Source organism: Arachis hypogaea, chromosome 3, assembly GCF_003086295.3.
Source record: "Arachis hypogaea cultivar Tifrunner chromosome 3, arahy.Tifrunner.gnm2.J5K5, whole genome shotgun sequence".
NCBI classification, from domain to species: Eukaryota; Viridiplantae; Streptophyta; class Magnoliopsida; order Fabales; family Fabaceae; genus Arachis; species Arachis hypogaea.
In genome coordinates, this window is record NC_092038.1 from 65,740,640 (window position 1) to 65,878,171 (window position 137,532).

General features: G+C 36.9%; 3 protein-coding genes and 2 long non-coding RNA genes across 11 annotated transcripts; 1 reads left to right on the forward strand and 4 right to left on the reverse strand.

Moving 5' to 3' along the window:
• Positions 1 to 25,658: 25,658 nt before the first annotated feature.
• LOC112779008 (uncharacterized mitochondrial protein AtMg00860-like) lies at positions 25,659 to 27,657 on the reverse strand. Its single transcript, XM_025823274.1, has 2 exons — positions 27,538 to 27,657; positions 25,659 to 26,048 (listed from the first exon to the last, which is right to left on the reverse strand). The coding sequence occupies exons 1-2, from the start codon at positions 27,655 to 27,657 to the stop codon at positions 25,659 to 25,661; spliced, it is 510 nt and encodes a 169-aa protein (XP_025679059.1).
• Positions 27,658 to 64,218: 36,561 nt separating this feature from the next.
• Positions 64,219 to 76,353, reverse strand: LOC140183800 (uncharacterized). 6 transcript variants are annotated; one of them, XR_011879955.1, is made up of 6 exons: positions 76,035 to 76,348; positions 75,868 to 75,951; positions 75,383 to 75,482; positions 75,001 to 75,080; positions 73,504 to 73,562; positions 64,219 to 64,321 (listed from the first exon to the last, which is right to left on the reverse strand). It is a non-coding gene; the product is annotated as an uncharacterized lncRNA (long non-coding RNA). The 6 variants fall into 6 exon arrangements; XR_011879954.1 differs by lacking the exon at positions 64,219 to 64,321 and adding an exon at positions 70,785 to 71,440; XR_011879952.1 differs by lacking the exon at positions 64,219 to 64,321 and adding an exon at positions 73,025 to 73,322.
• A 559-nt stretch (positions 76,354 to 76,912) lies between these two features.
• Positions 76,913 to 78,770, reverse strand: LOC112790771 (calcineurin B-like protein 7). The gene is made up of 8 exons (XM_025833315.3): positions 78,614 to 78,770; positions 78,438 to 78,520; positions 78,269 to 78,328; positions 78,083 to 78,191; positions 77,926 to 77,978; positions 77,688 to 77,768; positions 77,428 to 77,540; positions 76,913 to 77,318 (listed from the first exon to the last, which is right to left on the reverse strand). Exons 1-8 carry the CDS (start codon positions 78,705 to 78,707, stop codon positions 77,246 to 77,248), a joined length of 666 nt encoding a protein of 221 aa, XP_025689100.2. The 5' UTR covers positions 78,708 to 78,770; the 3' UTR covers positions 76,913 to 77,245.
• Positions 78,771 to 97,431: 18,661 nt separating this feature from the next.
• On the reverse strand, positions 97,432 to 100,516 carry LOC112790772 (calcineurin B-like protein 7). 2 transcript variants are annotated; one of them, XM_025833325.2, is made up of 9 exons: positions 100,377 to 100,516; positions 99,226 to 99,395; positions 98,965 to 99,047; positions 98,790 to 98,849; positions 98,546 to 98,654; positions 98,326 to 98,378; positions 97,972 to 98,052; positions 97,769 to 97,881; positions 97,432 to 97,670 (listed from the first exon to the last, which is right to left on the reverse strand). In XM_025833325.2, exons 2-9 carry the CDS (start codon positions 99,317 to 99,319, stop codon positions 97,613 to 97,615), a joined length of 651 nt encoding a protein of 216 aa, XP_025689110.1. In that variant the 5' UTR covers positions 99,320 to 99,395; positions 100,377 to 100,516; the 3' UTR covers positions 97,432 to 97,612. The 2 variants fall into 2 exon arrangements, with proteins under 2 accessions (XP_025689110.1, XP_072086007.1); XM_072229906.1 differs by having other exon boundaries at positions 99,226 to 99,287; positions 100,377 to 100,509.
• Positions 100,517 to 102,371: 1,855 nt separating this feature from the next.
• Positions 102,372 to 106,313, forward strand: LOC140183802 (uncharacterized). Its single transcript, XR_011879958.1, has 4 exons — positions 102,372 to 102,948; positions 105,116 to 105,276; positions 105,402 to 105,648; positions 106,058 to 106,313. It is a non-coding gene; the product is annotated as an uncharacterized lncRNA (long non-coding RNA).
• The last annotated feature ends 31,219 nt before the right edge of the window (positions 106,314 to 137,532 follow it).

Consider the following 137,532-nt stretch of genomic DNA (forward strand, 5'->3'; position numbering starts at 1 on the left):
AAAGGTGATTGTCACTAACGTTCTCGAACCCACACTTTCACTTAACGTTGACACCACTAACATCCTAAGCCAAAGTCCCTGTCTACTTCATATTTTCTCTCTGCAAGCAAAGCTAAGCCCAATAAAGAGGAGAACTGCTTCAAACTCAAGATCCAGAGGCCCACACCCAAGATTTGAAGAGCCAATTAGAAGATCAGAATAGTAGTATATATATGAGTAGCTTTGAATTAGAAAGGAGTTTTTTTTCGTTGGAAAACTTTAGGGAGCCTTGGGCATAGAACTACTCTCTATATTTTACTTTCTCTGCAACTTCTAGTTTTACTTTCATGATGTATTCTCCATTTTGTTTTTTTTTTCATTTTCTAGAGCTATGAACAACTAAACTCCTTTCATTGGGTTAGGGAGCTCTGCTGCCATTTGATGGATCAATATTAGTTTTCATTCTTCTTCTTCTATATTTTCTCTTGATTTTATTAGAAAGCTTTCAATCTTCATCCAATTGGGTAGTTATCTTGGAAAAGAAGCTATTCATACTTGGATCTCTTCGGAACTTTGGAAGAGGAATGCAGAGATCATGCTAGAAATGCTTTCTCATGCTGGACCAAATTGGGTTTGGATGGATATGTGACTATAATCCTACCAATACTTGATTTGGGAAATGCATGTAGTATAATCAGTGACCATACTTCATCTCTTCTCATGAGCAATTGACCAAGGAATTGGCTATTGATCAAGATTTGAGAGATTGGATTACCAAGGAATTGGAATTCGATCACTTAAGATTGCTAAGGAGATCAATGAATGCATTGATTGAGGAAGAGATGAAAATGAATTTGATCCGGAGAATGCAACATCTCCTAAGCCCAATGAACTCCCCATTTCTGATCTTACCCATTCTCTTTACTTTCTGCCATTTACTTTTATGAGCATTTCCCCCATTCCCATTTAAGATTCTGCAATTACTTTATGCCATTTACATTTAGCTCTTTATTTTTAGTATTTACTTTTTCTGCTATTTACTTTTCTGCTATTTAATTTTCTTCAAATCTCAAATCAAATTCTGATTCGCTCAACTAGAACATTCCTCTAATTAAAGTTGTTTGATCAATCAATCTCTGTGGGATTCGACCTCACTCTATAGTGAGTTTTTACTTGACGACTGGTGGACGAAATTGTGATAAAAGAGTTCCAGGCACTGTTAGAGAAGCTCACAACTCCATTCAACTTAACCAGCAAGTGTACTGGGTCATCCAAGTAATACCTTACGTGAGTAAGGGTCGATCCCACAGAGATTGTTGGTATGAAGCAGCTATGGTCACCTTGTAAATCTCAGTTAGGCAGATTAAATGGTTTTGGGTTTCGAAAATTAATAATAAATAGAAAATAAAAAGGGATAGAAATACTTATGTAGATCAATAATGGGAATTTCAGATAGGCATGTGGAGGTGCTGTGCTCCTCTTGAATCTCTACTTTCTTATTGCTTTCATCCAATTCTTCTTACTCCTTTCCATGGCAAGCTGTATGTAGGGCATCACCATCATCAATGGCTACTTTTAATCCTCTCGGGAAAATGGTCCTATGCGCTGTCACTGCACGGCTAATCGTCTGGAGGCATCACCCTTGTTGATAGCTACATCCCATCCTCTTAGTGAAAATGGTCCAAATGCTCTATCACAGCACGGCTAATCATCTGTCGATTCTCAATCAGGTTGGAGTAGAATTCATTGATTCTTTTGCATTTGTCATCACGCCCAGCCTTCAAAAGTTTGAAGCTCGTCACAGTCATTCAATACCGGAATCCTACTCGGAATACCACAGACAAGGTTAGACTTTCCCAACAAGCGCTTCTTTAATGTCAATAGCTTGACAGTGGGCTCTCATGGAGCCACAAAGGTGATCAGGTCAATATTGTATAGTCCCAACACCAAACTTAGAGTTTGGATATGGGGTCTTAACACGAAACTTAGAGTTTGGTTGTGGCCTTCCAACACCAAACTTAGAGTTTGATTGTGGGGGCTCTTCTTGACTCTGAACTGAGAGAAGCTCTTCATGCTTACTCTCTTTTGTCACAGAGGGATGGCCATGTGCCTTAAACACAAGGTAGTCCCCATTCAATTGAAGGACTATTTCACCTCTGTTGACATCTATCACAGCTCCTGCTGTGGCTAGGAAAGGTCTTCCAAGGATGATGCATTCATCCTCTTCCTTCCTAGTGTCTAAGATTATGAAATCAGTAGGGATGTAAAGGCCTTCAACCTTTACTAACACGTCCTCTACTATTCCATAAGCTTGTCTCAATGACTTGTCTGCCAATTGTAATGAGAACAAGGCAGGTTGTACCTCAATGATCCCCAGCTTCTCTATTACAGAGAGTGGCATAAGATTTATCCCTGACCCCAGATCACATAGAGCTTTTTCAAAGGTCATGGTGCCTATGGTACAAGGTATTAAGAACTTGCCAGGATCTTGTCTCTTTTGAGGTAAAATTTTCTGAATCCAAGTATCTAGTTCACTGATGAGCAAGGGAGGTTCACTTTCCCAAGTCTCATTACCAAATAACTTGGCATTCAGCTTCATGATAGCTCCTAAATATTGAGCAACTTGCTCTCCAGTCATATCTTCATCCTCTTCAGAGGAAGAATAGTCTTCAGAGCTCATGAATGGCAGAAGGAAATTTAATGGAATCTCTATGGTCTCTATTTGAGCCTCAGATTCCTTTGGATCCTTAATAGGAAACTCCCTCTTGCTTGAGAGACGTCCCAGGAGGTCCTCCTCACTAGGATTTTCGTCCTCCTCCTCCCTTGTGCATTCGGCCATATTGATTAAATCAATGGCCTTGCACTCTCCTTTTGGATTCTCTTCTGTATTGCTTGGGAGAATACTGAGAGGATTTCAATGACTTTCTTACTCAGCTGGCCCACTTGTGCCTCCAGATTTCTGATGGAGGATTTTGTTTCACTCAAGAAACTGAAAGTGGCCTTTGACAGATCAGAGACTAGATTGGCTAAATTAGAAGTGTTTTGTTCAGAATTCTCTGTCTGTTGCTGAGAAGATGATGGAAAAGGCTTGCTATTGCTTAGCCTGTTACGTCCACTATTGTTAAAGCCTTGTTGAGGCTTTTGTTGATCCTTCCATGAGAAATTTGGATGATTTCTCCATGATGAGTTATAGGTGTTTCCATAAGGTTCACCCATGTAATTAACCTCTGCCATTGCAGGGTTCTCAGGATCATAAGCTTCTTCAGAAGCTGCCTCTTTAGTACTATTGGATGCATTTTGCCATCCATTCAGACTTTGAGAGATCATGTTGACTTGTTGAGTCAACACTTTGTTCTGAGCCAATATGGCATTCAGAGCATCAATTTCAAGAACTCCTTTCTTCTGAGGTATCCCATTATTCACGGAATTCCTCTCAGAAGGGTACATGAATTGGTTGTTTGCAACCATGTCAATGAGTTCTTGAGCCTCTTCAGGCATTTTCTTTAGATGAATAGATCCACCTGCAGAATGGTCCAATGACATTTTCGAAAATTCAGATAGACCATAATAGAATATATCTAATATGGTCCATTCTGAAAACATGTCAGATTGACATCTTTTGGTCAGCTGCTTGTATCTTTCCCAAGCTTCATAGAGGGATTCACCATCTTTTTGTTTGAAGGTTTGAACATCCACTCTCAGCTTGCTCAGCTTTTGAGGAGGAAAGAATTTATCCAAGAAGGCGGTGACCAGCTTATCCCAGGAGTCCAAGCTATCCTTAGGTTGTGAATCCAACCATATTCTAGCTCTGTCTCTTACAGCAAAAGGAAAAAGCATGAGTCTGTAGACTTCAGGATATACTCCATTCATCTTTACAGTCTCACAGATCTGCAAGAACTCAGTTAAAAACTGATAAGGATCTTCAGATGGAAGTCCATAAAACTTGCAGTTTTGTTGCATTAAGGCAACTAGCTGAGGTTTCAGCTCAAAGTTGTTGGCTCCAATGGCAGGAATTGAGATGCTTCTTCCATCAAATTTGGACGTTGGCTTTGTAAAGTCACTAAGTATTCTCCTTGCATTATTTTTGTTTTCGGCTGCCATCTCCTTCTCTTGTTCAAAAATTTCTGAAAGGTTATTTCTGGATTGTTGTAATTTAGTTTCTCTTAGTTTCCTTTTCAGAGTCCTTTCAGGTTCAGGATCAATTTCAACAAGAGTGCCTTTTTCCCTGTTCCTGCTCATATGAAAGAGAAGAAAACAAGAAAAGAAGAGGAATTCTCTATGTCACAGTATAGAGATTCCTTTGTGTTAGTAGAAAAAGAGAGGGGAGAAGAATGAGGAAGAATGAATAGTCTGTATAAAGAGTAAGGATAGGGGAGGTGAAGAGAAGTGTTAGTAAATAAATAATTAAATAGAATAAGAAAAGAGAGGGAAAATTCGAAAATAATTTTTAAAAAAAAGGGTTAGTAATTTTCGAAAATTAGAAATAAGATAAGATTAAAATTAAAATTTAAAACAAAAAGAATTTTTGAAAAAGATATGAGATATTTTCGAAAATTAGAGAGGGAAAAGTAGTTAGGTGATTTTGAAAAAGATAAGAAACAAACAAAAAGTCAAAGAGTTGGTTGAAAAAGATATTAAAATCAAATTTGAAAAGATAAGAAGATAAGAGGTTAGATAAGATATTTTGAAATCAACTTTTGAAAAAGATAAAATTTTTGAAAAAGATAAGATAAAAGATAAAAAGATTTAATTTTTAAAATTTAAAATTACTTACTTCACTAACAAGAAACTTCAAGATAAGATTCTAGAACTTAAAGATTGAACCTTTTTTAACAAGAAAGTAACAAACTTCAAATTTTTTAATCAATCACATTAATTGTTAGTGTAATTTTGAAAATATGATATAAAGATAAGAAAAAGATTTTGAAAATAATTTTGAAAAATATTTTTGAAATTTTCAAAAAATAGAAAAAAAAATGAAAAAGATATAATTTTTGAAAAAGATTTTAAAAAGATAAGATTTTTAAAATTGAAACTTTGACTTGACTTGTAAGAAACAACTAATTTTGAAAATTTTTGACTAAGTCAACTCAAATTTTCGAAAATTATGAGAAAAATAAGGAAAAGATATTTTTTATTTTTGAAATTTTTTAATGATGATAGAGAAAAACATAAAAATGACCCAAAACATGAAAATTTTGGATCAAAACACATAATGCATGCAAGAACACTATGAATGTCAAGATGAACACCAAGAACACTTTGAAGATCATGATGAACATCAAGAACATAATTTTGAAAAGTTTTTTATGCAAAGAAAACATGCAAGACACCAAACTTAGAAATCTTTAATGCATGGACTTTAACAAACGAAAAATGCACATGAAAAACAACAAACAACACAAAACAAGAAAACATCAAGATCAAACAAGAAGACTTACCAAGAACAACTTGAAGATCATGAAGAACACTATGAATGCATGAATTTTCGAAAAATGCATAATAATTCTTAAAGCATGCAATTGACACCAAACTTAAAAATTGACTCAAGACTCAAACAAGAAACACAAAATATTTTTGATTTTTATGATTTTATGATTTTTTTGTATTTTTATTAATTTTTTTCGAAAATAAAGTTTGGAAAAACGAAGAAGAAAAGAAAAAATTTTGAAAAATATTTTTGAAAAGTTTTTGAAAAGAAAATTACCTAATCTGAGCAACAAGATGAACCGTCAGTTGTCCATACTCGAACAATCCCCGGCAACGGCGCCAAAAACTTGGTGGACGAAATTGTGATAAAAGAGTTCCAAGCACTGTTAGAGAAGCTCACAACTCCGTTCAACTTAACCAGCAAGTGTACTGGGTCATCCAAGTAATACCTTACGTGAGTAAGGGTCGATCCCACAGAGATTGTTGGTATGAAGCAAGCTATGGTCACCTTGTAAATCTCAGTTACGCAGATTAAATGGTTTTGGGTTTCGAAAATTAATAATAAATAGAAAATAAAAAGGGATAGAAATACTTATGTAGATCAATAGTGGGAATTTCAGATAGGCATGTGGAGGTGCTGTGCTCCTCTTGAATCTCTACTTTCTTATTGCTTTCATCCAATTCTTCTTACTCCTTTCCATGGCAAGCTGTATGTAGGGCATCACCATCATCAATGGCTACTTTTAATCCTCTCGGGAAAATGGTCCTATGCGCTGTCACTGCACGGCTAATCGTCTGGAGGCATCACCCTTGTTGATAGCTACATCCCATCCTCTCAGTGAAAATGGTCCAAATGCTCTGTCACAGCACGGCTAATCATCTGTCGGTTCTCAATCAGGTTGGAGTAGAATCCATTGATTCTTTTGCGTTTGTCATCACGCCCAACCTTCAGGAGTTTGAAGCTCATCACAGTCATTCAATACCGGAATCCTACTCGGAATACCACAGACAAGGTTAGACTTTTCGGATCCTCATAAATGCCGCCATCTATCTAGCTTATACCACGAAGATTTTGTTGGGGAATCTAAGAGATATGCGCCCAGCCTAAAGTAGAACGGAAGTGGTTGTGAGTCACGCGCGTTCATAGGTAAGAATGATGATGAGTGTCACGGATCATCACATTCATCAAAGTGTTGTGCAACGTATATCTTGGGATAAGAATAAAAGAGAATTGAATAAAAAGTAATAGTAATTGTATTGAAACTTGAGGTACAGCAGAGCTCCACACCCTTAATCTATGGTGTGCAGAAACTCCACTGTTGAAAATACATAAGTGAAAGGTTCAGGCATGGCCGAATGGCCAGCCCCCTAAAACGTGATCAATGGCCTCCTAAGATGAAGAATAAAACAAAACTGAGACCAGAGATGAAACGTGGTCAAAAGACGACTAATACACTAGTAAAAAGTCTTATTTATACTAAACTAGCTACTAGGGTTTACATGAGTAAGTAATTGATGCATAAATCCACTTCTGGGGCCCACTTGATGTATGCTTGGGCTGAGCTTGATTTATCCACGAGTTGAGGCTTATCTTGGAGTTGAACTCCAAGTTATAACGTGTTTTGGGTGTTCAACTCCGGATCATGACGTGTTTCTGGCGTTTAACCCCAGACAGCAGCATGTACTTGGCGTTCAACGCCAATTTACGTCATCAATTTCCGAATAAAGTATGGACTATTATATATTTCTGAAAAGCTCTGGATGTCTACTTTCCAACGCCGTTGAGAGCGCGCCAATTAAAGTTCTGTAGCTCCAGAAAATTCATTTCGAGTGCAGGGAGGTCAGATTCCAACAGCATCAGCATTCCTTTTGTCAGCCTTTTTCAGAGTTTTGCTCAAGTCCCTCAATTTCAGCCAGAAATTACCTGAAATTACAGAAAAACACACAAACTCATATTAAAGTCCAGAAATGTGAATTTAACATAAAAACTAATGAAAACATCCCTAAAAGTAGCTTGAACTTACTAAAAACTACCTAAAAACAATGCCAAAAAGCGTATAAATTATCCGCTCATCAACGACAATTTGGTACTCTTGCCGAAGGAAATTTGTTACGAGACAAATTTTCCATGCATCACCTCTCCTTGGAAGCCAATGCTCTGCTCACAAGGTGAGCAGAGCGCTACTCATGAGTGCACACAAGCATGCTTGACACGGTCCAGGGAAGGAAGGCGCGCATCCTGACATAGACAAGGAGCGCACAAGACATGCTCACAAGGCACCAATGCTCAGCTCCCCTTGTGAGCAGAGCATTCCCCTGGTGCTTTTCCCATCCAAGGCACGCTACAAGGGATCTCCAACATAAGCTCCAATGCTCTGCTCCCCACTTGAGCTGAGCATCGTCCTGGGAGCAATTTTCACATGGGCCAAAAATTCAATAAAAATCCAATTTAATTCAATTCTTCTCCAAATTGAATCAAGGCCAACCAAACCCATTTCTCCTCAAATCCAAAGCAAGCAAAGCCCACATCATCACTCAAAGGCACAAGAACAAGCTAGAATTAGGATTTTCATTTAATTTGTTTTTCATTTTTCAATTTTATTTTCATTTTTTCACTTTGTAAAGCCTATATAAAGGCATCAATTCCATCTCATTAGTAGGCTAGTTCCACTAGGGAGTAGTATGATTAGAGAACTCTCTCTTTAATTTTCATTTCTATTTTAAATCTTGGATTGAGAGTGGAAGGAATTCTGTTTTCATTCTCTATCTGCAACTTCTCTTGTTCTTCTTCTGCAATTTACTTTTCCATTTTCATTTTGCAATTGTTCTTGTTGGATCAAGGAAGGATTTGAGATCTAGACTTGTTTTCTAGTCTCTTCCACTCTTGAGATCTTCAACATTCTTTTAATTGCTGCAATTTAGCACCAGTCATTTTCTGTTTTTAATTCTTCAAGCATTTTTACTTTCTGTTTCATTCCTCTTCAATTTCGTCTCCTGCATTTTGCAATTTCACATTTCTGTTCACATTTAGCTTGGTTTAATTTCCTGCACATTTATACTTTCCTGCAATTTAAATTTCCAGTTGCTTGATCTATTGCTTTTTTTAATTTCCAGCACCCACTCCCCTTTACATTTAATGCAATTTACATTTCTTGCAATTTAAGTTTCAGCTATTTTACTTTCTTGTTCTTTAAGTTACTTGCAATTTTACTTTCTGCATCTTTTAAATTCCTTGCAATTTACTTTCTGTTGGGCACATTTCACACAATTCACTCAATGTTAGCTTGACTAAACTAATCACACACTAAAGTTGGTTGATCCATCAATCCATGTGGGATCGACCTCAATCTAAGTGAGTTTTACTACTTGATACGACCCGGTACACTTGCCGGTGAGTTTTAGGTGTTTTAGAAATTCATTTTTCCACAAAAATACCATCAAGTTTTTGGCGCCATTGCCGGGGATTGATTTAGATCAACAATGATTAAGTGGGTGAGAAGTCTAGATTAAGCATTTTTTTATTTTTGTTCTCTATTTTAAAGTGATACCAAGGTGTTTGAGTTTTTGCCTCACTAAGAAATTATCATCTCTGATATGAGTAATTTCACTTTTCATTGGTGTTGTGTTTTACAAAATTCGAATGGAGTTCAACTCATCTTATGATCAAACAAATTTTATGGGATATTACCCACCATCACCAATTTTCAATGATGGCTGGGAATATCACCAACAAATTACAGATCCTGAGAACTCCAATTCATGGAGATTTGCTTCAGAGACACAAGATGAGCAAGAGAATCATATGGGATACTTTCCACCACCACAAAATGATTCAAGTCATTATTCTAATGGTGGCTGGGAGTATCACCAAGGAATGAAAGAGCATCCACCCTCACGTCCCAGTTTCTCATTTGAAAGTTCTTCATCACTTGATTATGCCTCAACACAAAGTTTCCTCCAAAATCCATACAAGTCATCCCATCAATCACACAACTCATTCCACATCCCTCAACACAACTTCACCACAACACATCCACGTCACCAAAATTACTCTCAACCTTCATCTCTTGAACCAGCAGATGAGGATTACCTTCAAGCCATTGAAATACATAGAAAACTCGTGGAATGATACACACAACCCCAATCCTGGAAAGAAATCATCCTCAAGAAGATGAATGGGCCCTTAGAGCAAACAAGGGGGAACTTAGAACTATCAAACAGTGAGGATGAAGACCAATTTGTGAGTGAGGAAGTGGAAAAACAAGAACAAAAGGTCCCTGTTGCAAGTAAAATTGCAATAAAGGATGAGGGACATGAGCCAAGGATTTTACAATCACAAAAGCTACTTGAGGTGACAATGAAACATAAAGATTCCCTCCCAAAGGAATTAATGGAAAATCATGACAAAAAAAGGGAGGAAGATACTCAAGAGAATTCACACTCAAATGAAGTAAAGAAGAAAGAGGAAAGGCTCAAGGAACCACCAATACAAGAGGCTCTTGATGAAAAGAAGACTCCAACAATCACACAACCACCAAGACTTGGATTCAAGGAAGTGAAGGCAATTAACAAAAGCACCAAGAAGAGGATTGTGACCAAGCTACCAAAGACAATATTCATGAAGAATAAAGGGTCAACCACAAGCAATCCAACCCCCGGACCATTAGCAAGCAAGCTCAATCAAGCCATGTACAAAAGAAAGCTTGCTGAGAGGAAACCAAGACAGGGGGCAATAGCTGAATCTTCTCCCCCCCCCCCCTTGAAGTCATTCTTCTTAACAAATTGGAAGAAGAGGAAGAAAGTGAAGAACAACATGCCAACAGTAGGTAATGTTTCTCTTTCTTGCTTTGCTTTCATTCTTTGCTTTGTTTAAATTCAATAAATTGGCATATGGTTACATTTCAAGTTTGGTGTTGCCTTGCAACAAATTGTTTTCAATCTTTTTGGATGATTGCATCAAATCAAAAATGAAAGTGACACACCAAGATTCTAAGTTTGGTGTGCCACTTATTTTTCTAGGCAATTCATTCAAGCAACACTACTTGTCTGCATAATCATAATGCCTCTGCAATTTTATTTTTCTCTTTTGGTTTAACATTTTAGTTTCCTCTTTATTCATTTACATGTTTTTAATGCTTTCTTTTATTAACTGTATTTGTTAATACATCACCAAGAGAGCTTTATTCATGACAAGATTCTTAGCTTGGTGATTGTATTTAACATACAACAATTTCATTTAGTCTTATTTCAAATAAAACGGACATAGGATTGCATTCTAAGTTTGGTATTGCTATGCAACAAAAATTTTCTTCCAATCCTTACCGATACTTGCATTAATTCCAAGTGAAAGTGTCACACTAAGTTTATGCCATGTATCGTGCACACCTTCGTATATATGCAATCAAAATGTCTCTGTCTCTTGTGCCTTGATTATTATCTTCAATTTTGCTTGCTTAGAACACATGTACTACTAACTTTTCATTGTGTAAGACATTCATAATCCATCTTAGCCCCATAGTCATTGTTCTAATTGTTGCTTGAAGATGAGCAAGCATTTTGAGTTTGGCAAGGGAAAGAGGAAGAATAGAGGAAAAAGGACAACAATAATGAAGATGAACTACAAGGTTGTAGAGTTCCTTTTTTTCTCATTTGTTTCCAGCACTCTAAATTGCATGATTGTCTTTATCTCTCTGTTTGCATGTGTAGTATGACTAAGCATAGCTTGAATTTTGATTTGTAACATGTTGCTGTGGCATTATGACTACCAACTTGAGTTTTGTGAGTTTAAAAGCAATAAAGCATCATGATCATAAACAAACAAGGAATTAAAGAAGATTTTAGCATGTGCATACAAGTATTGGAAAGCTAGTATGATTAATTGTTGCTCAATTGCATTGGATTTTATTTAATTGAAGTTTTCATCTAGGACATTTTTTGAAATCTTTTGAAAATCATGAAAACCTTGAAGAAGCAAATACAATTAAAGCAAGAAAAGAAAAAGGGAAAGAATGAGAAAGCTGAAGGCTCTGAGTACCAATGGCAATTTATTTGTTAAGTACTTGTGGTGTTTATGTATCAAGCCAAATGCTTGACAACAAAACACTTAGAAGTCAAGGCTAGGCTCAAGTGCAAAAGCACTCCTTCAAAGCTCAAGGTTCTGAGCATCAATGATTAGAGAGGCAAGAAAAAAAAAGAAAAATGAACTTAATGAAGTCCTCTAATTCAAATGCTTGTGGTGCTTATGTATCAAGTGGTAATAATTGAAAACAAAGCATTTAGAATCGTAGCTTTGTTATTAACTCACAGGGGCAAAGCACCCAAAAGGAGAAGCTAATAAGAAAAATCAAAAGCTTGTTTCAAGAAAGAAATATAAGAGAAAGATTTCATAAATTGAGCTAGATAGAAGCATCAATCATTTACATCTCTTTTGTGATTGTAGCATGCTTAGAAAACTAGCTAACCATGAACATTGAGTTGCTATTCTTCTTACCTTGGATTGTCAATCTTTAATGCATGATTCTTTACTTGCTTTGGGACAAGCAGGGTTTAAGTTTGGTGTTGTGATGACATGTCACCATGTCATGTTTTTCTATGCTTATTCATACAAGAAATTGATTATTTGTACTTAAATACTGAATGCTTTTGTGCTTAATTGGTATATTTCTTTGATCTTTTAGTTTTATAAATCCTGTAGGAAATAAGAAGAGAAAGAAGCAAAGAAGCACAAAATAAGCTAAAAAGGAGAAAAAAAGAGCTTTGGGGAACACTTTGAAGTTGGAGCACACTTTGGAGCCTTAGGCCACGCTTTTAAAAGCGTGGCCTATGACCAAATTAAAGGAGAATAGGAAATCAGCATACAATGCTCCGCTCTTGCCAAGAGCAGAGCATTACCCTGATGCAAAGATGAGCTTGGAAGCAAAATTTTGGCTAAGTTAAAATCTGGGCGCTCACAGCATGACCATGCCTCCTTCAAAGGGCTATAACGTGAGCTACAGATGTCCAATTGATGTGCTTCCAGTTGCGTTGGAAAGCTGACATTCAGAGCTTTCCAACGATGTATGGCAACCCATATTTGGCATGAAATTAAGGCACGAGTGAAATGCATCTTTAAGGGCCAAAAACAAGCAAAAATAGACCAAATTGCAACCACCAAGATTCGAAGAGGAAGCCTCACTCCAAGGCAAAGAGGCGCTTCTAATAGCGCTCACTTGGAGAGCACAGCACTCTCTTGGAAAGCATTGTCGTGCTCTCTTCATAAAAATTCAAGGAAAATCTTTTCTCCAAATTCTTTCACCAAGGCTTGAACTTGGGACCTCCCCTTGGAAGCCAATGCTCAGCTCACAAGGTGAGCAGAGCGCTACTCATGAGTGCACACAAGCATGCTTGACACGGTCCAGGGAAGGAAGGCGCGCATCATGACACGGACAAGGCGCGCACAAGACATGCTCACAAGGCACCAATGCTCAGCTCCCATTGTGAGCAGAGCATTCCCCTGGTGCTTCTCCCAGCCAAGGCACGCTACAAGGGATCTCCAACATAAGCTCCAATGCTCTGCTCCCCAATTGAGCTGAGCATCCTCCTGGGAGCAATTTTCACATGGGCCAAAAATTCAATAAAAATCCAATTTAATTCAATTCTTCTCCAAATTGAATCAAGGCCAACCAAACCCATTTCTCCTCAAATCCAGAGCAAGCAAAGCCCACATCATCACTCAAAGGCACAAGAACAAGCTAGAATTAGGATTTTCATTTAATTTGTTTTTCATTTTTCAATTTCATTTTCATTTTTTCACTTTGTAAAGCCTATATAAAGGCATCAATTCCATCTCATTAGTAGGCTAGTTCCACTAGGGAGTAGTATGATTAGAGAACTCTCTCTTTAATTTTCATTTCTGTTTTAAATCTTGGATTGAAAGTGGAAGGAATTCTGTTTTCATTCTCTATCTGCAACTTCTCTTGTTCTTCTTCTGCAATTTACTTTTCCATTTTCATTTTGCAATTGTTCTTGTTGGATCAAGGAAAGATTTGAGATCTAAACTTGTTTTCTAGTCTCTTCCACTCCTGAGACCTTCAACATTCTTTTAATTGCTGTAATTTAGCACCAGTCATTTTCTGTTTTTAATTCTTCAAGCATTTTTACCTTCTGTTTCATTCCTCTTCAATTTCGTCTCCTGCATTTTGCAATTTCACATTTCTGTTCACATTTAGCTTGGTTTAATTTCCTGCACATTTATACTTTCCTGCAATTTAAATTTCCAGTTGCTTGATCTATTGCTTTCTTTAATTTCCAGCACCCACTCCCCTTTACATTTAATGCAATTTACATTTCTTGCAATTTAAGTTTCAGCTATTTTACTTTCTTGTTCTTTAAGTTACTTGCAATTTTACTTTCTACATCTTTTAAATTCCTTGCAATTTACTTTCTGTTGGGCACATTTTACACAATTCACTCAATGTTAGCTTGACTAAACTAATCACACACTAATGTTGGTTGATCCATCAATCCCTGTGGGATCGACCTCACTCTAAGTGAGTTTTACTACTTGATACGACCCGGTACACTTGCCGGTGAGTTTTAGGTGTTTTGGAAATTCGTTTTTCCACAAAAATACCATCAGCGTTCAACTCCAGAAACAGCCCAGGCACGTGAGAAGCTTAAGTCTCAGCCCTATCACACACCAAGTGGGCCCTAGAAGTGGATTGATGCACCAATTATCTTAGTTTACTCATTTTCTGTAAACCTAGGTTACTAGTTTAGTATTTAAACAACTTTTAGAGACTTATTTTGGATCTCATGACATTTTTAGATCTGAATTTTATACTCTTTGACGGCATGAGTCTCTAAACTCCATTGTTGGGGGTGAGGAGCTCTGTAGCGTCTCGATGAATTAATGCAATTATTTCTGTTTCCCATTCAAACATGCTTGTTCCTATCTAAGATGTTCATTCGCGCCTCACTATGAAGAAGGTGATGATCCGTGACACTCATCACCTTCCTCAATCCATGAACGTGTGTCTGACAACCACCTCCGTTCTACATTAGATTGAATGAATATCTCTTAGATTCCTTAATCAGAATCTTCGTGGTATAAGCTAGAATTGATGGCGGCATTCATGAGAATCTGGAAAGTCTAAATCTTGTCTGTGGTATTCCGAGTAGGATTCAAGGATTGAATGGCTGTGAAGAGCTTCAAACTCGCGAGTGTTGGGCGTAGTGACAGACGCAAAAGGATCAATGGATCTTATTCTGACATGATCGAGAACCAACAAATGATTAGCCATGCTGTGACAGAGCATTTGGACCATTTTCACTGAGAGGATGGGAAGTAGCCATTGACAACGGTGACACCCTACATGCAGCTTGCCATAGAAGGAACTTTGCACTTTTGAAAGTGAGGAAGCATTATGTTACAGGAATTCAGAAGACAAAGCATCTCCAAAACTCCAACATATTCTCCATTATTGCACAATAAGTATTTATTTCATGCCCTTTGACTTTTTACAATTAAAACGAAAGAACCCTATTGGCATCCTGACTAAGAATAATAAGATAACCATAGCTTGCTTCAAACCAACAATCTCCGTGGGATTCGACCCTTACTCACGTAAGGTATTACTTGGACGACCCAGTGCACTTGCTGGTTAGTTATGTGGATTGTAAAAGTGTGATTGCAATTTTTGTGCACCACCAAGCCACTAGAACATAGCCTTTAGATCATGGTACATCTTAGTACTCCCAGGGTGAATAGAAAATCCGTTCTTATGTGCTTCTTTTAATATATCCTGTCGCAGGGTTCCAACATCCGGCATAATGATCCTACCCTTGAATCTCCACAATCCATCTTGATCCTCTGAAATTCTCCATTGATTCCTGATGAGCGAATAATTTATACGCTTTTTGGCATTATTTTTACATAGTTTTTAGTATAATTTAGTTATTTTTAGTATATTTTAATTAGTTTTTAAGCAAAATTCACATTTCTGGACTTTACTACGAGTTTATGTGTTTTTCTGCGGTTTCAGGTATTTTCTGGCTGAAATTGAAGGACCTAAGCAAAAATCTGATTCAGAGGCTGACAAAGGACTGCTAATGCTGTTGGATTCTGACCTCTCTGCACTCGAAATAGTATTTTTGGAGCTACAGAAGTCCAAATGGCGCGCTCTTCATTGCTTTGGAAAGTAGACATCTAGAGCTTTCTAGCAATACATAATAGTTCATACTTTGCTCAAGTTTAGATGATGTAAACTGGCGTTTAACGCCAGCTTTCTGCCCTATTCTGGCGTTAAACGCCATAAACAAGTTGCAAAGCAGAGTCAAACGCCAGAAACAAGTTACAAACTGGCGTTCAACTCCAAGGAAGACCTCTACATGTGAAAGCTTCAATGCTCAGTTCAAGCACACACCAAGTGGGCCCGGAAGTGGATTTCTGCGTCATTTACTCATTTCTGTACCCCTAGTAACTAGTCTAGTATAAATAGGACTTTTTACTATTGTATTTTGATCTTGGTATCTATCTTTGTTCAGTTTATGTGATCTTAGACATTGGGAGCTGGCCTCACGGCCATGCCTGGACCTTCATCACTTATGTATTTTCAACAGTGGAGTTTCTACACACCATAGATTAAGGGTGTGGAGCTCTGCTGTTCTTCAAGTATGAATGCAATTACTACTGTTTTATATTCAATTCATGCTTATTCTTATTCTAAGATATTCATTCGCACTTCAACCTGATGAATGTGATGATCCGTGACACTCTGATAAACCCCAATTTCGTGGTTTATCTTGTGCTTAATTTGGGGGATTTTATCACCTTTTCCCAAATCTATTCAATGAAATAGCATGGTTTTGGAATTCTTCCTTGAATTGTGCTTAAGTGTAAAAATATTCTTTTTAGGCCCTTAAATTGGTGATTTTAACTCACTTTAATTCCATCCGATGCCTTGATATGTTTGTTGAGTGATTTCAGGTTCATAGGGCAAGTATTGGATGGAAGGAATGAGAAGAAAAGCATACAAAGTGGAGAATGCATGAAGAAACCAAGATTGGGAATGCATCAATGGGCGCGCACGTGTATAAGGCATGCAAGCGCAAAAGTGAGTTCACCTAAGGACGCACATGCATACCTGTCGCGTCCGCGCGGATGAAGAATTAGCCAATCGACGCGCACGCGCACATGGCGCATACGCGCCGATACTCGCACGTGACTCACTTAAGGGCAAAACGCTGAAGGCCATTTTTGAGCAGCTCAGGCCCAATTCCAACATGTTTCTGAGTGTATTTCATGCAGAATTGAAGCCCAAGCAAAGGGGGGAGCAACTAATTGTAGCATTAGCGTCATGTAGTGTAGTTTCTAGACAGAGAAGCTCCCTCTTCTCTCTAGAATTAAGATAGATTAGATTAATTTCATCTTAGATCTAATTCCAATTTCATGTTCTCATCTTGTTTTCTCTACAATTTCATGTTTCTATTCTTGATTCCTCTTAGTTTTCATGTTAATTTCTCTTTTTTGTTCATGAATGCTCTTGTTGGATTTGATTTACTTTCAGTACAATTTAATGTTTGATATTCTTTTATTGTTGATTTGAGTTGTGATTTTATCTTTCCTTGCAATTGGTAGTTGTTAGATTTTACTTTTTCTTGTCATTTATTATGCTTTCCATTTGTACCCACCAAGTTTTTGACAAAATGCTTAGTTTGGATTTAGAGTAGAATTTTATGCTCTTGGCATGGGAAGGTAACTTAGGAACTCTTGACTTGCTAATGTCCAAGTGATTGATGATTGGGAGCCATTTACCTTAAATCTCACCAATTGAATTGGTGGAGAACTAGGACTTATGGATTTGGATTGACATAGCTCATTTGACTCTCCTTTATTAGTTAGAGGATGACTTAATGGGGTTGATCTTTGCCAATTCTCATGTTGTGGTTAGTGATAAGGATAGAGATCCTTGACCACTAATACTTGCCAAGGCCTTTGTGTTATTTGAATTTCCCTATCATTTACTTTTCATGTCTCTTATTCCAAAAATCCCAAAATACTCCTTCATAGCCAATAATTGACCACTTCAATGCGATCCTCGTGAGATGACCCGGAGTCCAAATACTCCGGTTAATTCTTATTTGGGGTTTGTACACATGACAACTCAAAATTTTTTATTGGGAGAATTATTTGTTGGTTTGGAGCTATGCTTGCAACGAAGTAATTCTTTTCTATGAGAAGAAAATCTAGACCATCGAGCAAATCTCTTAAATCAAAATGGCACCGTTGCTGGGGATTGCAATGGTGTTATGTTTTTGGATATTGTATATATTGTGAATAGCTTGATTTTTGATTTTTTTGTTAGTTTTTGCTAGTTGTAGGATTTTGTTCTCTTTGTTTCTTATTAGCTTTTGTTTTTATTTTCTCTTTCACTATGAATTCTCACGACTTTGGTTATGAGTTTGGTTCTAACTATGTTGTAGGAGATGGAAATTACAATGACAACATGCATCAAGGGTTTAGAGATCAAAGGTGGGAGGAGCCCCAAGCTTATGGACAACCTTCTTGGCAACAACCTCTTACGGCTTCTTATGGGTATAATTCAAATCTTGATGCATACCAATCTAATGTATGTGATGACCCTTATTGTGGTTGTCAACCGCAATCATTATATGCATATGAACCCCCTCCTCAATATAGCCCTCCACCATACTCACAAGCCTCATACCACCATTCACCTCCATATGATCCCAACCCATATCCACTATACCAGCCACCATATGAACCATACATAGAGCCACCACCATTCCAACACCAATACTCCTATGAACCACAAAGTCCATACACACCACCTCAAGAATTTCACCAATATGAACCACCTTCCAACTACAATACCCTTCCCTCAAATAATGAACCCTCTCTTCTACCATCGCCTCCCAATGAAGCCCCCATGCTATAATTGAGAGATCTTGAATCTCTTCTCTTAAGGCGACAAGAGGAGGATGAAAAGAAGTTTGCGGAGTTAAGAGCAAAAATGGCTATCATGGTAGAAGCCATTGGTAACATAGTCTCATCCCGCCTAAGCTTATGCGATCAAAGCACTCCCATTGTTGAATATGGAGAGGCAACCAAAGAGCTTAGTGAGGGAGTGAACTTGAAGCTCCAAGGTGAAGAAGATGAGTCAAAGCAAGAAGTGCAAAAAGAGGAGAAGGTAGAGATAATTGAACCAAAGAAAGTAGTGGTTGGCACCTTAGGATATGTTGAGTACATAGAGGAATTGCAAATTGAAGAGCCTTCTTCCATGGAATTTGAAGTTGATGTTGAGGAGGAGAGTGCACAACCTCCAAGGTACAATGTGATTGAAGAATTGGAAGAAGTGACCCAAGAAATAGGTCCTCCTATTTATGATGATTCCGCATCAACATTTAATCCTTTTGAGTTTGAAGAGCCCTTCCCCACTATACTTGGAATTGATGATGAGGTAGATTTTACTAAACCTCCTATCTATAATTTGAGTGACGGGAAAGAGCTAGAGGACATTGATGAAGAAGAACTTGAACTTGAGGAAGCTTGGCAAGAGGTTAAGCTTGAAGAACCTTGCCAAGTGGTGGAAGCCTCTAGAAGAGGATGGACGGGAGTAAAGCGTGCCTTGTCAAGATCATTGGGAACTCCTCCACCTAGGTTGTCATCTAATCCTTCATTTGAGTGGGTAAAACTTCTAACTCTTAGCTTTATTATCCCACTTGAATTTGGTTTGCTTGAGACAGATGGCCAACTTAGGGCGCTTTGTGGAATTAAGTGTAAGAGCATGATGTTTAGTGGTTGGCGTTGTAAGTCTAGGCTCATTATGGTTGGAAGCTCAAAATTGAGGAGCATAGATTGGACTAGTGCTCAATTGGATGGGTCTAGGAAGATAGTTTGGTTCTTCTGTGAGAATTCATCCCTCTTGCCACCCGGAGAAAATCACCATGATCAACTCAAGGATGGGTATGAGAACAAAGTGTGGGATCCCGGATCGCACAAGGAAGATCAACTTTGGGAGCCTATGGTTTGTGAAGAACTCCATCAAAGCTTGGAATTATTAACTTTGAATGATGAATCACAATGGAAGTCCAAGCATTGGTGGATGTTCAAGGATGGATTCAAGCACAAGCCACCTTGACGGATAGCTCCCCATAAGTCCAACTTAAGGACAATAAACAAAAGTGCTAGGTGGGAGACACCCACCATGGTAACATCTTTCCTTTTTTTTCTTTTTGTAAATATTTCTAATAATTAGTTTAATTTTATGTTTTGTTTGGTTAGATATGTTTATTTAGGAGTTTAGTATGTTAAATAAGGTTTTGTGATGTTTTGGTAGTTGTTTGGAGGTTTAGAATGCTTGGTTTGGTGCAAAAACATAGAAAAAAATTTTGAAAAATAGAGCACCAGCCACGCGCATGCGCACTCTACACGTACACATGACCCAAGTAATTTCAACCATCCACGCACACGCGTCATGCACGCGCACGCGTGGATTGAAGTTTTTCACTTCCCAAACATTCACCCTAGAGTTGTGCCTGAAGTGTGCCAACTTTGTACCCAATACACGCGTACGCGCACTTCACGCGTATGCATCGTTTGCAAAATAACCCATCGACGCGCACGCATACCTTGCGCGTACGCGTCGCTACCATTTCATCAATCCACGCTTACGTGCACGTGACGCACATGCGTGGATTGCCTTGTTTCACCCACCTTCTTTTCTTCTCCTCCTTCCATTTCTTTCCTTCTTATCTTTTCTTTCCACCCTTCAAACATCATCCAACACTACCAAATATCATGTAACACCACTTCTTTTAGTTAGTTAGTTAGCTTAATTTTTGTTTTCCATTATAAGTGTTGGATTACTAATCTTGTCTACTATTTATTGCTGCTCATTATTAATAGGATGTTATCTTAACATCATTGTTTTTAATTTTCATTGTTGGATTTCTTTGTTGAGGTTATATTTTGTCACTTGGTTTTGAGTTTTCATGTTTAACATTTGTGAGCACCAAGTGAATGTTACATTGCCTTTAAGCTTCTTAACTCTTTTGAATTGCATGTTTTGGCCACCATGCATTCGTCATCTATTGTTAGACAATTGTATATTATCATTGCATTTTTTAGGTGATGCTTGTTTATGGTTTATCCTTATTCACGTCACTTATTTCATGCATTGAGATCGTAGAATTGTGAAATTAGATTGAAAGCTTACCTAGTGACATATTTTTGAGCTTTCTTAGCTTTGTGGACCATGCTTGCTATGTGATTGATTTCCACTTCTATCTTCCTTTTCCTAAGCTCCATAGCATCCATGTGTCTCACCTCTATGTCACTTAGGTGTTGCAACAACTTTAATATGTGTCATTGATTGTTATGTAAGTTTCATATACCATTTTGTTCACTAAGTCTACTTATACATCAATCAATGGCCATGCATTATCCAATCTCACAATTGCTTGATTAATTGCTTGAATGCTTCCATGCCTCTTCACTACTTGTTTGATTGGCTTAACTTACAAGTCTCTTAAAGTACTTCAAGCACACTAGAATAAGTGAAGTGCATACTTCTTTTGTGTAATTGTGACATGGCTTTTAAATACTAGGGTGTGTGTTCTAAACCGCATGCAAGTTAGGACCCACACGCCTATTTTTCATCAATGTCACATTAACTCACTCACTCAATTCTAGTGAATTACCTCATTCCAACAATCTATGCTCCCTTTTGCTTGTGCATTTACTTATCTTATTATCTCTTGTTTTCTATTTTTAGGATAAGTCATCATAAGCAACAATGGAAGCAGGAAAAAGACATGCAGCAACCGGTTGACCCACCAGTTGGAGGTGGCAACTAGGAAGGTCATCGTACCCCCTTGCTCATCTTTGAGTGCACCGAGGACGGTGCAAAATTTTAAGTGTGGGGAGGTCGTCCGACCACTCGGCATTTTTGGATAACAAGTTTCTAATCCCAACACTTTTGCATTTCACTTTTAGGTCTCTTAGGATTTTTGGTTGCATTGCATATGTATATATTAAGCTTAGTCAAAATAATAAAATTTTTCAAGAATTTTATCTATAGGGCACCCCAATTTATTGGAAAAAACAATTTTTAGAACTTGCTTGAATTATACAATTGTGGATCATGTTTTTGAGCTAAGAACACAAGCATGTGAGATTTGAGCCGGATTGTGTGATTACATCATATAACCACTTATTTTCACTCTTGTGTGCATTATTCTCTCTCTATGATTGTGATCTTTGACTTGTCTGATTCTATATGTCCATTATTTTATGTATACATGCACTTATATGATTGAGGCCATTGTTTCAAATTGCTCACTTACCCATATAGCCTACCTTTTATCTTCCATTGTTAACCAACTTTGAGCCTACGCTAAACCCACTTGTCCTTATTCTTAGCACATTACAAGTCTGAAGCGAAAAAACAATAAATGTCCCTTGTTTAGATCTTTGATTAGCTTAGGTTAGTGAGAGTGCTTATCACTCAAGTTTGGGAGAGTTGGGAACATTGTTTGGGATGAAAGTGTATTTTTGTATTTTTGTCAAAATTTTGGGAATTGGGTACATACTCATGCATTGAATGTAAAACCATATGCATTGATACTTTTGTATATACTTTATTGAAAAGAAAAATAATACAAAATAAAGAAAGAAAAATACAAGCAATAAAAAGGGGACAAAATGCCCCAAGTAAATCTCAATAAAAAAATCAATGCGTATGTGTAATGACCAAAAATGGAATGCATGAGTGTTTGAAAAAGTGAAGAATGGGTTGTTAGGTTAGCTTTGAATTGTATAGGTTGTTATATAGGTTAGGTGGGAAGCTTAGGTTAATCAAAGATTCAAATTCTAGTCCACTTGACCATATGCATCCTTACCTTAACCCTAGCCCCATTACAACCTATGGGAAAGCCCTCATGATATTTGTATGCATGCATAAAGTAATTGTTGATTGTTAGATGAAAAACAAATCTTGGAAAGCATGATTAGGGGAGAATTGAGTGAATCAACCCCACACACTTGAGTGCCTAGAGTGGATACACATCCGGTGAAGGTTCAATCGCTCAATTACATGTCTCCACCCATGATCATCTTTTCTTGCAAGTTTGTAAAATCTTTCGATGATTCAATTCAATTATGGATTGATTTGGTTGCTATTGCCTTAGCCCTTGTACTTATATATGTATTCTTGGAAATTGACTTGTTTTGACCAAGTGGATGCATTCATATAGATAGATTTCATATAGATAGGTTGCATTTAGTTAGTTTGCATTGAATAAATGTTGATACCCCTATGCTTCTTTCTTAATTTTAGCATGAGGACATGCTTAGTTTAAGGGTGGGGAGATTTGATAAACCCCAATTTCGTGGTTTATCTTGTGCTTAATTTGGGAAATTTTATCACCTTTTCCCACATTTATTCAATGAAATAGCATGGTTTTGTAATTCTCCCTTGAATTGTTCTTAAGTGTAAAAACATGCTTTTTAGACCCTTAAATTGGTGATTTTAACTCACTTTAATTCCATCCGATGCCTTGATATGTTTGTTGAGTGATTTCAGGTTCATAGGGCAAGTATTGGATGGAAGAAATGAGAAGAAAAGCATACAAATTGGAGAATTCATGAAGAAACCAAGATTGGGAATGCATCAATGGGTGCGCACGCAAAAGTGAGTTCGCCTAAGGACGCGCATGCATACCTGCCGCGTCCGCGCGGATGAAGAATTAGCCAATCGACGCGCACGCGCACAAGGCGCGTACGCGCCGATACTCGCACGTGACTCACTTAAGGGCAAAATGCTGGAGGCGATTTCTGAGCAGCCCAGGCCCAATTCCAACATGTTTCTGAGTGTATTTCATGAAGAATTAAAGCCCACGCAAAGTGGGGGAGCAATTGATTGTAGCATTAGCATCATGTAGTGTAGTTTCTAGAGAGAGAAGCTCCCTATTCTCTCTAGAATTCGCGTAGATTAGGTTAATTTCATCTTAGATCCAGTTCCAATTTCATGTTCTCATCTTGTTTTCTCTACAATTTCATGTTTTTATTCTTGATTCCTCGTAGTTTTCATGTTAATTTCTCTTGTATGTTCATGGATGCTCTTGTTGGATTTGATTTACTTTTAGTGCAATTTAATGTTTGATGTTCTTTTATTGTTGATTTGAGTTGTGATTTTATCTTTCCTTGCAATTGGAAGTTGTTAGATTTTACTTTTTCTTGTCATTTATTATGCTTTCCATTTGTACCCACCAAGTGTTTGACAAAATACTTAGTTGGGTTTTAGAGTAGAATTTTATGCTCTTGGCTTGGGAAGGTAACTTAGGAACTCTTGACTTGCTAATGTCCAAGTGATTGATGATTCGGAGCCATTAACCTTAGATCTCACTAATTGAATTGGTGGAGAACTAGGACTTATAGACTTTGATTAACATAGCTCATTTGACTCTTCTTTATTAGTTAGAGGATGACTTAATGGGGTTGATCTTTGCCAATTCTCACGTTGTGGTAAGTGATAAGGATAGAGATCCTTGACTACCAATTCTTGCCAAGGACTTTTTGTTATTTGAATTTCCTTATCATTTATTTTTCATATTTCTTATTCCAAAAACCCCAAAATACTCGTTCATAGCCAATAATTGACCACTTCATTGCGATCCTCGTGAGACAACCCAGAGTCCAAATACACCGGTTAATTCTTATTTGGGGTTTGTACACGTGACAACTCACAATTTTTTATTGGGAGAATTGTTTGTTGGTTTGGAGCTATGCTTGCAACGAAGTAATTCTTTTCTATAAGATGAAAATGTAGACCATCGAGCAAATCTCTTAAATCAAAATGGTGCGTTGCCAGAGATTGCAATGGTGTTATGTTATTGGATATTGTATATATTGTGAATAGCTTGATTTTTGATTTGTTTGTAAGTTTTTGCTAGTTGTAGGATTTTGTTCTCTTTGTTTCTTATTAGCTTTTGTTTTTATTTTCTCTTTCACTATGAATTCTCACAACTTTGGCTATGAGTTTGGTTCTAACTATGTTGTAGGAGATGGAAATTACAATGACGACATGCATCAAGGGTTGGGAGATCAAAGGTGGGAGGAGCCCCAATCTTATGGACAACCTTCTTGGCAACAACCTCTTACGGCTTCTTATGGGTTTAATTCAAATCTTGATGCATACCAATCTAATGTATGTGATGACTCTTATTGTGGATGTCAACCGTAATCTAATGATCGAGAACCAACAGCTGATTAGCCATGCGGGAAATCGTAGAGGACCTTTTTCACTCAGAGGATGGGAAGTAGCCATTGACAACGGTGACGCCCTATATACAGCTTGCCATGGAAAGGAGTATGAAGGATTGGATGAAGGCAGTAGGAAAGCAAAGATTCAGAAGTATCTCTATCTTTATTTTACGTTTTATTTATCTTTTAATTATTAAAACTCCATAATCATTTGAATCCGCCTGACTGAGATTTACAAGATGATCATAGCTTGCTTCAAGCCGACAATCTCCGTGGTATCGACCTTTACTCACGTAAGGTTTATTACTTGGACGACCCAGTGCACTTGCTAGTTAGTTATGTGAAGTTGTGAAAAAGAGTGATATTACAATTGTGCGCACCAAGTTGTTGGCGCCATTGAGATCACAATTTCGTGTACCACTTCCCTTGCTCAATGGCTGGCAACACCTTCGGTAAGACGTCATCGTTTTGATGAGCCTTCAAGAGTTCGGATTTGAAATCGCTTGAGATCTGTAATTGGCTCAAACACACAATTCCAGACACTTCTTGAACACCAACTTTTAGCCTCTCGAATGCCTTAAGCAACTCCTCTTCTCGAAGCATCATCCAAGAAGCATACAGCGATTTCCGACTTAGCGCATCTGCTACAACATTCGCTTTTCCCGGATGGTAATTCAACTCAAAGTCATAGTCCTTTAGTAACTCCATCCACCTCCTCTGTCGCATATTGAGTTCTTTCTGATCAAAGAGGTATTTCAAGCTCTTGTGATCAGAGAAAACTCTGAACTTAACTCCATAGACGTAATGCCTCCACACTTTCAGCGCAAACGCAACCGCAGCAAGTTCCAGGTCGTGTGTTGGGTAATTGACTTCGTGAGGTCTCAACTGTTGTGAGGCATAAGCCACCACATTCTGGTGTTGCATCAGCATGCACCCCAAGCCCTTTAGTGAGGCATCTCAATACACTTTGAACAGTTCATTTGTTTCAGGCAACACCAACACAAGCGCAGTAGTCAATTTTTGTTTTCAACGCTTGAAAGCTCTCTTCACACTCAGAAGTCCAAATGAATGGTGCATCTTTGCGGTTTAACTTTGTCAATGGCAAAGCCGATTGCGAGAAACCTTTGATGAACCTCCGATAGTAGAAAGCTAAACCTAAAAAACTCCGCATCTCAGTAACTGAGGTCGGTTGCTTCCATTCCATCACTGCTTCAACCTTGGCAGGATCTACTGCTATCCCTTTTTTACTCACCACGTCACCCAGAAACTTCACCTCACGTTTCCAGAATACGCATTTAGATAGTTTCACATAGAGCTTCTTTTCCTTTTGTACTTGCAACACAGTCCTCAAGTGTTCTACATGCTCTTCCTCAGTCTTGGAATAAATCAGTATGTCAGCAATGAAGACAACGACGAATTTATCCAGAAACAGATGGAAAATCCTGTTCATATAATCCATAAACACTGCAAGAGCGTTTGTCAACCCAAAAGACATCACAGTGTACTCGTAATGAATGTAACAAATTCTGAAAGCAGTCTTAGGGATATCCTCCTCTCTCACTCTTATCTGGTGATAACCGGATCGCAAATCGATCTTGGAGAAAACTCCGGCTCCTTGTAACTGATCCATGAGATCGTCAATCCTCAGTAGTGGATACTTATTCTTTATTGTGACCTTGTTCAGTTGTCTGTAGTCCACACAAAGCCGCATACTTCCGTCCTTCTTCTGTACTAATAACACCGGTGCTCCCCATAGAGAAACACTTGGTCAGATAAAGTTCTTACCCAAAAAATCTTCTAGTTGAGTTTTCAGCTCGGCCATTTCTAGCGGTGACATCCTATAAGGAGTAATCGAGATTGGACCTGTTCCCGACACTAACTCAATCGTAAATTCAACCTCTCAGCTAGGAGGGAATTCCTCAATGGCATTAGGAAATACTTTAGGAAACTCACATACAACCGGGATTTGTTCTAAGTTATGATTATCACCCGAGACACCCACGGTTAATAACAAAATACCCTGACATTCAGCCCCAGAATAATTCACCATCATAGATTTCAAGTAATAGTTATTTACCACCACCGGCCCTTCTGTATCTTCTGGCATAAAACACATTGACTTCACGGAACAGTCGAGTAGAACATGGTTCTTGGATAACCAGTCCAACCCCAAAAATAAGATCAAGACCGATCATTGGCAAACCAATCAAATCATGCACAAAGTCACGTTGCTTGACCCTAAAAGAAACTTGCGGATATCCTAGCCTAGTTACCATGGCTTCATGGGTGGCATTATACACCTTTAGGTCATAACCTATGACCACAATCTTCAATCCTAACTCACTAGCCTTCTCAAATGCAATGAATAAATATGATGCTCCAGAATCAAACAAGGCATTTAAAACTTGACCAGCCATTTCACATTTACCTCTGATAAGTGCCTCAGACCCCTCGGCACCTATAGCTGAAGTAGTAAACACCTGTCCAGGCTACCTTGCACTCCCGGTGCCCTGTTTTTGCTTCTCTGGACAGTTGGAGGCTCGGTGCCCTGGCTTCCCACATGAGTAGCATAAACCCCAACTGGCCTTGCACGGAACACCAGGATGGTAACCCCCACATCTAGTGCAAGCTTACTCATTCAGGGGATGCTTCCCAAATCTCCTCCCCGAAGCATTGTTGTTGTTGTTGGGCCTTCTGAAGTTATTTTGACCTAGAGTTATTTGTGGTGCAAAACCTCCCCGCTTGAAGGGCGGACCTCTAGGAGCAAAACTCTTCCCTCGGTTCAGTGGGAATAATCCCCTCTAGCTCCCTCTTTCTGTAGCTGCCTTCTTCACACATTCCTTGGCAACTCTGCTCTTGTTTACCGATTCGGAGAAAGTCCTGATCTCCATAGGTCCTATTGAGCTGTAGATGTCGCTTCGGAGCCCTCCTTCATACTTGATGCATTTCCACTCTTCAAAGTCTCCCGGAGCTCCTTGACACATGCGAGAGAATCTGAACAACTCCTCAAACTTGTCTGTGTACTCAGATACAGACATAATTCCCTACTTCAGCTGCAGTAACTCCAGTTCTTTGGCCATCCTAGCGGAGTTCAGAAAGTACTTCTTGTAGAATTCCTCCTGGAAGGTATCCCAGGTGATAGGGTCATCGCCCTGCTGTATGAGATGTCGGGTTCCCTGCCACCAATGTGACGCTTCCCCGGTGAGCAGATAAGTAGCAAACTCAATGCATTGTTCCTCAGGCACTAACTACACTTACAGTGCGCATTCCATAGCTTGGAACCAAGTGTCGGCTTCCGTCGGGTTGGTGGTTCCCTTAAACATTGGCGAATTAACCTTAGGAAGGTCACCAACGTCATCTGACCTTGAGTCCCGTTTCTACCATTTTCCTCATTATGATTATTGTTGTTCATCTGCTGTCCAAGTGCCTCAGCAGTGATCTGCATAGTAGCAGCCATGTTCTGTAGTGCAGCCATGAAGTTCACGGGGTCATTTTGATTGGTTTCTGGCCCATGAGTACTGGCACGTCCTCTCCCACGGCTCCGACCGCGTCCACGAGGCGCCATCTGGTTCCTATACACACCGTACAATCGATATCAAGTTGATCCATCTCAATATCAGAAGTCTAGTGCTCAAAGTCCCAAATTCATTCTCATGAATGTTTATGCCAGTTATATCAGTCAGATATACTAATAGCACATAAACAATAACACAGAGAATGCACAAAAGCATAGTCAGTCCGTCCCTCAGGCTCTACAGGAATGAACTGCTCTGATACCATAATGTAACACCCTACCACACAGAGTCTTATGCTTAAGTCATAAAACAGAGGTGGCGAGGTATTACAACCTCTAAAAATAAAATTTAGTACGTATAGTAGTGCAAAAATGTTTATAACTAGGAGCCTTTAAAGAAAAGTGGGTAAATCAAAACCGATTAAATCGAAAAGCGCAATACTCTGGTCGATAATGTAAACAAAACAACGGTAAAATGAGCTAACACTGTAAGATATACAAAAGAGAGCCAATGATACATATATCAAGGCTCAGGACTTGGTTTGCGAAGGTAACCGGTACGAGCATATAAGGTATACATACATATATAAGGACTTCCCAAAAGACAACCCACAAGACAAAATACAGAACCTATTTCTCCAAAATACCCTCTAAGAAGAGTTAATACAAAATACATATACAGTAGAGAATATAGTGTCTAAACAGGTATATAATAACAAAAATAAAAATCCCAAGATACAAGGATCTCTGCCAAAAGAAAGTCTCCAGCATGCCTTAGCAAGGAGCTTCACGTTCTGCATCTAAAAACCACAAAATTTGCATGGGTAAGAACTGGAGGTTCTCAGCATGGTAATAGTGCCCAAATATCTAACATGTAATGTCCTGGGAAAGCTGAAGGCAGTCCTAGAACTTTCAGATTATAATCAAAGTGTATAAACATGCTAAACCGTAAGATATGTAAATAGGCGACTAACTTAAGGATCTTCAGACTAAGTATCACTTTTCTAAATCCTGCAAACCTGCCAACTGTCAACAGTAATTTAAATGCAAGCACAAGTATATCAAGCAAGAAAATGCACAGGTAGGAAGCAGATAAGACAATTAAGCAAGTAGCAAGTAATGATGCAGTCAATTAGGCAATCCAGACAATTTACGTATAATGCATATGATGCATGCCTCTCCTAGTGACAGATAAGTCTCATCTGTTAGTTATAAAGCCAACCCGACAAGTCCTGGTAGCTAACCATTGGATTGTCCCTCTGTCGTGCATCCCCAACTCGAGTTATCTCATAACATAAACATAATATATAATCCAACACCCTCACTGGTGTATATTTATGGGGGCGAGCTCATCCGGAACTTTCACAGTGTCCAGCCACACTTACGACATAGGGTCAGCAGAGTATCGAGTCTCCACCTGGAGCATGTGGTGGCTAGCCATTGCTTTCACCCAGAGAAACTCGTATCTCAGATAGGTGGAGTGCAACAGCACAATACTCAACAATCCAGCATATATGCATTTAAATCACACCTATACATTAGCATTTATCTCAGCCATCTGGCTTACAAGTCATAATTCATACTCAGCCATAATCATCATCATACATGGCCATTCGGCTCATATCATATACATCACTCCACCATCGTCCTCAATAACTCATATCATCATCCTTCATCATACTCATCATAATATCCCTTTTCTTCACCCACAAGTTACCCTCTCCCCCAGCTTTCTCTCAATCACTAGGCATTCTAAACCAATTTAAGATTTAAGGGATGATTTTGGGGGTTTATAAGTGTAAAACAACATCTCGGAAGGTTACGATCTCATTGGGAATGTGAAGAGCTTGAAAACAAAGCCTTAGAAAGGAATTGGGTTGCGTGCGTGCGCACAGGGGTGTGCGTGCGCCTGCCCCCAAGAATATTTTTAAATGTGTGCGTATGCACAGGTCTGTGTGTACGCACAGAAAGTGAAATCTTTATGGTGGGGCACACGCACAACGCGTGCTAGCGCCACCACCAGTGCGTCATTCCCAGCGTGTGCGTGCGCACAGGCCTGCACGTACGCACAGCTTGAAATCCTTCGTTGGTTGTGTGTGCGCACATGGCGTGCTAGTGCTGCCACCAATAGCCCTGTCTCTGCGTGTGCGTATGCACAAGGCTGTGTGTGCGCACAGGACCAAATTCTCACAAAGTGTGCGTGCGCACACAAACCAGAAATTACAAATTATGCAAAAGTTGCAAAATTCATATTTTTAACCCAAACTTCCAATGGTCATATCTCCTTTCACAAAATTCATATTTCCACCAAACTTAAACCATTTTAAAGCTTATAGAATTCTCTTTCTATTGATATAAAAATGATCAAATTTCAAAAACAATTGCACAAGATATGATCCGTTGAAGTTTATCAAAATTTCAATTTTTACCAAAACTTATAAACTCCCCTTTTTAAAACATACGCCTACCAAAATCATTCAAAAACCAGCCAAACTCAATTATTCAAAACCAAATACTTGCATCCACTCATCCAATCATCAACCCACCAATTCCACCATATTTAGCCTAATCTCATATCATAATCAACGTTTCATAACTCAATTCAATATTCATTCTTTCCCCTTCTCAATTTCCAAAACAACAATCAATTTCATCAATCACCATATATTTTCACATATCAGTATCATACTCCAAAAACATGCTCATCAACAAGAGCTTCAACCTTTTCATCGACCAAACACATCAATCCATATATCCATCACAATCCAACTCATTCATCAAATATATCAACATGTTACAAGCCACTAAGTTCATACATTATCAACCAATACAACCACTCACAACTATTTCCATCATCATTCATACATAATCAACTCAATCCAAATTATCCAACAATTACATCTACATTCCAAAGTCCTATCCTAGGGTCACTAGCCTATGTTTTCACAACCACATTATATTTTAGATACAGGAAACCAAAACCATACCTTGGCCGATTTCCGTTCCACCCGAAACACTCTCAAATTCAACCTCCAAGGTTTTCAAAGCCTCACCAATAGATTTTCAAGCACAAGCTCCACTCCAAGGCTTGCCAAAATCACCAATCAAGCTCGAATACACACATATATATAAACCTAAGACACAATATCACACCCAAACATAATAACTCAATACCCAACACCTCAAATTCAACATATTCACTAGGGTTTAAGAATCTCACCTTACCCAAAGATTAAGGGAGCTAGAGAAAGCCTACCCTTCAAGTTAATTTGAGCCTACAACACAAAGAGCTCACAAATTTCAATATTTTTGCCCATGAAACTCGAAACTAAGGGATGGGATTCGAAGAAGAGATTGTGGCTTACCTCAAGAATAGTTTTGTGGGTTTTGTAGAGCTCAATGGCGCGGTCACGTGGTCATAAACAATGCGTCAATCGGAGCTCCGGATCAAAAGATATGATCAATTGAAGTTGGAGCAAGGGTTTGTGTTTTCCTCCCCCTTTCCCCTCTAAATCTTAGCGTGAATGTGTTCTTGAGGAAGGGAGAGAGCTGAGCTTCATTAATTAAATAAAGCTTGGCTGGGCCATGGGCCCAACTTGGGTCCAGTTGGCCCAGTTTGGCCCGTTCGGCCCAATCTTGGGCCGATTTCTTTAAAATTGGTGTCGAAATTCTTGTTTTAAATTTATCTACCACATCAAACCATAAAAACCTCATTTCTCTCTTTCTAGAATATATTTTAATTTATGGGTTAATTAGCCATTAATTTACTAGGTTTTACAGGATGCATCTTGAGTATTGACAGTTGAGACTTGCATCCCCGTTAAGTGCTGAGAGATCTTACTAATCTGTTGAGACATGATCTTGTTTTGAGCTAAGATGGCTGATAAACTACATTTTTAGGATTTATCTTGTGTTGAGTTTAGAGGGTTTTGTCAATTTGTCTCCCATTTATTCACTAAAATAGCATGGTTTTGTAAATTCTCCTTTAATTGTGCTTGAATGTGAGAACATGCTTTTTAGGTCTTAAGATAGCTAAATTTAATTCACCTTGATTCCATTATATGCCTTGGTATGTTTGTTAAGTGATTTCAGCTTTAGGAGGCAAAGATTGGATTGAAGGAATGAAGAAAAAGCATGTAGAAAGGGAGAACTCATGAAGAAATGAAGGAATCGCAAAAGCTGTCAAGCCCGACCTCTTCGCACTTAATCGATCATAACTTGAGCTACAGAGGTCCAAATGATGCAGTTCTAGTTACGTTGGAAAGCTAACATCCGGGGCTTTAAAATGATATAAGATTTTGCATAGCTGTCATATGTCTAGGGGCGCGTACGTGCACTGTACGCGTACGATGCTGCACGTGACTTTTTAAAGTGCAACTCGTGGCCAGCAATTTTTGAAGCATTGTGGGCCCAATCCAACTCATTTCTGATGCTACTTAAGCCAAGGATTGAAGGAGAATCAACATAATTTTGATCATTAGTCATAGTTTAGTTTTAGAAGTAGTTAGAGTTAGTTTCTAGAGACTTCTCTCTAGAATTAGGATTAGGTTTAGGTCAATAATCTTAGATCTAGGTTTTAATTCCAGCTTTCATCTACTTCTACCTTTGAATTCTTTGTTTTTACATTCATCATTCTTCCATTTTTTGTTGTAATTTCCTTTATGTTGTTCCTATACTTTGTTGTAGATCTACTTTTGTTCCTTCTATTTCCTTTTAATTCAATTTGAAGTAATTCATGATAATTGTGCTTTCTTTAGTTTTCTATTGTTGATCTCTTGCTTTTGTAGTTGTAGTTCTCTTTAACCCTTGCAATTTATGTTGTTTAACTTTATTGCTTTTTAGGTGTTTGTTGAAATGCCTCTTCTAGATATGAGTTAGATTTTTTTCCTCTTGGCCTAGGTAGAGTAATTAATGACACTTGAGTTATCAAACTCTTTTGTTGATTGATAATTAGAGATTGCTAATTGACTTAGATACCACTAAAGCTAGTCTTTCCTTAGGAGTTGGCTAGGACTTGTGGAATCAAGTTAATTCATCCACTTGACTTTCCTCCATGGTTAGAGGTTAACTAAGTGGGAACAATGAACAATCCTCATCACAATTGATAAGGATAACAAGGATGAGATTTCTAGATCTCATACATTGCCAAGAGCTTTATTAGTTGTTAGTTTATTTCTTTTGCAATTTACATTCCTTGTTCCTCAACTCAAAAACCCCAAACATGCTTCATAGCCAATAAAAAGAACACTTTATTGCCATTCCTAGGGAGAATGACCCGAGATTTGAATACTTCGGTTATCTTTATAGGGGTTTGTACTAGTGACAACCAAATTTTTGTATGAAAGGATTATTGCTGGTTTAGAAACTATACTTTACAACGAGGTTTGATTAGTGAAATTCTAAACCATCAAAAAATCCAATCATCAATGCCATCTAGTGTGTCCACCTTCATGACTCAATTCTTTTGAGTAGTCCCAATATTCAAAGGGTTCCTCTCAGAAGTGTAAAGATACTGGTTGTTGGCAACCATCTCAATAAGCTCATTTGCCTCTTCAGTCGTCTTCTTCATGTGCAGGGAACTACCTGCAGAGTTGTTCAGTGACATCCTGGCCATCTCAGAGAGGCCATCATAAAAGATATGTAGCCTGGTCCATTCAGAAAACATGCCCTCCTGATCATCAATTTGTATCTATCCTAGGCCTCATAGAGGTACTGTTCATCTTTCTGTCTGAAGGTTTGGACATCCACCCTAAGCTTAGTATGCTTCTGAGGTGGAAAACATTTGGTCAGAAATCTAGTAACCACCTTGTCCCACGTGTCCAGGCTCTCCTTGGGCTGAAAATCAAGCCACTGCTTTGCTTTGTCCCTCACAGCAAATGGAAAGAGCATGAGCTTGTAGACCTCAGGATTCACTCCATTCGTCTTCACAGTATCGCAGATCTGTAGGAAGTTAGAGATAAATAAGTTTGGATCTTCCTGTGGGAGCCCATAAAACTAGCAATTCTACTGCACCAGAGTGATCAGTTGAAACTTTAGCTCAAAATTATTGGTACCAATGGCAGGTACAGCTAAACTGCGCCCACAGATGTTGGGTGTGGGTGTAATGTATGAGCTAAGCGTTCTCCTTGCATGCTCATTAGCGTTTGGGTTTCCACCATTAGCATCCATAGCTTCCTTCTCAAAAGTTTTCTTAAGATTCTCTCCGACTTTGTAAGCTCTAGCTTGTTGCAAATGTCACCTCAAGGTCATCTTAGGTCTAGAATCAAACTCAAGAAGGAGTTCTTTATCCTTGTTCCTACTCATAAACAAACAAGAGATAAAGAAAGGGAGAGTCTCTATGTCAAAGTATAGAGAGCTCCCAGTGAGATATCTAAAAAATAAGAAATAAAATAAATTATAGCAAGCAATGAAACAAAAAAATTTCGAAAATACGAATGAGAAAACAACTTAAAACTTTCGAAAACTAAAAAGAGAAAAAGTAAAAATTTTGAACATAAAAAAAGGAAAAAATACTAAAGGGACGCCAAACTTAAAATAAAAAATTAAAGAAAATAAATAAAACAAAAATAAAAAATTAAAGGAAAAATAAAATAAACAAAACTAAGAAAATACGTATTCTAAGCTACCAGACAACTAGTAGTTGTCAATCACAAACAATCCCCGAAAACGGCGCCAAAACCTTGGTGCCCGAATCAAGATTTCGCACAGCTTAACCGGCAAGTGCACCGGGTCATCCAAGTAATACCTCAGGTGAGTGAGGATCGATCCCACGAGAATTGTCGGATTGAGCAACAATGGTTAAGTAATTGGCTTAATCAGGCAGACAGAAAAATGGTTGTTTTGATGGTTGAAATCGCATAGAATAGTAAATAAGAGGGTAAAGAAAGAAAGTAATTGGTTTGGTGTGAAAATAGTAAGAGAAAACAGTTAAGGCTTCGGAAATATTTACTTTTCCGAATTAAAAGTTCTTACCAATTCTTTTAACAATGCATGATTCATTCCATAGAAAACTGTAATTGAATAAACCCTAATCTCTTAGTGATTTAGCCTCCTTTAACCTTCATTAACTGCCACTCTCTTGGTCACTTAATTCCGATTAGATGGTTAAGTTCAAAAACTAGTTTATGGCCACAAAAACCCTAATTACCTAAAGCTAATAGGATTATATGTCACTTATCTCGATTAGTTCATGTAATTAGCAATTTAGGATGAATTTGTTTTCAAGCTGTTGTTCAAGCGAGATAACTCTCTCGAGAATCACAAGAACTCAAGTAGAATAAGTGTTATACTCTCGTTCCACCTAGATTCATAAGTTTAAGAATGAAAACAATCCTTGAAACTGAATCAATACATTAGTTAACATAGAAAAACAATAGTCTTAATCGATAGAAATAAACAAAGCTCCTACCTTAACGAAGAGGTTTCATTGCTCATGACTTACACAGAAACTAGGTTTCTGAAAACACGCAGCAGTCTGATCCCCTAGAAAGGGTTGATCTTATTCCTTTTATACTAACCTAATTTGATTCGGAAATAAAATAAAATAATAAATTCTATTACTAAAAGATATTATTTGTAAATTAAAAGAAAAAAGGAAAAGATCTGCAACAAGTTTCTAATATCAAGCAACAAGTTTCTAATAAATGAATGTAGAGCAGCTAGAGACTCTACCTGCCAAGTTGAATTAACCCAAACATCTTCCAAAAAAAGGAAAAGATCTACAATGTGAACGTAAAGGAAAGGTGATGAGTCCATATTTTCCGATATAATTTTGCTTGATTAGGATGGATTCTAGCACATAGACCTACATTTAAGCACCAAATAGCATACTTTTGTGTTTTCTCCCTAATTTGATCTTAAATGTAAAAACATGCATTTTTTGCTTTAATAGAGCAATTTAATTCCACTTTTATGCCATTCGATGTCGTGGTATGTTTCGTGAGTGATTTTAGGGCATAGAAGGCAAGAATGGATGGCCAAAAGTGGAAGGAAGCATGTACACAAGGAGAAAACATGAAGAAAACAAGGAGAAAGCATACAGCCATGCGTGCGTGCGCACAACCCTCTGTGCATACGCACAAGAAGGAAATCAGCGCGCGTGCGTGCGCACAACCCTCTGTGCGTACGCTCAAGTGGAAATTCGGTGAAGTGTGCGGACGCACACATCTGTGCATACGCACAGGTACCAGCTCATGCCTACATTAAAAAGTCACGTGCTGCGCGGTTTTGGGGGTCTCTAGGCCCATTTTTGAAGTATTGAAGGCTTGTTTGGGAGGCTATATTAAGGGCATATCAACGCATATGAAGGGGAGCTATCTTAGAATAGGAAAAACACATAGTAGGAGTAGGAGTAGGGTAGTATAGAAAATTCTCTCTTAGGGTTTTTATTAGGGTTTTGTAGAATTTTATGCTTCAAGTTTTGATTTGGGATTATAGCAATTTTTATTGTAAGTATTTCTTTAATTCTCTCTTTTATTATACCACTTGTTCTACACTTGCTTTTATTTTCATCTCATTTGTCAACATTTACATTGTCTTGAAATTTTGATTCCTAGTTGTTTAATTTGATGTTTGATGGCTTTTATATGTTTGTTGAGTTGCTTTTATTGATTTTGATCATTTATGGTTCATAGCTTTTATCATTTTTCTAATTTTTCCGTGTTTTATGTTTATGCCCTCTATGTGTTTGATTAAATGCCAATTTTGATTATGGGGTAATTTCCACCCCTTGGCTTGGAAAAAATGAGTTTATGGATTACTAGAGCCATAATGTCCAACAGTTAGTGATGATTCTTGGGTTGTTAGTTGTTATTGTTTCCACTAACGCTAGCTGTTTACCAATTAATTTGCTAAGTTAGCTAGGATTTGTGGATTAATGACAATTATGCTCACTTGACCTATCTGGTACACGAAATCATGAGTTCACACTTTCCTCACAACTCCGCGCAGCGGACCAGCAAGTGCACTGGGTCGTCCAAGTAATACCTTACGTGAGTAAGGGTCGATCCCACGGAGATTGTCGGCTTGAAGCAAGCTATGGTCATCTTGTAAATCTCAGTTAGGCAGATTCAAATGGTTATGGGATTTTGATAATTAAAAGATAGATAAAACATAAAATAGGATAGAGATACTTATGTAATTCATTGGTAGGAATTTCAGATAAGCATATGGAGATGCTTTGTTCCTTTTGAATCCCTTCTTTCCTACTGCTTTCATCCAGTCATGCGTACTCCTTTCCATGGCAAGCTGTATGTTGGGGGATCACCGTTGTCAATGGCTACCGTCCGTCCTCTCAGTGAAAATGGTTCGGCTACGGGTTACGTAGGGCTAATCATCTGTCCGTTCTCACTTGTGTTGGAATAAGATCCAATTATCCTTTTGCGCACTGTCACTGCGCCCAGCACTCACGTGTTTGAAGCTTGTCACAGTCATCCCATCCCAGATCCTACTCGGAATACCACAGACAAGGTTTAGACTTTCCAAATCTCAAGAATGCTGCCAATTGATTCTAGCTTATACCACGAAGACTCTAATCTCACGGAATGGAAGGCTCTGTTGTCAGGAGAGGCAACCATGCGTCGTGGACCAGGAGGCCAAGAGATATACATTCAAGCTTGTTTTCAGGTAGAACAGAAGTGGTTGTCAGGCACGCGTTCATAAGTGAGAATGGTGATGAGTGTCACATTCATCATGTTGAAGTGCGAATGAATATCTTAGAACAAGAATAGGCTTGAATTGAATAGAAAATAGTAGTAATGGCATTACATGAGGAATAGCAGAGATCCACACCTTAATCTATGAGGTGTAGAAACTCTACCATTGAAAATACATAAGTGATGAAGGTCCAAGCATGGCCGAATGGCCAGCCCCCTAAACGTGATCAAGAGATCAATAGTGATACAAAGATAGCCTCAAAAATAATCTAAAGATCTCTCTATATAAAAATACAATAGAAAAAGGTCCTATTTATAATGAACTAGTAACCTAGGGTTTACAAAAATAAGTAAATGATGCAGAAATCCACTTTCGGGACCCACTTGGTGTGTGCTTGGGCTGAGCATTGAAGCTTTCACGCTCATAGGCTTTTCTCGGAGTTAAACGCCAGCTCTGGTGCCAGTTTGGGCGTTTAACTCCAATTTTTATGCTAGCTCTGGTGTTTAACGCCAGAAAATGGTAGAAAGTTGGCGTTAAAACGCCAATTTGCATTATCAAAACTCGGGCAAAGTATGAACTATTATATATTGCTGGAAAGCCCAAGATGTCTACTTTCCAACGCAATTAAGAGAGCGCTAATTGGGCTTCTGTAGCTCCAAAAAATCTATTTCGAGTGCAGGAAGGTTAGAATCCAACAACATCTGCAGTCCTTTTTCACCCTCTGAATCAGATTTTTGCTCAGGCCCCTCAATTTCAGCCAAAAAATACCTGAAATCACAAAAAAAAATACACAAACTCATAGTAAAGTCCAGAAATGTGATTTTTGCATAAAAACTAATAATTATGTACTAAAAACTAACTAAATCATACTAAAAACTACCTAAAAATAATGCCAAAAAGCGTATAAATTATCCGCTCATCACTATCCTTCGATGTTAAAGGTTGACTTAGTGAGATTAATCCATCATAATTATCATATTTATAGTTATGGCAAGGAAGAAATTCCATAGCTCATCCCAAGTCAAGGTTTCATTTATGCTTTAAACCACTTTTCCATCAATTTTGAGTCTTGTTCATATATTACATACATAGTTCTTTTGTTCTTTCATTAGTTTATTAATTGCAAATTTTGTCTTGTTCTTTTATTTCTTTATTGCTTCCTTATCATTAAAACCCCTTGCTTCTTACTACCAAAATTGTACGCGCTTGTTGGCTCTAGTTCCTAGGGAAGACGACCCGGGAGTTTAAATACTCTCCATTTATATTTGCTTTGATTTGTGACATCTTTAGGATTATAATTTGATTGATGATCAATGGTTGGGTTTGGACTATACTTGCAACGTTAATCCTATTTTTAGTGTGAAAATTCAAACATACGCCTTTGGCCATCATCAAATTTTGGCGCTATTGCCAGGGAGCTAGCGTCATGAAAGCTATATTTTGGTTGTTGTAAATATGTCCATAGTGTAAATAGCTTACTCTTTGGTTATTTGGTTGTTTTTCTAATATTTAGGTGTTTGTTTTCTTTTTTTATTGAGGTCTTCTGCTTTTATTTTCTATTTTCTCTATGAGTTATCACCCTTGTTATTTGGAGCTTGGTTATGAGTATTTTGTAGGGTATGATGAATTTAAATTGGGATTTGCCTCACGGAGTGGGAGAATCAATTAAGAGAGGAACCAATTGTGTGTGAGCAACACTCATGGCAAACACCTCCCTCATACTACAACGAGCCAAACTCTCCCCTGTATGAATATCAAACCCAAAGTTATGAAGGATACCCCATACACAACCCTCAATCACCAAACCTTCAAGCACCATATCATACACCTCCATAGAATCAAAATGTCTATACACCTTGCTACCAACCATATGAACCATCACCCCTTTATACAACACCTCAATATCCCCACCCACATGAACTACCTCCCACATATACAACCTTTCTCCCAACCTTTGAACCTTCTTTTTCACCTCAATGTGAAGTTTTCCAATCCTTTCCCCAAGAGAAACAAGACTTTTAAGCATTCTTCCAAGAGCAAAAAGGGTTCCGAAGGAAGTAAGGGGAGTTCATGGCCACCATAACCGAAGCGGTGAACCGCTTGACCTTGCTACACTCAAGCAATCAGGACATCCCCCTCGAGGGATGTGGAGGATCGATAAAGGAGTGTAGTGAGGAGGAAAACATGGAGGCTCAACGGAAAGAAGAAGGGGAGCCAAGGCTTGAGCAAAAAGAAGAGGAAAGTAGAACTAGTAGACCAGAAGATGTAAATAGAGAATTGAGAGAGTTTGATTAAAAAGTGGATTGCATTGATGCGTGAGAATCTTTCCTATCTTTTCCTAGTGATTTTGCATCTAATTTATTGAATTTAATAAAGAATTAATTATCTTTCAGCCAATATGGACGCTACTTTGAGTCTTTTGCAATTTTGTTTATTTTAGGTAGCATTCGGCTGGATTTGATAGATTTTCTGCAGCACAAGAATCAAAGGAGATGGAAGCGAGGAGGGACACATACACATGACTGACGCGTGCGCATGATTTAGAGCTTTCCATGGCGACGCGTACGCATGACTTGCGAAAAAGACTATCGACGCGTACGCGTGACATGCGCCACGTGCAGAAAACGCAAAAAACATTGGGGGAGATTTCTGGGCTGTTTTGACCCAGTTTTCAGCACAAAAAACACATATTAGAAGCTGCAGAATGGACAAAACATGTGGTCCCCACCCATCAACTGAAGACCTGCTATTTATTCTGAATTAAATTCAAATCTTGTTTTTAGGAATATATATTATTCTTAATTTTAGATAATTAGATTTTAAATTTATTAGGATTAGTTATAAAAAGGGATTCCATTAGTTAACTTTAAATGGCATCAGATTGAAACTCTGTATATTTTATGAGAATCCTATTTTTCTCTGAACCATGAGCAACTAATCCTCTATTGTTAAGGTTAGGAGCTCTGTCTATTTGTATGGATTGATTTTATTGCTTTTTCTATTTTAATTCATGTATGGATTTATAATTTAAGAATTGTTTTCGCTCTTTATTTTATGAATTTGGGTGGAACGAAAGTATGACCCTCTTTCTATTTGAGTTCTTGTAAAACTTGGAAAATTTCTTTACTTGAACAACAGCTTGAAAACATATTCTCCTAAATTTTAATTATTTGGATTTAACAGGATACAGACATATAATCCTTTTATTTTTGGATAAATGGAATTTTTGTGGTATATAAACTGGAATTTGAACTTTACCCTCTAATTGGAATTAATTGACCAAGGCATTGGCAATTGATGAATTTTAGAGGAGACTAGAAAGGTCTAAGGAATTAGGGTCTAGTCACATATAGTTTGCCATAAATTAAATCCTACATAATTAAAATAGTTAGTAAGAAAAGATAATCCAGAAAAATAGATAACTCTGAAGCCTTAACTGTTTTTCCAATATTTTATTTTCATTTTATTTACTTGCATGCCTGCCTTCTGATATTTTCAATTTAAACCTTTTGAATATTACAAAACCCTTTTCTGCCTGCCTAACTGAGTCAATCACGCAATCATTGTTGCTTAATCCAGCAATCCTCGTGGGATCGACCCTCACTTACCTGAGGTATTACTTGATACGACCCGGTGCACTTGCTAGTTAATTTGTGGTTGTAAAATCACCGCACCAAGTTTTTGGCGCCGTTGCCAGAGATTGACCGTGATTAACAACTATTATTTGTTTGATTGCTTAGATTAGGCATTTTAGTTTTAATTTTATTTAAATTTTATTAAAAAAAATTTCAAAAAAAATTTAAAAAATAAATAGCACCAATATTTTTCTTAATTTCTTAAATTAAGTTTGGTGTTTCCTAGTTAGTTTTATTTTTATTTTTCTTATCTTAATTCTTAGAATTCTATTCTTTCTTCTTTGCTTTCCTGTTTACCACATGGTGCGTTTAATCCTTTTTGGTATTTTGTGCTAAGGAAAAATAATGGAGAGAGATCACATGGGTTACTACTCACACTTAAGTAGTGATTCATATTATGGTGGATGGAGGAACTATCCAAATTTTGGTTGGCAAAGTCAAAAACAAAGAAACCTCAATGCTCCATGTTCCAACTATCAAGAGCCACCACCTCCATATATATATCAAGAACCACCATCTCCATATTCATACCACGAACCACCACATCACTATCCATATCAAGAATCATCCTCTTTCTACCCATATCAAGAGCCACCATCTCCTTATGCATCTCAAATACCATCAAATGTTGAGCTTCTCATGAAAGAATGCCTACATGATATAAAGACAAGTGTAAAAAATGTAGAGAAATATGTGAAGAAGATGATCAAGAACCAGGAAGAGGAACAAGCAAATTCCTTTCCAAGAGATACAATGCAAGATCCTATGGAAGAAAGTGAGGAAACCAATCAAAGGAGTTTATACTCCAGTGAATTAGAGAACTTTCCACCTTCACATATGAAAGAAGAGGAAGATGCACAATCTCCCATGCCCTTGGTAAGCAATGAAGAAGAGATTGAATTAGAAGAAAGCTACCAAGAGGAAGAGGTTGAAATTGAGGAAGCTTGCAAAGAGGTAGAAGAATTCAAAGAAGAACACAAGGGAGTGGAACTTGCAAGACCTTTTCCAAAGCAGCCACCATTCAATACAACATTTAAGTGGGTAAAATTCCTATCCTTAACCCTTACTTTCCTACTTGAATATGGGCTACCCGAGACGGATGGTCAACTTAGAGCTCTTTGTGGCATTAAGAGTAAGAGGAAGATGGTTAGTGGTAAGAGTTGTCAAGCAAGGTTCAATATGGTTGCATGCTCCAAATTAAAGTGCAAAGATTGGTGTAGAGTTCAAATGAATTGGTCTAGAAGGTTGTTCGGATGTCTCTGTAAGAATTCAGATTGCTTGCCACCCAGTGGGAACAATGGCGATCCACAAGAAGACGGGTGTAAAAGCAAGGTTTGGGACCCTGGAATTCATTCCCACAATCAACACTCTTGGGGCCTTGTCACTTGCTTCAACTTGCTTGAAGGCGTTATGCGCCTAGTTTGGAATCCCGGTGGCCATTGGAATTACAAAAATTGGTGAAGATTCCTGGATCAGTACAAGGACAAGCCACCATGACAAGGAGCTCACCACATGTCCAACTTAAGGACTTTAACTAAAAGTGCTTGATGAGAGACAACCCACCATGGTATGATTGCTCCTTTTCATTCTTAGTTATTTTTTGTAGTAGTAGTTTTCTTACTTATTTGATTTTTATTGAGTTTTCACTATTTTTCTGATCATGCAGCTATTTTCGAACAGGAACCGGACAGTTTATGAGAATCCTATTTTTCTCTGAACCATGAGCAACTAATCCTCCATTGTTTAAGGTTAGGAGCTCTGTCTATTTCTATGGATTGATTTTATTGCTTTTTCTATTTTAATTCATGTATGGATTTATAATTTAAGAATTATTTTCGCTATTTATTTTATGAATTTGGGTGGAACGGAAGTATGACCCTCTTTCTATTTGAGTTCTTGTAAAACTTGGAAAAGTTCTTTACTTGAACAACAACTTGAAAACATATTATCCTAAATTTTAATTATTTAGATTTAACAGGATACGTGACATATAATCCTCTTATTTTTGGGTAATTAGAATTTTTGTGGCATATAAACTGGAATTTGAACTTCACCCTCTAATTGGAATTAATTGACCAAGGCATTGGCAGTCGATGCATTTTAGAGGAGACTAGAATGGTCTAAGGAATTAAGGTCTAGTCACATATAGTTTGCCATAAATTAAATCCTACATGATTAAAATAGTTAGTAGGAAAAGTTAATCCGGAAAAATAGATAACTCTGAAGCCTTAACTGTTTCTCCAATATTTTATTTTCAACTTATTTACTTGCATGCCTGCCTTCTGATATTTTAAATTTAAACTTTTTGAATATCTCAAAACCCTTTTCTGCCTGCCTAACTGAGCCAATCACTCAATCATTGTTGCTTAGTCCATCAATCCTCGTGTGATCGATCCTCACTCACCTCAGGTATTACTTGGTACGATCCGGTGCACTTGTCGGTTAGTTTATGGTTGTAAAATCACCGTACCAAGTTTTTTCAACACCAAACTTGAATTGTTGCTTGTCCTCAAGAAACCAAAACTAATATAAGCTTAGGATGTGAATTTTCATGAGAATGAGAATTCGATTAAGCTCATGTCTCTTCTTATAGTGGGGTTTACTACTACAATCCTGAATAGTTTTGGCATCTCACTCTCCTTTGAATTAGAAGAATGTTATTGTCATCTGGAATTAATATCCGGATAATATTATGAATTCTCTTATCTTTTGTAACTCAATTTTAATCCTTGAACACAGCAATTTTTTTCTTTGGTGCTTTGCACCTTGTGCCTAGCCGTGACTTTAAATGTTGTCTCAAGCTTTACTTGACACAGAAACACCACAAGCACTTAACTGGGGAACTCTCTTTAAGTTCTGATTTTTCTTTCAGTTACTCCCAAACTGTGGTGCTCAAAGCCTTTGGCATACTCTGTTAAACGCACTTGGTCTCCACTCTAAGTGTTCTGTCTCAAGGATTACTAGATATAATCACACCACAAGCATATGACTAGGGAAACAACTCTTTGAGCTTTTAATCATGTCTGACCTCCCTAGTAATTAATGCTCAGAGCCTTGGACATTGCTTTTATAGTTTCTTTTTTTTGCTGTTTCTTTTACTTCACAGATTAACTTTTTTATTTATTTCAGAGAACTCATAATAATTCTCTACTTTCCTATTCCTTATACATCAACATCCTTTGATTTAAATTCAAATATGCACTGTTCATGTCATGCATTCAAAATCACAAATAATACCACCACATTTAAGTAAATAAGACTACTCTTAAATCTAACTCAATTTCTCATGCAATACATCACTTCTTTTTCTTTTGAATTCAAGTTTTAGTGAGAAATACATGAGAATTTTTTTTTACTAAAAGTACTAAAGATCATGCAAGCAATCAAAGCAACAGAAAATAGAAGACAACACAATAAGAACAGAAGAGAAATAGAATGAAAGAAACTCAACCAACTCAGTTATGCTGGTGGTCATCTCATTCCTTCATGAAGCACATTCATCTCCCTTTGGTGCTAGATAGAAAAGGCATCAACACCAAACTTAAAGGTTTGCTTGTCCTCAAGCAAAGAAGAACTGCAAACAGAGAGGAATATAAAACCAATCAATATGATGAAAAAAGATAAAAGACCAAGAGAGAGTTAGGATTTAGGAGGGGGACAATTTGAAATCAGGCACTGAGGTGGTTTAATTGGGCGTCGCATGCGACGCGTACGCGTGAGGCACGCGTATGCGTGGATCGCACAAACCTCAAGCGATGCGTATGCGTCAGGGACGCGTACGCGTGGACGGCCAGGATGGGAAAACGACGCGAACGCGTCAGGGACGCATCCGCGTGGTGGCGCTTGTGCACCCAGCATAGTTCCAGCCCCACACCAGCATAACTTTCTGGCCGAAACACCTATTACGCCGATTTCACTCATCCACGCGTGCGTGCGCCTGACGCGTAGGCGTGGAGTTCCGAAATTTTAATTGACTCGCACGCGTCATGGACGCGTACACGTGATCCAATTTGTGCGCAAGGCACACTTCCTTCGCCACTCCCGCACAACTCTCTGTTCACTTTTATTTTTCACGCACACACATATGACGCGTATGCGTCAGCGACGCTTGCGCATCATGTGCTCTTTTTTTTTAAGTGTATGGTTCCTATTCAAAAATAGCTGCATGATCAGAAAAATAGTGAAAACTCAACAAAAATCAAATAAGTAACAAAACTACTACTACTACGAAAAATAACTAAGAATGAAAAGGAGCGATCATACCACGGTGGGTTGTCTCCCACCAAGCACTTTTAGTTAAAGTCCATAAGTTGGACATGTGGTGAGCTCCTTGTCATGGTGGATTTTGCTTGTACTGATCCAGGAATCTCCACCAATGTTTGTAATTCCAATGGCCATCGGGATTCCAAGCTAGGCGCATAATGCCTTCGAGCAAGTTGAAGCAAGCGACAACGCCCCAAGAGTGTTGATTGTGGGAATCAATTCCAGGGTCCCAAACCTTGCTTTTACACCCGTCTTCTTGTGGATCACCATTGTTCCCACCGGGTGGCAAGCAAGGGTTAGGGATAGGAATTTTACCCACTTGAATGTTGTATTGGATGGTGATGGCTTTGGAAGAGGTCTTGCAAGCTCCACTTCCTTGTGTTCTTCTTTGAATTCTTCTACCTCTTTGTGAGCTTCCTCAATTTCAACCTCTTCCTCTTGGTAGCTTTCTTCTAATTCAATCTCTTCTTCATTGCTTACCAAGGGCATAGGAGGTTGTGCATCTTCCTCTTCTTCCATATGTGAGGGTGAAAAGTTCTCTAATTCACTGGAGTATAAACACCTTTGAGTGGTTTCCTCACTTTCATCCATAGGATCTTGCATTGTATCTCTTGGGAAGGAATTTTCTTGTTCCTCTTCCTGATTCTTGATCATCATCTGCACATATTTCTCTACATTTTTGACACTTGTCTTTATATCACGTAGGCATTCTTTCATGAGAAGCTCAAGATCTGATGGTATTTGAGATGCATAAGGAGATGGTGGTTCTTGGTATGAGTAAGTAGATGGAGGCTCTTGATATGGGTAGAAAGATGATGGTTCTTGATATGGATAGAGAGGTGGTGGTTCTTGGTATGAATGTGGAGATGGTGGTTCTTGATAGTTGGAACATGGATCATTGAAGTTTCTTTGGTTTTGATTTTGCCAACCAAAATTTGGATAGTTCCTCCATCCACCATAATATGAATCACTACTTGGGTGAGAGTAGTAACCCATGTGATCTCTCTCCATTATTTTTCCTTAGCACAAAACAACAAAAAGGATTAAACGCACCATGTGGTAAATAGGAAAGCAAAGAAGAAAGAATAGAATTCTAAGAATTAAAATAAGAAAAATCAAAATAAAATTAACTAGGAAACTCCAAACTTAATTTCAGAATTTAAGAAAAATATTAGTGCTATTTATTTATTTAAATTTTTTTAATAAAATTTAAATAAAATTAAAATTAAAACATCTAATCTAAGCAATCAGACAACTAATAGTTGTTAATCACAGTCAATCCCCGAAAACGGCGGCAAAAACTTGGTGCGGTGATTTTACAACCATAAACTAACCAGCAAGTGTACCAGGTCGTACCAAGTAATACCTCAGGTGAGTGAGGGTCGATCCCACGAGAATTGATGGACTAAGCAACAATGATTGAGTGATTGGCTCAGTTAGGCAGGCAGAAAAGGGTTTTGAGATATTCAAAAGGTTTAAATTGAAAATATCAGAAGGCATGCATGAAAGTAAATAAGTTGAAAACAAAATATTAGAGAAACAGTTAAGGCTTCAGAGTTATCTATTTTTTTTGGATTAACTTTTCATACTAACTATTTTAATCATGTAGGATTTAATTTATGGCAAACTATATGTGACTAGACTCTAATTCCTTAGACCTTTCTAGTCTCCTCTAAAATGCATCGACTGCCAATGCCTTGGTAAATTAATTCCAATTAGAAGGTGAAGTTCAAATTCTAGTTTATATGTGGTGGACGAAATTGTGATTCATATGTTATTGCATTTTGTAAAATTCATTGCTTTTTCTTTCCCTGGCAATGGCGCCAAAAACTTGGTGTCAATGCCATGGTTCACAACTTCGCACAACTAACCAGCAAGTGCACTAGGTCGTCCAAGTAATACCTTACGTGAGTAAGGGTCGATCCCACAGAGATTGTTGGTATGAAGCAAGCTATGGTTACCTTGTAAATCTCAGTTAGGCAGATTAAATGGTTTAGGATAAGTTCGAAAATAAATAATAAACAGAAAATAAAATAGGATCGAAATACTTATGTAAATCAATAGTGGGAATTTCAGATAGGCGTATGGAGATGCTGTGCTCCTCTTGAATCTTTACTTTCTTATTACATTCATCCAATCCTTCTTACTCCTTTCCATGGCAAGCTGTATGTAGGGCATCACCGTTGTCAATGGCTACATCCCATCCTCTCAGTGAAAATGGTCCTATGCTCTGTCACAGCACGGCTAATCATCTGTCGGTTCTCAATCAGGTTGGAATAGAATCCCTTGATTCTTTTGCGTCTGTCACTAACGCCCAGCCTTCAGGAGTTTGAAGCTCGTCACAGTCATTCAATACCGGAATCCTACTCGGAATACCACAGACAAGGTTAGACTTTCTAGATTCTCGAAATCCTACTCGGAATCCTACTTGCAGTTCTGTTGCATTAAAGCAACTAGTTGAGGCTTAAGCTCAAAATTATTGGCTCCAATGGCAGGAATGGAGATGCTTCTTCCATCAAATTTGGACATTGGCTTTGTGAAGTCACCAAGCATTCTCCTTGCATTATTGTTGTTGGGTTCGGCTGCCATCTCCTTCTCTTGCTCTAATGTTTCTGAAAGGTTACCTTTAGATTGTTGTAATTTAGCTTCTCTTAGTTTCCTCTTCAGAGTCCTTTCAGGTTCAGGATCAATTTCAACAAGAGTGCTTTTTTCCTTGTTTCCGCTCATATGAAAGAGAAGAAAACAAGAAAAGAAGATGAATCCTCTATGTCACAGTATAGAGATTCCTTTATGTTAGTAAAAGAATAAGAGAATAGAAGAAGGAAGAGTGAAGGATCCAAACACAGGGGGAGGAGTGAGTTCGGATTTTTGGATGAAGAGAGGTGAACAGAAGTGTTAATAAATAAATAATTAAATAGAATAAGAAAAGAGAGGGAGAATTCGAAAATTAATTTTTGAAAAGGAGTTAGTAATTTTGAAAATTAAAGATAAGATATGATTAAGATTAAAATTTAAAACAATTAAAAAGAATTTTTGAAAAAAGGAGAGAGGTATTTTTGAAAATTAGAGAGAGAAAAGTAGTTAGGTGGTTTTGAAAAAGATAAGAAACAAACAAAAAGTCAAATAGTTAGTTGAAAAATATATTAAAATCAAATTTGAAAAGATAAGAAGATAAGCTAGATAAGATATTTTGAAAAAGATTTTGAAAAAGATAAGATAAAAAGATAAGAAGATAAGATAAAAAGATAAGATTTTTAAGAAAAAGATATTTTGAAAAAAATTTAATTTTTAAAATTAAAATTAATTACTTAACTAACAAGAAACTAAAAGATAAGATTCTAGAATTTAAAGATTGAACCTTTCTTAACAAGAAAGTAACCAACTTCAAATTTTTGAATCAATCACATTAATTGTTAGCATAATTTCGAAAATATGATATAAAGATAAGAAAAAGATTTTGAAAACAAATTGAAAAAGAACTTTTTTGAATTTTTCGAAAAAGAGGAAAAATTGGAAAAGATATGATTTTTGAAAAAGATTTTGAAAAGATAAGATTTTTAAATTTTTGAAAATTTGACTTGACTTGTAAGAAACAACTAATTTTGAAAATTTTTGACTAAGTCAACTCAAATTTTCGAAGATTATGAGAAAAACAAGGAAAAGATATTTTTTATTTTTGAAAAAGTTTTGAAAAGAAGGAAAGGATATTTTTTATTTTTAAATTTTTAATGATGAGAGAGAAAACACAAAAGTGACCTAAAACATGAAAATGTTGGATCAAAACACAAGATGCATGCAAGAACACTGTGAATGTCAAGATGAACACCAAGAACACTTTGAAGATCATGATGAACATCAAGAACATATTTTTGAAAAATTTTTAATGCAAAGAAAACATGCAAGACACCAAACTTAGAATTCTTTAATGCATGGACACTATGAATGCAAAAATGCATGTGAAAAACAATAAAAGACACAAAACAAAAAATCATCAAGATCAAACAAGAAGACTTACCAAGAACAACTTGAAGATCATAAAGAACACTATGAATGCATGGAATTTTTTAAAAAAGAATGCATAAATTTTAAAAAACATGCAATTGACACCAAACTTAAAAATTGACTCAAGACTCAAGCAATAAACACAAAATATTTTTGATTTTTATGATTTTATTAATTTTTTTGGATTTTTATTAATTTTTTTCGAAAATAAAGTTTGGAAAGATGAACAAGAAAAGAAAAATTTTGAAAACGACTTTTGAAAAGAAAATTACCTAATCTGAGCAACAAGATGAACCGTCTGTTGTCCATACTCAAACAATCCCCGGCAACGGCGCCAAAAACTTGGTGTTGTTGCTGGATCAGAAAAACTTGGCGCTGTAGTTGCACGTAATTGTAATTCAATCAATCCCCGAAAACGGCGTCAAAAACATGGTGGACGAAATTGTGATTCATATGTTATTGCATTTTGTAAAATTCATTGCTTTTTCTTTCCCTGGCAATGGCGCCAAAAACTTGGTGTCAATGCCATGGTTCACAACTTCGCACAACTAACCAGCAAGTTCACTAGGTCGTCCAAGTAATACCTTACGTGAGTAAGGGTCGATCCCACAGAGATTGTTGGTATGAAGCAAGCTATGGTTACCTTGTAAATCTCAGTTAGACAGATTAAATGGTTTATGATAAGTTCAAAAATAAATAATAAACAGAAAATAAAATAGGATCGAAATACTTATGTAAATCAATAGTGGGAATTTCAGATAGGCGTATGAAGATGCTGTGCTCCTCTTGAATCTCTACTTTCTTATTACATTCATCCAATCCTTCTTACTCCTTTCCATTGCAAGCTGTATGTAGGGCATCACCGTTGTCAATGGCTACATCCCATCCTCTCAGTGAAAATGGTCCTATGCTCTGTCACAGCACGGCTAATCATCTGTCGGTTCTCAATCAAGTTGGAATAGAATCCTTTGATTCTTTTGCGTCTGTCACTAACGCCCATCCTTCAGGAGTTTGAAGCTCGTCACAGTCATTCAATATCGAAATCCTACTCGGAATACCACAGACAAGGTTAGACTTTCCAGATTCCCAGAATCCTACTCGGAATACCACAGACAAGGTTAGACTTTCCAGATTCCCATGAATGCCGCCATCTATCTAGCTTATACCACGAAGATTCTGTTGGGGAATCTAAGAGATATGCGCCGGGCCTAAGGTAGAACGGAAGCGGTTGTTAGTCACGCGCGTTCATAGGTGAGAATGATGATGAGTGTCACGGATCATCACATTCATCAAGTTGAAGTGCAACGTATATCTTGGAATAAGAATAAAAGAGAATTGAATAGAAAATAATAGTAATTGTATTGAAACTTGAGGTACAGCAGAGCTCCACACCCTTAATCTATGGTGTGTAGAAACTCCACCGTTGAAAATACATAAGTGAAAGGTTCAGGCCTGGCCGAGAGGCCAGCCCCCGTGATCTGAGAACTAATCGTCCCCAGATGAAACATGGTCCCCCAAAAAAGACTACTAATACACTAGTAAAAATTCTTATTTATACTAAACTAGCTACTAGGGTTTACATGAGTAAGTAATTGATGCATAAATCCACTTCTGGGGCCCACTTGGTGTGTGTTTGGCTGAGCTTGATCTATCCACGAGCTGAGGCTTTTATTGGAGTTGAATGCCGAGTTATAGCATGTTTCTGGCGTTCAACTCCGGGTTGTGACGTGTTTCTGGCGTTTGACTCCAGACAGCAGCATGTACTTGGCGTTGAGTGCAGGGAGGTCAGATTCTAATAGCATCAGCAGTCCTTTTGTCAGCCTTTTTCAGAGTCTTGCTCAAGTCCCTCAATTTCAGCCAGAAATTACCTGAAATTACAGAAAAACACACAAACTCATAGTAAAGTCCAGAAATGTGAATTTAACATAAAAACTAATGAAAACATTCCTAAAAGTAGCTTGAACTTACTAAAAACTACCTAAAAACAATGTCGAAAAGCGTATAAATTATCCGCTCATCAATATGCCACAAAAATTATCCGGATAACCCAATAATAAGAGGATTATATGTCACGTATCCTGTTAAATCCAAATAATTAAAATTTAGGAGAATATGTTTTCAAGCTGTTGTTCAAGTAAAGAGCTTTTCCAAGTTTTACAAGAACTCAAATAGAAAGAGGGTCATACTTCTGTTCCACCCAAATTCATAAAATAAAGAGCAAAAACAATTCTTAAATTATAAATTCATACATGAATTAAAATAGAAAAAGTAATAAAATCAATCCGTACAAATAGACAAAGCTCCTAACCTTAGCAATGGAGGATTAGTTGCTCATGATTCAGAGAAAAATAGGATTCTCATAAAATGTACAGAGTTCCAATCTGATGGCATCCCCCGGAATCCCCTTAAAGAAGAAAAGTTTCTCCTTTTTATAACTAATCCTAAATAATTTAAAATCTAATATCTAAAATTAAGATAATATTTTTTCCTCTTTTTAAATTCAAATTTGAATTAGAATCAATTAAATAATCCATGCCTTGTAACGTGGGGACCACTTGGCTTTACTGGATCCGCGCCTAACTTGGTAGAGAGCTGTGCCTTACTTGAGTGCCAAAATGGGGCCCAGAAATTGCCCCCAGCGTTTTCTGCTTTCTTTGCACGTCGCGCATGTCACACGTACGTGTCTGTCACGCGTACGCGTCGGTGGTCTTCTTCGCAAGTCACGCAGACGCGTCGGCCACACGCACGCGTCACTGTGCAATTCTTCAAATCACGCGTACGCATCAGTCACGCGCACGCGTCGCCAGGGAAAGCTCTAAATTACGTGCACGCGTCACTCACGCGTATGCGTCGTTCCTCGCTGCCATCTCCTTTGATTCTTGTGCTGCAGAAACTCCATCAAATCCAGCCGAATGCTACCTAAAATAAACAAAATTGCAAAAGACTCAAAATAGCGTCCATATTGGCTAAAAGATAATTAATTCTTTATTAAACTCAATAAATTAGATGCAAATTCACTAGTAAGAGATAGGAAAGATGCTCACGCATCATGCATCATCAATGATTTTTTGTCCACCTTGTTCAACTCCCTCAATGACCTTGAGGAAGCCTTCCCCTTGGAGTTTGAGAAAGGTTGGGAAGAGCTAGAAAAGAGTGGTAAAGAGGAGGTAGACACCCAATAAGTGTGAGCAATTATGCAAGAGCTTAATGGAATAACTCCGGCCCAAGGACAAATTGAGTGGGTAACAATTTCCTCCAAGAGCTTCATAGGCCCACATCAATTTGCTCTTTTGGAAACGAATTATCAACTTAAGGTGCTTTTTGGAGCGGTACATGGTGAAGGATTGGGTGTTAGTTGCCAAAGGAGTTCAAAGTATAAGTCGTGCAAGGTCTAATTTGGAGGAGTCCAACATTCAAGTGGGTGCTTCAAAGGTGCTTGGAGAGGTTGTTCATCCAAGGGCACAAGTGAGAGGCAACAAGAGGATGATAGGAAAACCAAAGTATGGGATCTGAGCATACATCTCTACAACCAACAATTTTGGATTCCAATAGTTTTCTTGAAGTTGCTTGAGAGTTTAATGTATTTCGTTTGGGATCCCAGAGGATTTTGGAAGAGCAAGCATGGTTGGCAACTCAAGGATGAGTGGAAGCACAAGCCTCCTTGATGTGAGCTTCAACCAAAAGTCCAACTTAAGGACTTAAAACCAAAGTGCTAGGTGGGAGACACCCCAGCATGGTAATATCTTTTCAACCCTTCTTTCTTTTAGCTTTTGTTTATTGAATTTTGCCTCTCTGATTAGCTTAGTTTGATTAGATGCTAGGTTTAATTTAGTTGAATTTATGTTTGATCATGTGTTTTTGAAGAATGATGTGTTTTGGGGCTTGAAAACCTTTGATTGATATCATGGTTGGTGCCTTAGAGGCTTTAAAAATGTTGCATAAACAGAGTTCTGTGCGTACGCACAACCTTGTGCGTATGCACACTTGCCCTATTTTTCCCCTTCTGTGCGTGTTGTGTGCGCACGCACACCTATTTGCACATGTTCTGTTTGCAGCGCTCGCACCCTCTATGCATGCGCACCCCACCACATTTTCATTCTGTGTGTGCGCACGCGTTACTGTGCGTATGCACACATGGTCATTTTACCTGACTCTAAAAAAAAGAGTGTTCTGTGCGCACGCACACTTCTTGACACCCCCTTCGCCAGCAGCGCTCGCACGTCCTGTGCGTGTGAACGCCCCCAAATTTCTGTTGCGGTGCGTACGCACAGGTCACACTCTGGGCGTTAATGAGAAAGGATGCCATGTTCAGCCAGTAGTCTTCCTCTCTCTTCTCCTTGCTGCTGCTCCTCACCTACCCCAACCCAACCCCTCCTTCTTTTGGTAACCCCACTGTCATCGAAGCCACCACTACCACCGCCACCACATTTCTCTCTCTCTCTCTCTCTCTCTCTCTCTCTCTCTCTCTCTCTCTCTCTCTCTCTCTCTCTTCTCTTTTCTTCTTCCTCTTCTCCTTCTTCTTTCTTTTATTTCTTCTTCCTTCTTTCTTTTTCTACTCTCTTTCTTCTCTTCTCCGGCGAAACCCCGCCGCCGTGAGCCTCGCAGTGGCTATCACAAATGCCACTATTATCTATCCCTTTCTTTTCTATTCTTCATCTTTTCAATTTTCTTGTTCTAATCTTCTTTGTTATGTTTAGTTGCTTGCTTAATTTATGTTTTCTTTATTTAACTTTGGTAATTTATCTTAAGTTTGGCTAATTGTTTGTTTGTTGCATTGCACGTGTTCAATCTTTTGCTTTGTCAGTTGTTGATGGTTGAACTTTTTGGCTTGAATTTGTTGAATATGTGCACTGCACTCCAGGTGTTTGACAAAATGCCTAGGTTAACATTTCGTTTAATGCATGTGTTGTCGCGACCATATGTGTTAGACTATATCCTTCTTTGGCATTCTAATCAAGAATGGTGCACTTTTAAATGATTATGATGTTATTTTGGGATTGGAATTTCAATAATATACTTGTTCATTGTCTTGAGTTACTAGCACCAAATTGATTTAGAAATTGACTTTTTGTCTCTTATTTGGTGCAATTTTTAACAAGAACATATTGAATTTAGTGAATTAAATGGAATTTCTTGTTCATCATAGTTTTTAAGTCAATATAATCACATCACAAGGTATTTGCTCCTTGTTAATGCTTTGCATTTGTTTGAGTTGACTTGACTTGATTCTTATCAAGACTTGTCATTTTTTTGTAGCAAGCACCTTCCCATGTGACTATTGCCTTATTCTTTAGGATGAATAGGCAGTTTCTCTTCATCATTGCATTGGTTATTGTGTGTTTTGCTATTTTATATCAGTCTTGCTCTTTCACTTGCCCAACTTCAATATTCAATAATTCCTAAACTCAATTCACTCTTGTGGTAGTTGCCTAAGTTTGCTTGTCCTTAATTGATTCTCATCTATTGCTTGCAACTTAGGCCATTTAATTGAGGAACTCATGCTTACTTTTTGATTGTGTGGATGCCGTTTTAACTGGCCGTTGTGTATGTTCCAACCGAGCACTTAATTGGAATGCACACATGGCTAATTTTTATCATGCCACACCATTATAAAAACCTCCTCAATTAAATGCTTGTTTGTTTTCTTTTTGCTCCAAGCATACAATATATTTACTTCCTCTTTTACCTTTTTTTTTGTGTGCTACTTGCCCTATGATTCCTAACTATACCTTATTCCCTCCTTTTGAGGGTGAGCCGTGAAGGCAAGGAGCCGAGAGAGGAGGAGGACGCCGATGAGGGAGATGCCAAGAATGTATGGAGCTTGGCAAGTTTACTACAACCCAAGCCCCCGCATCTGCCAACCGAAGGTGGAGCTCTTGAGAGACATTCTCCCCGGATCGTGTTCGTGCACGGAGGACCATGCAACGTGTAAGTGTGAGGGAGGATTCACCATTCTTTGGGGCGTTTCTTTCCGAACACTTGTAGAGATTTGGAGTGTTTTTGCATTGCACTTTCTTCTATATATATATATATATATATATATATATACATCTTAGCTCATCCATAGTTATTGTATTATGCATTTTTGCATGGTATATATTTTATAGATAGAAGTTGTGATTGGATGATGTGAATAGTATAACACCTAGTTCAAGTTTGTTCCTAATTGTTCATGTTAGTTTGTTGCAATGTTGAAAATTAGGAATAGAACTTGGAAAGAGTTTGAAAATTTTTGCATCCATCACAACACACATACATATAGGAAATAATTTTGGTGAAAAATAACAAGGATTTCCAAAGAATTTTGTTTCAAGGGCTTTCTAAAGAATTGATTTAGAAAATTATTTTTTTAAGCTTGCTTGAATGATTTTTATGGAACATAGAAGAGGAAAGAACAAAGCAACCTTGTGAGTTATTGAGCCTTTAATGAGTGGTTACACATTATAACCACAAATTTTGTTCATTGTGTGCTATGCTCCTTCTATGATTGTAATCTTGATTTTGCTTGATTCTTTATGTCCAATGTTTGATGTTTTGAATGCATTTAGCATGATTGAGGCCGTTTTGAATTAAACTCACTCACCCATATGGACCTACCCTTGCATCTACCTTTGTTAACCCCTTTTGAGCCTCTTAATCTCCTTTGTTTTAATTGTTAGCACATCACAACCCTAAGTGAAAAACTATGAAGTACCTTGGATTGTATCCTTGATTAGCTTAGGTTGAGGAGTGTGCTTTATTTAAGTGTTGGGGAATTTTGGGAAGCATTGGTAGAGAAAATATTTAATTTGGATATTTCATTGAAAATTTTGGAAATGGGTGCATTCATGTATGAACTAATAAACCATATGCAAAAAAAAAAAAAACATCACCATAAAAAGGGGAATGAAAGTTACCCCAAAGAAAAGAAAAGTGAATAAGGATTCAATCGAAAAAGTCGACTTGGCCATATATATCCCACCTTTACCCCAACCCCATTACAACCACATGAAGTCCCCATGATAATTGCAGTCATGCATCACTTGTTTATTGATTGTTAGATGAAAAGCAAATCCTTGAAAGCATGATTAGGAAGAGACTTGAGTGATTAAACCCTTAGACACCGAGTGATTAGAGTGTATACACACCTAGTGAGGATTTAATTACACAATTCTATGTTTCCACTTTTTATCATGAGTTCTTGCAAGTTGCTTCATTTTGAAATCTAAATCAATTCCTTAGATGTTTGATTGCATTGAATTAATTCCTTGCTTGACCCTATTTGTCCATACTCTTGCTTGGGAATTTGATTGTTTGTTTTCACCAATCATATAGGAAACTATAGATATATAGATATAGATAATATATAGTATACTTGCATGCATATAAATAGTTGCATTTAGTAAGTTGATTATCCCTTTTATCATTCTCCTTGTTTGGTTTAGCATGAGAACATGCTATTGTTTAAGTGTGGGGAAATTGATGAGCTCATATTTTTCGATATATTTTGGCTTGATTTGGATGGATTCTAGCACATAAACCTACACTTAAGCACACAAATAGCATACTTTTGTGTTTTCTCCCTAATTTGATCTTAAATGTGAAAACATGCATTTTTATGCTTTAATTGAGCAATTTAATTCCACTTTTATGCCATTCGATGCCGTGGTATGTTTTGTGAGTGATTTTAGGGCATAGAAGGCAAGAATGGATGGCCAAACGTGGAAGGAAGCATGTACAAAGGGAGAAAACATGAAGAAAACAAGGAGAAAGCACACAGCCATGCGTGCGTGCGCATAACCCTCTGTGCGTACGCTCAAGTGGAAATTCGGCGAAGTGTGCGAAAGCACACATCTGTGCGTACACACAGGTACCAGCTCATGCCTCCATTAAAAGTCACGTGATGCGCGGTTTTGGGGGTCTCTAGGCCCATTTCTGAAGTGCTGAAGGCTGGTTTGGGAGGCTATATTAAGGGCATATCAACACATATGAAGGGGAGCCATCTTAGAATAGGAAAAACACATAGTAAGAGTAGGAGTATGGTAGTATAGAAAATTCTCTCTTAGGGTTTTCATTAGGGTTTTGTAGAATTTTATGCTTCAAGTTTTGATTTGGGATTATAGTAATTTTTATTGTAAGTATTTCTTTAATTCTCTCTTTTATTATACCACTTGTTCTATACTTGCTTTTATTTTCATCTCATTTGTCAACATTTACATTGTCTTGAAATTTTGATTCTTAGTTGTTTAATTTGATGTTTGATGGCTTTTATCATTTTTTCAATTTTGCCATGTTTTATGTTTATGCCCTCTATGTGTTTGATGAAATGCCAATTTTGATTATGGGGTAATTTCCATCCCTTGGCGTGGGGAAAATGAGTTTATAGATTACTAGAGCCATAATGTCCAATATTTAGTGATAATTCTTGGGTTGTTAGTTGTTATTGTTTCCACTAACACTAGCTTTTTACCAATTAATTTGCTAAGTTAGCTAGGATTTGTCGATTGATGACAATTATGCTCACTTGACCTATCTTTCTATGTTAAGGGTTGACTTAGTGAGATTAATCCATCATAATTATCATAGTTGTGGTTATGGCAAGGAAGAATTCCATAGCTCATCCCAAGTCTAGGTTTCATTTATGTTTTAAACCACTTTTCCATCAATTTTGAGTCTTACTTATTTATATTACATACATAGTTCTTTTGTTCTTTCATTAGTTTATTAATTGCAAATTTTGTCTTGTTCTTTTATTTCTTTATTGCTTCCTTATCATTGAAATCCCTTGCTTCTCACAACCAAAATTGTACGCGCTTGTTAGCACTAGTTCCTAGGAAGACAACCTGGGAGTTTAAATACTCTTGGTTTATATTTGCTTTGATTTGTGACATCTTTAGGATTATAATTTGATTGATGATCAGTGGTTGGGTTTGGACTATACTTGCAACGTCAATCCTATCTTTAGTGTGAAAATCCAAACCTACGCCTTTGGCCATCATCACAAGGCTTCACCAATATTACCAATTGGTCTCCAAGAAGCGTGACAAAAGAATTGGTTAAGAAAACCAACACACTACAAAAATTCATCATTCAAAGAATTAAGAGCTAACAAACTACACCGCCAATAGTTTGATGCATTCTTAGGAATTTTAAAATCCAAGCTAAAAAAGCGTTCTAGGTATTTTCCCACCAAAATTTGGACCCAAAACTTGTTGTTGCAACTATGGATTTTCCAAATCAACTTTCTAATGAGAGTCCAAGTCACAGATTGAGCAACTCTGACCCCAAGACCTCCATCTTTCTTAGAAGTGATTAATGTTTTCTATTTCACAAGAGGAAAACTTTTACCATTTCTTTGTTCCTTCTATAAATATTGGTGAGTAATAGAATTAAAATTTCTCACAAGCATAAGCAGGAAAAAGAGCCACTTGTATTTGATAGACAGAACTAGAAGCAATCATAACCTTTATATAAAACAAATTTTACTAGCTTTATTCAGAAGCCAACCTTTCCAACTAGCCAATCTCTGCTGAATTTTCTCAATAACATCTTGGACCCTCGTCAAGAGATGTGAGAATGGCTCAAATTTATCCCCAGATACTTGCCCAAATTTTAACCAAAGCGGATGCTAGAGACATGATTTTTGACGATTTAGAATTCACAAATGAAATCTCGTTGCAAGTATAGTTTCTAAACCAACAATAATCTTTTCATACAAACATTTGTTTGTCACAAGTACAAACCCCTAAAATTAATAACTGAAGTATTTAAACCTCGGGTCGTTCTCCCTAGGAATTACAATAAAGTGTCTTGTTATTGGTTATGAGTTATGTTTGGGGTTTTTGATAAGAGACATGAAAGATAAATGGCAAGGAAGTAAACTAATGGCTAAAAAGGTCTTGGCAAGGGTTGGTGGTCAAGGATCTCTATCCTAATCACTAACCACAGCTTGAGAATTGGCAAGGATCAATCCCATTAAATCATCTTCTAACTAGTAAAGGAAAATCAAATGAGTTATATTAATCCAAATCCATAAGTCCTAACTCTCCACTAATTCAATTAGTGAGAGCTAGAGTCAATGGCTCCCAATCATCAATTACTTGGACATTAGTAACTCAAGAGTTCCTAAGTTATCTTTCCAAGCCAAGAGCACCAAAATCTACTCTAAAATCCAACCAAGCATTTCATCAAACACTTGGAAGGCATAAAAGAAAAGTATAGTAAAATTGCAAGGAAAGTAAATCTACACTACTCAATTGTAAGGAATTAAACAACAACAAATCAAATGACAATAAAGGAATATGAAAACATGAATTGCATCAAAAGGAAAATGAAAGAACAAAAGTGCATCAACATAAAAGTAGAGAATTACAAGAATTAAATGCTAAACTAGAGAGAAGAGATGTAGAAGAAGAAGAATTACAAAAAGAAAAGTAAATCAAAGCATGAAATTAACCTAGATCTAAGAATTCCTAATCTACCTCTAACTTAATCCTAATTCTAGAGAGAAGAGAGACCTGCTCTCTCTAGAAACTAACTTTCCCTCTAAAACTAAACTAAACTAAACTAATGGTGAAAATTGTGTTGATTCCTCTTTAATCCTTGACTTAAATAGCATCAGAAATGAGTTGGATTGGACCCACAAGGCTTCCAAAATTGCTGGCCACGAGTTGCATTAAGTGGATCATGTGCAACCATCGGTGCGTACGCATACAGTGTGCATTCGCGCCCCTATGCGCAATGCAACTATGGCAAAACTTATATCATTTCGAAGCCCCGGATGTTAGCTTTCCAACACAACTAGAAACGCATCATTTGGACCTTTGTAGCTCAAGTTATGGTCGATTAAGCGCGAAAAGGTCGGCTTGACAGCTTTTGCGATTCCTTCATTTCTTCATGAGTTCTCATTTCTACATGCTTTTCCTTCATTCCCTTGATCCAATCCTTGCCTCCTAAATCTGAAATCACTTAACAAACATATCAAGGCATCTAATGGAATCAAGGTGAATTAAATTTAGCTATTTTAAGACCTAAAAAGCATGTTTTCACTCTTAAGCACAATTAAGGGAGAAGTTATAAAACCATGCTATTTCATTGAATAAATATGGGTAAAAGGTGATAAAATCCCCAAAAATAAATACAAGATAAACCCTACAAATGGGCTACAAATGGGGTTTATCAAGACATCAGTAAACATTTGCTTTCGAGCAAAAGCAATATATTTATAACAAAGAGCCTTAGATTTTTGCAGGTTAACCTTCATGTCTGAGGCTTTGTAAAAGATATTAAGCACATCCATAACTAATTCAACTTGGGATTTAGTTGCTTTGTGGAAAAGGAGCAAATTATCGACAAACATAAGATGAGATATTTTGGGCCCACCTTTAGAAATCGCCACTGGATGCTAGTCACCACTAAAAATTTTGTGAGCAATCAAGCAAACTAATCTCTCCATATAAAGAATAAAAATATATGAAAATATGGGATCGCGTTGTCTCAACCTACGATTAGGACAAAAACTAGGAAGCTTGCTCCCATCCATAGAAAAGAAAGGGAAGATGAGCAGACATAGCTTATGATGAGTCTAACAGTACTTGTAGGAAAGCCAAAATTAAGCAAGAAATGATTTAAGAACCTTTAATCAACTCTGTCATAAGCCTTCTCCAATAAATCTTAAAAGCCAAAACACCCTTCTTTGATTTGGTTTTCTTAATGAAATGCAAAATCGCCTGGGCTATGATAATATTATCAGTTGTATCCTGTTGTGTTTAGAAACAATATATATTATTGAATAATGACAAACATATGTATTTCGTTAGGTTTGAAAATCCAAAGATTGTTTAATGTGTGTGTGCTCTTAGTACAGGTCCAAGTCAATTTGAGAAGCCCAAACAGAAACAAAGTCCAACAACATATTTCATCACATGGATAAAGATTAATGATGCAGTTGGAGCATTATCGATTTGAGTGAAGCAAATCAAAGTTAAAACTGGTTCTTTTTTTGTTGGCACCAAAACTATTCATAAAATAAGCATTGGAGAGAAAAGTCAAATAATAGAGCCAAAGACAATGTTAAAATGCTGATTTAGTTTAAAAGAAGAGTGTTATAGCTATGATAACCAAAATGTGGAAACAAAATAGCTCTTTGAAGCTACCATGAGCTGCTACAAGAATTCGAAAAAGGGAAGAAAAATGGTTTTCTTTTTTCAAATCAAAATGGAGTGTAAAAGATGAAATTTGGAGCCAAAGCTTAAGATCAAGGATGTTGATCTTTCCAGTACTTAGAAAATATCACCAACTACAAAAAGCATCAGCAAGGACTGCAAGAACAACTCAAACATCCTTGATCCTACTGCTGCAACATTATGCCTCCACCATCTCTAAAACCTCGCGCCTCCATTACCTCTGCATTTCTGCTATAATTCTATGAGAAGAAGACAAACACCACTCTGTCCTTGTTCTCAGACCTTGTCCAAAGACCACTTCAAGTTTTGGAAGCATTATCCCTATACAAATGGGATTAATCGGCCAAGAACTGAAGCTAAGGAGTGAGAACTAAAATTCTATGTTTTTCATAACTTTCAAGCTACCTTTGTCTTTTTCTTCATGTTGTTACATTGAATATTTTTTTTCTCAATTTATCTTTCTTTGTTTCTCATGATAAAAGGTATTAAGTGAGTTATTTGAAAAAGCCATAAATGACAAAGAGAGTTGAACTTGGAGAAAAATTCATTAAATATATCAATCTCTTTTGATGTATTTTCAATTTTGTGTCATGATCCTAAGTTGGGTGAGTACTTAGTGTTAAAGGTTTAGGTTGAAGAATCTAGCTAAAATAAGCTTGGTTAGAAGCTTGTGAGTTCCTTGATAGGATTAGGAAGAATCCTAGGCAATTAGTGTTCGTAATATTTGAAAATGATAGTGAAAATTTTACCATTGTTGTGGTAGAAGATGTAAGTCACATTGCACAAAGTAGCTAAACGAGGATACATGGTGGTGCAAACTTATCTTCTCTGCTTTGTTTTCATTACGCATGTTATGATGAGTATATACCCAAATAGGTCCCTAAGGAATTTTGCGTCAGACATTTTCATCTCTAAGAAAATTTTATTATATCGAGGTCCCTGAACTTTACAAAAATAGAACATATAAGTCCTTACCTTAGTTAGATCCATTTTTTTACTTGGACAAAGAGGTCCTCAAAAGTGTGATGAAAAGACCTATATATCTTACTTTTATAAAGTTCAAGGACCTCTATGTATGGAGATGAAAACGTCCGATGCAAAATTTTTTAGGGACCTATTTGGGTATATACTCAAACTAAATTGTCTCCTACATAATCATTAAACCAGTCTACAAAATCAATATTTTATTTTTGTTTTAGTGATGAAGATTAAAAGTTTGAAAATGACCATAAATTCAACTATTATTCTCTAGGTCATTAAAAACCCTCAATTGGTATCAAGAGTCAAGGTCTCAAGCATCAAGTTTAACAACTTGGAGAAAATATCTCAATGACCAACATGGGAGCAAATGTGGTTGCTTACGCTCTCACCGAAGGATAGTTCAACAACAGACCACCATTCTTCAACAACAAAAACTACACCTACTGGAAGGAGATAATGAGAATATTCGTGCGGTCCGTGGACTACAACATCTAGAAAACAATCATGAATAGTTCGGATTTCCAACAAAAACCAATGCTGAAGGTGAAGTAGTTCCAAATGAAGAGATCGAGTGGAATGATGAAGAAAAAAAGAAAGTTGAGCTCAATACGAAGGCAATCAAACGCATGGACCAGGAATCCAAGAGATACACACTCTAGCTTTCGCAGGTAGAACATGAGTGTTTGTCAGGCACGCGTTTATAAGTGAGAATGGTGATGAGTGTCACGGATCATCACATTCATCAGGTTGAAGTGCGAGTGAACATCTTAGAATAAGAATAAGCTTGAATTGAATAGAAAACAGTAGTAATACTCAAGGAACAGCAGAGCTCCACACCTTAATCTATAGTGTGTAGAAACTCCACCGTTGAAAATACATAAGTGATTAAGGTCCAGGCATGGCCGAATGGCCAGCCTCCCTAAATGGCATATGAATTTGAAAATAGGGAAAAAGATCCCTAGTACAATAGTAAAAAGTTCTATTTACTAAACTAGTTACTAGGGTTTACAGAAATAAGTAAATGATGCAGAAATCCACTTCCGGGCCGACTTGGTGTGTGCTTGGGCTGAGCATTGAAGCTTTCATGTGTAGAGACTTTTCTTGGAGTTAAACGCCAGTTTGTAACTTGTTTCTGGCATTTGACTCTGGCTTGCAACTTGTTTCTAGCGTTTAATGCCAGAATAGGGCAGAAAGCTGGCGTTGAACACCAGTTTGCATCGTCTAAACTCGAGCAAAGTATGGACTATTATATATTGCTGGAAAGCCCTGGATGTCTACTTTCCAACGCATTTTAGAGAGCGCCATTTGGACTTCTGTAGCTCCAAAAAAATTTATTTCGAGTGCAGGGAGGTCAGAATCCAACAGCATCAGCAGTCCTTTTTCAGCCTCTGAATCAGAATTTTGCTCAGCTCCCTCAATTTCAGCCAGAAAATACCTGATATCACAGAAAAATACATAAACTCATAGTAAAGTACAGAAATGTGAATTTTTCTTAAAAACTAATAAAAACATACTAAAAAGTAGCTAGATCCTACTAAAAACTATCTAAAAATAATGCCAAAAAGCATATAAATTATCCGCTCATCACAACACCAAACTTAAATTGTTTCTTGTCCCCAAGCAACTAAAAACAAAATAGGATAAAAAGAAGAGTATACACAATGAATCCCACAATATCAATGAAACTTAGTCCTAATTAGATGAGCGGGGCTAGTAGCTTTTTGCTTCTGAACAGTTTTGACATCTCACTTTATCCTTTGAAATTCAGAATGATTGGCATCTATAAGAACTCAGAATTTTGGATAGTGTTATTGATTCTCCTAGTTCAATATGTTGATTCTTGAACACAGCTACTTTATGAGTCTTGGTTGTGGCCCTAAGCACTTTGTTTTCCAGTATTACCACCGAATACATAAATGCCACAGACACAAAACTAGGTGAACCTTTTTAGATTGTGACTCAGCTTTGCTAAAGTCCCCAGTTAGAGGTGTCCAGAGTTATTAAGCACACTCTTTTTGCTTTAGATCACGACTTTAACCACTCAGTTCCAAGCTTTTCACGTGGACCTTCATGCCATAAGCACATGGTTAGGAACATCTTGATTTAGCCTTTTAGGCCTGAATTTTATTTCCTTGGGCCCTCCTATCCATTAATGCCCAAAGCCTTGGATCCTTTTTACCCTTGTCTTTTGGTTTTAGGGGCTATTGGATTTTTCTGCTTGCTTTTTCTTTTTCTTTCTAAATTATTTTTTAATGGTTATGGAAAAACAAAAAGCAATGCTTTTACCACACCAAACTTAAAAGGTTTGCTCGTCCTCGAGAAAAAGAAGAAAGAAAGAAGGGGGAGAAGAAGAAAATGGAGGAGATTGAGGGAGATATAGGTTCGGCCAAGGGGGTAGGAGAGTGTTTGTGATGTGTGAAAATGAAGGAGTGAAGAGGTATATTTATAGGGAAAGAGAGGGAGTGTGGCCGAATGGAACTAGGTGGGTTTGGGAGGGAAAAGTGTTTGAATTTGAAAGTGAGGTAGGTGGGGTTTATGGGAAAGAGATATGGAGGTGATTGGTGAAGAGAATATAGGGAAGAGGATAGGATATGATTGGTGATTGGTGTTTTAGGTAGAGTGTTATAGGGATGTGTGAGGGGGAGAGAGAGAGGTGGAGTAGGTGGAGATCCTGTGGGGTCCACAGATCCTGAGGTGTGAAGGATTTCTCATCCCTGCTCCATTTAGGCGTGTAAATGCCCTTAGTGTGCAATCCTGGCGTTTAACGCCATACTGTTACTTGTTTCTGGCATTAAACGCCAGCTTTTAATCCTTTCCTGAAGTTAAACGCCAAGCTGCAACCTGTTTCTAGAGTTTAACACCAATTTGTTGCTTCTTTTTGGCGTTTAATGCCATTCTGGTGCTTCTTTCTAGCGTTTAACGCCCAGAATGGTGCCAGACTGGGCGTTAAACGCCCATTCTGCTACCCTTATTGGCGTTTAAATGCCATTAAGTTTCTCCTCCAGGGTGTGCTATTTTTTTCTTTAATTTTTGCAGTTATTTTTGTGACTCCACATGATCATCAACCTAAAAAAATAACATAGATAAATAAAATTTGGTTGCCTCCCAATAAGCGCTTCTTTAATGTCAATAGCTTGACAGTGAGCTCTCATGGAGCTTCACAGATGTTCAGAGCATTGTTAGGACCTCCCAACACCAAACTTAGAGTTTGAATGTGGGGGTTCAACACCAAACTTAGAGTTTCGTTGTGGCCTCCCAACACCAAACTTAGAGTTTAACTGTAGGGGCTTTGTTTGACTCTGCATTGAGAGAAGCTTTTCTTGCTTCCTCTCCATGGTTACAGAGGGAGATCCTTGAGTTTTAAACAAAAGGTAGTCCTCATTCAATTGAAGGATCAACTCTCCTCTGTCCACATCAATCACAACTTTTGTTGTGGCTAGGAAGGGTCTTCCAAGAATGATGGATTCATCTTCATCCTTCCCAGTGTCTAGGATTATGAAATCAACAGGGATGTAAAGGCCTTTGACCTTTACTAGCACGTCCTCTACCTGTCCATAAGCCTTTTTCATTGATTTGTCTGTCATCTCTAGTGAGATTCTTGCAGCTTGAACCTCAAAGATTCCCAGTTTCTCCATTACCGAAAGTGGCATGAGGTTTATGCCTGACCCCAGGTCACACAGAGCCTTCTCAAAGGTCATGGTGCCTATGGTACAAGGTATTAAGAACCTTCTGGGATCCTCTTTCTTTTGAGGTAATGTCTGCCTAATCAAGTTATTCAATTCATTGGTGAGCATTGGGGGTGCATCCACCCAAGTCTCATTACCAAATAACTTGGCATTCAGCTTCATGATTGATCTAAGGTACTTAGCAACTTGCTCTACAGTAATATCTTTATCCTCTTCAGAGGAGGAATAGTCATCAGAGCTCATGAATGGCAGAAGTAGGTTCAATGGAATCTCTATGGTCTCTAGATGAGCCTCAGATTCCTTAGGTTCCTCAAATGGAAACTCCTTTTTGTCCAGAGGACGTCCCATGAGGTCTTCCTCACTGGGATTCACGTCCTCCTCTTCCTCTCTAGGTTTGGCCACACCAAGTAAGGTTATGGCCTTGCACTCTCTTTTTGGATTCTTTTCTGTATTGCTTGGGAGAGTACTAGGAGGAGTTTCAGTGAATCTTTTACTCAACTGGCCCACTTGTGCCTCCAAATTTCTAATGGAAGACCTTATTTCATTCATGAAACTGATAATGGCCTTAGATAGATCAGAGACTATGTTTGCTAAGCTAGAGGGGCTCTTCTTAGAATTCTCTATCTGTTGCTGAGAGGATGATGGAAAAGGCTTGCTATTGCTAAACCTATCTCTTCCACCATTTTTAAAGCCTTGTTGAGGCTTTTGTTGATCCTTCCATGAGAAATTTGGATGATTTCTCCATGATGGATTATAGGTGTTTCCATAGGCTTCACCCATGTAATTCACTTCTGCCATTGCAGGGTTCTCAAGATCATAAGCTTCTTCTTCAGAAGATGTTTCTTTAGTACAGTTGGATGCATTTTGCAATCCATTCAGACTCTGAGAAATCATATTGACTTGCTGAGTCAACATTTTATTCTGAGCCAATGTGGCATTCAGAGCATCAATTTCAAGAACTCCCTTCCTCTGAGGCGTCCCATTATTCACAGGATTCCTTTCAGAGGTGTACATGAACTGGTTATTTGCAACCATTTCAATGAGTTCCTGAGCTTCTGCAGGCATTTTCTTCAGGTGAATAGATCCACATGCAGAATGGTCCAATGACATCTTAGACAATTCAGACAGACCATCATAGAATATATCCAGGATGGCCCATTCTGAGAGCATGTCAGAAGAACACTTTTTGGTCAGTTGCTTGTATCTTTCCCAAGCTTTATAGAGGGATTCACCTTCTTTCTGCCTGATGGTTTGAACATCCACTCTAAGCTTGCTCAACTTTTGAGGAGGAAAGAATTTGGCTAAGAAAGCCGTGACCAGCTTATCCCAAGAGTTTAGGCTATCTCTAGGTTGAGAGTCCAACCATATTCTAGCCCTGTCTCTTACAGCAAAAGGGAAAAGCATAAGCTTATAGACCTCGGGATCAACTCCATTGGTTTTAACAGTATCACAGATCTGCAAGAATTCAATTAAGAACTGAAAAGGATCTTCTGATGGAAGTCCATGAAACTTGCAATTCTATTGCATCAGAGAAACTAATTGAGGCTTAAGCTCAAAATTATTTGCTCCAATGGTAGGGATTGATATGCTTCTTCCATGGAAGTTAGAATTTGGTGCAGTAAAGTCACCAAGCACCTTCCTTGCATTGTTGTTGTTGGGTTCGGCTGCCATATCCTTTTCCTGTTTGAAAATTTTAGTTAGGTCCTCTTCAGAGTACTGTGCTTTAACTGCTCTTAGCTTCCTCTTCAAGGTCCTTTCAGGTTCAGTATCAGCTTTAACAAGAATGCCTCTTTCCTTGTTCCTGCTCATATGAGAGAGAAGAAAACAAAGAAAATATAGAATCCTCTATGTTACAGTATAGAGAATCCTTTATGTGAGTAGAAGAGAAGAAGAATAAGAATGAGGAAAGAAAGAGAAAATTTCAAACTCAGAGAGGGAGAGGGTTCGAATTTTAAGATGAAGAGAAGTGTTAGTAAATGAATAAATAAATAAAATAGAAGATGAGAAGGAGAGAATTTCGAAAATTATTTTTTGAAAGATGGTAAGTGAATTTCAAAAATTAAGAGAAGAAATAAAATTAAAATTAAAATTTGAAACAATTAGTTAATTAAAAGAATTTTGAAAAAGAGGAAGGTGATTTTCGAAAATTAGAGAGAGAAAAGTAGTTAGGTGGTTTTGAAAAGATAAGAAATAGTAAAACAAACAAAAAGTCAAGTGGTTAGTTGAAAAAGATTTGAAAATCAATTTTGAAAAGATAAGAAGTTAGAAAAGATTTTTGAAATCAAAATTTAAAAATATATGATTGAAAAAGATTTGATTTTGAAAATTAAAGTTAATGACTTGACTAACAAGAAACTAAAAGATATGATTCTAGAATTTAAAGGTTGAACCTTTCTTAACAAAAAAATAACAAACTTGAAATTTTTGAATCAATCACATTAATTGTTAGTAAAGCTTTTGAAAATTTGAAATGAAATTAAGAAAAAGATTTTGAAAAATAATTTTAAAATTTTTGAAAATAAAAAAAATAAAAAAGATTTGATTTTTTGAAAAATATTTGAAAAGATAAAGTTTTTAAATTGAAATTTTGACTTAATTCATAAGAAACAACTAAATTTTAAAAACTTTTGACTAAGTCAATCCAAAATTTCGAAAATTATGAGAAAAATAAGGGAAATACATTTTTTTATTTTTTGAATTTAATTAGGAAAGAGAAAAACCACAAAATGAATCAACACATAAAAATTTTGGATTAAAACAAATGATGCATGCAAGAACACTATGAATGTCAAGATAAACACCAAGAACACTTTGAAGGTCACGATGAACATCAAGAACTTATTTTTGAAACATTTTTAAGAAAAGAAAAATATGCAAGACACCAAACTTAGAGATTTTTCATGTTTAGACACTATGAATTCAAAAATGCATATGAAAAACAAGTAAAGACACAAAACAAGAAAATTTTAAGATCAAACAAGGAGACTTTTCAAGAACAACTTGAAGATTATGAAGAATGCAATGCATGAATTTTTTGAAAAATGCACAAATTTTAAAAACATGCAATTGACATCAAACTTAAAAATTAACTCTAGACTCAAACAAGAAACACAAAATATTTTGGATTTTATGATTTTATAAATTCTTTTGGATTTTTTTCAAAAATATCTTTTTGGAAAAACGAAAACAAAGAAAAAATTTTTGAAAGATTTTTTGAAAACTTTTTGAAAAGAAAATAATAGTTAAAACAAGAAAAAATTACCTAATCTGAGCAACAAGATGAACCGTCAGTTGTCCAAACTCGAACAATCCCCGAAAATGGCGCCAAAAACTTGGTGCACGAAATTGTGATCTCAATGGCGCCAACAACTTGGTACGCACAATTGTAATCTCAACTCTTTTTCACAACTTCGCACAACTAACTAGCAAGTGCACTGGGTCGTCTAAATAATAAACCTTACGTGAGTAAGAGTCGATCCCACAGAGATTGTCGGCTTGAAACAACCTATGGTCATCTTGTAAATCTCAGTCAAGTGGATTCGGATGGTTATAGAGTTTTGATAATTAAAATATAAATAAACATAAAATAAAGATAGAGATACTTATGTAATTCATTGGTGGGAATTTCAGATAAGCGTATGGAGATGCTTTATCCCTTTTGAATCTCTACTTTTCTACTGCCTTCATCCAATCCTTCATACTCCTTTCTATGGCAAGCTGTATGTAGAGGGATCACCGTTGTCAATGGTTACTGTCCATCCTCTCAGTGAAAATGGTCCAGCTACGGGTTACGTAGGGCTAATCATCTGTCGATTCTCACTTGTGTTGGAATAGGATCCAGTGATCCTTTTGCGTCTGTCACTACTCCCAACAGTCATGACTTTGAAGCTCGTCACAGTCATCCCATCCCAGATCCTATTCGGAATACCACAGACAAGGTTTAGACTTTCCGGATCTCAAGAATGCTGCCAATTGATTCTAGCTTATACCACGAAGACTTTGATCTCAAGGAATTGAAGGCTCTATTGTCAGGAGAGGCAATCAAACGCATGGACCAGGAATCCAAGAGATACACACTCTAGCTTTCGCATGTAGAACATAAGTGTTTGTCAGGCACACGTTCATAAGTGAGAATGGTGATGAGTGTCACGGATCATCACATTCATCATGTTGAAGTGCGAGTGAATATCTTAGAATAAGAATAAGCTTGAATTGAATAGAAAATAGTAGTAATTGTATTCATACTAGAGGAACAGCAGAGCTCTACACCTTAATCTATGGTGTGTAGAAATTCCACCGTTGAAAATACATAAGTGATGAAGGTCCAGGCATGGCCGAATGGCCAGCCTCCCTAAATGGCATATGAATTCGAAAATAGGGAAAAAGATCCCTAGTACAATAGTAAAAAGTTCTATTTATACTAAACTAGTTACTAGGATTTACAGAAATAAGTAAATGATGCAGAAATCCACTTCTGGGCCCACTTGGTGTGTGCTTGGGCTGAGCATTGAAGCTTTCATGTGTAGAGACTTTTCGTGGAGTTAAACGCCAATTTGTAACTTGTTTTTGGCGTTTGACTCTGGTTTGCAACGTGTTTCTGGCGTTTAACACCAGAATAGGGCAGAAAACTGGCGTTGAACGCCAGTTTGCGTCATCTAAACTCGGGTAAAGTATGGACTATTATATATTGCTGGAAAATCCTGAATGCCTACTTTCCAACGCAATTGAGAGCGCGCCATTTAGACTTCTGTAGCTCCAAAAAAATCCATTTTGAGTGCAAAGAGGTCAGAATCCAACAGCATCAGCAGTCCTTTTCCAGCCTCTGAATCAGATTTTTGCTCAGGTCCCTCAATTTCATCCAGAAAATACTTGAAATCACAGAAAAACACACAAACTCTTAGTAAAGTCCAGAAATGTGAATTTTGCTTAAAAACTAATAAAAATATACTAAAAAGTAGCTAGATCCTACTAAAAACTATCTAAAAACAATGCCAAAAAGCGTATAAATTATCCGCTCATCAGTGGGGATACGATAATTCTATTTTAATTTCATTCAATTTGAGCTTTGAGTATTAAATTGGATATATATGTGTTATAAATGTGCATTAGATTGTGAATAAATAATTGGAGTTTGAAATTGTAAATACTGAAACTTGGAGGAAGCTGATTAGTTGAGGTTTTGAGGGCTGTGTTCTTTAGGAAAATTGTCTGGGAATAATACTTGGGAATCGGCTAAGGTATGATTTAGGTTTCTTGTATTTAATATATAATGTTCTGTGAAAACTTAGGCTAGATGACCATAGGATAAGTTGGAATACAGGTGTATATTTAATGTTTAGTAATGGGTTGATGAATATGCTTGGTTTGGTTTGGTGATTTGTTTGTAAGATGATATTGGTTGCTAGTTGGATCTTTAAAAGGATATATGATTGAATTGTTGATTATATGGCTATATTTTGGTTTGGTTGAATGATGATTGATGAAAAGATATGGAGCTTGTTGAGGATTATTGTTGGCAATTTGGATTGGTGGTAATAGGTTTGAAAAAATTGGTATGAAAATTTCGAATGAAAAATGAGGTATTTTGTGTTAAAAGCCTAGGATTTGTGAACTCTGATTCTTAGTTGAATTTTGGTTGTTGAATTTGAATATTATATGAGTATAATTGTTAATCTGAGGTAGATTTATTGTGGTAATTGTTATAATGAAGAGGAAAGGTATGTTAAATTGAAAAGAATGCAAGTTTGGACCCGAAAAGGGTGGCAAAGTCCGAGTTTTGGAGGAGATACTGTCGAAATTTTATAAAAATTAGAGATTTTGTTTATATGATTATTTAAAAAAATTTAGATTCAAAGGTTATATGGTTTGATTTTTAGTTATTAAGAAAATGAGCATATTTTAAGTTTGATTCATTTAGAAAAAAATGAATTATATTTTGAATTAGAACTATTGATGGACGGAATAGGAGATGTGATAATGAAAGATAAGGATTGAATATGATTGATGTATGATGATGAGTGAGATGCGATTGAGAATGATGTGGATGTTGATGAATTATAATTGAATTATTTATATGGTTTATGAATTTGAATTATCTGAGATACGAGATTCCCTGGATTAAGTATCGTGACTTGCCACCATGTGTACCAGGTTGAAAATTCGATACTCTGTTGACTCTATGACGTAAGTGTGACCCGGCACTATATAAATTCCCGGGAATGTTACTCCCATTAAGCAATATTGATTATTTGAGATAAAGCTATGCATAGACTCTTGGGGATGCACGTCGGAGGACAGTCTAAGTACAATTCAATCTAAGTACAATTCACATATACCACTATTAAAACTTAATTTTCATAAATAATTATATTTCACCAAAATATAAAAAAATATAGATCAATTTTTCAAATAAATACAAAAAAAAATATTCACAATATCTATATCAAAATATAGAAATTTAAAGAGACAAACTTCATAAATATATCAAATTTATGATCTAAAATCCAAATGTACATTGATAGCTTTATGGCCAATGGCTCCGATGAGCACATTATAAACTAGCAAATCAAAGAAATCAAAGAGGACAAATGTGTGAAGAGTATTACAAGAAAACAAGGGTTTTATCTTTTGAGGATAATTATTAATATTACATGCATCACCAAAGCATTGTGTACATTAATCTAGAAAGCTAGATTTTTTTCATGTTTCAACTTCCTAGGATTTACTTCTTCTAATCGACTAATAAGTGACCTGAAACAACATTAAAAATTAAAGGGCATGAAAAAATAAGTTAATGAACTATGTACTATCTTCATTATTCATTGGACGCCTGTATCCACATGCCTTTTCTAGCGTGAATCTATTAAATTATAAAATAAAACATGTGATAGATTAAAAGGAAGTGCTAAATTGAGAAAAAATAATTCAATACCTTTTGTTAAAGCAAGTTCTCTGAGTTCTACTCCTGCTCTTTCAGCTTTCTCTTGAGCTCTTCAATTTGAATATGAAGCCGTGAACAAAGATATTAATTGTTCATTAGCACAAAAGTTTACTATTTTACTGTATAAATGTTGATTGATCATTTATTGACAAATGGCGACTTCATATTATTTTAAACTCCTGCAACTAATCTTCCAGCTTCTTTTCTACATCCTATAATTGCATCTCAAATCCTTTCTTATTGGACAAGATCTTACACTATTTAATTCACATATATGTTTTCCAAATGACAAAGATATGAGCAATTATTAGGATCAAATGTAGTAATGACCAAAACTTAGTTAATAATATTGAAAGACTAAAAATTCTGCACAAACAGGAGAGATCTAGAAATCTGTATCTCTTGATTCTTAATGACAAATATCTTGTATAAAAAATGTATATATATTAAGAACATAAAAATAGTTGCATTTTCATTAAAATAACTGCCAAATAAATTTAAATAGAAAGCTACTTCTTCAAATGTTATAGCTAGTGATCATTCAATCCATCACAATTTTTAGTTCCAACACCTAGTTTCTAAAATCAATACACAACACAATTGAGAACTATACTCAAATAAGAAACCTAGCAGAAACGAAAGAAAAAGCAAATTACTTAACCAAATCGTAATGTTCATATGAGAAATTGCATAACAAATTGCAAAACCAGAAGTTTAAAACCACCTATTTACAAATAAATTCAACAGCAAATTTAGAGTCATCTACGCATCTAACAAATTTAAAGACAAATTCAGAAGTTCGCATTCTAACAAATTAGTCAAAATTAGAATACTTTTAAACATATATATTCTTGCAGCACGGTGATGATTTGCTTAACTTCAAATTTATACGTTGGTGTATAATACTATTTGGGAAGACTTCACAAACACAAAGATGAATTATGATTAGAGACAGATATAAGAAAAGAAAAGAGAGATCGCTAAAAAAGTATTCCTTTGGATTCCCTTCTCATGAAATTGCAAAAGATGCAAAATTTACAATGTCTGAACTATATTGATATAATGAAAGTTATAAATAGTAATATCTTTTCTTTTTCTTTCTATTTATTTATCTAGAGATGTCTTAATTCTCTCAATATAACTATCATGATAACAAAATAACAAGATCTAACAAGGGACAAATTATGAAGCCACATACTAATATATACACTAACAATAATTATACCATAGTTGATTTTTTCAGAAGGGTACTAAACCCCTGATGAAGCAAAGAAGCATCTAAGATTCTCAAATTAAAGCTTTCAAAAAGAATAGAATTAAAACCAGAAGAGTCCTGATAAAAAGTTACACTAGGACCATGAAATTGTAAGCATGCCTTCAAGGTTTCTCCTAACAAAACCACAAACAAGAAAGAGCATAGCAAAGAAGCAATAGCCCCAAGGAGCAAGAGAGTAGAATAATATTACAGTTATTACAGGTAGGATTTACCTCCAATGGTTTAATTTGTTCCCAAGGAGTTTAAATTCAGGTCACAATGCTTCAAGCTCATCTATTACAGCTAGTAATCTCTGTTATTAAAAAATGACATGCAAGACACAAAATTACTAAATACCAAATATATAAATTACTAAATTAAAACAGAACTAATGTGTGAAGAGAGAATAGAAAGAACAGAGAAGAAGCTTCAAGATTTTACTATGTGCAGAAAGCTAGAAAGAGATCTCAATCTTCTATTCTTGCCACTAATTAAACTAACTTCTATATAAATATGGAGCTAAATAACAAAGAGATATATTACAAATTTAAGTTTCATAATAACTCAGTATATTCAAGATTTTTTTGCAGAAGAAAAAAGAACCAGAAAAACTACCGTAAGTCATTTTCGCAGGCTCGTGTGTTCTTCTAGTGAGAAAATCTAATTAGCATATTTGTGTTGGAGAAGATTCCAAAATAGATATGGTGAAAAAGTCCTAACAGAATGGATCAGAATTTGGATTAGGGAATAGAGTACCTGCTTGAACAAATGGAGGTTTTTGAACAAATTGAACAAATCTATAGTAACTGTAATTTGCCTTATAGTTTATTGATAAGCTTAGTTTAAATATACCAACAGTCATTAAACTTTTTGACCGAAGATTCACAAATTAGAATGCAAACCATACAATGCTTGATTTAATTCTAAGATCTAAAACGTTTTTCAGAGGCCAATGTCTTAATTAATAGATTTAAACCCTAAATTTTGAATTCAGTGAGAAGAAATTTATCTAATCGTAAAAATATATGGTTGATGTTTAGACATTAGAGTAGCGAAATCGAAACCATAAAACATTGATGACAAGAATAAAAATCAAATACCTTGTCAGAAGCGTTTTTGTCCATCTCTGCTTTTTTCTTCTCAGCTTGCTGCTTTTGTTTCTCCGACCTCTCTCTCTCCCGTTTCTGCACAAAAAAAAAAATCATCGGAATCGGGCTTCGAAGAAGGAGAAGGAGAAAGGAAAAGGGAAAGGGAAGGGGAGAGATACCTTGATATAGATGCTCTCTTTTGGCCTGCTCCTCTTTGCTGAGAATCCTACCTTTGTCGCTGTAGAAGCGAGAGAAAGCACCGCGAGATGTTGAGTTCAGAATACAACGGCGACGACGCCGAGGCTGGAGAAGACGACGATGATGGCTGGGAGTCCAGAAGACGATGGTGACAGCATCGAGAATGGAGAAGACGAAGACTGTTTGAGGGGGAGAAATGCAACTCAGTAACTGTTTGAGAAGGTGAGAATGGTGACTGGTGAGAGTGAGCTAGGGTTAGTGAGGGTAAAGTAATTGAGTAAATATTTTAAATTAGAGCAACCCGATTTAGCGACTTATTAGTTATAATATTATTATTATATGGTGGCGGATGGATCGCTATCTTAATTATTAGCAATTGATTTAGCGACCACCAGCTTAGCAACTAAGACTAATCTTTTTCAGCTTATTTATTAGTTGTAAAATTGGTTGCTAAATTAAAAAATAACGATCAATTTTGTGACCAACAATTTCAAGTATTATCTCCTCATTTTGGTTGCTAATTCGATGCTAAATTAAAAATTAACGACCGATTTTAACGATCAACTTTATGTTTCTCATATAAAAACTATTGATTGCTAAATTGGTCACTATTAATGACCAATTTCTTTGGTCATTAAAATTGGTCGCTAATTGTAATTTAGCGACCAATATTTTTCTATTCCTTCAAATTCCATATCCATCACTAAATTAATCGCTATTAGGAATCAATTTTTTCGGTCATTAAAAACGGTTACTATTCTAAAGTTTTTTGTAGTGAAGTTTAAACGGGTCATCCCGTTTAACTTGTGGACTAACACGGACAAACCTAAAGTAGGTCAGGCTGACCCATTTCATAGACTTTTTTTTTTTTAAATCTAAGGCAGGTAAAACTTTTATTCAATGAATAAAAAAGAAGTTTAGGTTGATGGTGAACCTCACAAGTTGTTTCTCTTTAGTACAAGTTTTGTTTCTATTGTAACAGGAGTTCCCACCTTTACCCACTAGTGCTTTTGATTAATCTAAGACTTCTATTATGTCACATTTAGTTCTGAAATAGTCTCATGCTACTTTTCTACAGCTTCTAAGAATGGTCTCCTCTTCATTGACTTCTGTGTTAATAACGTTACTGGACACTTATCTCTCTCATTATATTGCTGAGACTGCAAAAAATATTCTTCCTTGTTAAGGTTTCTCAGAGGTTTCTTATATCATCTTCAATAAAGTCTGGACTTAATTCAAAATTACGAAACTCCTTATTAAGGTCCCTGCAAATTACACAATGACAGTTAATTAGTTCTAATTTAGAAAAATGTCATAATAAAACGAGAGTCAGAAAGTAAAGTGGCGCCGTGGGAAAACTAATTAAATATATACTTCAAATGTGGAATTGTCATATTCCTCAATAAAGATGGATTTCGAGCCACAAATTGTTGCCACTCGTCTGGATCAATTTTACCATCTCCTTTGAGATCTGCTTCTTGAAAAGCCTATACACATATATATTTGCATGCTATGTTTTATAACATATATATACAGAGCTGTGTGAAAGGTTTAATATGACAATTAGGCGATCTAGTAATAAATCTGAAGTTAGAGGGGGAAAAAGGAAAACCAAAGGGAAGTACAATACATACCTTATCGATTATGAGCTGAATTATGTCATCAGAAAACACCAATTGGGACTCGCTTAGTAGTGCCACAATCATCTCTCTTACCTTCCACATTCATGATAATCAGTAATAAGTAATAACCAAGATACATGTATACAGATGTGAATGAGCTTGTTTATTATTCGGTGGTTACTTATACCGTTCGCAATATCATCTTCTCAATGAAGATATTTTCACAAAACAGCACCTTATTATTCCCTACCTCGTCGCGTTCAATAAAGCCACTTTGCCGTATATCGTGGAGCCGAAATGCAACTGCATGCCACGTGTATATTCATGAATCTTAGATAGAGAAATTAGAGAGATATATGGAGATGAAGAATAGATTAATTGATGATGTTATTGATATCATTACATACAAGCTGCTTTTTGTGGTTGGGGCGCTGCAGGATGGAACACGCTGAGTCCTCTAACAAACTCTCCAAACTCTATCACCCCATCCTTTCCCGAATCAAATAAATCAAATATCTGCATCCACATATATTGTTATTTCTACATCCTTCTATATGGGAAAGGAGCAAGTTAATTAAAGCTAATAACCGTACCCTATCGGCAAAAAGGTTTCGTTTCTTGCTGTTACCAAATAAGCCAAGTTGAAATTCCTCCTGCATCCCACAAATTCAAGAATTATTAGGTAGTCCATATACACATATATATGGTCAACGTGCATGAGTAGTATATATAGTACTACTCTATAGGTAGCTTAATTATTACTTTGCTGATGAGGCCGTCATCAACTATGGAGCTACTTAATTTCTTGAACAGCTCATACAGTACTTCAATATCACAAATATCAACTGCAATAACTAACCATGTTAGACTAATAATAGATGTTAATATGTAACGATGATATATAAATATACACACACACAAGGCAGGCTCACACATACAGCAGGTTTGGACAGCAAGAACTGCTGCTGGGTCTTCTTCCTGTTTATGATGCCCAATAAGCCTCTGCCGTTGTTTGCTGAAAGAACACCCCATCCAAACTAGGCTTTGATAGATGCTCCTTGATATATTTATATCTATGGTGCCGTCTAAGGTGACTTCAGTATTCATGGCTATATATGGTTATGCTCTGCCATCCAATTATATTAGATCACTTGTTCATTAGTTTGGAGTTAATTGATCTTAATATTTGACCATTATTAAGTGAATTTAATTTTGATGTACTTTCAGTATCAAGTAATTTTATATGTGCATTTAATTCGTAACACCACATTATTAACAGTAACTACTATTTTCATTAATAGTATAAATGGTTATCTAAAAGAAAGATGTGATTATATAATTTTATAAAATATTTTATATTATTAGTGTATCAAAATTAAACTCTTATTAAGTTGGTGTAAATTTTAAAAAGTGTAAATAAAATCATTTACCATAATAAATATATATTTTCTTTTTGAATATTTAAAATTTTAAATGCTACTTAATATTTATTATTTATTAATCTCAGGAGTGATACTTTTTTTAAAAAAGGATTTTAGGGTGATACTTAATTCACAAATAACTAACCCAAAACATTTGAAAATTTAAATTACAAGACCAATTTCAGAAAGTAAATTAAAAAGTAGAATATTATCATTTTTAAAGACTAATATAACAATAAATTATAGCTTAAATGGCATAATCATTTTGTACTCATCTAAAAAGTTACGAATTCGAGTTTTTCTGTTTTTGGTTAAAAAAATAAAAAATAGAAAAAATATCATCTTATTCATTTTTATTGTCTTAAATCTACATGGCCCATCTCCGTTACAAACACCAAGTGCAGTTATTCAAAAAGCAACTTTCAGGTAGGTTTAAATCGACATCAACAAAAAAATACGAACAAAACAAAGAAAGATTAATGATATTGTTGCATTTGGTAATATATAGCTTCCAATCTAATTACCAACACCGATAGTAAGTAACAAATTCTAGCAATAATTTTACCGATCAGATCTAAAACAATGACCATGTCCCACCACAGAAACATTGAATTCTATCTTACACACAATAAGTATATATACGTGCATTTAAATTTTGTGTGTTTTATTCATTATCTTGTATCCTCCTGTCACACCAGACTATTGCCTCATTCGATATCAAAAAATTTCTACACTATTTACTAATAAGCGATGCCAACTTGCATTTGAGCAAAACAGAACTATTTAGGAGTTTTTTATTTTTTAAAGAAATAAAAATTAACTACAAATTAATAAAAGACATCGTCTAAATAAATAACTTGATAAATTTATACATATATTAATATTTTTTATAATATTTTATTTGTGCCTGTATGGTAAAAACTGAAAGTTACCAAAATGGAATTTATTATGAGCAGTGTTTAAAAAATATAGTTAAAATTAATTACAGCTTTATTTATGAATGTTATTTTTAGATTTGAGAGTCAATATTTAGTCGGCCTTAACCATAATTTTCTTAGTCACCAGAATTGTGTTCATGTATCTAGATGTGCATGGAATGGAATAATGGAACAACTCATCTGTCACTCTTGGATTGCAAAGAAGCGAGCTAAGCTTTTGATTTTTTAAATGCTGGCCATAGACGCAATTACTTCTCCAAAATGATGATTTCGTGAGATGAGATGAGATGTGACCTTTATATTTGTTACGATGGGTAACCGGAGATTGATGGGTTGGATGGCGTTGGTTGGCCCAAACGTATGGAGGAGGAGGCTTTCAAGTGGGTCTGCAACTCGGGGGTCTCCGTCCGACTTGTGCTCGTGAAGGAATGGGGGGTGGTACCTGCAAAGACACTCCGATGCCTAAGTCAGCAAGGGTGTTAGCAGGTTTAGAATGTATTGGGACTTAGAGATACCTGAGGGGTGTCAGCGTATTTATAGTGGTGAACCAATAACCACCGTTGGAGTAGTGCCACCCTTTTAGGGTGTTAATCGTCCCTTTATCTTAGGGAGGTTAAGATATGGCTCTGTGAAGTAGTTAGAGAGATTCTTGGGGCAGTTATTCATTTGAATGAGTATTTATCTGCCAGCTAACCCTCGTACCCGACTTCTTTAGAGCAAGTCGTGGTGAGTACCGACTTCATAAGACGAAGATTGGTACTGGGTGAGGCCCAACCCTTTGGATTAGACCTTTTGCTTGATCCTGGGCCTTTATTATTGGGCCAAGGTATTAACAGTGCCCCTACTCGAGCCCAATTTTCTTTTCAAGATTTGGGTTCGAGTATTCTACTCGGGGTCGTAGGTGACTTGTAGGAGGACCGACGTGATGGTCTGAAACCGACGTGACTTTTCGTAGCCTTTTGGTTCTGACAGTTACGTCTAATCAAGCGTCGTGTCCGTTAGGGATGTGCGTAGGGATTGATGGCCTTGGTAACGGTGCATTCTCATTAATGACTGCCCCGCTTTTATCATTATGCCCCTAACGTGCTTATAAATACTTTCTCTCTCTTTCATTGTTTTGTTTCTTCAATTTTTCAAATTTTTCCTTTCATCCGTTCGTGAAGCATTTTCATATCAGTTTGTGGGACTTCTTTCGTTGAAGGCTTTCATCTTCTCCTACCTTTTTTCGGCAAAGGTTGGTTCTTTTTTCTCTCCCTTTGTTAATCGCTTTTGCTTGCATGCTTTTTATTTTCTTTGGAGAGTGAGAAGTGACGTTGTAGGCTTCTGTTAAGTTTCGTATCCCCTTAGGGACTCTCGTTTTTTATTCTTTTTCTTTTTTCTTTGTAGATTTTCATCGTATTTTAGAAAAAATGTCTTCTGTAGAGGTCCCTCATTTTTTCTATATGTATGAGAGCATGATTACCCGTTTAGGTGTTTTTCTTCCGTTTTCTGAATTTGAAATGGCTGTTTTACGCCACTGTCGAGTTGTCCCTACCCAACTTCACCCCAATTCTTGGGGTTTTCTGAAAATTTACCAATTTATTAGTCATGCTTTGGACTTTTCAACCTCTTTGAGAATTTTCATCTATCTTTTCCACATGACTAAGCCCTTCAGTGGGCTAAATAACAAGCAAAAATGGGTGTCTTTCCGAGCCATACAAGGTCGGAGAATTTTCACCCTTTTTGACGAATCCTTCCATGACTTCAAAGATTATTTTTTCAAAGTTCAAGCTGTAGAGGGTCACCACCCCTTTTTCTTGGATGAGAATTCTTCCCCTCGTTTTTCCCTGTATTGGTTGGAGGTCTCCCCCTATGAGAAATACGGTCTGGACGACCTAGACGAGGTAGAGGCGACCATTGTGGGGTTTCTCCGAGAAGTGTGGGGGAGGGCCCCATACTTGGATACTAGAAAATTTCTCCAGGGATCGCCGACTTTTGTTCGGTCGCAACTAGGTAGCTTATATATATATTTCTTATTTCCGACTTGTATCTGCCGACTTTGAGGTTTGACGACTTGTTGTTTTTGCTAATTGTTTCTTTTGCATATATGGCGAGGAAGAATGCTCAGGAGTCTTACCAAAGAGTCCAGGAGGCTAAGGCGAGGTCTCGGGCTAGGACTGGTGGCACCAGGGCGATCATTTCTCCTCCTCCTCCTCCTCCCCAAAACACGGGGACTATTTCCCAGCCCATTGTGATTTCTTCTTCAGCTTTGTCTCGGCCGCTCCCCTCCGCCCGACTTCTTCCTGAGCCGGAGAAGAAGAAGCGCAAGATTTTATAGTCTGGCTCTTCTTTTGACGGTGGGGTTAAGGCGGATGCTCTTGCATTCGTCCGAAAGAACATCTATCCTCATATAAGTATGGATGATGTCTCTGTTCGGAACCACCTTACCACTCTGGCTGAGGAGAGTTTCAGGGCGGCGGGTGTTTGTGGCAAACTCTTGGATATTTTTGAGAAGACTCCTCTCAGCTCTTTGGGGTTAACCTCGAAGGTTGAGGAGCTGGAGGGAAGGCTTCTTACTTATCAAGAGCATGAGAGGGAGTTAAAGGAGGAGGTCGCTAAGCTGAGGGAGGAAAGAGATAGCCTTCGGGAGAAGGAGAGTAAGTTGCAGGCCCAATGCAACATGGAGGCGGGTTTGAGGAAAGCAGCACAGGAGAGTTACCAGAGTTTATTTCAAAATCTTGTGTCTGTGAGGAAGGATTTGCTGAATTCTCGGAATGCATATGCTGAGTTGGAGGACTCTATTGCTGATGGCGCCGAGGAGGCTTGGAGGATTTTCAAGGAGCAAGTTGGAGTCATTGCTCTTGACTTGGATCTTTCTCCTTTGGATCCTGACAAAGTTGTCATTGATGGTGCCATTGTGGATCCTCCTGCCCCCGTGATCGTTTCCGAGTCAGAATTGAAGACTCGGGGGCAGAGGATCATTGAGTCCCCTCCTCGCCCTAAGGACGCTCCGAGCTCTTCTATCGTTCCTCCAACCTCCTCTTCATCTCTTGTGGATGCCTCTCTTCCCGGTCCTGGTGGCGCTCTTCCTAACTCTGGTGGTGGTGATCCGTCTACTCCTCTAAAAAAGTAATTTTTGTTGGCTATTTGGGAGCCCGGCCTGTGGGTCCTTTTTTTTTTAAACTCTTTATTTGTGTTGACGGTAATGTTTTGAACAATTTTTTGGCCTTTTAAGGCCGTAAACAAAACACTTTATAATACCCTTTTTTGGATAAGGGTTTAAGTTACCTTTATGCGTGCATGCTTTTCTGGTTTCGGAAGTTTCCTTAATCTTTTCTGAAAACTCTTGGCTTGTCTGTCTTTTTAAACCTTTTTGTTTTCAAGGATTTTTAGGACAACTTTTAGGCTTTTCTTGGGTTTTTCGATCTCTTTTGTTATTCCTAGTACTCAATTTTGATTTAATGAGTTTTCATGACTTAGGCCACTTTCGTGATTCATTTTCGTTTTACTCGGTTTTTCATTTCGACTTATGAGTCGGAATGTTTCCGAGTTCCTCATGATCAACTTCTATAACCTCTTTACACCGACTTGTACCTCGTCATTTTATCCTGACGACCATCTAGGTCGGTTCATGGGATTTTCACGTTTTGTTGAGCTTAAGTCGGTGTGTTTCGTCGAAAGAAAGAGAAAACAACAAAAAAAAGGAATTTAAGAGATATTTGTAAGATGAAAAAGATCTTTATTAATTGGGGAGATACTTTATTGCTACTAAGGGTTTTTGACAGTCTATTTCCCTTAGTCCCTACTATGATGCCTCGTTAAAAACCCTCCTCCAGAAAAAACCCTTTGATTTTGGAAAAAAATCATGAAGTTGGGAAAAGAGTACATCAGGGAGTAGAGTTCGCTTTTAACTGTAGTACCTTTTCATATTACAAGCATGCCACGACCTTGGTAACTCGGTGCCGTTCAGGTCGGTCACTTTATAATAACCTTTTCCTAAGACCTCATTGACTTTGTATGGTCCCTTCCAATTAGCAGCGAGTTTTCCTTCCCCTGACTTGTTGACTCCAATGTCGTTTCTGATCAAGACCAAGTCATTCGGGGCAAATGTTCTTCGAATGACTTTTTTGTTGTACCTTGTAGTCATCCTTTGCTTCAACGCTGCTTCTCTTATCTGGACTTCTTCTCGGACTTCGGGGAGCAAGTCGAGCTCCTCTTTGTGCCCCTGTATGTTCTCGATCTCGTCATGGAGAATTACCCTTGGGCTTTGTTCATTGATTTCTATTGGTATCATTGCTTCTACGCCATAAACTAGTCGGAAGGGCGTTTCTCCAGTGGCGGATTGGGGCATTGTCCTGTAAGCCCATAGCACTTGTGGGAGCTCTTCAGCCCAGACTCCTTTTGCCTCTTGTAATCTTTTCTTTAGCCCTGCCAGTATGACTTTGTTGGCTGCCTCGGCTTGCCCATTGGCTTGCGGGTGCTCCACCGAGGTGAACTGGTGTTTTATTTTCATACTGGCTACTAGGCTTCTGAAGGTAGAATCGGTGAATTGGGTTCCATTGTCTGTAGTAATGGAATAAGGTATCCCATATCTTGTGATGATATTTTTGTAGAGGAACCTCCGACTTCTTTGAGCAGTGATGGTGGCCAATGGTTCTGCTTCTATCCACTTTGTGAAGTAATCTATTCCCACGATCAGGTATTTGACTTGTCCTGGCGCTTGGGGAAAAGGACCTAACAAATCCATTCCCCATTTTGCAAAGGGCCATGGAGAAGTGATACTGATGAGCTCCTCTGGGGGAGCCACGTGGAAATTTGCATGCATCTGACATGGTTGGCACTTTTTCACAAATTCTGTGGCATCTTTCTGCAAGGTCGGCCAGTAGAATCTAGCTCGGATCACTTTCCTGGCTAGTGACCTTGCTCCGAGATGGTTTCCGCAGATCCCACTATGAACTTCTTCTAATAATTCGGTGGTTCTTGAGGTCGGTACGCACTTTAACAATGGTGTTGATATCCCCCTTCTGTAGAGAATATTTCTTACCAAAGTGTAGTGTTGTGCTTCCCTCCGGATTTTCTTGGCCTCTTTTTCCTCTTTTGGAAGGATGTCAAATTTTATGTATTCGACCAAAGGGTTCATCCATCCGAGGTTTAATCTGGCTACCTCAAGGACCTCTTGTTTATCTTCTACTTTTTCCACGGAGGGTTCCTGGAGAGTTTCTTGGATCAGGCTTCTGTTATTCCCTCCTGGCTTGGTACTTGCTAATTTGGATAGGGCGTCTGCTCTGCTGTTTAGATCCCGAGTTATGTGTTTGACCTCGGTTTCTGCAAAGCGCCCAAGGTGCTCCAGAGTTTTCTCCAAGTACCTCTTCATATTTGGGTCCTTTGCCTGATACTCTCCACTTATCTGGGAGGTCACCACTTGTGAGTCGCTGTATATCATCACCTTTGTAGCACCGACTTCTTCCGCTAGCTTCAATCCAGCAATCAAGGCTTCATACTCTGCCTGATTATTTGAAGCTGGGAATTCAAATTTGAGAGAAACCTCTATCTGGGTTCCTCTTTCATCTGCCAATATTATGCCTGCACCGCTTCCTGTTTTGTTTGATGATCCATCTACATAGAGTTCCCATGTAGTTGGCTTTTCCTCTTGATCTCCTGCGTATTCTGCAATGAAGTCGGTGAGGCACTGGGCTTTAATCGCCGTCCGAGTTTCATACCTCAAGTCGAACTCGGAGAGCTCTATTGCCCATTGAACCATTCTCCCTGCAACATCCGTCTTTTGGAGGATTTGCTTCATGGGTTGGTTCGTGCGGACTCTTATTGTGTGAGCTTGAAAGTAAGGCCGTAGCCTTCGTGAGGCTACTACTAAGGAGTAGGAAAACTTCTCTAGTTTGTGGTACCTTAGCTCGGGGCCTTGTAGAACTTTACTAATGAAATATACTGGGTGCTGACCGACCTCGTCTTCTCTTATTAGGGCCGATGAGACGGCCTTGTCTGCTACAGATAAGTATAGGACGAGGTCTTCTCCAGCTATAGATCGAGTCAAAATAGGAGGTTGGCTCAAGAATCTTTTGAACTCCTGGAACGCCTCTTCGCATTCAGGAGTCCATTCGAACTGACATCCCTTTCTCAATAAAGAGAACAGTGGAAGGGATTTTAGTGCTGATCCTGCCAAAAATCTGGAAAGGGCTGCAAGTCGGCCATTCAGTTGCTGGACCTCTCTCAAGCAAGTCGGGCTTTTCATCTCCAGGATAGCTCTACACTTATCGGGGTTAGCTTCAATCCCTCTTTGTGTTAGCATAAATCCTAGGAATTTTCCTGCCTCTACCGCGAAGGCACACTTTGTGGGATTTAGTCTCATCCCGTGTAACCTTATGGTGTCAAAGACTCGTGAGAGGTCTGACAAGAGGTCGACTTCTTTCTTGGTTTTCACTAGCATGTCGTCGACGTATACTTCCATTAGGCTCCCAAGGTGAGGAGCAAACACTTTGTTCATCAGTCTTTGGTATGTGGCCCCTGCATTTTTTAATCCAAATGGCATGACCACATAGCAAAAATTTGCTCTGGGCGTGATGAAGGATGTCTTTTCCTGATCTGGCTCATACATCGGGATTTGATTATACCCCGAGTAGGCGTCCATGAACGACAAGTATTGATACCCCAAGCTGGAGTCTACTAGAGTATCAATACTTGGCAGTGGATAAGGGTCCTTGGAACATGCCTTATTTAGGTCGGTATAGTCAACACACATTCTCCATTTGCCATTTTGTTTTTTGACTAGCACTACATTGGCTAGCCATGTTGGGTACTTGACTTCTTTGATGAAGCCGGCTTCTAGGAGCGCCTGTACTTGCTCTTCTACTACTAAGGCTCATTCTGGGCCGAGCTTGCGTCTTCTTTGTTGTACAGGTCGGGATCCCAGGTAGATCGAGAGCTTATGGGACATGAGCTCAGGGTCTATCCCGGGCATGTCGGAGGCCTTCCAGGCAAAGAGGTCGGAGTTGTCTCTTAGGAGCTTAGTCAATCCTTGTTTTAGGGTTCCCCCTAGGTTGGCTCCTATGTGAGTATTTTTTCCTTCCTCTTCGCCGACCTGTATCTCTTCGATTTTTCCTCCCGGCTGTGGTCGCAGTTCTTCTCTAGCCCTTGCACCACCGAGCTCTATTGTGTGAACTTCTCTGCCCTTTCCTCTCAGATTTAGGCTTTCATTGTAGCATTTCCTTGCCAACTTTTGATCTTCCCTTACCGTTGCTATCCCCGCTGAAGTCGGGAATTTCATGCAAAGGTGGGGTGTGGATACCACTGCTCCGAGTCGATTAAGAGTAGCTCTGCCGATTAAAGCGTTATATGCTGACCACACATCGATGACTATGAAGTCTATACTCAGAGTCTTTGATTTTTTCCCCTTTCCAAAAGTGGTGTGGAGGGGCGTAAATCCCAGTGGTTTTATTGGCGTGTCCCCTAATCCGTATAAGGTGTCGAGGTAGGCTCTTAATTCTTTCTCATCTAACCCTAGTTTGTCAAAAGCGGGCTTAAAAAGGATGTCCGCTGAGCTTCTTTGGTCTACTAGGGTTCTGTGGAGATGGGCATTTGCCAGGATCATAGTTATTACTACTGGATCATCGTGTCCAGGGATTATTCCTTGTCCATCTTCTTTTGTGAATGAAATGGTAGGGAGGTCGGATGACTCCTCTCCGACCTGGTAGACTCTTTTGAGATGCCTTTTGTGAGAGGATTTGGTGAGTCCCCCTCCCGTGAACCCCCCTGAGATCATATGGATATGTCTCTCCAGAGTCTGCGGTGGTGGGTCTCTTCTATCCATATCATCTCGCTTTCTCTTTCCATGACTGTCCGACCTTTCTATGAGATACCTGTCAAGCCGACCTTCTCTAGCCAGCTTTTCTATCACATTTTTAAGGTCGTAGCAGTCATTTGTGGAGTGACCATATATTTTATGGTACTCACAGTAGTCGCTACGGCTCCCCCATTTTTTATTTTTAATGGGTCTAGGGGGCGGCAGCCTTTCAGTATTACAAATCTCTCTGTATACATCCACTATAGAAACTTTCAGAGGAGTATAAGAGTAGTATTTTCTTGGCCTCTCGAGACCGAGTTCTTCCTTTTTCTTGGTTTCCCTCTCCCTCTCTTTTGTTGAGGGAGGGTGCCCAGGTCGCCAACTCAAGTCTCTCAGCTTAGCATTTTCCTCCATATTGATGTACTTTTCAGCTCTTTCCTGTACATCACTTAGAGAGACGGGGTGTCTTTTAGATATGGACTGTGAGAAGGGACCTTCTCTAAGTCCATTGACTAACCCCATTATTACTGCCTCGGTGGGCAGGTCTTAAATCTCTAAACATGCTTTGTTGAACCTTTCCATATAAGCTCGTAAGGATTCTCCGACCTCCTGTTTTATTCCCAGGAGGCTCGGTGCATGTTTCACTTTGTCTTTCTGGATAGAGAACCTCATTAAAAACTTCCTTGAGAGGTCTTCAAAACTGGTGACCGACCTCGGGGGGAGGTTGTCGAACCACTTCATCGCTGCTTTCGATAGAGTGGTCGGGAAAGCTTTGCATCGCGTAGCGTCGGAAGCATCAGCTAGGTACATCCGACTTTTGAAATTGCTTAAGTGATGCTTCGGGTCCGTGGTTCCATCGTAGAGGTCCATATCGGGGCTTTTGAAGTTCCTCGGAACTTTTGCCCTCATTATGTCCTCGTTGAAAGGATCCTCCCCTCCTAGGGGCGGTTCTTCTCGCTCGTCATGGGAGTTGCGACCTTTGAGGGAGGATTCTAACTTCAAGAGTTTTCTTTCTAACTCTTTTCGTCGTTCCATCTCCTCTTTTAGGTTCTTTTCAGTCTCCTTTTGTCGCTCCCGTTCTTGTTCTAGCTGCTCCAGGCGACTGTGGACTAGTCCCATGAATTCAGTTGCATGGGATGGTCCCTCTTTCTCTGATTCGTGCCCTTCTGAAGAGTTCACCTTCGGATTTTTTACTCCGGAGGTACCTTCCCTGTGTTGACCATTGGTTCCCTGGTGGAGGGTCAAGTCTGCATCATTATTGCCTATGTCCAGATTCTCTTGTTCAGAATCTGACTCCACATGACCCTCTTCGGGGGATCTGTCCGCCATCACTGGTTGATCTCTTGGGTCCCCGGCAACGACGCCAATGTTACGATGGGTAACCAGAGATTGATGGGCTGGATGGCGTTGGTTGGCCCAAACGTATGAAGGAAGAGGCTTTCAAGTGGGTCTGCAACTTGGGGGGCCTCCGTCCGACTTATGCTCGTGAAGGAATGGGGGGTGGTACCTGCAAAGACACTCCGATGCCTAAGTCAGCAAGGGTGTTAGCAGGTTTAGAATGTATTGGGACTTAGAGATACCTGAGGGGTGTCAGCGTATTTATAGTGGTGAACCAATAACCACCGTTGGAGTAATGCCACCCTTTTAGGGTGTTAACCGTCCCTTTATCTTAGGGAGATTAAGATATGGCTCTGTGAAGTAGTTAGAGAGATTCTTGGGGCAGTTATTCATTTGAATGAGTGTTTATCTGCCAGCTAACCCTCGTACTCGACTTCTTTAGAGCAAGTCGTGGTGAGTACCGACTTCATAAGACGAAGATTGGTACTGGGTGAGGCCCAACCCTTTGGATTAGACCTTTTGCTTGATCCTGGGCCTTTATTATTGGGCCAGGGTATTAACAATATTATTAATTGATGGTCCAAGAATTATGTTAGGATAAATAAATGTATGTGATGCATGTATGTCTGTGCTTTAAGACATAGTTGCTATAAAGTCATCGTTGCCTAGACGAATACATAAATTTAGAATAATTTAATCAAAATTTGATACAGAGTAAGAAGATACAGAAAAATACAAAGTAATTAATCAGTTATGTTACGCATTCAATTTTTTTGTAATTAAATATAATTAAGTTGATTTAAATCCAACAAAAACCTATTTTATTAGTGGAGCGTGTCACATTCTAATTACGTGAAACAGTTTTTGCATTTCTCTCTTTCTCATTTTTCTTCTTCTCCTTCTTCTTTGTGTTTCTCATCTTTCTTCTTCTTTTCCTCCTTTTTCTTCGCGTTTTTTCTCCTTCTTTTTCTTCAGGTTCCTTCTTCTTCTTCGCATTCCTTCTTTTTCACGTGTTTCTTTCTCATTGTCGTTCTTTTATTGTTGTTGTTGTTTTTTTTCTTTTCTTCCTCCTCTTCCTAGTGATTTTGCATCATTATGCATTTTTTGTTTAATTTTTTTGTTTTTATTCTTATTAATAGAATAAATGAAAAAGTAAAACAAAAAAATGAATAAGAAAAAAAGAAGAAGATGATAATGATGAAGAAGAAAAAGGAAGAGGAGGAGTTTTGAGTTATCATTAAGTAATTTTGGTACATTCTGGATTTAAATAAGGTGAACTTTTGGTCTGTACTTGTTTTGAATTGAGTTTGTTTGTGTATCGTCATCATTAAGTAATTTTGGTACATTCTGGATTTGAATTTCGGTGCATTCTGGATTAAAATAAGATACACTTTTGGTCTGAACTTGTTTTGAACTGAGTTTGTTTGTGTGTCATCATCATTAAATAATAATGTTGGATTCTGGATTTAAATAAGATGTACTTGTAATCTGAACTTGTTTCAAACTGAGTTTGTTTGTGTGTCGTCATCATTAGTAAATTTTGGTGCATTCTGAATTTGAATTGTTTTACATATAAAAAGAAGCCAACAATGATGACAATAACAATAATGAAAGAGAAAAATGAGAAAAAGGAAAAAGAGAAGAAAAAACAGTAATATCATCTTCTTCAAATGTGTTAAAAGTCATCCTAATCTTTGAGATAAACGGACACAAAAAAAAACCAAAAACTTATAAGTATTACACCGAAAATAATTGTATATTACACCAAATTGAGTTTTAAAATACACCGAAACTACCATTAAATGTAACATAAATAGATTCATCGAAAAAATAATTCAAAATTCCAACATTCCATTCAAATTCAAACCTTTAACCATAAATACTGATTTTTACAAAGAAAAACAAAATTATTCAACTCGTAGACAAAACAAATACACCAGCATCAACTACTAATAAACTACATTAACGAGGTTCGAACTAAATTTCATCTGCTTGATTTGTTTCAAAATAATAATCTAATTTGCGCTAGTTCAATAGACAGTGTGAACTTGCATCATTTATTGTTTTCGAAAACGAAATACCTATCCAAACATGATTTCACAGTTTGATTTTTAAAAAAATTGATCTAAATCTTCAAATCAGATCAAAGAGCATTGATCGTGAACAAAAATAACACAGAGAGCGAAGAGAACATAGAGAAGAAAGAGAACACAGAAAAAGAAGTAAACACAGAAAAAGAAGAAAACATAGAGAACAGTGAAAACGTTGAAAAAATTTGAAAAAGAAAAAGAAATCTGCATAAAAAAAGACCGTTATATATAGTCACGCGTGAAGTCAAAAGGTTGTTAAAAATAGTGGCATATGTGAAGCTAAATTAAGTTATAGCAACTTGATTGAACTTAGTTGGTTAAATAACTTGGATATAGAACTTTATTAATAATTAAAAACTATATAACGTCTAAATATAAACATTTTTATTAGTCAACAATTATCCAATAAAAATGTTTATATTTAGAATTTATAAAATGTAATTTTTTTATTTAGAATTTGTATAATAATTTTTTTTGTCAAACTATTAGTTATTGATTCATAAGTTTAATTTTGACATACTATATAAATTGTTTATTATAATGATTTAATTATATTTATTTTTAATGATTATTCATGCTATTAATATAAAAAATAATTATTTTTGTCCACATGCAATTATATAATTAGATGCATATAAAAAGTGCGACTTAAAATTTGATCACCGAATTAATTTAGCCTCCAAAATTTTAATTGACCTAATTTATACCATAAAATTTTGAATCATGATTCAATTTGATCCTTCCGCTCATTTTTGTCACCAATGAGCTGGCTTAGCAATTTTAATTGATACTTGACACTACATAAACGATGTCGTATATTTGTTGGCATCCAAAATGTATTAAAACGATGTCGCGTGACATGAGAAGGGAGTTAATACACTTCATTACTAAAACCTCAATTGATCCTTCTTCTTCTTTCTCCTCTCGTATACGTTGTGACAACGAAAAACTAATGTTGTCGTCGTAGGTAAAATTTGAAGTTTTTTGCACCTGTTTCGTTGGCCTATAGTAAAAACAAAAAATTTGAGAACCACCATTTGTTTAAAAACAGGTTAGTAACAAAATCATTACTCTCAACATGCAATGCTCCTCAGCATCCTTTTCAACTCACTAAAATAAGCTTTAATTTAAAATATAGCCACAATCTAAGTTTTTATGTTCAAATTTCTGAAGACTAAATTGGTGCTTATAAGATTTTTACCACATCATATAACTATTGATAGTGTCAGGTGTTAATTAAAATTGTCATATCAACTCTTCAATGACAAAAATGAACAGAATGGCTAAATTGAATCACGGCTCAAAATTTTATGGTATAAACAACAACAACAACAACAACAACAACAACAACAACAACAACAACAACAAATCCTTGTCCCACTAGGTGTGGTCGGCTACATAGATTAAACGACGCCATTTAGCTTTATCATGTATCATGTCCGCAGAAAGACTATTTACATATAGATCACATTTGACCACCTCATGGATGATCTTTCTAGGTCTTCCTCTACCTTTCACCCCTTGTCCATCTTCTATCTCATTCATCCTTCTGACTTGGTGCTCTGTCGGTCTTCTTCTCACATGTCCAAACTACCTAAGATGTGATTCTACCATCTTTTCCACAATAGGTGCTAGTCCAACTCTCTCTCTTATATCTTCGTTCCTTATTCTATCCAAACGCATATTCCCACTCATCCATCTTAATATCTTCATCTCTGCCACACTTAACTTATGTTCGTGCTCCTCTTTGACCGTCCAACACTTTGTACCATAAAGCATAGCCGATCTGATAGCAGTGCGATAGAATTTGCCTTAAGTTTTGAAGGCACTTTTTTGTCATATATAAAACCAGACGCACTCTGCAATTTTTAACCAACCTACTTGGATCCTATGATTTACATCCTATTCAATCTCTCCGTTATCTTGTATGATGCACCCAAGATACTTAAGACTTTTAACTTTTCATAGGATGTGTTCTCCAATATTCACATCTGTATTAGGGTTTTATCTTCGACTATTGAACTTACATTCTATATATTCTGTCTTGCTACGGCTTATGCACAGACCATACACTTCTAGAGCTTCTATCCATAAATCCAGCTTCTTATTTATGTATTCTCTTAATTTTCCCATAAAGACAATATCATCAGCAAAAAGTATGTACTACGGTACAGGCTCTTGGACATACTCTGTGAGTACTTCCAAAACTAATATGAAAAGGTATGGACTTAAGGATGATCCCTGGTGTAACCCAATACTAATAGAAAATTCTTCTGTCACACCACCTTGAGTTTTTATGCTAGTTGTAGCTCCATCATACATATCTTTAATTATGTGAATATGTGCGATCCTTATTATTTCCCTTTCCAAAACCTTCCATAAGACTTTTCTTGACACCCTATCGTACGCTTTTTTTAAATCAATAAATACCATATGTAGATCCTTTTTATTACTACGATACATCTCCATCATCCTTCTTAACAAGTATGTAACTTTAGTGGTGGATTTGCTTGGCATAAACCTAAATTGGTTCTCTGTTACTTGTTTCTCTTATCTCAACCTCCGTTCTTTTACACTTTCCCATAACTTCATGGTATGGCTCATGAGTTTGATCCCTCTATAGTTTTCGCAACTCTGTATATCCCCTTATTCTTATAAATAGGTACCAAGCTGCTCTTTCTGTACTCATTTGGCATCTTCTTTGACCTTAAAATCTCATTAAAAAACTTGGTTAACCAATTGATGCCTTTATCTCGAAGGCCCTCAAGATATTATCGGGTCGTACTGTCCTGCCATTTTTCATCTGCTTTAGACCCTCTTTTACCTCAAAGTCTCGAATCCTTTGATAGTAGTCGAAGTTTTGATCTTTTTCCCTCGTGCATAACCGACCAAGGCTCGGAAGAGTCTTCTGTCCTTCCTTAAATAACTCGTAGAAGTAGCTCTTTCATATTTCATTGATATTCTCATCTTGAGCTAAAACCTCTCTATCTTTATCCTTTATACACTTAACTTGATCCAAGTCTCTTGTTCTTCTTTCACGACTCTTTGCGATTCTATATATACATTTTCTTCCTTTCTTCATATTTAAAGACTAGTAGAGACCATCATATCTCTTGTTCTTGCTTCACTTATAGCCACTTTTGTCTCTTTCTTAGCCGCCTTATATTTTTCCAATTATCTACATTGCGGCACAAAGACCATTCTTTAAAACACTCTATTGTTACCTTTATTTTATCTTGTACACTCATATTCCACCACCATGACTCCTTGTCCCTTGGTCCTATCCCTCTAGATTCACCAAAACTTTCTTTTACTATTCTTCTAATAACTTCTGTCATCTCCCTCCATATCTCCTTTGCACTTCCATCCCCTTCTCACTTTGCCTCTTCTCCTACCCGTCTTAGAAAACTTCTTTGTTCTTCACCTTTCATCCATCACCACATTATCCTTGGGTTCTTCATATGATTTCTTTTCCTTAACTTTTGCTCAACTCGAAAATTCATGACGAGCATCCTATGTTGTGTTGTTAAACTTTCTTCCGGAATAATTTTATAATTAATGCAAAATTTTTGGTTTACTATCCTCAACAAGAAAAAGTCGATTTGAGAGCTTGTCATGCCACTCCTATAAATTATAAGATGTTCGACTTTCTTTCTAAAACATGTATTTGTGATGAGAAGGTGAAAGGTTGAGAAAAAGTCCAAAATAGCTTTACTCTTGGTATTGACTACTCCGAAACTATGACCTCCGTGAATACTTTCATACCCAATCACTTAGTCACTTCTTTTCTAACATGGCTATTTAAATATTTTCCTAAGAAAATCTTATCTCCCAAAGGTATGTCTTGGACCAAACTCTTTCCTAAATCCTCCCAAAACCTTATCTTGTGTTTTTCGTTCGAACCCACTTTCGGTGCATAGGCGTTAATCACATGAAAAGGACCTCATTACAACACAAGTTTGATAGAGATGATCCTATCATCCACCCTCTTGACATCCACTACATCCTTATTCCATTGCTTATACACGATAATACCTACTCTATTTCTGTTCTTCAACTTTCTTGTATACCAAAGTTTGAACCCTGAGGTATCCAACTCCCTAGTCCTCGCATCGACCCATTTTGTTTATTGTTGGCACATGATGTTAATCTTCCTCCTTGTCATGGTATTCACCACCTCCATAAATTTTTCTGTTAGAGTGCCTATGTTCCATGTCCCAAATCTCAATTTTCTATTGCTCCGACCTTTATCTTTACCTCTTTTTTTTTGTGAACTAGCTTATTTACTCTCGTCCGTTTACGAAAGTGCAGTAATCCTTGCTCACTTAACACTACACCCGGACACCGATACAACGGTTCTTACTTATTTGATACTGTACTCGAGTCATACAACGCGTAGTTTTCGGACAACGACCTAATTTTAACGTAATAACATCTTTGATCCATTTCATGAAAATTCGACTAACTTTTTATGTTAGTTGTCGAAGGTTTAACATAATCTTTCTTTTTTATTCGGATTTAAGATCGATTATGTATTGTAGATATAATATAGGCGGAATTATTTTTTAGTATAAATTAAATCAATTAAAAATTTGAAAGCTAAATTAAGTAGAAAATCAAATTTCAGGGTCATTATTCCCTATACCACAAGCCACTTGAGGATGAATGCTATTTTGGTAGGAATATATAAAAGCGTGTTATTCTAAACATCCAGGCGGCCAGAACTCAATTACCTCCTCTACAATTTGGATTGCTTGACTTTCATGCCGCATTAGATGAACAAATTTAATTGGACAAGTAAAAATGTCCAACAGCTCTGCATATGGAAATTTGATATTAGATACAACGTAACAATAATTAATTGATACAAGATGCCGAATTTCTACCGTAGCAGCCAGCCTTTACAGTAACAAGAGTGAACTACAACATGCCTTAAGTTTTCAATTACTTCATTTTGGAATTTGGAGTTTACTATTTTGTGTTTAAGTAAATTATCAAAATGGTATTTAAAAATTTGCATTACTGAAAAAATAAACTCCAAAAATATTAATGACAAATAAGTTTTTAAAATATTTAAAAAGATAATAAAAATAATTAAATATTAAATATATATTTTAAAAAATAATTTTAGAGATTAAATTTTTATACAAATTTTTGCAAATACGATTGAAAAAATAAGATTTTTTTATTCTTAAAATTTGGTAATTTTTTATCAAGTAAAATATTTTAAAATTTTTTTACTGTAAATAATTATATTTTTTTAAAATAAAAAAAAAATTTAAAGATCAAATTTTACTTCAAATTTTTTTTGTGCATTTTTTAAATATTCATTCAAATATTACCACAAAAATTTAAATCTAATAAATAAGTTATTTGTTAAATATCAAATTTTTTTTGTTATTTATAAAAAATATAATATTAATTTATTCTTTTTATTATATTTTTAAATCATTTTATAATTAATTTGTTGATAATATTTTTTAGAGATATTTTTGTGAACGGTCGAATCTTTAATATCTTTACGTTTCTTTATCTTTAATATTCTGCGTTTTCTTATTCGTATTTTATATTTAAGTCATGTCTACTGTAATTCAATTTAACTTGATTCCGCAAAATTTGCCATTAGAATTTGTTCTCACTTCTCAGCCCTCGCAGATGACAGGTGATGCCGATGCAGTCCTCAAATTCCATTGTAATGGTTTAGGGTTTCCCTTCCTTTAGTCCAGGATCGGAATCGAATTCCAATTCTTACATCCGTTAAATAGCTTAGATGCTCGTTCTTGTTTCTCCCCGAGCAATCTAAATAAGCGTAATAAGCATAAGCATTTGCTTCACACGTTAATACAATTATTCCTCATCTTTTGAAAGCGTTATTGTCCAGTGACTACAATTGCGTATGAAGGGCATAAAATTGTGCTCTTTGTTAGTACTAAAAACTCATCACTCGTGATCTTTTATCCCACTATTCTACTTGTGAACCACTCATCGTCAACAACTTTAGTTTGGTAGACAAAACTAATATATATATATATATATATATATATATATATATATATATATATATATATATATATATATATATATATATATATATATATATCAATTTAAGCATCAAATGTCAGACAGATCGATACCTCTTAGAATCTGTTGTGTAGAAAATAAGATTATAAATTCTGTAGAAATGTGAGTATAATATAGTAGTATGGCATTGTTGGAAAAACCTTCATTAGAAATTAAATACATTTATCAAACAATATTATATAGTGCCAGAGTTCACAAAATCAGTTTATTATGCATGCTTTTATTTAACATGGTTAGTTACACATTCTATAAAGGAGCTTTCAGGTGATATTTTGGTTCCACAGTGCATTTTTGGTTAGCAGTGTTCCACTTCAGTGCGCAAAACAAAGCTGGGAAATGCCAGAGTTATATCCCTAACAACAACAGAAAAAGTGCCAAGTCAACATCAGCAGAGTCTACACACTCTATATGAGAATGAGATGCTATTTCATTGATTAGAAGAGAGACAAACTTTAGATATGGCAGAGTCATCATCTTCAGAAGAGAGGGATTTTTCCTCACATATTCTTTCCACTCTTTACCATCAATCTTCCCATCTCCATTTGAGTCAGCTTCCCTCATTGTCTGAAAAGTATCATATTTGAAACATAAGATTGAGGGAAATAGTAAAGAAATTAAAGGACAACAAATAAGTATATGGCTAGGAATAGGAACCTTTCCCACAATTGATTCAACAATATCATCTGGAACAGTAACATCTGATTCAGTCAGAGTTGCCAAGACCATCTCCTTCAACTTCATGTTTAACATTATGCACAAATAATAGGATACATAAGAAGGAAGTGCAAATTTGGAAAGAACAAATGACTATTAGCTCTTTTTTGGTAACTGTCTCAACACAAAAATACAAATACAGATAGATAATGAGAATACAGATAAAAACATAATTTTTATGTCTTGTTTTTATCTATATTATCTTTGTTTATATCTGAATTTTCTATATTAGGATGCATATAAAAGAAGCACTTGCACAAGCATAATGGAAAGCTTAGAAAAGAAGGTACAAACCTCGTTGTGTCCAATGTATCCACTTTGTCTAAGGTCAAACAATCTAAATGCAACTGTAAGAAAATGTTTTTAGGACAGTCAGGTCCTCATCAATGTAATTAGTAGATCAAAAAGGCTCTAATCTAATGATAAATCCCATATATGACAATAACAAAAAACTCACACAAGTGGAAGAACGTTTGATTTCTCTGTTAAACACAAATAATTTCATATTTCATACATTCAATTTTCTTCTCTGGTGATGTATTAGGATGAAAGATGCTCAGAGACCGAACGAACTCGGTGAACTCGATAACCCCGTTTCGCTTAATATCAAACATATCAAATACCTGCATTCAATTTTCAAAAGATACAATGACAGCATCATTGATGTATTAAATGTTTATGTTTATCAATGAACTTGTATAACTGTTTACATCCATTAAAGTTAAAAGAAGACAAATAAATTTTACTTAAGTACCGACCCTGTCTACAAATAGATTCTGCTTACTAATATTTCTAAGAAGTGCAAACTGGAACTCCTCCTGCAGATAAGATTCAAAACTAATCATCTCAGAAAGCTACTTAAATGTGAAGAAAATTCAGTAACATAAATGGCTCTTATATAAGAAAGGTGTTAATACACCTAAATGAAAATACCTTGTGAATTAAACCATCACCAATAACTGTACCACTTAGCTTTCTGTACAAATCAAGTAAAGCCTCAACCTCATTCACAGTAACTGTCAAATGGTATAGGAAGCTTCAGAGTTCTAGACATTTAATACTTAGGTCGGAAAAGTTTAGAAAATGCAATGAAAGACTTAAAATCATTTTTCAAAAGATTTTTCCCTTATCAATCAAGGAAGTAGGATTTCAAAATTAATACTAAAGTGGACAAATATGGATTGTTGTACTTACAGGATGTCTCGGAAGCAAGAATGACGAATTGGTCATGATTAGTCTTGGCGGGGTTACCTTTTCTAAAGCAAAAGCAACTCATGATAATGGACATGTAATCTCAATTCAGAGACTATGTGACAGAACGAATAAGTCTATTTAACACTATTTATTCAGTTTATAGATGCCCCCTGCCATAACAAACAGAAATAACGGGTGACTTCAAGATTCAAGAATAGTACTTGCTACTATGTATAAAGTTTAAACACAGTGTAATGCATGGGAAATACACAATTTCAATGCCACAAATAAAGTTTGCTACATACTTTAACAACGTGGAAGTAACGTTGGAGTCATAATAACCTACCTGATAGTGCTTGCTGATATAAGAAAAGTTAGTCCTAACTCCTAACAAAATAAACTGTTTTTTTTATTAAATAATAAATAACTGCTCAATCCCAATAAGTCCTTTAAGAGTCAAAAGATGAGTTTGGTTCCTACAAAAGAAAAAACACATGCTGAAGTTGCTCGGAAGTTTGAACATATTGTTTGTTTTGGTCTTCTAATATAAAAACTTGATTTCAGAGAATTTTCCCGCCATGTTCTTTTTACTTTCCTCAGGTAACTGTTAGTTTTCATATAACCATCGTATAATAACAAAACATTTGAGCCTTCGCATCCATGGTTTTATGGGAGAAAATTACTTGTATGGATCAAATTAGTCATGTTAGTTTTATGGTAAATTATGTCTATAATCTTAATTATTTAACTACCCTTTAGCTTTTCTAATCTGTTCTCATTATGTTCTTCCTATAATATGTCTTAAATCATGTAGCCAAAACAGGAAATTAAAGGGGATCTTGATCTTGATCATGGTAAGAGTATAAAGTCAAAGAAAAGAAATTTACAATTCGGCAAGTTTTATAAAGTTAGAAATATTCAACGAACAGAGATGAGAAATCACAATCTTTACCATTCAGTTACTGTTCTGTTGTTCATTATAAATTGAAAAAGAAAAGAAGAAGAAGAATGAAGAAAAGAGTAGGTGAAACTTCGATGATACTAGTTATAAGTTAAAACCTTCCTCAGATCGATATTGAAGAATAACAATAGTATGAGCAAAGACGTGTGTGTAGACTGTACTGTTACATCAAAATATAAAAGGGACTTACAGTAACAGAAAGCAGAAAAGGGTAGATAACTCTAATACTGATGCTTCCTTCAAAGGTGCTGAAATCTTTGAGAGAGATCACATACAGGACAGTTTCGTTGGTACGGTTCAATCATCACTCTCCTCTTATTAATTCATTATATTACCAATAACAAAAATGGTATTTGTATACTAAAATCAGCTACTAATATATTTGTGTATAAATACATATATGATTTAATTTTTTTTCAATGAGTATTTATCTTTTAACATGTATTTTATATTTGTGACTAACTTTGGTGACTAATTTTAATATATATGTAATATAGTTTATACAAATAAATACTTAAATTGGTCTCAATGAATTTTAAATTAGACATTTTATTTTTTAACAAACTTTTATTTTTTTAAATTTTAAATTAATTTCTTTAAACAAATTAATTTTTTATTATTTTAAATGAAAATAATTTATTTTAAAGTGATATTTTTTAAATTTAATTATCTTATAATAATTAAAATTTATTAGTAATTTATTTATTTAAAATACATTATAAATTTATTGAAGACTAATTTAAATTTTTTGTTGTTTACTATTGTGTTATGTGACTTCGTCCACCTATCATTTTTATGAATTTCTCTTTATCTTTAACATTCATATTCGTATTCATTCCAAACGTCATTTTCTATAAACAAAGAGAAAAAGTTTGCCTTGAACGGCAAATTATATTTGGTCTTTAATGGACAGTTGACTTGCTATATTAGCCCCCACAGGCCACAGCATAGTTGGTACCAACCAAATGGACTTTCTATTTTTTTTAACACTTAAAAGAATAAAGTGTAATAATTAAGTGAGAATAAAAATAAATAAGAGAAAAAAACAATGAAGAATTAGATTAAACACTTTATACTATTTAATTTTTTTCCATTGAAAAAGATCACTTCCAATACGAACTGTCACAATACATTAATATTACAGCAACCTTTCATTGTTAGGCTGACTTTTTAAGAGATGGAATAAGTGTGTGTTTTTTTAGGCTAATTTTGTTTGAAATGGGCAATTTTTTTTATATTGTGTTATTTATTAGTGTGGATAAGTTTAGTGATTTTTTTAATGTGGAGATAAGAAATTAGAGGGTCTAATTTAATAATAAAATTTGACGAATACACGAATATAATCTTTAAATTTGTAATTTAAAAAAATTAAAAAAAATTATAAATACAAATCTAATCTTTAAATTTTTGAATTTTAAATTTGACTCTTAGATTTTTAATTTTTAAATTTGATCATCATATTTTTTTTTACTTCTCTTCTACAATTTTACGGTACACTTTTTATTTTCATAATACAACAAAATATACCTTTATTTTTAATATTAAAAATAAAAAGTTTATTTTATTATGGATATTTATTTTAATTATAAAATATGACCCTTAAGTTTGAGAGTTATAAAATTAATGAAAAAATATGACCTTCAAATTTTATAATAAGTGCGTTGTGAATTTTGTAGATACACAAATGAAAGGTCTGATTTGTTTTAAAATTTAATAGTACAAATTTAAAAAATAAATTTATATATTTAAAAAAATAAAAAAATTCACTACAAAAAAATACCTATTTAGTTATACTTTTTTTAAGCTACATTTAAAAAGCGTAACCTATTCTATGAATATGTTACGCTTTTTTCTGTGTTGCCTTTTTATAAGAAAAAAAGATACACAATTACAGTATCATTTAAAAAGTGTAGCCTTAAATATTATAGAAATTACTTATAAAGCGTAGCCGTAGCTTGATATCTATAGATTCACTTCTCATATTAAAGAGGACGCTTTTAGAGGATAACCTATTTGTTAAATTTTGGGTGCATTTTAAAAATGATGCCTAATGTATCTAGAGTAAAAACTTGACACTTAGTGAATTTATTTCTTTTTTTTACAGTATTATATATTTAAATCCTAAATGGTTATTCTATCACAAATATTTTATAAAATTGTTATATCATTTATATATATTTTACACTAGTCCTAAAAATACCTAATTTTAACCCTAATATTACAAATTCCTATTTTGTATACTAAATCCCTAAATCTACAACGAGAAAGGGAAAGAAAGGGAACGGGGAGCTCGAGGGGGAAACAGAAGGGAAGAAAGAAGGAAACGAAGAACAGAGGGAGAGGGTGAGGGAACAGAGGAAGAAGAGAGGAAGGAGGATCGCTGCGCCGTGCTGCTCCCTGCGCCGGTTGCCGTCGCTGTCGCCAGAGCCAGAGGAGAGAGAGAGAACGCTCGCGAGGGAGAGGATAAACGCGAGGAGAAGGAGAGCTCCTGCGCGAAGGACAGCGCCGCCACTCCGTCACCATCATTGTCGCGGCTGGAAGCATAAAGTTCGAACAGAGGGGGAGAAACCGCGAGTGAAGGGTGACGCTGGGCCTCTGTTGCTGCTGCTATCACCAAGCTCGCTTTCGTTGCCGCCGAAGGCCAAGGCCCTATCGTTGTCATCGATTCTGCCTGGAGCCGCCACCCACTTGTCACAGCGAGTTAGTTACTTTGCCGCCGCTGAATTTGCCGTGTTGAGACTGAAACTGCCACTTTGACTCTGGTTTGACCTTTTTCTTAAATACGACCCATTTACACGTTTTATTATCACTGCCATGCTTGTTCTGAATTGATTCTGGTATATGTCTTGTCTTGAAATCCCCAGGGCTGTAATTGTTCTTAATTCCAATCCAATTTGAATTCCCTGTTTTGTTATAACTATCATTACCGTTGTGGAATTGTCGCCGTTGTGAGTATGATTAGAGATAGTGCCAGAATCGGATTTGCGTGGGAATTGCCACTGCTGAGTCAAAAGGAAAAGCCGCTCACAGCGTTTAATCTTACGAGTTTTGACATCGAGATCGGGGGTTTAATTAAACAGTTTTAATTTAAGAATGCCCACAAGGTTTATTGAGTAAATTGCAAATAGGTAATTGCTGTGAGTGATTAATTGATGATATGGATGCTGAATTGTGCCTATGAAGTGTGATTGGAATTATTGATTAGTGATATTGATTGATTATGTGGATTGTGAACTGTTTGACGGAATGCTGAATCCTGATGGATTATGTTGGATTTGTTGCTATTGAGCTGGTTATATGATTATTGTATTGGTGATGGGTTTAGTTGATGATTGATTAGAATTGGGTTTAGAGAATGTTTAAAGGATTGAATTTGAGATGTTGAATTGCTTGCTGAAAAATTTGAGTTTTAAAATTAAATGGCAACTTTGAAAGTGAACCAGCATCTTAATAGAGATTGGAAAATTATGAGATTAAAAGCTAATCAAACCACAACAAGTATAGTTATTAATATTCAATTTTGAAGGTTTCGTATCAATTAGAGAATTAGTTATGATTTTTCAAAGTTGAATTCTAAAATCTGATTTTCTGCATAATTTTAAATGAAGTCAGAAACTTTGAAAAGCTATAACTAATTATGTAATAATCAGAATTGTATGAGACCAAGTCTGGGTTAACCTTGGGAATATAAGGAACTAAACTGGAAAATTTGAGACCCTTTTGTTAAATATACAATTTATGGCGAATTTTTAAAGTTAGATGGTTAAATCTGTCCTGCAGCAGAAAAGGTCAAACAGGGCAGCAACTTGTTTGTCTTGTAGCGACTTCTGCGAGCTGAGTTTTGGAGCGAAACTAATTTTGTTATAAAATTTGATTAACTTGATTTATTGCTCTAAAACTTCAGAATTTTAGGAGTTGAGGATTGGGAGTTGTGAATTTTTGAATATTGGGGTCAAAGCTGAAAAGAAACAGAATTCAGCAAGCTATGTATCAACTTCCAATGCTTGGAACTCTTAGAATTGAATAGCAATTGGGTTGCAACCAAAACACACTTGTTTCTGGATGAGCTAGGAGTTCCCAAACCAAAATTTAGCTTAATTAGAGTTTTGTAATAAAAGTTATTCAAATTGGAAAGTACTAAGCTTGTTGGTTTCTAAAACAGATTCTGACTTATTTTTACTTAAATTCCAGGTTATGTAAATTTTTCATTAAAAATGGTATTAACTCGGAACCGATTGAGAAAGGAACCTGGATGAGTGAAGTTGAACCATATTAATTTTTAAAGACATTGGATTTAACTTGGATTTTATATTGAATTTTGAATATCATATGCTGCTGCTATTTTTCTGGTTTTACGCGCTGCAGAGCAGTCACGGTTTTTCCTTTATTCCTAAGTCTAGAGAAACCAGAAAATTATGATCTTTGGTTTGTTAGAAAGCTTATTTGAAGATGAACGCCTGGACATAAAGTTTGTACAATTCCGAGTTTGTTTTCTATATTAAAAACAGAAAAGAAGATAGAGTGTTGAGAATGTCTGAGTGAGAGTTATGAGTTCATAAATTAAAGATGAACCTTAGCGTCATAGGGCTGATTCAATGTTGGAATTTGTTTGATTCTGAATTGATTTGATATTGGAGAAGTTGAAAAGAGTTTGATAAATTGTTTGGTTGGGACCCGTGTAAGGGTGGCTAAGTCCTATTTTTAAAGGAGATTATGTCCAAATTTTTATAAAAGTATAAGGACTTGATCAACATCAATATTTAAGGCTTATTTAATGATAATAACTTCAATGATTCTTTTAAGAAAAGATCATTTGGTATATGAGATTGTTGAGCTGGTTCTAAAATTTGATATGAGACATTATATAGTATCTGAAATTAGATTGAGGATATGACAGACTTGGATGGTTTTTCAAATTTTTTTTTTCAGATTTCAAAAAGGTATTGATCCGGTTCGGTTTTTGAAACCGAACAGGGTTGCCGATTTTTCCAAAACCCGTAGGGGTCAAACCGGGTAAACAACCTGAGATCGGACCTCTTAGCGAATTTTGATGGCAGTTTTGAATTGAAGAAGCAAGAAATCCTGAAAAGGTTAGATGAATTTTTGCATTCAAATATGGTTACTGCTGCTGCATGAAATCTTGTTGTGCATTCAACTAGATGTGAATGAATATAGTAGTTAAGGTTAATTAATTTCTATGCAACGGTTGTGACAGATTATCATTGCCTGAGTTATCAGAAATATTGGATTTTTTTGCTTTTTGGACTTGATAAAACTATGTTCTCTTCCCTTCAAAGACCTTCCACACTTAGCTAAGCTTGTTGATACTATTGCAAAAGAACGCTCAAGCTTCATTCAGAATCTTCCCAAATTGGTAAGCTAAGCTTCAAATTCCTTGCATAGTATCTCCTATTGATGCGAATAGCGGCCATGGATCAACTCATTTTCCGAACTTAGATGTGGTATGTCCTTATCTATTCCTTGTTTCATAGTTTTTTACTTGCATTTACATTAATTGCTATTTACATTAATTGCTATGGCTGAAAATGTTTGTTGGCTTTATTAACACCGAAGTTGTATTGCTATGGCTGTAATTTGTTTGTGTAATTCTGGTTGTTGTATTTCTGATTTTGTACACTTGGTACATATGAATTTGTCCCTATATCTAATTTAAGTGTGAAAGTCTGGTTAATTAGTGCATGAAAAATGCTATAGGGATATATCAGGATTATGTTAAAGGAAATGGAAGAAAGAAACACCTGCAGATTTTCATGGTTTGGAATGAAACAAGATAATACATAATTCCTTGAATTCACCTCTTTTGCCGTGACCATGTTATTTTGTTAACTACTTTTCTATATAATTATGCAGGGTAACAATGAAGATTAAGCAATGAAGATTAAGCTGACTATTATTGTGGTTTATTGGCTAAGATAGAGTGCTATTTAGAATCTTTACATGTATGGTTGATTAATGACTTTTATTAAAAGATACTTTTATTGGCTAAGTGATATTATGGTTTTGATATGGCTATGCTTACTTTAGTGTGAGATGTATGAATTTTTACAGTTAACTTCATTCTAGTACTTTTGGATCAATATTATAAATATATTTTTGTTAGAGATAATTTTTATTATTTAAAAAAATTATTTAGTATAACTGTGTATTTATTTTTATTTTGTAATATTCAACTCATTTAAATAAAAATGCAGAATTATTATACATGTAATCATATATATTAACTATTATATTGTATTAATAATTATTATTATATATATATATATATACAAAAAAACGAGACCTAAGGCTACACTTATATATAGTAGCTATAGTACAAAAAAAATGAGACCTAAGGCTACACTTATAGACAGTAGTTATAGTATGCAAAAAAAAAAAAAAAAAACGAGGGACCTAAGGCTAGTAGCTATGGTATACAATGTGGCTACGTTTTACAGGTGATGCAGTAACGTTGAAAAGCGTAGCCTATTCTGAAAAAATGAAAGCTGAAAAGCGTAGTCTTTGGTCCTGGACAGCATCACTTGAAAAGCATAACCTATTCTCAAATGCCAAAAGCGTAGCCCTTGGTGCAGAAAAGCGTAGCCTTTGAGAATAGGCAACGGCCGAATAGAAATTACCCCAAAAAGTATAGCCGTAGCCTAAAAAGCGTAGCCGTAGCCGTAGCCTAAGACATAATTTTTTTTCACTTTTGGCTACACTTTTAAGTGTACTTGAATGTGTGTTTTTCTTGTAGTGATTAAACCCACAAATTTAATTATTAGATTTGTGTAATTCAAAACCTGATCATTCAATTTGTAGTTTCAATAACGTTAAAAAATATAATTGTTTACCAAATATTAAAATTAACAAGTATCATTATTATTTTTTTAAAAAAAATAAGATTTTATTAATTTATATCCTAAAAATATATGTTAAATATATTTTAAAAAGATATTTTATAAATTATTACAACTATTAAAAAATTTCTATTATTATGTTCTTAAAATATATTCTTTAACACAGAATTAGTTAAATTCTAAAAAATAATACTATATCCTATACTTTTATATTTCTTGTTTAATTACGTGAGTGCACTGGTTCGATGAAAATGCAGCCAAGCAGTGGTTTTCAGTTTTTCACATTTCCACGTTTCCCTATGACGTATACACGTCCTTTAATTTCTTTTTCTATTTATCAGTAAAAAATAAAATAATATATTAATATAATAAATGTAGTAGTAATTTATCATCAGCGTTGTACCGAAAGTAGCCAAAAGTCCATGTTTGAATAAAATGCATTATAGAATAATCATATTGGAATCCGATAACAGGTGGTTAGTGCTTAGTGGTGTAATATTCAATGAATCAATTTATTTTTAACACAAGTCACTCGCATGCAGTCATACACTATGATTACTATATAAGCAAAATTAGTTTTTCTATTTTTCACAAGACGAAATCCCTTGCCCCTCATGGTCAACATCCCCTGCTTCTATTTGTGTTTCTTGGTTTGTATATGTTCTTACGTCTAACAACATTTGAAGCTTAAAATCCTGGGTTCACTGTTCAACCAATCGCTAGAACGCATCCTTAATTTTAGTAATGTTAGTTGTTATTTCAATTTTTTTAACAATATATTATGCAGACTTCTTTTTATTTTTTTTTTAAAAATAGGTTTTATTTCATTGATAGAAAATAAACAATAGTAACTCCCAATTAGACAATACATCACAACAAGTAAGTAAAAAAAAAGTATTTTCCCAAATACTAATTACAATAAAAAATAATAAAAAAGTAAAATTTATGACTTCCATCGCTAGAGAGCCCGCCTGAGCCATAATTTTTTCAGGTGGGAGCCGTTTACCTTCGAAAATGAAGAAGTTCCACGCAAGCCATAGTTTTCATAAGGTGGAAGCAAAACTGATAATCCGTATTTTACTGTTTGCAGAAGTTTTAAGTTTTTCTAGAATTTTTTTGACCTACACCCATAGTGGAACTTCGAAGCTAGCAGTTGAAATGAAGTGGGTTCCTAACTTGACTCAGATTACCACTGAGACTGAACATTCAAAGAAGCAGTGGCAAGGTGTTTTCAGAGCTTTCGAGGACAATGAGCTGAGATTTGTGCTATCTGAGAATGGAGCTTCTCCATGGTTGATAAGACATTGTAACTTAGCTTCCATAGAAAAGATTTAATTTTAGGGGGACATTTGATATCCCAGATTGCATGCCATAGTACTTTTGTTCTGAATTTGTTATCTAATAATTGCTCATGAACAAGATAAAAATAGAATATTGATAAGTCCATATTTGATGATGATTTTTGGTTGAAATTGAATGGATTTCATCACATAAATTTGTATTTATTTCCTTAAATAGCATGCTTTCGAACTTTCTTCCTAATTTATACTTGACTATGAAAATATGCTCTTTTGTATCTAATTAAGCCTATTTTATTCCATTTGCCTTCCATTCGATGCCTTGATGTTGTTTGTGAGTGATTTCAGATGTATAAGGTAGAAATAGCTTGGAGAAAATGGAAGAAGAGCATGTAAAGTGGAGGAAGCATGAAGAATCAAAGAAGAAGAGCACAACGATGTGTGCGTATACACAGACCTGCGTGTGTACGCACAGCCATCAGAGCAAAGCCACGCACGCGCGTGAGCCACTTCGTGCGTGCCGCGCGTCCATTTAAGCATCGCCTAGTGTGCGTGCGCACAACCTTTCGTGCGTATGCACAAGAAGGAATTTTTGGCAGAGTGTGCGTGCGCACACATCTGTGCGTATGCACAGGTGGCCACACATGCCTTCATTAAAATCGCACGTGACTCGCGATTTTGGGGGATTGGAGGCCCATTTCTGAAGCCATTTAGCTCATATTGAAGGGGAAATGAGGACCATACGATAGAAGAACATTAGGGTAGCTTAGGAGTAGTATTAGGAAGCTTTTAGTATAGTTTTTCTCTAAGTTTTTCATCATCTCTACTAGGGTTTATACTAGGATTTTACATTCAAGTGCCATTTCCATTTTTGATCTTGGATTTTGCTAGCTTCTATTGTAAGTATCTCTTTGTTACTATTCTTTATAGCTACATTGTTTTTACTCTTTCTTATAATTCAAGTTATAGTTCAAGTGCACTTCTCTTTTGCAATTTCAATTTCTTGTTGATGAATTTGATGATTCATGTTTGCTTTATGCTTTCTTGAGTTGTTATTGTTGATTGAGATCATTTGTTGCTTTTAGTTTCAAGCAATTTCTTATTTTTCCCATGTTTAATGCTTTTGCCCACCAAATGTTTGAAAAAATGTCAACTATGATTTTGGGCTAATCTTCTAGCTCTTGGCTTGGGAAAAATGAGCAATTGGGTTCCTAGAGTTGGATTGTCCAACATTTAGTGTCAATTCTTGGATTGTTAATTGTTCTTGTTTCAACTAACGCTAATTTGTTGCTAAGACAATTATTAGCAAGCAATTTAGGATTTGTGGGTTAAGAACACTTATGCTCATTTAACTTACTCTCTGATGTGAGGGTTAATCAAGTGAGATGAATCCATCCCAATTATCATAGTTGTGGTTCTAACAAGGAAAGGACCCTTAGCTCACTCCAAGCCAAGATGCCTTTTATGTCTTAAATCTTCCATACAAATTTACATTAACCCTCTTTATACCTCACTTGTCTATATTACATAGTTAGTTCTTTAATTCCTTCATTAGTTCATTTATTGCAATTTTGAATGTTCTTTTATTTCTTCATATGTTTATCTATTCATTGAAAATCCCTTGATCACCACAACCGGAATTGCACACTCATTGATCTCAAGTGTCCTTGGGAGACGACCCCGGAACTAAACACTCCCGAAATTGAATTGGTTTTGAATTGTGACATTGTTTTGAATTCAAACTTTGGTCGAGAGTCGAATGTGGGGTTGGGACTATACTTGCAATGCAAATTTTATTTTAAGGAAAAGATTCCTAAACCCGCTTCAGCCCCCCACCAAATATATCCTAAATTTATTGTGTAGTTGTCCCTTTTCTCTTTTGTCCAGGTTAGTTTATCAGAATTCTGATATTTAGACATTAGGCATATCTACTGTGCTACATCTGGTGAGAATAGGATCTGGATTAGCTGTTGGTCCTAACATCATCAGGCTTTAGGAGCTGTTTCACCCAAATGACAGAAAGATCAAGTTGGTAGTCTGGGTCGAATCTGAACGGGAGTTCATTACCAATCCATGGATTCTCTTATGTGAATCATATCTTCTCTCCCAACCTTCCATTTAACACATTTTTCCAAGAATATTCTAGCCTCGAAGAGGCTCCTCCAAGCCCATGATGTGTTATGCCCCACTTCTCCCTTCTTGTAGGAGGTGTATCTAAACTATTTGCTTTTGAATACCTTGAAGACTAAAGAATGCTCCTTGGTAATAAGTCTCCAATCCTCTTTTGAAAGCATATCAAGATTAAAGATTTTTAGGTCTTTTAAATTCAGTCTGTCCATCCTTTTAGGTCTACACATGGTATCCCATCCTATCCATTGCAATTTTTTCTCATTTTTCTTTTGACCCACTAAAATTGCATCATCATCTTATGTAACTCGTCAATCAAAGTGTTTGGCAACTTAAAGCAGATAAAGGTGTACATTGGGATTGCAGAGCAAACAACCTTTATAAGCACTTGACGCCCACTAGGAGAGAGTAGAGACCTTTTCTGATGTTGTAACTTCTTACCACTTTCTCCTTTAGATAATTAAATGTTTGTTTCTTGGACATGTTGATGATTGAGGCATTCCCAATATTGGTTATGGGCTTTAATATGCAGTGTTTTCAATATCTCAATCAGCTGGTCTTGAACATCATTAGGCATATTTTTGCTGAAAAAAATTGATGATTTCATAAGATTCACCTATGCCCACTTAAGCTTTCATAAACTTGAAGCACTATTAGTAGGTGTTCACAATTCTCTACCGATGCTCTGCCAAAAAGCATAGCAACATTAGCAAATAATAGGTGACTAATAGAGGGACATCTACCATTAAGTCTTAGGCCATGAAGGCTATTGCTCTGTTCTTCCTTCTGGAACAGTTGAAGAAGTTTTTCTGCACAAATTAGAAATAGATAGAGGGAGAGTGAATCTCTTTGCCAGAGTTCTCTATTGGGTTTGAAATAACCTATAGGTTGGCCTTCCACAGTAACAAAATATGAGACAGTAGTAACATACTTTTTAATCCAATTAATCCATCATCTTCCAAAGCCCATTTTCTCCATCATGAACCACAAGTAACTCCATTCTACTCGGTTATAAGTCTTGTTCATATCTAATTTTATAGTAATTTCAAGTTCACCATATCTTTTATTCTTGAGGAAGTGTAGAAATTCGTAAGCGATGAGAATATTGTTACTAATTAATCTTCCTCTAATAAAAGCACTTTGATTGTTGTAAGAACTGAAAATTTATTATCTTTTTAATTAGAATAAAATAATAATTTAATTGTTCATAATAGATTGAAAAATTTAGAAATTTTAATTTGAAAATTTAAAGGTGAGATTTGGATTCAGCGAATTTTTCCGAGTGGGAAATGTACTTTTTTTGCAGAAAAATACGTAAAAATATGTACCGATAATTTAGCCAGCAGTACTAACTTAAGTGTGTCCGGTACTATGTATGAGAAAATAAAAACTGTAGAAACACTTAGAAAAATATTTAAAATAGAAAACCGGACGCTTATTTTAAAGGTTTTAGTTCGAGGTTGGCCAAACGAACCAAAATCACAAATCGGTTGGACCAGACTCAAGTTGGTCTTGAGCCCAACATATAAAACCTATAATGAGGCATTTCAACCTCATTTCAGCACTAAAGAGTGAAAGGGGCGCTAGGATAGTGAAGAAGAGAAGAAATAATGGTTTACTATTCAGCCTCTTCTTCTATCGAGCATATCTCACTCTCTGGAGCTCTGATTTGTGTGCCATTTGTGGCCATGCAAAATTCTCGATGAACTTGTCGATTTCATTCAAACAAAGTGGTAAGAAACTGTTAATTTCTTGCCCAATTTTCTCTCCCATACAATTTTGCATTTTGCCTAGGGTTTTGAAGAGATTTTGTATTTTTGGTTGTTTAGGTGCAAACTAGCATTTGGTAATTGTTGAGTTTTATCTCAATTCATAGTGGATAAGGTAAGAAAACTTTATACCCTTGTGGTTTGTCATATATGTGAATCTTAGTGTTAATTTTTGGGTATATTGTATGAACTAGCTTGAATGTAAGTTGAATTGGTGAATTGGATTCCTTGCTTGGTGTTGAGCTTTTCTTGGTTGAGTATTGGAAGCTTTTTGGTAGTGATTTTTTGCTTAAAACAAATCGGCTAAGGTATGATTTTGGTTTTATTTAATTAATATGTAATGTTACGTAAGACTTAGGCTAGTTGCTTTAAGATAGGTTGAATTTGTATGAATGATTGAATTGTTGATGAGAATGGTAAATGTGTGTGATATGATTAGCTTAGCCAATTCAATGTAAGCGAGTACTGCTGCGATGACTCAAGATATGGAAAGGATAAGGCAACCAACCAGAAATAAAAAAGGGACCGGAAATAACATGAGTAGAATCCCGTTGACTTTAGCTTCTATCCTGAAAGTTAATCCCCTGACTTTTAGAGGAACAACAAACCCTAGTAAAGCAGACAACTGGTTCCAAGATATAGAGTGTGCACTACGAACTCATCATGTCCCTGACAATTAGTTTGTGGAGTTTGCAGCGTATTAACTAATAGGAGAAGCTCAACACTAGTGGCAAAGAGAGTGCCTATTGCTGCAACTACAGAATGTGGACATTCTGTGGCAGCTGTTTCAAATTGCATTTTACAAGAAATATTTTCTCGAGTTAGTGAGGGGGCTATGGAGTTGGAGCTCATGCAGCTGAAGCAAGGTTTCATGTCGGTGGCTAAGTACACCAGAAAGTTCGAGGAGCTCTGTAGGTTCTCAAGGGTTTGTCAAGGTGGCCCTGAGTCCTATGAAAGCTGAAAATGTATTATGTACCAAGGAGAGCTCAAGGAGAACATCATGAGTGTTGTGGCTCCATGGGAGATTTGGAGGTTTTCTAAATTGGTGAACAAGGCAAGAATTGTAGAGGATGGTGCTAAGAATACGGCTTTGGCGAGGGATACTCGTGGAGGTAACAACAACCAAGGTCGTGGGAAGTATTTTCCACCTAGAGGTCAGAACTTCAAAAGGGGTGGACATACCCCTCAACATTCCCAAGATCAAGGGAACTTTAGAAGGACCACCTATGACCAGTATCACTAGGCTAAAAGAAGAGGTAAACAGAATACGGCTTCTCCAAATTTATCTTGTGACCGTTGTAGATATTTCATCCTTATGATTCATGCAAGTTAGTATAGGTGGATGCTTTACCTGTGAATTTGCCTGGACACATTGCCAAGAGTTGCCCTCGTGGGTGGAATCTGAACGCGGGTCGGAACCAACAACAAGGCCGTGTATTACTGTATTTGCTGTGAATGCCAATGATACTACAAGGTCGCAGCCTCTGATGAGAGGTATGTGTATAATTGGTGACAAGACATTAACTGCATTGTATGACACATAAACTTCATATTTATTTATTGCATTTGATAAGGTTACTGAACTAGGATTGAGAATCTCAGACTTAATCTTTGATTTGCATGTGCATACCCCATCCGAAACAGTTGTGACTAGGTTAGGTTATAAGAAAATACCTTTTCGGATAGAGGATAGTCTCTTTGTCTATGACTTAATCTGTTTGCTGTTGGTTGGGTTGGAGATAATTTTGGTATTTGATTGATTGTCAAAGAACTGAGTGTTGTTGAATTGCTTCGAGCGATTGATTCGACTTATGCCAAAAGGAGGGATTTTCGAAAATTATTATAATAGAAAGATAAAGATTTTTTTGAAAAAGATAAAAAAAGATAAGTTGTTAAACTTGAAAGATAAGAAAAGATTTTAAAAAGATAGAAAAGGTATTAAAGACAAGAGAAGAAGTATGAAAAGGATTTGAAAGTTTAACAAAAGATATGAATAAGATAAGAAAAGATTTTGAAAGATTTTGAAAACAAGGTGTAAAAGATATGAAATTTTGAAAATGATTTGAAAGGTTTTGAAAAAAAATGTTTGAAAATTGAAATTAAATTGAAATTGAGATATTTGAATGGGATTTGGTTTAAAAATCAAAGAACATTTGAAGTTGAATTGGAAGAAAATGAGTTGAATAAAGAGAAGATTAAAAATTTTGAAGTTACCTCCATGCTGCCTTGCTGGCGTTTAACGCCAGAGTAGTGCTCCTTCCTTGGCATTAAACGCCCAGCTAGGGCCTCCTGGCTAGCATTTAACGCCAGGCTGCTGCTCCCTTCAGGGTGTTAAACGCCCAGCCAGGGCCTCTTGGCTGGTGTTTAACGCCAGGTGGTTCACAAAATTGTGATCATCAACAATGGTGCCAAAGACTTCAAGCTCTCAAACGTGAATCACACTTTGTCACAACTTTGCACAACCAACCAGCAAGTGCACTAGGTCGTCCAAGTAATACCTTACGTGAGTAAGGGTCGATCCCACGGAGATTGTTGGTATGAAGCAAGCTATGGCCATCTTGTAAATCTCAGTTAGGCGGATAATAATGGTTATAATGGTTTTCGAAAATAAAGATAGAGATACTTATGTAAATCATTGGTGGGAATTTTAGATAAGTGTATGGAAATGCTTTATCCCTCTTGAATCTCTGCTTTCCTACTGCTTTCATCCAATCATTCTTACTCCTTTCTATGGCAAGCTGTATGTAGGGCGTCACCGTTGTCAATGGCTACTTCCCATCCTCTCAGTGAAAATGGTCCAAATGTTCTGTCACAGCACGGCTAATCATCTGTCGGTTCTCGATCATGTCGAAATAGAATCCAGTGATTCTTTTGCGTCTGTCATTACGCCCAACACTCGCGAGTTTGAAGCTCGTCACAGTCATTCAATCCCTGAATCCTACTCGGAATACCACAGACAAGGTTTAGACTTTCCAGATTCTCAAGAATTCTACCAATGAGTTCTAGCTTATACCACGAAGACTCTGATTAAGGAATCCAAGAGATACTCATTCAATCGAAAGTAAAACGGAGGTGGTTGTCAGGTACGCGCTCATAGGTTGAGAATGGTGATGAGTATCATGGATCATCACATTCATCTGGTTGAAGTGCGAATGAATATCTTAGAATAAGAATAAGTGTGAATTGAATAGAAGAACAGTAGTAATTGCATTAATACTCGAGGTACAGCAGAGCTCCACACCTTAATCTATGGTGTGTAGAAACTCCACCGTTGAAAATACATAAGTAATAAAGGTCTAGGCATGGCCGAATGGCCAGCCCCTAAACATGATCAATAGTCTCCAAAAATGATCTAAGGAAAGCTAAAGATGTCTAATACAATAGTAAAAAGTTCTATTTATACTAGACTAGTCACTAGAGTTTACAGAAATAATTCTATGTGCAGAAATCCACTTCCGGGGCCCATTTTGGTGTGTGCTTGGGCTGAGCTTGAGCTTTATACGTGTATAGGCTTCTCTTGGGGTTAAACGCCAAGTTGTAACATGTTTTTGGCATTTAACTCTGGTTTGTGATGTTTTTCTGGCGTTTTACTCCAGAATGCAGCATGGAACTAGTGTTGAACGCCAGTTTGCATCGTTTAAACTCGAGTAAAGTATAGAATTATATATTGCTAGAAAGCCCTGGATGTCTACTTTCCAACACATTTGAGAGCACGCCATTTGAAGTTCTGTAGCTCTAGAAAATCCATTTCGAGTGTAGAAAGGTCAGAATCCAACAGTATCATCAGTCCTTTGTTAGCCTCCTATCAGATTTTTGCTCAGGTTCCTCAATTTCAGCCAGAAAGTACCTGAAATCATAGAAAAACACACAAACTCATAGTAAAGTCCAAAAATGTGAATTTTGTATAAAAACTAATAAAAACATCCCTAAAAGTAGCTAGATCCTACTGAAAACTACCTAAAAATAATGCCAAAAAGCGTATAAATTATCCGCTCATCACCAGGCTTATGATCCCTCTTGGATGTTAAACGCCCAGCCAGGGCCTCCTGGCTGGCATTTAACGCCAAGCTGCTGCTCCCTTCAGGGTTAAACGCCCAGCCAGGGCCTCCTGGCTGGCGTTCAACGCCAAGCTTACTATCCCCATGGGCATTTGAACGCTCAATTGCCTTCCTTTTTTGGCGTTTAACGCCAGAAAGATCTTTACTCCAAGGTATTCTGTTGGCTGTTCTGCATCATTCTGTCTTTGTTTAAGCACTGTTCATGATCACTAACATTAACTTAAAACATAAAAACTAATAAAATAAAAAATAAAACTAATTAAAAAATAGAAGTAATTATAGAATTAATAACATATAAAGAATTATTGGGTTGCCTCCCAACAAGCGCTTCTTTAATGTCTTTAGCTGGACTTCACTGTACTTAACTTAGTAACAGTGTTGAGCCTCCTGGCTCTATATCTCCTTCAAGGTAATGCTTAACTCTCTGTCCATTGACAGTGAATTTTCTTTCTTTACCTTGGAGTTCTATATGCCCGTACGGTGATACACTAGTAATCACAAACGGTTATGTCCAATGGGATTTAGGTTTCCCAGGGAACATTTTGAGTCTTGAGTTGAAGAGCAGGACTTTCTATCTTGGTTCAAAGACTCTGGGAGATAACTTCCTGTCATGCCACCGTTTTGCATTTTCCTTATAGATCTTTGCATTCTCGAATGCATCTAAGCAGAATTCATCCAACTCATTTAGTTGAAGCAACCATTTTTCCCTTGCTGCTTTAGCATCAAGGTTGAGAAATCTAGTAGCTTAATAGGCTTTGTGTTCTAGTTCCACTGGCAAGTGACAAGACTTCTCATATACCAGCTGGTATGGTGAAGTTCCAATGGGGGTTTTGAAAGCTGTTCTGTATGCCCACAGAGCATCATCAAGCTTTCTAGCCAATCCTTTCTAGAGGCACTTACTGTCCTCTCTAGGATTTGCTTTAGTTCTCTATTTGAGACTTCAGCTTGCCCATTTGTTTAGGGATGATACGGTGTTGCGACTTTATGGCAAACTTGTAACACCCTAATTATCCTAAGCCTTACCTCGCGTCGTAAAGCAAAGGTTAATCAGAGATTACTACAGTTCTAAGCTCATACATATAATATATATATAGAAAGAATAGTATAATCTAGAAGCCCGATGAAGGATGTAGCTCAAAATTTGGATTTAAAAAGCGTGAAACGTACTAACGAAGCTTCTAACTTAAGGCACAAGGAACAAATAAGATATAACAAAAGTATATAATATCATAGGAAACTAGCCACGGCTCCTGGAGTTTAAGTCGGCTAGCCATATACAGATATGCAGAACCATACAGTAAAAACAGCTTTTACATTTTTGTTCTCTCAAATACAAGCCTCTAGGCTAAACAAAATACAAAACTGAGAGACATATAAACAAAATAAACCAAAAAGACTCCAAAAGAATCCAAGATCCTCCGCTTCTGTCACTATCCAAAACAACTCACCGAGGTGGGTTGCGTCCTGCATCTGAAAAATACAACAAAAAAATGGTATGAGAATCGGAGGTTCTCAGTATGGTAACAATGCCCAGTGATGTAGGATATAAGACCCCGGGGCGCCAAAGGCAATCCTAAGCTCCATATCCATCACAAGATTTCATTACTTAAGCATTCTAAAACAGATAAGCATAATATACCAACATTGACTTAAATAAACCAGGTAATCTATCTTATGGGATTTCTACTCTAACCAAACACCGCTGTCCCACAGCCTTCACCAACCGATCCTCCATGCGATCCCATTGCCACCGCCTTCCGAACCTCCTCAATCCCAGCAGAAAACACAGGTAATATACAATGCAAGTAAAGCACAAGTAGAAGCATATAAGACAAATAATCCAGATAGTAAGTAAGCATGTTATTCAATTAGGCAAGCCATTACAAGTAATCAAAGCATACAAATAGATAGAAAATGCATATGATGAATGCCTGCCCTATTGGCTATGATATCAAATTGTCGGTTCAACTGCCAACCCGACACATCTCCATGGAGACGTCGCCCTTCGGATTTCTCATATGGGAACCCTCAAGATATAGTGCTCGGATCACTGTCCAGGTACCGGCACCTGCATGCTCTAAAGATCCGAAGGGATGCGAGCGGGATACTCTTGCCTCAGACCTCACATCTCAACGTAAGCGAGATTAACCACCGTCCTTACGCTACCACCGCTACCTCGATAGGCGGGATTAACCACCGTCCCTGCCAGGCGCTGGTGCACGGAATTATGATTCACACTTTTCACAACTCCGGTGCCACTAACCAGCAAGTGCATTAGGTCATCCAAGTAGTACTTTATGTGAGTAAAGGTCGATCCCACGGATATTGTCGGCTTGAAGAAATCTATGGTTATCTTGTAAACCTTAGTCAGGAGATTAATAATGAAAAGAGTTTTGTTTGTAAAAAGTAAAAGAACATGAAATGAATAATACTTGTTATACAGTAATGGAGAACAGGTTGAGGTTTTGGGGATGCTCTGCCTCCATTTCCTACTGCTGTCTTCTTCACGCACGTAAGGCTCCTTCCATGGCAAGCTGTATGTTGGTGGATCACCGTTGTTAATGGCTACCATCCGTCCTCTCAGTGAAAATGGTCCAACTATGGGTTCCGTAAGGCTAATCATCTGTCGGTTCTTGCTCGTGCTGGAATAGGATCCATTGATCCTTTTGCACACTATCACTGCGCCCAACATTTGTGAGTTTGAAGCTCGTCATAGTCACCCCTTCCCAGATCCTACTCGGAATACCACAGACAAGGTTTAGACTTTTCGGGTCTCAAGAGTGCTACCAATTGATTCTAGCTTATACCACGAAGACTCTGGTTCCACGGATTTGAACACTTTGTTGTCAGGAGAGGCAATCAAACTCGTGAACCAGGAACCCAAGAGATACACACTCAATCTAAGGTAGAATGGAAGTGGTTATCAGGCACGCGTTCATAAGTTGAGAATGGTGATGAGTGTCACGGATCATCACATTCATCATGTTGAAGTGCGAATGAATATCTTAGAATAGAAACAAGCATGATTGAATAGAAAACAGAAATAATTGCATTAATCCATCGAGACACAATAGAGCTCCTCAACCCCAACCATGGGGTTTAGAGACTCATGCCATAGAAGATACAAATTCAGATGTAAAATGTCATGAGGTACAAAATGAATCTCTAAAGTAGTTTTTATACTAAACTAGTAACCTAGGTTTACAGAAAATGACTAAACTAAGATAGATATTGCAGAAACCCACTTTCGGGACCCACTTGGTGTGTGTTTGGGCTGAGCATTGAGGCTTTCACGTGTATAGGCTATTCCTAGAGTTAAACGCCAGCTTTGGTGCCAGTTTGGGCGTTTAACTCCAACTTTTATGCCAGTTCTGGCGTTTAACGCCATAAAAGGGTAAAAAGCTGGCATTTAAACGCCAGTTTGCGCTATTAAATCTCGGGAAAAGTATAAACTATTATACATTGCTGAAAAGCCCAAGATGTCTACTTTCCAACGCAACTGAGAGCGTGTCAATTGATGTTTTTTAGCTCTATAAAATCCATTTCGCGTGCAGAAGGGTCAGAATCCAACAACATCTGCAGTGCTTTTTCAACATCTGAATCAGATTTTTGCTCAGGTCCCTCAATTTCAGCTAGAAAATACATGAAATTACAGAAAAACACACAAACTCATAGTAACATCCAGAAATGTGATTTTTGCATAAAAACTAATAAAAATATACTAAAAAGTAACTAAAGCATACTAAAAACTACATGAAAATACCACAAAAAAGCGTATAAAATATCCGCTCATCACAACACCAAACTTAAACTATTGCTTGTCCCCAAGCAACTAGATAAATAAAATAGGATAGAAAGAAAGGAAATCAAGAGGTAATACATCTCAGAGTTTTAAGTGAAGCTCAGGTTCTAATTAGATGAGTGGGGCTAGTAGCTTTTTGCTCTTGAACAGTTTTGGCATCTCAATTTATCCTTTAAAGCTCAGAATGATTGGCATCCATAGAAACTCATAATTCAGATAGTGTTATTGATTCTTCTCGTTTAATATGTTGATTCTTGAACACAGCTACTTTATGAATCTTGGTTGTGACCCCAAGCATCTTGTTTTCCAGTAATACTACAGGATAAATAAATGCCACAGACACATAACTGGGTGAACCTTTCAGATTGTGACTCAAATTTGTTGGAGTCCCCAGTTAGAGGTGCCCAGAGTTCTTAGGCACACTCTTTTGCTTTGGATCACGACTTTAACCACTCAGTCTCAAGCGTTTCACTTGGACCTTCATGACACAAGCACATGGTTAGGGACAGCTTGATTTAGCCGCTTAGGCCAGGATTTTATTCCTTTAGGCCCTCTTATCCATTAATGCTCAAAGCCTTGGATCCTTTTTACCCTTGCCTTTTGGTTTAAAGTGCTATTGGCTTATTCTGCCTACTTTTTTTCTTTATTTTTCTTTTTTTTTTGGCAAGCTTTGCATTTTTTACTGCTTTTTCTTGCTTCAAGAATCAATTTTATGATTTTTCAGATTATTAATAACATTTCTCTTTCTTTTCATAATTCTTTCAAGAGCCAACAATTTTAACATTCATAAACTTCATTATAAAAAATATGCACTGTTCAAGCATTCATTCAGAAGATAAAAAGTGTTGCCACCACATAAAAATAATTAGAATTTTTCTTATTGAAAACTTGAAATAATTGCCTCCTTATTCCAAAGAAAATCTACCATTTTATTCATGTTTAGTGATGATGAAAAGAATAAATTATAGCTTACTTGGAGATAATAAAAAAATAAAAATAAAAATAAAGACCCTAATTACTAATACTCATGTAATTCTTAAGATAGGTTTCTAATAATAAAAGTTATCACAGGTTTAAGATTAGGACTCAACAACCTTTATTTTGGGAGATGGATGCTTCTTTAATATGTGGGATGTCTGGTCCCTCAAGGGAGGTGGCGCTTCAGCTCCTGCAGCTCACGCCCTTGCTTTTCTTGTTCCTTAAGCAGTTTGCAGAGCATGCTATTTTGATTTTGCTGTTCTTCTTTAAGTTGATCCATAGCTTCTTGCAGCTTGGTGACAGATACTTCTAGGCGGGCCTAGTAGTCAATTTGAGGGATTTCTGGGAGGAATTCCTGCACCCTCCTCTTGATGGAGTTGTCGTACACTTGTTGTCCCTCCATTGACTTTTTGGTGATTGGATGCTCCACTGAGATAAACTCATCCACTCCCATCTTTACCCCATCATCTTTACATAGCAGAGAGATTAAGCTTGGGTAAGCCAATTTGGCTTCAGTGGAGTTCTTATTTGCAATTGTGTAAATCTCACAAGAAATCAGATGATGAATCTCCACTTTGTTTCCCGGCATAATGTAATCAATCATCACTACTCTTTTGACAGTAACCTCAGAGCGGTTGCTAGTAGGCAGTATAGAATGCCCAATGAAGTCCAAGCAGCTCCTAACGACTGGTTTGAGATCTCCTCTCTTGAGTTGGTTTGGGACACCTTTTGAGTTGGTTATCCACTTAGTTCTAGGGAGGCATATATCCTCTAGAACTTGATACAAACGCTTATCTACTATGACCATTCTCCTATTAAAGGATTTTGGATCATCCTGTAGTTGAGGTAGTTTGAAGATCTCTCTTATTTTGTCAAGGTGGAAGTAAATAGTCTTCCCTCTGACCATAGTTTGAAAGGTATGGAAGGCAGTTCCCGTCATTCTCTGTTTATCTGTTAGCCATAGATTTGAGTAGAATTCCTGGACCATGTTTCTTCCCACCTTTGTCTCAGGATTAGCTAGGATTCCCCACCTTTGTTTCGAATCTGTTCTTGGATCTCCGGATATTCGTCTTCTTTCAGATCGAACTTAACTTCCGGGATCACTGACCTCAAACCCATTATTTTATGGTATTCTTTGGTTAAGAACCTCTCTTGATTCCAAAGTGGTTTTGGGTTATTCTCGTTCTTGCCTCTTAAAGTGGTTTGTTTTCCTTTAGGGGCCATGATCTTGGTGAGGTTTTGCTCAGTGATCATGGAAAACACACCAAACTTAGAGGTTTGCTTGTCCTCAAGCAAAAGAAAGGAAAGGAGAGGAATATAGGGGGAGACAGATTCAAATGGTGAAGGTATGGGGATGGCCGAATGTGTATTTAAAAGGGAGTGGGTGGGTTTCAAAAATTTTGAAAAAGATATGATAGAAAGATATGATTTGGAAAAGATGAATCATGATATAAAAAAGATGAGATTTTAAAATTCAAAAGATATGGAAAAGATATAAAGAAGTTAAATCTGAATTTTTGTTGATGCATCTAAGAATTAAAAGATGATATGATGAGTTGGAAAAGATTTGGAAAGAAATTGAAAAGATAAATGAGTTTTTGAAAAAGATTTGAAAGGGATTTTGAAAGAAAATTAAAAAGAATTTAGAAGATTATTAAATTTTTGAAAATTGAATTTGAGAGATGAAAATTTGTAACATGTTTATGCAGAAAATTATGAATTAAATCATGAAAATTTGAAAAAAATTGAAGTGAAAACAAAATCACCTCCCCTTGTCTGTTCTGGTGTTAAACGCTAAGAATGGTATCCATTCTGGCGTTTAACGCCCATTTGTTGGCCAATTTGGGCGTTTAACGCCCAGCCAGGTACCATGGCTGGCGTTCAAGAATCCTTTGTCACTGGGCATTTTTCTAAACGCCCAGGATGCTGCAACTCTGGCGTTAAACGCCCAGAATGGTGCCCATTCTGGTATTCAATACCCATAATGGTGTCTTTATTGGTTTTAAACGCCCAGAATGGTACCCATTCTGGCGTTTAACACCCAAAATGCCTCTTACTGGCGTTTTCGAGCCAGTGAGCTCCTTTTCTCTGCTTTGTGCTCTGAATCCTTCTGTAACTCTGTGAACTTCTGCATTTTGACAATTAACCTTAAAGATAATTTATATCAAACTCCTATAATTATTATTTAAATAACAAAAACCTTTGCTAATGACTGGGTTGCATCCCAGCAAGCGCTTCTTTATTGTCTTTTGGTGGACTTTTACTGAGCTTTAGTCTAATCTCAGTTTTGAGCATTCTTGCTCAACATGGCTTTCAAGATAATATTTGACTCTCTGTCCATTAACAATGAACTTTTGTCAAAGTCAATATCCTGAAGCTCTACATATCCATACAGTGACACACTTGCGATCACATATGGTCCCCTCCACTAGAATTTTAATTTCTCTAGAAACAATCTGAGCCTAGAGTTAAACAGCAGAACCTTCTATCCTGGCTCAAAGACTCTAGATGACAATTTCTTGTCGTGCCACCTTTTTGCTTTCTCTTTGTAAATTTTTGCATTTTCGAAAGCATTGAGTCTGAATTACCCTAGCTCATTCAGTTGGAGCAATCTTTTCTCTCCAGCTAACTTGGCATCAAGGTTTAGGAATCTGGTTGCCCAGTAGGCCTTGTGTTCCAGTTCCACTGGTAGGTGACAGGCTTTCCCATACACAAGCTGGTATGGAGAGGTCTCTATAGGAGTTTTGAATGCAGTTCTGTATGCCCATAGAGCATCATCTAGACTCCTTGCCCAATCTTTTCTATGGGTACTTACAGTCCGTTCTAGGATTCGTTTTAGTTCTCTATTTGAGACTTCAGCCTGCTCATTTGTCTGTGGATGATATGGAGTTGCCACTTTGTGGTTAATTCCATATCGGATCATAGCAGAGTCAAGCTGTTTATTGCAGAAATGAGTTCCTCCATCACTGATTAGTATTCTGGGGACACCAAATCTGCTGAAGATATGCTTCTGGAGGAACCTCAGCACTGTCTTAGTATCATTAGTGGGTATGGCAATTGCCTCTACCCATTTAGATATATAATCTACTGCCACCAGAATGTAACTTTTTGAGTATGATGGTGGGAAAGGCCCCATGAAATCAATACCCCATACATCAAACAACTCAATTTCTAAAATCCCTTGATGAGGCATGACATAACCGTGAGGCAGATTACCAGCTCTTTGGCAACTGTCACAGCTACGTACAAACTCTCGGGAGTCTCTATAGAGAGTATGCCAGTAGAAACCACATTAGAGGACTCTTATGGCTGTCCGCTCACTTTCGAAATGTCCTCCATATTGTGATCAATGGCAATGCCATAGGATCTTCTGTGCCTCTTCTTTGGGCACACACCTATGGATTATTCCGTCTGCACATCTCTTAAAGAGATATGGTTCATCCCACAAGTAGTACTTTGCATCAGTAACTAATTTTTTTGTTTACTGCCTGCTGTACTCTTTGGGTATGAATCTTACTGCTTTATAGTTTGCAATGTCTGTAAACCACAGTACTTCCTGAATGGCAAAGAGTTGCTCATCCGAGAAAGTTTCAGAGATCTCAGTAGAGGGGAGGGATGCCCCCTTTACTGGTTCTATTCGGGACAGGTGATCTGCTACTTGGTTCTCTGTCCCTTTTCTGTCTCTTATTTCTATATCAAACTCTTGCTGAAGCAACACCCATCTTATAAGCCTGGGTTTTGAATCCTGCTTTGTGAGTAGATATCTAAGAGCAGCATGGTCAGTGTACACAATCGCTTTTGATCCTACTAAATATGATCTAAACTTATCAATGGCATAAACCACTGCAAGCAGCTCTTTTTCTGTGGTTGTGTAATTCTTCTGTGCGTCATTTAGAACACGGCTGGCATAATAAATAACGTGCAGAAGCTTGTTATGCCTTTGTCCTAATACTGCACCAATAGCATGGTCACGGGCATCACACATTAATTCGAATGGTAATGTCCAATCTGGTGTAGAAATGATAGGTGCTACGACCAACTTAGTCTTCAGAGTCTCAAAGGCTTGCAAACACTCTGTGTTAAAGACAAATGGCGTATCAGCAGTTAGCAGATTACTCAGAGGTTTTGCGATTTTTGAAAAATCCTTTATAAACCTACTGTAGAATCCTGCATGTCCCAGAAAGCTTCTGATTGCCTTAACATTGGTGGGTGGTGGTAATTTTTCAATTATCTCTACCTTAGCTTGATCCACCTCTATTCCTTTGTTCGAAATTTTATGCCCAAGGACAATTCCTTCAGTCACCATAAAGTGACATTTTTCCCAGTTTAAAACCAGGTTAGTCTCTTGGCACCTTTTCAGAACAAGTGCTAGATGATCAAGACAGGAGCTGAATGAGTCTCCAAATACTGAGAAGTCATCCATGAAGACTTCCAGAAAATTTTCTACCATATCAGAGAAAATAGAGAGCATGCATCTCTGAAAGGTTGCAGGTACATTATACAGACCAAATGGCATCCTTCTGTAGGCAAATACTCCAGATGGACATGTGAATGTTGTTTTCTCTTGATTCTGAAGATCTACTACAATTTGGTTATAGCCTGAATAGCCATCCAAAAAGCAGTAATAGTCATGACCTGCTAGTCTTTCTAGCATGTGATCTATGAATGGTAAAGGAAAATGATCCTTTCTGGTGGCTGTATTGAGCCTTCTGTAGTCAATACACATATGCCACCCTGTAACTGTTCTTGTAAGAACCAGTTCATTTTTTTCATTATGAATCACTGTCATACCTCCCTTCTTTGGGATGACTTGGACAGGGCTCACCCAAGGGCTATCAGAAATAGGATAAATAATCGCAGCCTCTAGTAATTTAATGACCTCTTTTTGCACCACTTCCTTCATGGCCGGATTTAGCCACCTCTGTGGTTGAACCACTGGCTTAGCATCATCCTCCAATAGGATCTTGTGCATGTATCTGGCTGGGCTAATGTCCTTAAGATCACTTATGGACCACCCAATAGCTGTCTTATGTGTCTTTAGCACCGGAAGTAGTGCTTTCTGTTCCTGTGGTTCTAAGGCAGAGCTTATGATCACAGGAAAAGTTGTATCCTCTCCTAGAAATGCATATTTTAGGGATGGTGGTAGTGGTTTGAGCTCGGGTTTAGGAGGCTTATTGGTAGACGAAATTGTGATCAATAATAATTCCAGGCACTGTTAGAGAAGCTTTTTCTTTCCACAACTCCGTTCAACTTAACCAGCAAGTGTACTGGGTCATCCAAGTAATACCTTACGTGAGTAAGGGTCGATCCCACAGAGATTGTTAGTATGAAGCAAGCTATGGTCACCTTGTAAATCTCAGTTAGGCAGATTAAATTGGTTTACGGTGAGTTCGAAAATTAATAATAAAAAGAAAATAAAAAGGGATAGAAATACTTATGTAAAGCAATAGTGGGAATTTCAGATAGGCGTATGAAGATGCTGTGCTCCTCTCGTATCTCTATTTTCTTATTACGTTCATCCAATCCTTTCTACTCCTATCCATGGCAAGCTGTATGTAGGGCATCACCGTTGTCAATGGCTACATCCCATCCTCTCAGTGAAAATGTTCCTATGCTCTGTCACAGCACGGCTAATCATCTGTCGGTTCTCAATCAGGTTGGGATAGAATCCCTTGATTCTTTTGCGCTTGTCATCACGCCCAGCCTTCAGGAGTTTGAAGCTCGTCACAGTCATTCAATCCCAGAATCCTACTCGGAATACCATAGACAAGGTTTAGACTTTCCGGATCCTCATGAATGCCGCCATCTATCTAGCTTATACCACGGAGATTCTGTTGGAGAATCTAAGAGATATGCGCCCGGCCTAAAGTAGAACGGAAGTGGTTGTCAATCACGTGCGTTCATAGGTGAGAATGATGATGAGTGTCACGGATCATAACATTCATCAAATTGAAGTGCAACGAATATCTTGGAATAAGGATAGAAGAGAATTGAATAGAAAGTAATAGTAATTGTATTGAAACTTGAGGTACAGCAGAGCTCCACACCCTTAATCTATGGTGTGCAGAAACTCCACTGTTGAAAATACATAAGTAAAAGGTTCAGGCATGGCCGAATGGCCAGCCCTCTCCATGATCAAAAGACCGAATGATCCAAGACTATAAAGTCAAAAGATTAAACTGTCAAAAGATGTCTACTACAATAGTAACTTATCCTATTTATACTAGACTAGCTACTAGGGTTTACATGAGTAAGTAATTGATGCATAAATCCACTTCCGGGGCCCACTTGGTGTATGCTTGGGCTGAGCTTGATCTATCCATGAGCTGAGGCTTTTCTTGGAGTTGAACTCCAAGTTATAACGTGTTTTGGGCGTTCAACTCCGGATCATGACGTTTTTCTGGCGTTTAACTCCAGACAACAGCATGTACTTGGCGTTCAACGCCAAGTTACGTCGTCAATTTCCGAATAAAGTCTGGACTATTATATATTGCTGGAAAGCTCTGGATGTCTACTTTTCAACGCCGTTGAGAGCGCGCCATTTGGAGTTCTCTAGCTCCAGAAAATCCATTTCGAGTGCAGGGAGGTCAGATTCCAACAGCATCAGCAGTCCTTTTGTCAGCCTTTTTCAGAGTTTTGCTCAAATCCCTCAATTTCAGCCAGAAATTACCTGAAATCACAGAAAAACACACAAACTCATAGTAAAGTCCAGAAATGTGAATTTAACATAAAAACTAATGAAAACATCCCTAAAAGTAGCTTGAACTTACTAAAAACTACCTAAAAATAATGCCAAAAAGCGTATAAATTATCCGCTCATCACAACACCAAACTTAAATTGTTACTTGTCCCCAAGCAACGGAAAATCAATTAGGATAAAAAGAAGAGAATATACTATAAATTTCAAAATATCAATGAATATTAATTCTACTTAGATGAGCGGGACTTGTAGCTTTTTTGCTTCTGAACAGTTTTGGCATCTCACTTTTTCCTTTGAAGTTTAGAATGATTGGCTTCTCTAGGAACTTAGAATTTCGGATAGCGTTATTGACTTTCCTAGTTAAGCATGTTGATTCTTGAACACAGCTACTTATGAGTCTTGGCCGTGGCCCTAAGCATTTTGTTTTCCAATATTACCACCGGATACATACATGCCACAGACACATGACTGGGTGAACCTTTTTCAGATTGTGACTCAGCTTTGCTAGAGTCCCCAGTTAGTGGTGTCCAGAGCTCTTAAGCACACTCTTTTTGCTTTGGATCACGACTTTAACCACTCAGTCTCAAGCTTTTCACTTGGACCTTCATGACACAAGCACATGGTTAGGGACAGCTTGATTTAGCCGCTTAGGCCTGGATTTTATTTCCTTGGGCCCTCCTATCCATTGATGCTCAAAGCCTTGGATCCTTTTTATCCTTGCCTTTTGGTTTTAAGGGCTATTGGCTTTTTCTGCTTGCTTTTTCTTTTTCTTTCTATATATTTTTCGCCACATTTTTTTTCTTCTCTTTTTTTTTCCGCAAGCTTTTTACTTTTCACTGCTTTTTCTTGCTTCAAGAATCAATTTCATGATTTTTTTTCAGATCATCAATAACATTTCTCTTTGTTCATCATTCTTTCAAGAGTCAACAGTTTTAACATTCATAAACAACAAGATCAAAAATATGCACTGTTCAAGCATTCATTCAGAAAACAAAAAGTATTGTCACCACATCAATATAATTAAATTAAATTCAAGGATAAATTTGAAATTCATGTACTTCTTGTTCTTTTGAATTAAAACATTTTTCATTTAAGAGAGGTGAAAGATTAATAGAATTTTATTCATAGCTTTAAGACATGGTTACTACATACTAATGATCATGAAGTAGAGACACAAAACATAGATAAACACAACATTAAAAACCGAAAAACAGAAAGAAATAAGAACAAGGAATGAATCCACCTTTAGTGGCGTCTTCTTCTTGAAGGACCAACAATGTCCTTAAGCTCTTCTATGTCCCTTTCTTGCCTTTGTTGCTCCTCCCTCATTGCTCTTTGGTCTTCTCTTATTTCATGGAGAATGATGGAGTGCTCATGATGTTCCACCCTTAATTGTTCAACATTGTGGCTCAAATCTTCTAAGGAAGTGTTGAGTCGTTCCCAATAGTTGTGGGGAGGAAAGTGCATCCCTTGAGGCATCTCAGGGATTTCTTGATGATGAGCTTCCTCATGCATCTCTTGAGAACCGTGAGGGATCTCTCTTGCTTGCTCCATCCTCTTCTTGGTGATGGGCTTATCCTCTTCAATGGGGATGTCTCCTTCTATGATAACTCCAGCTGAGTAACATAGATGGCAAATAAGGTGAGGAAAAGCTAGCCTTGCCATGATGGAGGACTTGTCGGCTATTTTGTAGATTTCGTTGGAGATGACCTCATGAACTTCTACTTCCTCTCCACTCATGATGCTATGAATCATGATGGCCCGATCCACAGTAACTTCAGATCGGTTGCTAGTGGGAATGATGGAGCGTTGAATGAACTCCAACCATCCTCTAGCCACAGGCTTGAGGTCCAGTCTTCTTAATTGAACTGGCTTGCCTTTGGAGTCTCTTCTCCATTGAGCTCCTTCCACACATATGTCCATTAGGACTTGGTCCAACCTTTGATTAAAGTTGACCCTTCTAGTGTAGGGGCGTTCATCTCCTTGCATCATGGGCAAGTGAAACGCCAACCTCACATTTTCCGGACTAAAATCTAAGTATTTCCCCCGAACCATTGTGAGATAATTCTTTGGATTCGGGTTCATACTTTGATCATGGTTCCTAGTGATCCATGCATTGGCATAGAACTCTTGAACCATTAAGATTCCGACTTGTTGCATGGGGTTGGTTAAGACTTCCCAACCTCTTCTTCGGATCTCATGTCGGATCTCCGGATACTCATTTTTCTTGAGCTTGAAAGGGACCTCAGGGATCACCTTCTTCTTTGCCACAACATCATAGAAGTGGTCTTGATGGCTTTTGGAGATGAATCTTTTCATCTCCCATGACTCGGAGGTGGAAGCTTTTGTCTTCCCTTTTCCTTTTCTAGAGGATTCTCCGGCCTTAGGTGCCATTGATGGTAGTGGAAAACAAAAAAGATTGTGCTTTGACCACACCAAACTTAAAATATTGCTCGTCCTCGAGCAATAGAAGAAATAAGAGAAGAAGAAGAAGAAGAGAATACGGTAGAGAGGGAGAGAGGTAGGTTCGGCCAAGGTGAAGAAGAGAGGGGTTGTGTTGTGTGAAAATGAAGTAGAATGGAAGGGTATATATAGGGAGAGGGGGTGAATGTTCGGCCATTTAGGGTGGGAATGGGTGGGAAAATGGTTTTGAATTTTTGAAGGTAGGTGGGGTTTATGGGGAAGAGTGGATGGATGTGAGTGGTGAAGGGGGTGATTGGGAAGCGGAGTTGAGGTGATTGGTGAAGAGTGTTGGGAAGTGTGACATGGGGAATAGTCATCACAAAAATAGGATTAGGAGGTAAGGTAGGAATATAGTAGGTGGGGATCCTGTGGGGTCCACAGATCCTGAGGTGATCCTGTGGGGTCCACAGATCCTGAGGTGTCAAGGAATTCCATCCCTGCACCAAATAGGCATGTAAATTGCCTTTGCACACCATTCTGGCGTTTAAACGCCGTGTGGTGCACATTCTGGGCGTTCAACGCCCATGTAAAGCATGTTTCTGGCATTGAACGCCAGTTTCATGCTTGTTACTGGCGTTCAGCGCCAGCTTTTCTTCTCTAGGCACATTCCTGGCGTTCAGCGCCAGAATGTTGCTTGTGTCTGGCGTTCAGTGCCAGAATGATGCTCTGTTCTGGCGTTGAACGCCGGTCAGATGCATCTTACTGGCGTTGAACGCCAGCCTGTGCTTCCTCCAAGGTGTGAATTTTTTCTTCTGCTGTTTTTGATTCTGTTTTTAATTTTTATGATTTTTTCGTGACTCCTCATGATCATGTACCTAATAAAACATAAAATAACAATAAAATAAAAATTAGATAAATAAAATTGGGTTGCCTCCCAACAAGCGCTTCTTTAATGTCAATAGCTTGACAGTGGCTCTCATGGAGCCACAAAGGTGATCAGGTCAATGTTGTATAGTCCCAACACCAAACTTAGAGTTTGGATATGGGATCTTAACACCAAACTTAGAGTTTGGTTGTGGCCTCCCAACACCAAACTTAGAGTTTGACTGTGGGGGCTCTTCTTGACTCTGAACTGAGAGAAGCTCTTTATGCTTACTCTCTTTTGTCACAGAGGGATGGCTTTGTGCCTTAAACACAAGGCAGTCCCCATTCAATTGAAGGACTAATTCACCTCTGTTGACATCTATTACAGCTCCTGCTGTGGCTAGGAAAGGTCTTCCAAGGATGATGCATTCATCCTCTTCCTTCCTAGTGTCTAAGATTATGAAATCAGCAGGGATGTAAAGGCCTTCAACCTTTACTAACACATCCTCCACTATTCCATAAGCTTGTCTCAGTGACTTGTCTGCCAATTGTAATGAGAACAAGGTAGGTTGTACCTCAATGATCCCCAGCTTCTCCATTACAGAGAGTGGCATAAGATTTATCGCTTAAACCAGATCACATAGAGCCTTTTCAAAGGTCATAGTGCCTATGGCACAAGGTATTAAGAACTTGCCAGGATCTTGTTTCTTTTGAGGTAGAGTTTTCTGAATCCAGGTATCTAGTTCACTAATGAGCAAGGGAGGTTCACTTTCCCAAGTCTAATTACCAAACAACTTGGCATTCAGCTTCATGATAGCTCCTAAATATTGAGCAACTTGCTCTCCAGTCACATCTTCATCCTCTTCAGAGGAAGAATAGTCTTCAGAGCTCATGAATGTCAGAAGGAGATTTAATGGAATCTCTATGGTCTCTGTATGAGCCTCAGATTCCTTTGGATCCTTAATAGGAGACTCCTTCTTGCTTGAGGGACGTCCCAGGAGGTCTTCCTCACTAGGATTTTCGTCCTCCTCCTCCCTTGTGCATTCGGCCACATTGATCACATCAATGGCCTTGCACTCTCCTTTTGGATTCTCTTCTGTATTGCTTGGGAGAATACTGGGAGGAGTTTCAATGACTTTCTTACTCAGCTGGCCCACTTGTGCCTCCAGATTTCTGATGGAGGATCTTGTTTCACTCATGAAACTGAAAGTGGCCTTTGACAGATCAGAGACTAGATTGGTTAAATTAGAAGTGTTTTGTTCAGAATTCTCTGTCTGTTGCTGAGAAGATGATGGATATGGCTTGCTATTACTCAGCCTATTGCGTCCACTATTGTTAAAGCCTTGTTGAGGCTTTTGTTGATCCTTCCATGAGAAATTTGGATGATTTCTCCATGATGAGTTATAGGTGTTTCCATAAGGTTCACCCATGTAATTAACCTCTGCCATGGCAGGGTTCTCAGGATCATAAGCTTCTTCAGAAGCTGCCTCTTTAGTACTGTTGGATGCATGTTGCCATCCGTTCAGACTTTGAGAGACCATGTTGACCTACTGAGTCAACACTTTGTTCTGAGCCAATATGGCATTCAGAGCATCAATTTCAAGAACTCCTTTCTTCTGAGGTATCCCATTATTCACGGAATTCCTCTCAGAAGTGTACATGAACTGGTTGTTTGCAACCATGTCAATGAGTTCTTGAGCCTCTTCAGGCGTTTTCTTTAGGTGAATAGATCCACCTGCAGAATGGTCCAATGACATTTTCGAAAATTCAGATAGACCATAATAGAATATATCTAATATGGTCCATTCTGAAAACATGTCAGATGGACATCTTTTGGTCAGCTGCTTGTATCTTTCCCAAGCTTCATAGAGGGATTCACCATCTTTTTGTTTGAAGGTTTGAACATCCACTCTTAGCTTGCTTAGCTTTTGAGGAGGAAAGAATTTATCCAAGAAGGCAGTGACCAGCTTATCCCAGGAGTCCAGGCTATCCTTGGGTTGTGAATCCAACCATATTCTAGCTCTGTCTCTTACAGCAAAAGGGAAAAGCATGAGTCTGTAGACTTCAGGATCAACTCCATTCGTCTTTACAGTCTCACAGATCTGCAAGAACTCAGTTAAAAACTGGTAAGGATCTTCAGATGGAAGTCCATAAAACTTGCAGTTTTGTTGCATTAAGTCAACTAGCTGAGGTTTCAGCTCAAAATTATTGGCTTCAATGGCAGGAATGGAGATGCTTCTTCCATCAAACTTGGACGTTGGCTTTGTGAAGTCACCAAGAATTCTCCTTGCATTATTATTATTTTCGGCTGCCATCTCCTTCTCTTGTTCTAATATTTCTGAAAGGTTACCTTTAGATTGTTATAACTTAGCTTTTCTTAATTTTCTCTTCAGGGTCCTTTCAGGTTCTGGATCAATTTCAACAAGAGTGCCTTTATCCTTGTTCCTGCTCATATGAAAGAGAAGAAAACAAGAAAAGAAAGAGGAATCCTCTATGTCACAGTATAGAGATTCCTTTATGTTAGTAGACGAAGAAAGGAGAGAAGAAAGTAGAAGAGGGGATTCGGATATTAGGTGGAGATGGGTGAAGAGAAGTGTTAGTAATTAAATAATTAAATAGAATAAGAATAGAGAGGGAGAATTTCGAAAACAATTTTGAAAAAGAGGTTAGTAATTTTCGAAAATTAAAGATAAGATAAGTTTAAAATTAAAATTAAAACAAAAAGAATTTTTGAAAAAGAGATAAGATATTTTCGAAAATTAGAGAGGGAAAAGTAGTTAGGTGGTTTTGAAAAATATAAGAAACAAACAAAAAGTTAAAGAGTTAGTTGAAAAAGAAATTAAAATCAAATTTCAAAAAGATAAGAAGATAAGAGGTTAGATAAGATATTTTGAAATCAAATTTTGAAAAGATAAAATTTTTGAAAAAGATAAGATAAAAGATAAAAAGATATATTTGAAAAAGATTTAATTTTTTAAAATGACTTAACTAACAAGAAACTACAAGATAAGATTCTAGAACTTAAAGATTGAACCTTTCTTAACAAGAAAGTCACAAACTTCAAATTTTTGAACCAATCACATTAATTGTTAGCTAATTTTCGAAAATATTATATAAAGATAAGAAAAAGATTTTGAAAAAGATTTTTGAAATTTTCGAAAATTGGAAAAAAATGAAAAGATATAATTTTTGAAAAAAATTTTTGAAAAGATAAGATTTTTAAAATTGAAATTTTGACTTGACTTGTAAGAAACAACTAATTTTGAAAATTTTTGACCAAGTCAACCCAAAATTTCGAAAATTTGGAGAGAAAAAAGGAAAAGATATAGATATTTTTTTTAAGATGAGAGAGAAAAACACAATCATGACCCAAAACATGAAAATTTTGGATCAAAACACTTAATGCATGCAAGAACACTATGAATGTTAAGATGAACACCAAGAACACTTTGAAGATCATGATGAACATCAAGAACATAATTTTGAAAAATTTTGGATGCAAAGAAAACATGCAAGACACCAAACTTAGAAATCTTTAATGCATGGACTCTAACAAACGAAAAATGCATATGAAAAACAACAAATAACACAAAACAAGAAAACATCAAGATCAAACAAGAAGACTTACCAAGAACAACTTGAAGATCATGAAGAACACTATGAATGCATGAATTTTCGAAAAATGCAAGAAAAATTTTTTTAAAGCATGCAATTGACACCAAACTTAAAAATTAACACAAGACTCAAACAAGAAACACAAAATATTTTTGATTTTTATGATTTTCGAATTTTTTTGTATTTTTATTTTAATTTTTTCGAAAAACATGGTTAGAAAAACGAAAAAGAAAAGAAAAATTTTGAAAAAGATTTTTGAAAAGAAAATTACCTAATCTAAGCAACAAGATGAACCGTCAGTTGTCCATACTCGAACAATCCCCGGCAACGGCGCCAAAAACTTGGTGGACGAAATTGTGATCAATAATAATTCCAGGCACTGTTAGAGAAGCTTTTTCTTTCCACAACTCCGTTCAACTTAACCAGCAAGTGTACTAGGTCATCCAAGTAATACCTTACGTGAGTAAGGATCGATCCCACAGAGATTGTTAGTATGAAGCAAGCTATGGTCACCTTGTAAATCTCAGTTAGGCAGATTAAATTGGTTTACGGTGAGTTCGAAAATTAATAATAAAAAGAAAATAAAAAGGGATAGAAATACTTATGTAAAGCAATAGTGGGAATTTCAGATAGGCGTATGAAGATGCTGTGCTCCTCTCGTATCTCTATTTTCTTATTACGTTCATCCAATCCTTTCTACTCCTATCCATGGCAAGCTGTATGTAGGGCATCACCGTTGTCAATGGCTACATCCCATCCTCTCAGTGAAAATGTTCCTATGCTCTGTCACAGCACGGCTAATCATCTGTCGGTTCTCAATCAGGTTGGAATAGAATCCCTTGATTCTTTTGCGCTTGTCATCATGCCCAGCCTTCAGGAGTTTGAAGCTCGTCACAGTCATTCAATCCCAGAATCCTACTCGGAATACCATAGACAAGGTTTAGACTTTCCGGATCCTCATGAATGCCGCCATCTATCTAGCTTATACCACGGAGATTCTGTTGGAGAATCTAAGAGATATGCGCCCGGCCTAAAGTAGAACGGAAGTGGTTGTCAATCACGTGCGTTCATAGGTGAGAATGATGATGAGTGTCACGGATCATAACATTCATCAAATTGAAGTGCAACGAATATCTTGGAATAAGGATAGAAGAGAATTGAATAGAAAGTAATAGTAATTGTATTGAAACTTGAGGTACAGCAGAGCTCCACACCCTTAATCTATGGTGTGCAGAAACTCCACTGTTGAAAATACATAAGTAAAAGGTTCAGGCATGGCCGAATGGCCAGCCCTCTCCATGATCAAAAGACCGAATGATCCAAGACTATAAAGTCAAAAGATTAAACTGTCAAAAGATGTCTACTACAATAGTAACTTATCCTATTTATACTAGACTAGCTACTAGGGTTACATGAGTAAGTAATTGATGCATAAATCCACTTCCGGGGCCCACTTGGTGTATGCTTGGGCTGAGCTTGATCTATCCATGAGCTGAGGCTTTTCTTGGAGTTGAACTCCAAGTTATAACGTGTTTTGGGCGTTCAACTCCGGATCATGACGTTTTTCTGGCGTTTAACTCCAGACAGCAGCATGTACTTGGCGTTCAACGCCAAGTTACGTCGTCAATTTCCGAATAAAGTATGGACTATTATATATTGCTGGAAAGCTCTGGATGTCTACTTTTCAACGCCGTTGAGAGCGCGCCATTTGGAGTTCTCTAGCTCCAGAAAATCCATTTCGAGTGCAGGGAGGTCAGATTCCAACAGCATCAGCAGTCCTTTTGTCAGCCTTTTTCAGAGTTTTGCTCAAATCCCTCAATTTCAGCCAGAAATTACCTGAAATCACAGAAAAACACACAAACTCATAGTAAAGTCCAGAAATGTGAATTTAACATAAAAACTAATGAAAACATCCCTAAAAGTAGCTTGAACTTACTAAAAACTACCTAAAAATAATGCCAAAAAGCGTATAAATTATCCGCTCATCACAACACCAAACTTAAATTGTTACTTGTCCCCAAGCAACTGAAAATCAATTAGGATAAAAAGAAGAGAATATACTATAAATTTCAAAATATCAATGAATATTAATTCTACTTAGATGAGCGGGACTTGTAGCTTTTTTGCTTCTGAACAGTTTTGGCATCTCACTTTTTCCTTTGAAGTTTAGAATGATTGGCTTCTCTAGGAACTTAGAATTTCGGATGGCGTTATTGACTTTCCTAGTTAAGCATGTTGATTCTTGAACACAGCTACTTATGAGTCTTGGCCGTGGCCCTAAGCATTTTGTTTTCCAATATTACCACCGGATACATACATGCCACAGACACATGACTGGGTGAACCTTTTCAGATTGTGACTCAGCTTTGCTAGAGTCCCCAGTTAGTGGTGTCCAGAGCTCTTAAGCACACTCTTTTTGCTTTGGATCACGACTTTAACCACTCAGTCTCAAGCTTTTCACTTGGACCTTCGTGACACAAGCACATGGTTAGGGACAGCTTGATTTAGCCGCTTAGGCCTGGATTTTATTTCCTTGGGCCCTCCTATCCATTGATGCTCAAAGCCTTGGATCCTTTTTATCCTTGCCTTTTGGTTTTAAGGGCTATTGGCTTTTTCTGCTTGCTTTTTCTTTTTCTTTCTATATATTTTCGCCACATTTTTTTTCTTCTCTTTTTTTTTTCCGCAAGCTTTTTACTTTTCACTGCTTTTTCTTGCTTCAAGAATCAATTTCATGATTTTTTTCAGATCATCAATAACATTTCTCTTTTTCATCATTCTTTCAAGTCAACAGTTTTAACATTCATAAACAACAAATCAAAAATATGCACTGTTAGCATTCATTCAGAACAAAAGTATTGTCAACATCAATATTTTTTCA

What these genes read in the sequence shown, in the direction of transcription:
- LOC112790772 (XM_025833325.2), bottom strand. Translation starts at nt 99,319, where the DNA reads ATGTCCATTATCATGAGTTGCTTTTGCTTTAGAAAAGGTAACCCCGCC. An exon ending in GATACATTGGACACAACGAG is followed by an intron (nt 98,053 to 98,325) that starts GTTTGTACCTTC and finishes TTAAACATGAAG; the next exon opens with TTGAAGGAGATGGTCTTGGC. An exon ending in TTGAATCAATTGTGGGAAAG is followed by an intron (nt 97,882 to 97,971) that starts GTTCCTATTCCT and finishes GATACTTTTCAG; the next exon opens with ACAATGAGGGAAGCTGACTC.
- LOC112790771 (XM_025833315.3), bottom strand. Translation starts at nt 78,707, where the DNA reads ATGGGGTGTTCTTTCAGCAAACAACGGCAGAGGCTTATTGGGCATCAT. An exon ending in GAAACCTTTTTGCCGATAGG is followed by an intron (nt 78,192 to 78,268) that starts GTACGGTTATTA and finishes ATGTGGATGCAG; the next exon opens with ATATTTGATTTATTTGATTC. An exon ending in GCTTTATTGAACGCGACGAG is followed by an intron (nt 77,769 to 77,925) that starts GTAGGGAATAAT and finishes TGAATGTGGAAG; the next exon opens with GTAAGAGAGATGATTGTGGC.
- LOC112779008 (XM_025823274.1), bottom strand. Translation starts at nt 27,657, where the DNA reads ATGTGTCAAGGAGCTCCGGGAGACTTTGAAGAGTGGAAATGCATCAAG. An exon ending in TCAGGACTTTCTCCGAATCG is followed by an intron (nt 26,049 to 27,537) that starts GTAAACAAGAGC and finishes ATTTATTCCAAG; the next exon opens with ACTGAGGAAGAGCATGTAGA.